This window comes from Bos javanicus, chromosome 5, assembly GCF_032452875.1.
Source record: "Bos javanicus breed banteng chromosome 5, ARS-OSU_banteng_1.0, whole genome shotgun sequence".
In the NCBI taxonomy this organism is placed as follows: domain Eukaryota; kingdom Metazoa; phylum Chordata; class Mammalia; order Artiodactyla; family Bovidae; genus Bos; species Bos javanicus.
In genome coordinates, this window is record NC_083872.1 from 97,731,245 (window position 1) to 97,852,152 (window position 120,908).

At 43.6% G+C, this 120,908-nt stretch overlaps 1 protein-coding gene across 1 annotated transcript; it reads left to right on the top strand.

Annotated features, from left to right (window-relative positions):
• The first annotated feature begins 21,698 nt into the window (after nt 1–21,698).
• Nucleotides 21,699–115,209, top strand: DUSP16 (dual specificity phosphatase 16). The gene is made up of 8 exons (XM_061417818.1): nt 21,699–21,789; nt 28,882–28,993; nt 60,646–61,236; nt 62,364–62,502; nt 82,591–82,754; nt 100,398–100,557; nt 107,685–107,808; nt 111,521–115,209. The coding sequence occupies exons 3-8, from the start codon at nt 61,009–61,011 to the stop codon at nt 112,635–112,637; spliced, it is 1,932 nt and encodes a 643-aa protein (XP_061273802.1). The 5' UTR covers nt 21,699–21,789; nt 28,882–28,993; nt 60,646–61,008; the 3' UTR covers nt 112,638–115,209.
• The last annotated feature ends 5,699 nt before the right edge of the window (nt 115,210–120,908 follow it).

Sequence of the window (120,908 nt, forward strand, 5' to 3'; positions counted from 1 at the left end):
GTGGTTGTGACACATAGGCTTAATTACCCCGAGGTATGTGGAATCTTTCCAGACCAGGGATTGAACCCTTGTCCCCTGCACTGCCAGGCAGATTCTTTACCACTGGACCACCAAGGAAGTCCCATACCTATTCTTAGATTGACAAAATGTAGTCTCCACCTTAGCTTCTTAACCTGGATTATGACATAATTGGACTTATGTTTTGGAAAGATCTTCCTGCTAGTGTTGCAAGAGATCGTTTTAGGAATGTCGAGACTGAAAGGAGAGAAATAAGTTAAAGTACTGTTGGAATTGTCTAGGTAAGCCATGTCTAGGCTTAAACTAGGGTTGTAGTTAGAGACAACTATTGACAGAATCAACAGATTTGCTGAAAAAGTTGTTATCTATAATGTGACAGGGCTTCTCTAGTGGCTCAGACAGTAAAAGCGTCTGCCTGCAATGAAAGGAGACTCGGGTTCAATCCCTGGGTCCGGAAGATCCCTGGAGAAGGGATTGGCAACCCACTCCAGTAGTCTTGCCTGGAGAATCCCATGGAAATGGAGCCTGGCGGGCCACAGTCCATGGGATTGCAAGAGTCAGACACGACTTAGCAACTAACACACATACAATGTGGCAGCAATGAAAAATGTACTTCTCATGAACAGTCACAATTGACTGATAACCTCAGCTTCTCTGCTCTGAAATCCATGTCTGCTTCTTACTGAGGTCATGCTTCTCAAAGGCTGCTTCACAACTGAATGTGGTGGGGCTGGGAGGTGGGTGCAGGGGGTGGCAATGCTGAGAAAGACCCATTCCTGGGAAATGTGGGACTTCTCTCATGGGCAGTGTCAGTTCCAGGATGTTTCATCAGCTTTGCTAGACTTTCTTAGAACTGCACTGCAGTCAAAGATTCTTCCACTCCACCAACTTTCTCCTCTCCACTCCCCTGCCTTCTCTTCTTTCCTTCCTCCCTCTGCCCCTCTCTTCTTTCCTCCTCCTTCCATGACTCATAAGGGTCAGACCTGCATCACGATCTGATGGCTCTCCCAGAGAATCTGAACTAAGTGGGGAAACTTCTGGGCTCTGGACCCACAATAACCTGGGTGTGACCCCACCATCCCTAGATACATGAGTTCAAGTGAGTAATTAATCTCTTGAAAGTGTCAGTCTTCTCATCTGTAAAATCATGATACTTATTGTAAGGATTAAATCAGTCGGGCTTATAAATTACTTACCACAGTATCTGGCACATGATAAGTACTTGGTAAATGTTAGCTATTCTTATTATTAGATATGGGGGATGAAAGAGAGAAGGAAATCAGGGGCAATTCTTAGGTTCTGTTTACAACATATACCCCAGTGGCTCAGTGGTAAAAGAATCTGCCAGCAATGCAAAAGTTGCAGAAGACCTGGGTTTGATCCCTGGGTCGGGAAGATCCCCTAGAGGAGGGCATGGCAACCCATTCCGGTATTCTTGCCTGGAGAATCCCATGGACAGAGGAGCCTGGCAGGCTACGGTCCATGGGGTCACAAAGAGTAGGACACCACTGAGCGACTAAGCATGCATGCATATCAAATGAAATGCTTTTTGTACAACAATTTAGCTGTTAAGTATGAGACAGCAAGCCCACTGCAAAATGTGACTTCACACGTGATCCTCCCCATTCCCAAACACGCTTACAGAGCTTAAGACAGAACCAAAATCCAAATCATAGACTGGAATATGGAGATAAAACTAACAAAACCAAATGGAAAGAGAACATGTAAATGCCTGAACAAGATTTTAGGAAATCTGGGCTATAAACCCGGGACAAGGAAAATTGCACTGAACAGTGGTTTATATGAAAAATACCATGGCTTTTAGGTGAACTGCCAGCTCTCTGGAGCCAACAGTGCAGTTTTTTGGCTTGTAGAGAAATGGGTGTGATCTCAGGCTGCATAGTAGAAGTACAATACCCAATAGTGGGTAACCTCAGGTTCCTCATCTGCAAATTTAGGGGCCTGGATGAGATGACTTGAGAGTCCCATACAACTCATGATTTATGAGTCTGTGACTTAATGTCCTAAACTTGAATTCCTGCATTTTTGGGAAGTGACTACAGAAAAGATATATAGGCTTGATGAAAACAAATAATTCATTTCTCTGCTTAACTCTACAGCCCCAGTGCTCTCCAGTGGGAAAAAGTCTTTTTTGCGTGCCGATGTCCCCCACAGAGCGCTCCTGAAGCACACGTGGCCGTGGAACAAAATTGCATACATCTGTTTCACACCAGGTCAAGCTTTGCACAAAACTCTTTCTCTTGAGGTGGCAGGCTTGAGCAACCAGTTTTTCCTGAAGTTTGCCTGATAAATATGCTTATGATGAGCTGGGCTGTCGTTCTTCTATCTTGCCATAGCCTTGAAGGGCCCCTCCCAAGCTGACTGGCTGCTTATTGACATGGGTAATCAGGGATTTCAGACTCAGAGATCAAGGTCAACATGAAACCATGGCAAAAAGGACTGGAGATCCCTAGGACACAGGCCCCCTTACTAGGCTCTGCTGCCTTGGGGCTGAGGGAGGGCGGGGGGCCCAGCCCCCCAACAGGACAACCAGCGAGCTTGTTCCCTCTGTCCCTTGCTGCCATTCTCTTCTGAGTCCCCTCATCTTACATTTTCCAGCATTTTAAACATCTCTGGAGACAAAGACAGCAAAAGACAGCAATCATGGGAAAAGCAAAGCTTTAATAAAAATAGAATTCCAAATATTTCAGCAGGGCTCTCTTTGTCTAACTACAAGAGATTTAGAGAGTGGATCGAACAACCTGCATCTCCTTGTTCTGCAGTTGCCCAGGTGTATGCACCCCTGGGTCCCTGTCTACTCACTTGTAAAATGAGACAGAATCCCACCTGGCTACTTTGGAGAGTGGAGGAGTCATTTTAGGCAGACCTGGTTCACAGAGGACCCCTGACTGAGGCCTAGGATATATACTGAGTGGGGAAGGAATTGTGTATAGGCTTGGGGGTGAACCTTGTGAAGCCTGTTAGAAGGACCCTAGAACTTGAGTGTTTGAAGGACAATAACCAAGAATCGAGATCCCCAGACTGCAGGGTTCCTGCATCACATAAGTCCCTCCCAGGTATGGGCTGAGTTGCTCCAAGTCTCACTTTCTTCATTCTGTCAGGAGGAAGAGGTCACTGAGAGTGGGGCTGTGGCCAGAAAGATCAAGGTTTGGAAACAGAGGTAGCAGAAAGGCCAGAAGAGGAGTAGCCCCCGAAAATAGTAACAACTGACCACCCTGTTCTCTTTCCAGATCGGAGGGGACCAAGGGGCCAGGTAGCTACAGCATCTCTGGCTGCCTGAGAACCTTCCTCCCATCAGCAGCACAGCCACCAACTTGGGCAAGGAAAGAAAACCTTGGACAAAAAGAGGTAAGTCCAGGAAATGCCAAATTAGTTGGACTTTGGCAGATCTTTGTGGGATCCTTAGACATTTATATTCTTAGGGGAGAGACCTTCCTTTTTTATTCTTGTATAATAGACAAAACCTAACACTTACCTTTGTAACCATCTTTGAATGTGTAATTCAGTGGGGAGACATATTTGATGACTTCAGTTCTATGCTGATGTACAATAGATTGTGTACTCTTTGCTGTCAAAGGTCCTTATTGGCCTGTGGAGTCAGACAGTAGGGTTCTATTGGTTAAGGTAGGTTTGTCTCCTGCAATAGGGAAACACCCTCAATATACCACATACCCAATGGAAAATTATCCAGAGGTCGTTTTTCATTGATATAGGTAAGATCTCACTTGCCGTTATGTCCCTTTAATTTGTATCTCTGTCTTGGCCCTAAGAACTTGTCCAGACCCGCAGCTTTGCTCTTGGGCCTGTTTTCTTTTCTTCTGCTACATTTTTGTTCTCAGCAGACTCCTGGCTTATTCTGACTATGAAAATCCTATTCTCCCTGGGATCTGACTTGTCTGCTCCTTCTTGGGTCCTGCATAGCTTTGGCATCAGATGCAATGCTCAGCCTCAGCTCTCTACCTGAGCTCCAATCCCACATCGCTGACTGCCTACTGGTCATTTCCTGTGGAATGTACCACTCATCATCCTGCCAAACAGATTGCGACAGATTGTCCAAAGCAGCCTTCATTTTTTGCCACAAACCAGCTGTTCCCGTAACCTCTCAGCCCTTGTCAACAATAGGCTAAGTCATTCAAGCAAGAAGCAAAGTCCTCTTTGATCTAATCTCCTTTCATTGCCCTCAGTCATTCAGTCCCCAAGAACAATCAGATATTCTTCCAAATATTGATCATCATTTCTATTCTTCTCTTCCTCCCCTGCCCCATGCCCATTTCTAGGTCATCACCACCTCTAATATCATCTACCACTCATGTCCACTCTTTCCTAATTCAATTCCCTGTGCCAGGCCAATGCCAGACCTGTATTTATTCATTAAGTCACAGCTGTTAACCTTGAAACTCTTCCCTATTCCTATGCTATAGGCTTGCCCTTATCAGGCTGTTGTGTGTGTGTGTGTGTGCGCTCAGTTGTGTCTGACTCTTTTGTGACCCTATGGCTACATTTTGTCGGAGAAGGCAATGGCACCCACTCCAGTACTCTTGCCTGGAAAATCCCATGGATGGAGGAGCCTGGAAGGCTGCAGTCTATGGGGTCGCTGAGGGTCGGACACAACTGAGCGACTTCACTTTCACTTTTCACTTTCATGCACTGGAGAAGGAAATGGCAACCCACTCCAGTATTCTTGCCTGGGGAATCCCAGGGATGGGGAGCCCGGTGGGCTGCCGTCTGTGGGGTCGCACAGAGTCGGACACGACTGAAGCGACTTAGCAGCAGCAGCAGCAGGCAACATTTTGTAGCCCGTCAGGCTCCTCTGTCCATGGAATTCTCGAGGCAAGAAGCCATTTCCTCATCCAGGGGATCTTCCCGACCCAGGTATCGAATTGGCGGGTGGATTCTTTACCACTGAGCCACCTGGGAAGCCCCTATGTGCATGCTAAATCACTTCAGTTGCATCTGACTCTTTGCAACCTTATGGACTGTAGCCCACCAGGCTCTTCCGTCCATTGATTCTCCAGGCAAGAGTACTGGCGTGGGTTGCCATGCCCTCCTCCATGGGATCTTCCCAACCTAGGGATTGAACTCACGTCTTCTGCAGCTCCTGCATTACAGACAGATTCTTTACCTCTGACTCACCAGGGAAACCCTGGGAAGCCCCTTTCAGGTTGTTAAAATTTCTTTTAATTTGACCCCATTCTAGATAATTGCTTTGCCAGGCAGTTATATATTGTAATGGAAAGTTTGATGGATTTGGGATTAGTGGATCCGCTTTCAAACCCCAGCTCTGTACTCAGCAGAACCACTTGGAGGAATTCACTAACTCCTGGAGCCTTGGGTCCCCATTTGCAGAGTGGGGATAACTGTGCCCATGCCCTACAGAATTTCACAAGGATTTAATGAGATGGTGTGTATAGAAGCAGGTTTGCATTGTGCTCAGAAACCACGTTTGAGCTGACTGCCTTGATTCAAATCCAGGCTTTATCACACAGTAACTATGTGACCTGGAGCAAGTTCCTTCACCTGTCTGCGCTTCATCTTTTTCATCTGTAAAATGAAGATACAACCAGTGCAATACTTCATAAAACTATAGTGACAATTCAGTGAGATAATGAATGTAAAGTGCTTAACATAGTGCCTGACACAACATAAGCTCTAATGGGTATAAGCTGTTATTATGTGCCAGAGACCTAGCACAGAGCTTGACACCTGATCAGCACTTAATAAACGTTTGCTAGATTTGTTGATGAATTCATCTTATGCCTGTGATCTCATTTCCTACTGATTCTTGCTATGGATGTTCTTGTGCACCTTGTCCTCCAGACAGGCTGACTACCTTGGCTTTTCATGAATATGTCTCCCACTTTTCTTGCCTTTGGTTATGGTACATCTCTTTTCTAGATTGTCATCATTTCTCTTCCCTGCCTATCCAAAGTCTTCCTATTCTCTAAAGTCCATCCTAAATCCTGCCTCCATGAAACTTGCCCTCATCGCTTCTGTACAAATTGATTTCTCACTTTTCTAAACCAGTGACCCTCAATTTAGTATCTGGTACACTTGGCCACCTCATGCGAAGAGTTGATTCATTGGAAAAGACTCTGATGCTGGGAGGGATTGGGGCAGGAGGAGAAGGGGACGAAAGAGGATGAGATGGCTGGATGGCATCACTGACTGGATGGACGTGAGTCTGAGTGAACTCCAGGAGATGGTGATGGATAGGGAGGCCTGGCATGCTGCGATTCATGGGGTCGCAAAGAGTTGGACATGACTGAGCGACTGAACTGAACTGAACTGAACTGAATACTCTTAGATGGGCTTCCAAGATGGCTTAGTGGTAAAGAACCCACCTGCCAATGCAGGAGATGTGGGTTCCATCCCTGGGTTGGGAAGGTCCCCTGGAGAAAGAAATGACAACATGCTCCCGTATTCTTGCCTGGAGAATCCATGAGTAGAGGAGCCTGGCAGTCTACAGTCCATGGGCTGGCAAAAGAGTCGGACATGCTTTAGCAACTACACAACAACAACAGTATTCTTAGGGGCTATTTTTTGTGTATTTGCTTTATGACTTCAACTAGTTTGGAAAATATTCCTCGGTCTAGCATTGTTTCAGAATACAGAGTAAGTGTAGTGAATATTTGAACTACAGGATGACCTTATCAACTCAGACTATCTCTTCAGATAATACACTTTTTCAGATTGTATTGAGGGTGGAATTTGGAGAATGGGACACATACTTAGTTGTCTGAGGGTAAGAAAGGATCTGGAATTCTGAAAAAGTTTCTCTTATCAACAGAGTGGCACATGAGGGTGGACAGATGAATGAGGGTAGAGTTAAGAGGCTCCTAGTAGATGAGATGGGCCTGTGGCCTCTGGGCCAAAGCATTGGGGAAATTCTTGAGCCCAGGTGAGGCAGACCATGGCTGACACAGACAAGAAAGTGTCCCCATTCAAATCTGGTTCTTGCTGTGACAGGTTTTGCCTTGAACCAGTTTCTCAAGCCTCTTACATCTTTGCACAACATTTGCCCTATTGAGAAACTGGTTTTGCATGAAACCTCCCATGGCTCGGAGCAAGTCTCCATGACGGTGTTTGCATACCATGGGGGTTTTACTCCTCCCCTATGTGTCAATAAGGGTGAAGCGGCCTTCAGATGACGTGATATGTAGTCCATCACCTCGTACTCCAAAACCAAGAATCTTTGAACTATGTGAAAGGTTCATACCAGGATTTCACAAGCCAGGAAAGACTAGTCTAGAAGGCAAGGTTAAGAACATTGTCTTTGCCCAAGTTCTCATGAAGCCTTCTCTGAGTACTACAGCCACATTGATCTCCCCTGTCTCCGGTTCCTGTTCTACTGGGTTGCCCAAAAAAAGTTACTACAGGTTTTTCCATATGATGGTATAGAAAAACCTGAGCGAACCTTTTGGCCAACCCAATACATATTGTCTAGACTACACAGTTCAGTCCTGGTTGTCTATTGTCTTCTAGAAATTGCTTTGTGTGTTAACAGTGAATTCCCTGAGAATACAGACTACCTCTTGTACTTTTTTGCTGGCCAGTTTTCAATACAATTTAACCCAGTATGGGCAAGAGAAGATTCTCGACAATAAGTGTTGATGAATTTGTTTTGGGAAATGCAAATTCATTATAAAAAAAAAAAAAAGTGGTTTCACCGAGGAAAATTAGAAGACCTGTTTTTTCTTCTTTTTTTTGGATGCCACGGCATGTGGAATCTTAGTTCTCCAACCAGAGATTGAACCCACATCCCCTGCATTGGAAGCATAGAGTCTTAAGCACTGGACTGCCAGGGAAGTCCTGAGCTGTTTCTTTTAATAGTGGTGGGTATTAGAGTCCTATCACTGTTAGTGCCATTGTCAGCAGCAGCCTCCTTTCACAGGTAGAGAGTCAGGATGGTACAGGCAGGACTCAAGTTTTTAGTGCTTTCCCAGTTAGGAGAGAAAGATGCTCCCCCCCACCCCTCCCCAGTGCCTGAGACCCCTTCCTGATTGCCCTTTCCCTTCCCAACCATGAAGGTCATCCAGTGAGAGAGGGGAAGGGCATCAGACACTGGGGGACTCAGATCCTTTATTTTGTAGATGAGAAAACTTGGGGCTCAGTGAAGGGCACCTAAGGGTGGTGGAGAGAGGATGTGTAAGCTTTGGAGGCAGGCAGAACTGGATTCAAATCCCAGTGCTGTGCCTCTTTAGCTGTGATTGTGAGTGTCTCCTCATATCTTAGAGACTCAATTCCTCATCTTTAAAATGGGGATAACAAGGCCTCCCTATGGTGTGAGAATTAAGTGAGATAGTGTATGTAAACATAGTGCTTGGGAATAGAGATGCTCAGGACTTGTCGGCACTCTCTTGAATGTCCTGCCCAAAGTCATCAAACAGTTCAGTGCTGGCCTCTTCTGATAGTCAAGCTTAATATCCTTTCGGTTACATACTAAGACTAGCCTCTTCCCCCCTAGAAAATTAAGATCAATTATTAAAATTTTTAAAAATTACTTTCACTGTAGATTTGGACCCATTTATTTTGAGGTCATTTATATGCCGACAATACTTTGGCCACCTTACTCATTGTAAAAGACCCTGATGCTGGGAAAAATTGAAGGCAGGAGGAGAAGGGGATGACAGAGGATGAGATGGTTGGATGGCATCACCGACTTGATGGATAAGAGTTTGAGCAAGCTCTGGGAGTTGATGATGGACAGGGAAGCCTGGCATGCTGCAGTCTACGGGGTCACAAAGAGTCGGACATAACTGATAGACTGAACTGAAATGATAAGCCCACAAAAGTCCATATAGTCAAAGCTATGGTTTTTCGAGTAGTCATGTATGGATGTGAGAGTTGGACCATAAAGAAGGATGAGCACCAAAGAATTAATACTTTTGAACTGTGATGCTGGGGAAGACTCTTCAGAGTCCCTTGGACAGTAAAAAGATCAAACCAGTCCATCCTAGAGGAAATCAGTTCTGAATATTCATTCGAAGGACTGATGCTGAAGCTCCAATACTTTGGCCACCTAACACGAAGAGCCGACTCATTGGAAAAGACCCTGATGCTGGGAAAGATTGAGGGCATAAGGAGAAGGGGCCGATAGAGGACGAGATGGTTGGGTGATATCACCGACTCAAAGGACGTAAATTTGAGCAAACTCTGGGAGATAGTGAAGGACAGGGAAGCCTGGCATGCTGCAGTCCACGGGGTCGCCAAGAGTGGGACAAGACTTAGCAAATGAACAACAACAACATATACACTAGAGATGGAAGAACTTAAAAGACAGGGGTACTCAATTTCAGAGTGAAATTCAAAGGTATTGAGGTTTTAGCCATTTCCAACTATAGTGTTTGAACTCCTGGTGCTCCTAAAATAGGACTGATGGCCTTTTACCCCTTTAAACAAAAAAATTCCAGTCTCTGATATATTTACATGCTTTGCTTTGCAACTTGATATTTTTCACCTGTCTTTCTTAAGCCATAGTCTGCTGTCCATTCATCATCAATTGGAGCTAAAGTGAAACACTTTAGCTCAACACTGCTGTTGAAGTTCTTCTAGAGAAATAAAAAATGTGTCAGAAATGAAATGGATATCACTTATGAAAATTAAAGATTGGGACTTCTCTGGTGGTCCAGTTGTTAAGACCTCACCTTCCAATGCAAGTGGTGTGGGTTTGATCCCTGGTTGGGGAGTTAAGATCCCACTTAACTCATGGCCAAAAAAACTAAGACATAAAACAGAAGCAATATTATAGCAAATTCAATAAAGACTTTAAAAAAAGGATCCACATTAAAAAAAAAAATCTCCAAAAAATAAAGGATTGAGCATAAACCTTTTTTTCCATGCTGGAGAATATTCACTGCGATCAGTATTTCTTTGAAAAATTTTAGTTAGCTACTATTTATTGTGTTTGGCTGCAAATATATCTTTCAGTATGAAGCTGAATCAGGAGTAGACCAGAAGAAAAATCTTAGTGTGGAATACCTCCTAACTGTGACTATTACAATCTCCAGTTGTGGTTGCCAGCCCATCATTTGATGAATCAATTAGGTCCTGCAAGGCAGAGGGAAAAAGCAGGGGCAAACCTCCCTGACAGAGAAGGCAATGGCACCCCACTCCAATTCTCTTGCCTGGAAAATCCCATGGATGGAGGAGCCTGGTAGGCTGTAGTCCATGGGGTCGCTAAGAGTCGGACATGACTGAGCGACTTCACTCTTACTTCTCACTCTCATGCACTGGAGAAGGAAATGGCAACCCACTCCAGTGTTCTTGCCTGGAGAATCCCAGGGACGGCAAAGCCTTGGTAGGCTGCCATCTATGGGGTCGCACAGAGTCGGACACAACTGAAGTGATTTAGCAGCAGCAAACCTCCCTGAAGTTTCCTTTCTGTAGTCAGCAGAATAATGGCCTCTCAAAGTCGTGTCCTAATGCTCAGAACCTGTGACTATGAGGCCGCATAGCAAGGGAGAATTCCAGTTGCTAATGAGCAGATTTAACAACGCAGGAGTATGCTGGGTTGTCCAGGCGAGCCCAGTGTAATCACAAGACTCCTTAGTGGGGGAAGAGCAGGAAGAGGAGAACCAGGGGAGAAGGCTGGGGATGTGAGAGGAACTCAATCTACTGCTGCTGCTTTTAAAGATGGAAGAACGGACCAGGAGCCAAGGAATGCAGGCACCTCCAGGAGCTGGAAAGGACAAGAAAATGCATTTCCCCTGGAATCTCCAGATGGGAACACAGCCCTGTCGACACCTTGACTTTGGCCTACTGACACCCACTTTAGAATTCCAGCACTATAAGATAATAAAAAGGCTTCCCTCGTAGGTCAGTTGGTAAAGAGTCTGCCTGCAATGCAGGGAGACGTGGGTTTGATCCCTGGGTGGGGAAGTCCCCTGGAGAAGGAAATGACAACCCACTCCATTTTTCTTGTCTGGAGAATCCCATGGACAGAGGAGCCCAGCAGGCTACAGTCTTATGGGGTTGCAAGTGTCGGACTTGACTGAGCGATTGAGCGAGCAAAGATATTAAATCTGTGTTGTTTTCAGACAGTTTGTGGTTTTTTGTTTACAGCAGCAATAGAAAACTAACAGTCTCTCCAAACAAAGGCCAACTGACCACCTTGCCCCAAAGATCCTGCCTTGCTGTTGTTCAGTCGCTAAGTCATGTCTGACTCTTTGTGTCCCCATGGACTGCAGCACTCCAGGCCTCCCCGTCCTCCACTATCTCCCGGAGTTTGCTCAAGTTCATGTCAGATCCTGCCCGGCATTCTGGAATTTCTCACAATCACGGGCAACAAAATTCCAAAGAGACTGAGACAGAGGGAGAGGCTGAAGACCAAGGTCAAGGGGGCGAAGGGGTCAGCAGTTGGTAGAGCATGCTTCTCATGTTTGGCATCATAAAGGAAGGAGAAGACATATAAATACAACTTATAACCTACAGGAAAGATGGGACTAAGAGCCATACTTGGTATTTATGTCACATCTTATAATGTGTAAAGAGTTTCACTTAATATTTCCATTTAATCCTCCCATCAGTTCTATGAAGTGGAAATTTTTATTTTATGTTTTGTAAACAAAGCTGAAGCTTAGGAAACTAATTTTTCTTTTTTCTTTTTTTGACCACACCACATGGCTTCTGGAATCTTAGTTCCTCAACCAGGGGTCAAACCCGGGCCCTCGCCAGTGGAAGTATGGACTCCTAGCCACTGGACTGCCAGCGAATTTCCTAGAGTTAATTTTTATAAAATCAGATAATAGTTAAGTAGAAGAGTCAAGAGTCACACAGATGTGATTCCAAAATCCAAATGTGTCACTACTTTGACATGTCTTACCTGGAGAGACATTCAACAAGGAAGTCAATTCTTACAGAGATCGCTCATTAGTCAAGGTAATTTCTCTAATAAATGGAGGCCATGGGGAGAGGGGCAGATAAAACTTTGCAGTGGGTCTCCACTCTTCATAGCTCCGCTTCTTATAAATATAATCTTCCTAGAACGTACCTGTTGTCAAAAACATCACTGGGCAGTGGTGACTACTCGCTGAATGTTTTTGCTTCACTGTCCACCATGAACCTAAATTTCACACGTCTAGACTATAGCTCAACCCCACCTCCCCCACCTCAATCCGACCTCCACCCTGACTTTCCTATTTCTTTTAAGGGTTTCATCATTAACCCAGTCATCTAGATTCAACAGCTATAAAAACAATCACAGCTAACCCTTACTGGGAATACATTCCAGTGATTGTGCTAAGCATTTAGATGTCATCCACTGAGTCCTCCCAACAATCCTATGAGGAAGGTACAATTGTTAACCCTATTTTACAGACAAGGAAATTGAAGTTTATATAAATTGCCGAAGGTGACACCTTCCCATCATCTTTAATGACTTATCTTCTTCACCGTCCAGAGCTCATGAGTCACCAAGTCCTCCTAATCCTCCCTCTGAACTATTTCTTGTATTTGTTGCTTGCTTTCCACGTCCATTGCCCCGGTACCAGCCTTGGTTCTTTTTGACTTATGTCTGACTTGTCACTATAAGCTCAATATGGTCTCTCTTGTTCTATGGTCCCTTTGCTCAGATCTTTCTAATATGCTTTGGTCAAATTAAGCCACCTAAAATCCAATTTTTATCCCACCCATTTCTCAGTTCAAACTTTTAAATTGGAGAAGATACATCCAAATGTTCCCAAAGGTTATCCTTGGACAGTGTGATGGTGACAATATTTTTTTGAAAAATTAAATAACGTCATTGTATTAAAGTTAAAAGAAAAAATGGTTAAAAACTATAGGTTGAAATCATAGGGCAAGATACATAATAAAGATAAGCAAACATTGTACCCTTTAAATGTGTAGGTCAAACTTCATTTGTTCCAGCATTGAAGAGTTCTCACTGATCATCTGACCATTCCAAATACACAATTCCATTTTTTACAGGCAAATCTTTGCATTTAAAAAAGTTACTGAAACCTACTTACTGTTTCCATAATTTATAAACTTCATTTCTACTGGCAAAACAACAAATGGATATGGTAAAAGAAAAGCTGAATCAAAATATCAACAAAGGATATAACAATAAAAAACTGTCTGAGACTAAATGACTAGAATGAGATGTTTATAGAAATTAACTAGTACAATGACTGGGCTGAGCAGGCACTCAGTAAATATTTGTTACCATTCCCTGGTAAAGGGAGCAAATGAGTACTGCTTAACTAGTAAGTTTAAGATGAGTTAACTAGTTCAATAACCAAGGAGCAGTGAAAGGCACTTCAGATTACTTATATATATTTGCAACTCATCTTCTTTATTAAGTGGCAATCTGTGTCATAACTTATAATGCCATTATAAGCTTTGAGGGAAGTTTTTTCAAGGAATCAGAGACCTTTAATGCTTTGCTTTTCAAAATAAAATTATGATATTTGTATTGTTGTTAATAATGAAAAGTGAGAAATCTAACACCTGTGTGTGCGTGCGTGCTCAGTCATGTCTGACTCTTTGTGACTCCACAGACAGTAGCCTGCCAGCCTCCTCTGTCCATGGGATTTTCCAAGCAAGAACACTGGAGTGGGTTGTCATTTCCTCCACCAGGGGATCTTCCCAACCAGGAATCGAACTTGACTCTTCTAAGTCTCCTGCACTGGCAGGCAGATTCTTCACCACTGTGCCACCTGGGAAGCCCGAAATAGTTGACCTCAGAATATTTTAGCATTCTATATAATAAAAAGAAAAAAGCTTACACAATGCTGAAATTGTATGTCAACATCTTGAGCAGTGTTTGCTCAAGTTCCATACTTGAAGTAAAATCTTAAGGATCAAACTCTCCAAATGTTAAGGCATAATGTGACCCAACCCACAGCAGTGAATATATTTTTCTATGTCAGTTAAATTGTTCTCAGTTAAATGTCAACCCCCACCCCCCCCCACCGAAAAAAAACCCAAAAAACCCAACAACAACAACTTTTGTCTCTCTCCCAAGCATAGCCATTGAATAAGGTGATTTACATTTTCTTCTTTACACTTTTCTGTAATTGACAGACTTTTAGCAATGGACATATATTGCTTTATAATAGAAAATAAGGCCAATAAATGGAGAAGGCAATGGCACCCCACTCCAGTACTCCTGCCTGGAAAATCCCATGGACGGAGGAGCCTGGTAGACTGCAGTTCATGGGGTCACTAAGAGTCAGACATGACTAAGCGACTTCACTTTCACCTTTCACTTTCATGCATTGGAGAAGGAAATGGCAACCCATTCCAGTGTTCTTGCCTGGAGAATCCCAGGGGCGGGGAAGCCTGGTGGGCTGCCGTCTATGGGGTCGCACAGAGTCGGACACGACTGAAGTGACTTAGCAGCAGCAGCAGCAAGGCCAATAAAGCATAATTTTGACTCTTGAGAGTCCCTTAAACAGCAGGGAGATAAAACAAGTTAATCTTAAAGGAAATCAACCTTGAATACTCATTGGAAGGACTGATGCTGAAGCTGAAGCTCCAATATTTTGGCCACCTGATGTGAACAACCAACTCACTGGAAAAGACCCTAATGCTGGGAAAGATTGAGGGTATGAGGAGAATGGGGCGACAGAGGATGAGATGGTTGGATGGCATCACTGACTCAATGGACATGAGCTTTGGCAATCTCCAGGAGATGGTGAGGGACAGGGAAGCCTGGTGTGCTCCAGTCCGTGGGGTTGCAAAGCGTCAGACTTGACTAGGCAACCGAACAATGACAACGAAGCATAATTTTAGAAAAGGAACCAAATTATCAATCATTCCCTGCCACTTAAAATAGAAAATCTAATTTTTTTGACCGAGGCCCTGTTGTAATCTGGCCCCCAAATGCTTTCCAGGCTTATTATTTATGTACTGTCGAATACAAATGTTCTGCTTCAGTTAAACTATTTCAAACACCTTTTCCCTGCTGTGTCTCCAACTGCATGTTTTCTCTTCCTGGAATGGGCTTCCCCTTCTCTTTTAATATCCCAGTTAACACTATTGTTCAAGATCTAAGTCTGTTCAATGTACAGCCTTTCCTAAAAAGGAAGGAGTCAGTCTGTAGTGAGTACCTGCCCTGTGGATTATGCAGTATGCTTGGTGTCTTCCTTGGTATTCATTTGAACCTCACAACAGCTCTGGAGAGTTGGTATGAATAACCGATGGTATCTGAATAAGCGATTTTTAGATGGGTTTTTCCATTTTCCAAGTAAGCGAGCGTAGGTCTCAATGTGCTCACTGGTTTTCTGGACTAAAAAATGACAATGTTCAATAATAATTCATTTTTATAAATGTAAGCAACACCTTTAGGAATAGTCTTTAGTAACTGAACCTCTTGTTCAACAGTGGTTAAATAGCAAGATAGAATATTCTGCTTGTGTTGTCATGTCCAGCTCTTTTGTGACCCCATGGACTGCAGCCCACCAGACTCCTCTATCCATGGGACTTGCCAGGCAAGAATACTGGAGTAGGTTGCCATTTCCTCCTCCAGGGGATCTTCCCCACCCAGGGGTCAAACCCATGTCTCCTGTATCTCCCGTGTTGGTAGGCAGATTCTTTATCACTGAGCCACCTGGGAAGCTCAAGGATATTCTGATTAAATAGCCAAATACCATTTTGATTAAAAAGTACTTTTTAAAATTTGTGTAAAGCCAGAGTTTAATGTATTGAAGAAAAAGGTCGAGTTCTCTTTAGATCACTGAGTTTTAGGACCATCTCAAATCATGACTATAAAGAAAGTAGAAATTAAATGGAATGTGAAAATAAACTAGTATCACCATGTTAATCCAGTATGGAAACAACCAGCTCCTTTGTACAAGGTATATACTGGGTTTTTAACCCTCATAACAACAGTGGAGGAAATTGAGGCGGTCAGTAGGATCTTTGTGGGATTAAAATGGTCTCCATCTGCCTGAAGCTGGGAAGGATGCTTTTCACTTCCTTTTAACAGTTTCTATTGCCCAAGAATGCACAGCTAGTTAGGGACAAAACTGGGATTAGAAGTTTCTGAAACGATAATTTCTATTTCACTGTTTCCACTTCCTTCCTTCCTTCTCTTTCCCTGGTGAACTCACTGCCATCTTGCCTCTGCAAGATCGTCTTTGGTGAAGCCATCCTCTTCAGAGTCACTTATTTGCTAAGTCAAAGGAAGACTTTTTTTTTTTTAACCTTATCTTTTTAAACTATTAACTCACTGGAAACACACTCTTTCCTTTCTTGAAATGCTCTCTTCTTCTTAGCTTTCTGTAACAGCCACATCCACTGCTTTTCTTTCTACTTTTCTGTGTCTCTGCAATCTTGACTCAATCCTGGGATTACTCATTTTAAAAATCCTTGCCAGATTGATAAATGAAAAATCATCCAGTTTTTGTAACTTGCTGTGTCTGTTTACATATCTGCTACACAAAGATCAGATATACACTGATAACAGTGTTGTTGCTATTTGTTGGTTAGATGTCTTAATTTGACATTGAGGTTTTTCATCTCTTTCAGAGCTGGGACTGTATGATTTTGAACTCCTTCACCTCCCTCCTTTCTTCCATTTCCTTAAGAATGAGCATGTATTGGGTTGGCCAAACAGTTCACTCAGGTTTTTCTGTAGTCTCTTGTTTAATTTATTTTTTTTTATTTTTATTTTTTTAGTTAACAGGTTTTTAATAGGCAGTGATGCAATACTTTTTTTTTAAATTTTATTTTATTTTTAAACTTTACATAATTGTATTAGTTTTGCCAAATATCAAAATGAATCCACCACAGGTATACATGTGTTCCCCATCCTGAACCCTCCTCCCTCCTCCCTCCCCATACCATCCCTCTGGGTCATCCCAGTGCACTAGCCCCAAGCATCCAGTATCGTGCATCGAACCTGGACGGGCATCTCGTTTCATACATGATATTTTACATGTTTCATTGTTTAATTTAATTGAGTGAGATTGAACACTTAATTCCCATTGGACTTTTTTAAGTACGATATGTGGTCTGGATTTTCTGATGAGGAGCACAGAGCTCTGTACTGAATGACAGTAAACCTGTTTCTAATCCCAGTTTCATCCCTAACTAGCTGTGCATTCTTGGGCATGCCACTTAACCTCTCTGGACCTTCGATTTCTTATATATAAAGGGAGTGGGATGGTATCAGGTAATGACCTAGGTATCTACTAGCTTTCACATCACATAGGTACAATTTTCTTCCCAGAACTTCCTTCAGAGGCAAACTCAGAATATTCTCTCCTAATTCTGACAGAATAGTGTCTCCTCCAACATAACATCACCTCTTTGAGGCAGAACCTGCTTCCATCCAGAACTATAATTTGTTGTGTGGGGCACCGAGCCCTAGGACAATAGCAGCAGCTACTGTCCAAGAAGACACAGCCAAGACTTAAAGGTAAAGTAGGTCTTATTTGTGTGTATACTGATAAAACACTTTGAAAATCTGTTGAAAGTTAGGGATCACAGGAAAACATACATACGCATATAGTACACAATTTTAGGGGGCTCCTAGACCTTCTGAAGTCCATCCATGTACTTCGTAAGAATCCATGAACCCTAAGCTAAGAATATTTGATCTGGGAACAGTAAAGGGATCCCTGCAGATTAAAAAAATTATAAAAAATGCTTACTTCTCATTGGAAAAGGAGCTGTAAAATGAAAAAAAATATGTACAGAATAATGCACTTTCTGTGCATTAGAAAGGCCTATGTGGTCTGGGTCCCAGTTTTGTACTTTTGAGCTCCACTGGCCTCCCTTTTGCTCTGGAAACATTACCGGCTCTCTACAAGTCACACTGTTTTTGCTGAACAGTCTCAGAGTGACCTGCTGCCTCTGCTCAGACCACAATCCCTGGTGGCTATCCTTCAGGCTTCAGTTCAAGTGTCCCCTCCTCCTAAATGCCTCTCCCAATTACCTTCAACTCCTCTTCAACATGCGCTATCACAACACCCAATTTCTCCTGTAGAACGGATCTTGTTACAGCCTTGGCTGTTTTTGTCTTCTTTTCCCATTAGAATGTTAGTTCCTTGAGAGATGGGACCTTGCCTCTCTTATTTATTCCCCGGGCCAGGGACAGATTAAAGCCCACAGGGGGTCTAAGCACTAAAGATTATGGTGCTCCTCTTCCATCTTTAATTCTAGCTAAAATATTTGGTGCACCTCCCTCATATTAAACTAACTAGAACCAATACTAAACTGTACATTTACATGTACTGCAACAAAGACAGCTTCTTCCCAAATGATCTGCTTCTAAGACCTCAGAGCCTCTGCTTTGCTGGTGTCCTAAGTACATGCGACCTTTGCCTGCCTTGGGAAATTAGCACTCACTCAACCCTTTAAACATACTGGACGAAGTTTTAGGTTAAGTTGGCTATGCCTACCAAAAAAACCTTGCTGGGATTCTGATAGAAACTGTGAAATCTATGTTAATTTTGGAAGAACTGACATATTTACTCTATTGGGTCTTCCAAGCCATGGATATAGCAAGTCACTCCAATTATTTAGGTCTTCTTTTAATGTTGTTCATCAATATTTTATAATTCTCAGCATACAGATCCTGCACATGGTTTGTTAGATTTGAACCTAAGTAGTTTACATTCTTTGGAGCAATTGCAAATGGTATTATTTAAAATATCTTTGTTCTTGGCATGCATAGAAGCTGTCTTAGTAGAACAAGAAGGCAAATACTCTTTAGTGAAGTAAACTTGTTCAGTGTTAATTGCTGGACTAGTAACAAGCTATGTATTGAACCATTCATATACCTCTTTAATGTGCTTCTACATTTCAAATTTGGCCTAATTCTTAATTGCTACACCCCAATCCCTACTCTTATTAGAGGGGTCTACTCATCCCTCACCTGAATACCCTTTATGCAATCCATCTCCTTGTCTGCCCCGCCATTTCCTATCTATAATAGTCCCTCTGCTGAACCCTCTTGCACCAAACTAAATCTTAACGATCCTTCAAGCATGAAATCAAAGAGCTTCAGAAGATGCTTTCCCTGACAACCCAGCCAACATCACTCCTTTTCTCTGCTGGACTCTACTTTTTTTTTTTAATTTAAAAAAATTTTTTATTTAATTTGAGGATAATATCTTTACAATATTGTGGTGGTTTTTTGCCATACAACGACATGAAGAGTTCACTGGACTCTTTAAACCAATATTGTATGCCACTCAATCATTAATTTGGTTTTTAATTGGTTTTAATTTGTGTTGTTTCCCTAATTAGATGATATACAGTGGGAGACTCCCATAATAGCACACACATGGAAGGTGCTCCAATTTAATTGCGTCAATGAAGAAAGAGGAGAGAGAGGTTTCAAGATGTGTCAGAATAAGGCGACTGGAGCTGCATGTAAAGAGGTCTTTCATCCAGGCAGGATCCATCTTTTCATCCAATAGATCCAGGATCTAGTCTAGGACAAGGATTCTCTCTCTTTTCCTTCCTTCTTTCGAATCTCAACTCCTCCAACCAAGCAGACTAGAGATGCAGATCCTCTCCAACTCTCTCTTGGGTAACTGTTGTGAAAACAGCAGGTCTATAGGCAGTCGAATTTTACGTTTCCTGTAAGAGCGTAGGTAGTAATAACTTTGGAGCTGCAGTAACATCCCCCGGCCACCAGAGGACAGCGTGCCGCGGAAGAGATCGTCTCGCCCCTGCAGAAGGCTTAACGAGGTCAAAGGCAGAGGCAGAAAGTCGGCTCTGCATCTATGGCCTTCAGCTTCAACTGCCTCAAGGGCTCCCTCGCGCTCCCCTCTCTAGATGGACTCCTTTTCCTCTTAAAAAAGATGGGCCGGAAGTTCCTAGAGGCTTACTCTAATACTGACCTTAAATGATTATAGAAACGAATGGGCTTTAGCTGCAGGATTTAAAGGCAAAAAAGAAGTATAGACAAAGTTCACTTTTCTAACAATCCTCACCCCCCAAACATGCTTCTCAGTTATTTTGGCAAAAAACAAACAAACAAACAACAAAAACAAAACAAAACAAAACCAACACACACACACACAGAAAACAAGACGACAAAAAGCCTCAGGCAATGTCCAAACGGACATTTCCCAACAAAGATGTCTTCGGGGAACCAACGTCCCAAATCTAGTACATTGCAAATGGAATATTTTATTCCTACACACAAATTCTGGCTCATGAAGCAGTCCACTCGGAGTGTGCTTTTCCGTCATTAATCACATCTCTGTTATGTGATATCCACGTGAGTACTTCTCAGTAGAAGCAGCTTCATGCTCAAATGCTCAAAGAACACTAGAATAAAGCTCCGATTGTCCTCCTCAGTGATTCCAAGTCCTGGTGTGTCACCAGCTCAGGTCTCTCTTTCCCAAAGTGTGTAATGCCGTTTCAAAACAAAGCTCTTTCAATCCAAAATTTAAAATGCACGAAGTGTGTAAAGTAAAATCAACTGGGGTCTTGCACCTCCCAAAAGGTGGTGAACCTCTGGTCTGACTTTCAGACGATTCTGTGCTGCCCAAGTACAGGGCACACAGTGCTTGAAAAGGACACACTTTTCAAGAGCATGTTAGGCTACTCGTGCTCGTTACATTTACAAATGTAAATAGAAATAAGTAAATAGAAGCACAGTAAAATCATAAATGTTAGGAGCATTCTGGTGGGGGCTTTCTATGACAAACGGAGAGCTGACTGCCTGACCACCTGAGCGTGATTTTTCTTAAATTACCTGTAACTTCTCTCTCCTAGAGCCCGCAGTGCCCTGCATTTTGGACTCTTCACTTTTAAAAGATTGCAATTCTCTCAAATCATTGTTTGCGTTTCTTCACCCTGGGGAGGCAGCTGGAAACAGCCCAAAGAGGAGGAAAAGGCTCTGTGCCTCGCTGGGGCAGGAACCCTGAAATACCTGTTGGGGCGCAGCCCTACGCGGCCGAGACCCGGCCCGAGGGTCGGGGATCCGGGGCCCCGGGGGCAGCCGGCGTGAGGGCGCGGAAGGAGGAGGCCGCGGGGCCGCCTCCCCCGGCCACCGGGCTCCTCCCAGCGGCGCCCGCGGAACCTGCCCCGGAGTCGCCGGGCCCCGGAACGGAACGTGACCCGACCCCTCCCCGAGCGGCCGCGACCAGGCGCCGAGCCGCGCTCCGGGTTCGGGCGGGCGCACGGCCCCGCCCGTCGCCCACCGCCCTGCCCTCGCCTGTCTCCTCCTTTCCCCGGGGCTCCGCTGAGTTCATTCACTGGGATTGGTTTCAAGTGACGCCATCTCTTTATTTTTAAACCAATGACCTCATCCGCGCTTGAAGTTTCCTGACCAGCGACTCTTTCTCTTTCCCCCCAACCCCCCACCCCACCCCACCCCACCCCCCGCCTTTCCCCCTCTTTCTGGGTATCTCTGTTTGGGGCGGGGGGGCTCTGGTCAGTTTTCCAAACGACTATCATCACCTCTCCCGACCCCCTTCGCGTCCCACCCCCCACCTCCACCTCCCCAGGTTCCTCGCCCCTTTCAACAGTGTTTTTTCAAGGCTGATCGGGGGGTTGGTGTGGGGGGTAGAGAAAGAGTGAAGAAAAGTTGCAAACGTCTCCTCGCTTCCTAAGCCTCCCGCCCCCACCCGCCCCTCCGAGCAGGAGAAGATAATATAGTGAAAAGAAGAGGAGGCGGAGGAGAGCGCGACGGGACGGACGCGGGCGGGAGCGCAGCAAGCCCTCCCGGCTCCGCCGCGGCGCCTCGCGGGTCCGGGAGGCGAGGGGGCCCCGCGGGGAGACGCCGTGACAACTTTCGTTTCCCCCCGCCCCCCCGAGGGAGCCGCGAGGTCTGCGGCCCCGAAAGTAAGTGGGCGCGCGGACGGCGGGGCGGGTGGGCGCCGGGTAGGGCTCCCGCCGCGCCGGCAGCATGGACGCCGGTCCGCGCGTCCCGCCGGCGCTGCCCTCCGGGCGTCCGGACCCGGGGTCGAGGGCGGGGTGGGGGCGATCGCGGCCCCGAGCGGCGAGCGCGTGGGAAGCGGAGGCGCGAGGGGTGTGTGGAGGAGGGGGGCCCGACCCGGCCCGGCCCGCGCGGGGTCGGGGCGGCGGCGGCTGGTTCGCGGGCTCGGGCCGAGCGGGCCGGGCGGCCGGCTGCCGCCTCCAGGAGCCGCCGCCGGACGCGGTCCCTTCGCGGGCCAAGCTGCTCACTTCCAGGCGCGACTGTTACACAACTCGCCTGCCAAGAGGGGCCCCGGCCTGACTGTCCCCATTATCCCCAGCTCGCCTTCCGTGAGAGCGTCTGGGCCACCTGAGTGGTGACCGGGCTGCGCTCTTCAACCCTCTCGCTTTTCCTCCGGGGACACCCCCCCCCCCCCCCGAGGCCGGGTGTTGGGGGGCCTGGTGCGCCAGGGACTTTTTCTTTATTTACACCAACCGTAAAACGTGAGAAAGGAAGAAGCCCCGGGAGACAAGCGAAGGTCTGTGTATATCATGTGCAGTTTCATGGAATGAAACACAGGGGAGGAAAATATTTGTGCAAAACGGAAGTTTTCAGGTGCAGCTGCGTTTATTTCCTTGAAATTACAACAGCAACTACACGGTTATTGTGTTTTCTCACTTGAGAAAACTACAAACATATTTAAATGAATGGATCCTGCAAAATCCTAAGGAAATGTATCAAACCTCAATTTCAGCCGTCCTAAATAAATCCTAGGAGTCTCAACTCGTTTGGAGAAAGCACACCTCCAATCAGACCGTGATGAATAAAGTGGAGAGAGGAAAAACCTGTTACATAATCTCATTTACCATGGGGTTGCAGTACCAGCCCCTGAAATCAAGGGGAAGTGAGTTAAGATGCAGGGTTTTTAAACCTCTCTGAAGATTTTATTTACCCACTCTCCTGGCTGCCACTTGTGCTTTAAAAGATTATAAGTAAATACTCCGCTCTTACAAGGGAACCAAACCTATCAAACCTGTTTAGAAAATGACCAGGTATGTTTCTTTCCTTTCTTTCCTGTGTGTGTGTGTGTGAAATTTACCATCCATGAAATACCTTATGACTAGTATTTGGGGAACTTAGACTGTCAGAAAATGCCTCTTTAAGCCACTCATCTTTTGAGCGCACATAGGTGACAACTGTTTTCCTCAGAGGATTTATACTATTCTGAACTCCATCAAGAAAAGAGGTTTTTGAAATTAAGGTAAATTTTTAAAAGAAGGAAAGAATTCTTACCAGTTGAATCAGTCACTTGTGAATTATTTATTTTTCCTTGAGAAATGATGTGTATGGGTGGACAAACAGCTTGGGAGGCCGTGGTTAATTGAGACTTGTGCTGCAGCCTGGAGAAGGTACATTAAAAAATTAAGAATTTGGGGCTTTGTTGGGGTATATTAGTCAAAGTGTGACTAGGCATCCTGAGTTTGTTTTTGTATTTTAAGTAAAGTTCTGGAACTTAACTGAGTTTGATGACTGTGAAATCTTGTTTAAAAAAGTTTTGGGGGGTTAACATTTAACATCCTATATAAAAACTTGGCCTAAAAGACACCAGCCCCAAAGTTGGCTTTTAGGTAAAATAATTTGTACTTCCCAAAGTTCTTTATGAGGGGGAACTGCAAAAATGAGTTTATTCTCAATTCTGCTGGTAATATGATGATTAGCATGAAAAAGAGTAGGTTCAAGCTCTATATAAATGTGCGTTTGAATGTAAAATAATTGAATACCTGTAAAGTGAAAACAGTCATGTAAAATTGAGGATTAGGGATCTCTTTGGCCAAGAGCTCAATGGCAGAAGCTGAAAAGGGGGAAAAGGAGAAGAATCTGTTAACCTACTTCTTTTCCTTTTTCTTAAACATTAGAAAATCATTTGTGGAAGTGAGGCAGCAGCAATCAAGTGTGAGATTGTGTAGAATTTAGGCTGGGGTCAGGAAAAGGGGCAAGGTTGATGTGTGAGTTTGTTTTGATGCTCTTTTCTATAAATGCCCGTATTGAGAATTTAATTTCATAGTTTTTGGCCTATGGGATTATATATTGACAAAGCTGACTTGCATAGCTGTTTAATGTTTTTCTATTTTTCAGCCAATCATAATAACCCACTAAATATAAATTTGCTAGAATTACCAGTGTAATTTATCCTAGAAACCCAACTTTTCCTGGAGTAGCTTTAAAAAAAAAAAGATTCTTCTATTCAGTGTTATTTGGACTGAAAATTTCATTAGACATTTTGTGTTATTACAATGCTTTTCATTCTTAAGCAAATGGTACTTTAAATTAAAGAAGTAAATTAATATAGGCTAAGCTGATTTGGATCAGAAGCCCAGGAACAGGGAGGAAATAAATCAGAGGAAACAGAAACCAGATTTTATGATAGTTTTCAACAGATTGAAAAAACGAGTTAAAGACTTCATAGGAAAAACCTCAGTTGATATTTGATTGGCTTTTTGAAAAAACTGCATCAGAATTTAAAATTGAGACAGATATTCCACCATTGTAAAAGAAAATGTTACTAACAGTGATGGCTTAAGCAAAAACTTTAAAAAAGTAAATCTTGCCCAAAGCCACATGGTGTATTCCAAAGCCAGATGTCAAATTTTTTTCTGATTTTCTTGTGTTGTGGATAATCTGATATTTTTGTACATTTCATTTAGCCCAGATAACCGGGGTTTGGTTGGCTTTGTGAAGGGATGACCAGATTTAAAGAAGCAGGCTCAAGCTTTAAGAAGAGGCCAGTCTCATAAACAAGCTGACTGCAAAGTTTGAAATCTGATCAAATAAGTGACTAGAGGAAACAGGAGTGGCTCAGAAAGGAGGATCTAAGGCAGATTACCAAGGACAGGTACAAAGCAATAAGAAAAGCTTGCCAGGGCTATGATCAGGAAAGAAGGAAATGGGATCCATCTTGACATGAAAGGAAAAAGGCATAAAAAGGAAAAATACCCTTCAGTACCTCAGCAACAGGAAGAAAGTAATGAAACTCGAATTTCTTGATTGGGGTTAGATACTTCATTTGAAGGTATCACCAAAAAAGTCACAAGATTTTTTTTTTTGGTAATTACATACAAAAATTAATCTTGGAGGAGGGATGGATAAAGTGAATTATGAGCAGTTATAATTACATATATGAGAATGTAAAGCTTGAAGTTGCCAAAAATAAATTTAAACTAGAGGGGATCCACTGAAATTACAGTTGAGTTATTGGAAAGGGAGGGTTAGGTTATAAAAAGGTGAAACCATTAACTCAATTGATTTCTGGATTAATTATAGGTATGAGTCAGTCAAGCAGAACATTTATTAGTGGTAGACTGTGTATAGGTCCCGAGGTGGATACCGAAACTTAAAGGCACAAGTCCATGCCCTTAATGAGGATTATGAGAATTTTAAGGGAGCTATATACATATGCAAAGATAAACAGTTATCAGACAGCAGACAAGGGTGGCATTCATGGTATGAAGGAGAAGGAGATTGGAGGAATGGGAGATCTTTTTCATAGAGGAGGTAGAATTTGACCCTGACCTCAAAGGATGGTTAACCTGTGTATGGAGTAAAGGAAGGGGAGGGGTAGGGGGTGGCCATTCAGCTATCCCTTCATTCAGCAGATCTGTTTGGAACCTCTACTGTGTGCTTGGCACTGTTCTCTGAACCCGGCAAAGAGTGGAAAGTAAGATAAGGTTTTTGCCCTTATGGAATTTACATTCTAGTGGGAGAAGGGCAATAAACAAGTAAACACTTCATGGAAAATCTGATGTCAGAGAGTGATGTCTTGTGAAAATAGGAATGATCAGAGACAAGGAAATTACAGAGTGCTAGTTACAGCCCTACTTATTCTGTGAATGACCTGTTTTGCCTGTAATATGCCTGGTGAAATGTTAATGATTTAACTTTTTAATATTTATTTGCAGCCCGAACCAATTTGAATAGACATCTACACAGTCATTGACTCCGTCTTTAACCAATTTTTAAAAAGAAACCTACTTAATATTTTGTAGATTGAAGCATGCAGGCTTTGCGTTTTCAACTCCTTGTTAACAATTTTTATGCAATTCTGCTGCTGTTGTCTGCTAAGAACCTCATGTTTTTGCAGTGAGGTTAATGTCATTCTTTCCAGTTTACTTAGAGTTGTGATGTATTGGGCTGTATACTTAGATATATTCTCCATTAGGAACAGTAATCACAACAGTGCTATAAAGGGAAGCTAAACTCCCAGGACAGTTTGTTTTGATGACACCTTGTATGAGAGCACACAAAACTGAAGGTGGACAGAAAGCATAAGTCGGCTCTCAGCGTAGTTAGCAGAAAATGAGGTCAAGGGTGACATTCCCTCCAGGTCTCGTCTGCATGGTACGTTTGGGCTGCGTTCGTTGTGCTCTGTGAACTTAATCATTCTCCTTACAGGTTGGTAGGGGCCTTAGTGGTCTCACTGGAAATATTATCTTAAACTTCTGCAGATAGTGGACCTGATACAAAAGTGTCGGTTTTGAAATGGGGAAGTCTGGACTCTGCAGTTGTCTGACTGCCAGGTTTTGTTGTTATTGACAAGATGTCCTTTATAGCATCAGCTAAAAAATTCCTTAGTGACTCTTGCATGTTTTGGAACACATTTATGAAGTACTTTTTAAGCATTCTTTAAGAAATGTGTTCTCTCCTTCTCCACTTTTTCTGTAGTTTTAAACTTCAAACAAACACAACAACAAAAAACCTTATAGGTGGAATTGAGGTAAAGGATCCCAAAAAGGGTTTATGTGCCTATGGAACCACATCTCTTAAAATTTTCTATATGCATCTGACCAGTTTTCATCTGCAATTCATTCTGACACACTTGGGATTAGCCTATGGAAAAGAAAACGATTTTCAGAGGAGGTGGGAGATTCTTTAGCCTTTCCTTGATTTCCTTCTGAATACGCCATTTATTTTTATTTTTTTTCACTTTCTCTTTTATGTTGGAGTATAGCTGACTAACAATGTTGTGGTAGTTTCAGGTGAACCCTGAAAGGACTCCGCCATACATATACATGTATCCATTCTCCCACAAACTCCCCTCCCATCCAGGCTGCCACGTAACACTGAGCAGAGTTCCCTGTGCTCTACACTAGGTCCTTGTTGATTATCCATTTAAAATATAGCAGTGTGTACATGTCGATCTTCAACTAAATACTCCATTTCGAAAAGAATTGTAGATGTAAGTGCTCTGAGTCTGTGATGTATATGATAAAAGCTAATGTGATGTGTAATCTTGAAAAGTATTTGGGAAGGACAGTAGAATTCCTATGTTTTAATGTCTGGGTGAGGAGTGGGCCAAATTGCAGGTTTTGCACTATAAATTACACTATAAATTGTCATGTATGTGGCAAGGTATTCATATTAAATTTGTCCATTCTTCCCCTTAAAATTAATGGGGAAAGTAATATGTAGAGAAGTATATGTTGCTTATTATTTCACTGAATAATTATACACAAAAATACTACAGCTCATATCCTAAGATGTGGCTAGTAGAATTGACTTTTTTGACAAATGTTTGCTGAATAAATTGAATTGTCACAGGTAGTTTATTTTGATGATATTTGCATTGTATTTCTAGCTTAGAGCACTGTGGTTTTTTTTGTTTACAATTATCTTTTTGTGTTTAATTAATTTATTTTGGATGTGCCATGTGACATGGGGGATCTTAGTTCCCTGACCATGGATCAAACCTGGGCCCCCAGTGTTGGGAGCACAGAGTATTAAAACCACTGGATCACCAGGGAAGTCCAGGAGCCCTGATTTTTGAGCTCTGAGTTGAAACCCGCAGGTGGTTGCCATTCAGCCTTTTGGTTACTGGGCCTGTTTGAGCGGTACTGTCACTCTGGAACCCAGGCCCTGACCTTAAACCTCCAGCCTGCCTGACCACGGGGCTGGCCCGACCCCACCTTTTCCGAAAGGGCAGGTGGTGGCTTCCTACAGTTCCTGCCCTTCCTGATCAGCTGAGTGTGTCCCCTTCTGGTCACTTCTCAGAGTACTGAGGTGTCCCCAGTTTGGCCTTTTTTGTGGTGGGTGTCTCTTGTCATTTTTGTCTGTTGTTTTGTTGGAGAAGAAGCACATTTCCCTGGAGAATAGTTCTTGACTTGATTTTGTAAACCGTACATGTATATGGAGCATTGTGTTATTTCTACTTCCTTCTTATCTTTAGCTGAAAATCTTGTATTACTTGTAACTGAATTGTTGAGAATATTTTGATCCTACAGAACAACTAAAAACTAATGAAGACTCTCTTTTTGGGAGACAATCGGGAAATTAGAACATGGAGTATGTTTTATGTTGAAGGGGGCATGGCAACCCTCTCCAGTATTCTTGCCTGGAGAACCCCATGGACAGAGGAGCCTGGTGAGCTACCGTCCATGGGGTCGCAAAGAGTCAGACATGACTGAAGCAATTTAGCATCGCATGTTTTAGGTGATATTTAAGAACTATAAAGTTCATTTCTATGTTAATGGTATTGGGGTTATGTTAAATTCTCATCTGTTAAAAAGATACATATGGGAGTATTTATAGACAAAATGAAATGATGCCTAATACTTGTTTTTAAAAACATCAGAATAGGCATACACACACATAGGAAATGAAATAATATTAGCAATTTTTTGGTAATTTTTAAGAGTACATGGGCGTTTGTTACAATTTTCTGTACTTCTATGTGTATTTGGAAATATCTGTAATAATTAGAATATACATATTACTGATTATAACTGTCAAATACTAAATTTAAATCAGTAAAGTTATGTGGTTAGACATTTGAGCTAATTGACTAATCAAAAAATCTCCACTTTGCATTTTCTGTGAGTTCTGCATTTAGCAAAAAAATTTAAGAATAGAGAATGTTTTTGAAATATAGTCACAAGGTTAAAACTCTTAACTTTGAGATCTTGTAACAATAACAGTATACCTGTACTGTATCAACTGTTTTGACATATTTTGTCTTTTATCTTCAGAACAAGACATGAATAACCCATTTCACAGATGAAGAAACTAAGACCTTAGATTAATTTATCCAAATCCCAAAGCGAGTGGACCTGGAGCAAAGACCTTCTGACTCATTCTCAGGTGCCTATTCTTTTATATACACACGCATATAAGCACTTTTTTTGTGGTGCTGAAAACCTAAGGTTTTCTAACATTTTGGCGTTGGGACACTTTTGCATTATTGATGCCCCAAAGATCTTTTGTTTATGTGGACTATATCAATATTTAACATATTAGAAATTAAAAGTCTGAAATGTTTTAAAATACTTTTTCACTTAAAAATGATAAACTCATGAAAGGTTAACATGAATAACATATTTTAATGAAAAAAGTATTCCAAAACAAAAATACAGTGATAAGTGTGAGATGGTTTTATGTTTTGCCACTCTCTAATGCATTGCTTAATAGAAGACCACTGGAGTTTCATAACTGCTTTTGCATTCAGCCTGTTGTGATATGTTGCTTTGTTTGAAATATATGAAGAAACCCTGTTTATTCACAGATTCATAGTAGAGAAAAGGTGGGGTATTTTAGTGTCTTTTTCATGTAATTGTGTATATTCTTTAATATTCTAAGACTCAGCAAATGGTAGATTCTTTTTTTTCTCCCTTTGCCTCTTTTTTTTTTTAGAAAGATGTTCTTAAGAGTTAGTTGTGTTGAATCTGAACATTGTCAATGAATTTTTTGTGCTACTCCGTAACAGAAAAATCTACTGGTCCATCTTGCACTTTGGACGGATCTTTGACCAGCTTGTGATTTTATAACATTGTACATTGGTCATTTAAGAAATAATCATTGAGTTCTACAGATCTTTCAAATATTGACACATTGGTTACACAATATTCATCAAATCACATTCATTAATGCAACCATTAATCTCATCCAAAAAGTCTTTAGAATTGAGGCGCAGTCAAGATTTTGGTATCCAGTTCAAGTTTTCCAAAATTCTAATTTTTTCTTGAAAACTCAAATTTTATTATCAGCAACAGGTATTGTCAGTTTTTTCCTTGAAGCCTCAGGCTCACTGTATCTACTTCAGAGAAAATGTCTGCCAAGTACCTAAGTCTGAATAACTATATATAATAATAAGTTGTCTCCCAGCCATTCTTTCAGCAGAAATGTATTCTATGGAAAAGTGTATAGTTCAGCTGACCACTCAATTGCATAAATGCTTTTTCTTAAGATGGCCATTGTATTAGGTATGTAGAAATGCTTTTTGTACATATTAGATATGATGAAATGCTCCCATTTCATCACACAGATTATTAAAAAGATCAAGTTCTCAAGAGTGAGATTTAATAATTAATAACTTTTACTATTTTATCAAGGACATTGTTAAGTGAAACTGGCTTTTTTAAAATGACTGATAGGAGAAAGAGTAACGTGGAAATGTATATTACCATTTGTAAAATGGATAGCCAATGGGAATTTGCCATATGGCTAAGAAAACACAAACAGGGGCTCTGTATCAACCTAGACGCATGGGATGGGGAAGGAGATGGGAGGGAGGTTCAAAAGGAGAGGATATATGTATACCTATGGCTGATTCATGTTGAGGTTTGACAGAAAACAACAAAATTCTGTAAAGCAATTATCCTTCAATAAAAAATAAATTATTAAAAAAAAAGATTGATAGGGACTTTGCTGGTGGTCCAGTGGCTGAGATTCTGTGCTCCCAATTCAGGGAGCCCAAGTTTGATCCCAGGTCAGAGAACTAGATTGCATATGCCGTTCCTGCATGCCGAAACTAAGACCCTGGTGCAGCCAAATAAATAATATAAAATCAGTATTTAAAAAAGTGATTGACAGACAGTGAAGAATGTAATTCCTGCTAGTACAGTTTGGATCCTTGCCGTAATTGATGCTAAAGTGCCAGCAGTTTTGCCCTTCATTGCTTTTGTGCCATCAGAGGAAATACCAGTATCGTAGTTTCAGGGTAAATCATGAGAATTTGAAATTGCTGATATAAACTGGTGCCTTGTTCTAACATATTTTTAGAGTAGTCTAACACAGACAATCTGTAGCAATAAAATAATGTTTCCATCTTAGCTGATTAACTTGTTGGGAAGAAGGAAATATGCTATTGTGTGGGATGAGCCATGTGGTCCTGAAACCACAAGGGCAGAAGATTAAGTAACCTCGGAGAGTGGTGGGTAAAGGGTAGACACAAAGGAGGAGTCGATAAAAGTGCTTTTGTGTGTGTGCTCAATTGTGTCTGACTCTTTACAGTCTTATGGACTGTAGCCTGCCGGACTCCTCTGTCCATGGGATTCTCCAGGCAAGAATACTGGAATATGTTGCCATTTTCTCCTCCAGGAATCGCCCGACCCAGGGATCGAACCAGCATCTCCCGTGTCTCCTGCACTGGCAGCAGAGTCTTTACTACCCAGCCACCTGGGGAGCCCAAAAGCGCTTTATAGCTTACCAAAAAAAAAAGAAAAAAGAGCATTGGTTCTGTTGTTTTTTTTAAGTTATGAAAGCACTGAGCCCACATGTATCATTCATATAAATCTGTATATTCATACTTATTTTTATCTGTGCTCAAACTCAAGGTACTCAGCCATTTTATTCCTTGAATGACAGTAGGGGAGAGAGGGTGGCACACTTGAGAGAAGAGATGTTTGTGGCTGTTGTCTGTTTCTTTCAACCAGGGAGGCTGTGAGTGGAGGAGATGTTAGTGATCACAGAGCTGGTATAGGCAGAACAGAACTGGCTGTGGGCAGAGTGCAGATGAGTGTTGGGAGCCAGAGGAATATTGTGGGGTGAATACGGAAAAATGGGACCTAGGAAAGTACAGAGGTGGGTGCAACTGGGGTCATGGAGGTAAACATATATTTGACAGAGTTCTATCAAAATACAGTTAAAATAACTATTGAAATAGCTGTACCGGGTAGTCTGACTTTTAATGTCTTATCAGTATTCAAAGTCTATCATTATAACCTCTAAAGAAGAAAAGAGCAATGCCATGAATTTGGTGTAGTGCTGGTAAGTCTCCAGGCTTCTGTTATAAGCATCCGAATGTGAAAATATTGACTCGGCCACTTTGGGGGCTGTAAATTCAAGAATGAAATTTTATTATTTAATCTTTTACTAACAGTTATGATTAAGGGCTTTCCTGGTGGCTCAGTGGTGGAGAAGGCAATGGCAACCCACTCCAGTACTCTTGCCTGGAAAATCCCATGGATGGAGGAGCCTGATAGGCTGCAGTCCATGGGGTCATGAGGAGTCGGACACAACTGAGTGATTTCAGTTTCACTTTTCACTTTCATGCATTGGAGAAGGAAATGGCAACCCACTCCAGTGTTCTTGCCTGGAGAATCCCAGGGACAGGGGAGCCTGGTGGGCTGCCGTCTATGGGGTCGCACAGAGTCGGACACAACTGAAGCGACTTAGCAGCAGCAGCAGCAGTGGTAAAGAATCTGCCTGTGATGCAGGAGACCTGGGTTTGATCGCTGGGTTGGGAAGATTCACTGGAGGAAGGCATGGCAACCCACACCAGTATTCGTGCCTGGAGAATCCCATGGACAGAGGAGCCTGGCAGGCTACAGTCCATAGGGTCACAAAGAGTTGGATACAACTGAAGCAACTGAAGCAGCAGTTATGATTAAAGGAGCAGAAGAGTTTAGTTCAGATAGATCTTATTCATTAGTTTGTTATTTATGTGATACTCATTTCCAAAAAGGATTTGAGATGGCACAAAGAAGGATCAAAGTCACAATCAAGAAAAAATATGATTCAAAGTCATGTTTCTTTTCCTTACATTTTGTCTACTGATGACGTTTATTTTAATAGGGTCATTGTTGAGATGTGCTGTAACTATAAAGTAATTGAACTGGTCTCTATTAATTATGTGTGGCTTCTCAGGTGGTGCTAGTGGTAAAGAACCCTTTTGCCAATGCAGGAGACAAAACGAGATGTGAGTTCGATCCCTGGGTCAGGAAGATCCCCTGGAGAGACCACTGGCAACCCACTCCAGTATTCTTGCCCGGAGAATCCCATGGACAGAAGAGCCTGGCGAGCAACTCATAGGGTCGCAAGGAGTTGGACATGTCTGAAGTGACTTAGTATGCATGCATGTTGTTAATTATGAATATAATACTGTCTTTTTTTAGGGGCATGTATATGAGCAGAATACACACTTTTAATGGGAGTGATGTGGCAGGAAAATTACAACAGGGCACAAAAGATTTTGTTTCATAATTTTTTTTTTTTTAATTTTGGCTGTGCCATGCTGCTTGTTGGATCTTTGTTGCCTGACTGGCAATCAAACCCAGGGCCCCTGGCAGTGAAAGCACTCATCCTAACCACTGGAACACCAGGGAACTACCCAGAAAAAAGTTTGTTTTTTTTTTAAAATTCAGTACTGCTTTCAGCGGTAGTTAATAGAAAGACATAGAAGAGGCTTAAACCGTAAGCCATTTATTACTGTGTGGTTCAGAAAAGTTCAGGGAATTTCAGAGGTAGGTGTTCTCAGGCAATTCAGCTGCTCCGCAGTGCCCTCGGCTAGGTGGTCAGCCATCTTTTGCGTGTTTACTTACATCACATCACAAAATGGCTGCCTCAGTTGTCGGCATCACTTGTCTTTCCGAGGTAAGAAGGAGGAAGTAGACAAGAGCCAGCAGTTCCTACTCCAGTGCTTGCCTGACGGAGAACAAAATCTTTCCCAGAAGCTTCCACTCCCTTTATCTGTGGTGTCTCGTTTGCTTGAATTGTTGTCCGTGTCTGTCCAACAGGAGTGGGTACCGGGGGTGGTGTAACGCACGTCGTGTATCGTTTCCTAGGCTTAGATACGCTGCTCGCTGTCCAGGAGGAACCGGGACTCTTAGCAAGTCTGAGGGGAGATGTCTCTTGGATGGTTGGCTGTGTGTCTGCCTCAGATAAGCAGAAAAGAAAGCACAGAGAGTAGGCAGCAGCCTGCTACAGCAACTTTCCTGGAGTCCAGAGACTGTCCTGTATGTGTTTCCTTCTTGCTCACAGATTCCCTTTTCTTTCTTATTCTAGTGGAAGGCTACACAGACTTGAATCCCAGTTCGTTGTGGAGCTAATTTAGAGATAGTTAGGTCTTAGCTTCCTGGGCTGTGAAATAATATCGTATTCGATGATCTTGGAGGTGTCTTCTGGTTCAGACATTCTTGTCTCTCCTTGTGTTCCTGTCTTTTGATCATTTCACCTTTATATCTTTTTTTTTTAAATCAAAAAAGTGGACAGGATTAGAAGATATAAAAGTGTATGATGTTTTATAGTCATCTCGATAGCTGGGCAGTGTGTCTAATAACAGTCTTGATGGAATAGAAGGTTAAAGCTAAAATTAGGTTTTGGCTTTTGGGCAGTTAAGTAATGTGATATTACTTATGCCCCAAATTTCCATCAAAGGTGGAAAACTAATTGCGTTTTTATTTTAGTAGGGGATATATCCATATAATGTACAGAATCTGTACTCAACGTAGCCCCAGTACCATGTCCTAAATTTAAGCACTAGTGGTTAAAACCTGGTAGAATACCCCCTTTTGCTTGTTGGGCATTTGTTCTTATTTGTTAATCATGTTTGCACTGCATATTTGCCTTAGATAAAATTAGAGGACAACTAAAGGAGAACGATTCCCTTCATTCATGGCAGCAACTTGACTTGAATGAGGCACAACCTTTGTCTCATCTTGAGATAGATTCTACTGTGTTTCCGAGAGAGTGACAGTCTGGCTCTTCCTGTAGAATTCCTTCAAGATTATATAAATTTGAATATACTGTGAGTTGAAAATCACATTCTCAGCTCTAGAAACTTGCAAAGCAATTAAACACTGCTTATAGAATAGGCTCTTGAAATGTTAACCTAAAAATGTATTAATCTTCTTTTTTTTTTTTTTAAATGTATTAATCTTCTGTCCAACAGAAGTCTTATAGAAGGATCACAATGTTGTTTATTGTGGTTTATCAGTATTGGGAGACCCTGAAGATAAACATTATTAACTCTGGCATTTAAAGGGGCCAGAAGTCATTTGCAGTTTGGAATGTATTTTTAAGAATAAAATGGGTGTATGCATATGTATTTAACAGCTGCTTTAAACAACTTTAGGGACAGACAGCATCTAATTTCATTACTCTAGAATATCCAAATATCAGAAACCTTTCCTTCCATTGAAACCCTTTTAACTATGTAATTAAAGCAATTGTTTTCGTTTTTCATTTTGTGGATGACTAAGAGCCTCGTTAATGTAAATATTCAGGAAGCTTGATTTTATAGCTTCTTGGCTTTATAACCAACAATAAAAATCCCGTACAGTGGAAAACCCCTTCTTCTCTTGACTGCAATCCCAACTGAAAGACAAACTCAAGCAATTTTTTCTGGCAGTGAAGTGACCTGTGTGACTGGCTCTTTAGATGTTGCCAGTGGCCATCTCATTAGAGGATGTAATTAACAGGACATTAATTTAAGGCAGTACAGTATTTGCTGGTGGGGTGGGTTTCCAGTTACCAAGTGTTAATCATTGTGGTATCCACTACCAGGAAGTAGTAGTTGTATACAAGTTCTTAGTAAAAATTATTGTGAAGTCATTGGAGGTATTTTATTATACAAATGACCTTGGTTCATGTATGGAGATGAGCGCTTTGACTTCTGAGTCCAGTAGGCTTTTTTTGGTGGACAAAAGATTCATTCTTTTAAAATGCCAGTGGTCGTTGGCATGTTTCTGTCATTGGCATGAACAAGTCTTAGTGAGCAACTTCTGAGAGTGAGGTATTAGAAGAGATGCAAAGAAATATATGTAGCCTGTGGCCTTCGTCATCAAGGAGTTTATATCAATACTTGTTGCCAGGATCTCTTGAAAAGAAAGACAGCCATTTTCTTTTTGTTGTTGTTTTCTTTTTTAAAAAATTGTAGTAAAGGCAATGTAAAATTTACCATTGTAACCATTTTCAGATGTATAGTTCAATATTGTTTTGTGTATACACACTGTGGTGAAACAGATCTTTAGAACTTCTTACATCTTTAGCATCTGAAACTCTACACAGTAGAGTATTTGAAATTTCCTTTCTCCCTCCCTCAGCCTCCGGTGAGCCCCATTCTGTGCTCTGTTTCCGTGAATTTGACTATCTTGGATAACCTCATATGAATGGAATCATCAGCGTTTAGCTTTTTATGACATATTTTGCTTAGTGTGCTGTCATCAGGGTCCATCCATGTTGTCACATGTGACAGGATCCCCTTCCTTTTTAAAGCTGAATCTTATTACCATTGTACGTGTAATCATGTTTTGTTTATTCATCTGTTGATAGACATTTGGGTTACTCTTGGCTATTGTGAATAAGTCTGCTGGGAACACGTGTGTACAAATATCTCCTGGAGACTGTCTTCAGTTCTGTTGGATAAATACCCAGAAGTGGAGTTCCTGGGTCATATGGTAGTTCTGTTTTTTAATTTTTTGAATAAGTGCCATACTGTGCTATATAGCATTTATACCATTTCATGGGCTTCCCTGGTGGCTCAGCTGGTAAAGAATCTGCCTGCAATGCGGGAGACCTGGGTTCAGTCCCTGGGTTGGGAAGATCCCCTGGAGAAGGGAAAGACTACCCACTCCAGTACTCTGGTCTGGAGAATTCCATGGACTGTATATCCATGGGGTCACAAAGAGTTGGACATGACTAAGCCGACTTTCATTATATCATTTCATAATCCTACTAACAGTACCCAAAGGTGGTACTTTCTCCACATCCTTGCCAGCACTTATTTTCTGTTTGTTTTTTTTTAAATAATGGCTTTTCTAAAGGTGTGAGGTGATAGCTCATTGTGGTTTTGTTTGCATTTCTTAGATGATTGGTAATGATGGGCATCTTTTCATCTACTTGTTGACCATTTGTGTATCATCTTTGGGGAAATGTCTCAGTCCTTTGCCCATTTTTTGGTCAGTTATTTAATTTTTTATTGTTGACTTGTAAAGTGCCATTTTCTGTTTAAAATATGAATTAGCAGAGTAGAACTGCTCATAGATCCAGGTGGTAATTAGTGCAGGGTGCAGAAATGCAGTGAGTGGAGTGGGGTCACAGCAGAGAGATTCACTTATCTCTAACCATTATTAGTGCAGTCTGTTCTTTTTTTTTAATATTCAGTTTTTTTTGGCTGTGCCAGTTATTAGTTGTGGCACATGGAACATGGCATGTGGGATCTAGTTTCCTGATTAGGGATTGAACTCCGGCTCTCTGCATTGGGAGCAAGGAGTCTTAGCTACTGAACCACCAGGGAAGTCCCAGTGCAGCTTGTTTAATTGAGAGCTTTTACTCCCAACGAGGATTTGAGGTCTCAGATTCATTCTCCTCTTCCTCTTCATCCTCCTCCTCATTACCTGTAAAACTAGGGGATGGACAAGATGATTACTGAGGTATCTTCCAGCTCTAAAATACTGAGTTTTGAGAGTACTGCCTTTTACCAACTGACCTCTAGAGAGAGATCTCCAATCTCCTTGGAACCTCATTAATGTCTGACTTCTAGACTAAGAAATCTTTGATGGCTAGTAAGCAGCTGTCCTCCAAAGGCCCATTGGATCTTGGCTAACTTTTAATCTCACTCCTTCGGGTCTTTATAGTGGTGTCACCCCCAGATTCTGAGCCTACAGGTCAGTTCATTGCCTGCTGCCGCACACGTCCTTCTGTGGGCATGCGGCAGGGTGCTCAGGCTTGGACTTTGCCCTGAGATATACAGTGTTGTTGTTTTTTAAGCCTGTTCACAGGCATGAGGAAATAGAAGCCAAAGTTCATTGGACAGTGTATTTGTTGTTGTTTTGAACACATAGAGCAGGCAGAACTAGTCCAAATCTGGTGAATTCTCATTTTGGTAAAACTAACAATATTTCTGTGTTAAGTGCTAGGTTTAAAGAAATATTACCCAACTGATATGTTTATTCTTTGTCTGTGGTTTTCACAGTGATACTTTGGTAATAGTTTAAAAAAAAAAAAAAAGGCAATGTTGATTGTGGTGGTTGATGTTGAAGATTACCATAGACTCTGCTATGACTTGCTTAGGATTACTTTTAGATTTCAAGTACTTGGTATTTTAAAAATATTCTGTATCTAATAGATACTGTCTGATAGATATCCAGTCTTCAGGGAGCTGATCTTAGTTATTAATATATGGAGTTATGTTATACACACAAGACACTGTGACTTAAAATGCTAATGGCAGCAGTAGCCTATGAGGTGATAAGGCAAACGGGCAGAGTTCGGTAAACCACACAGGAATGGGTGAGGAACAAGCGTGGTGACTCGGGAAGAGTGAGGTGCTGATAGTGCTCGTAGTAGAACCCAGGATATCTAGCCCAGCAGTGTCTTTGTCCTCGAACACCTGTGGCATCGCCTTTGCCTTCTGGCTTGTTGTCAGGTCTTGGTGGAATATTACCAGCCCCTTCTTTTGCCCAAAATACTAAATAAAGGTGTGTGAGCGGGCGAGGTAACGCAGGGACTGAGGCAGCTTCAGAGAGCTATGTTGTGAGAAGCTACAGAAATGTTCCGAGCCACCCAGTGTCCTCCTCCTTCTTCTTTTTTTTAATGTTTATTATTTATTTATTTGGCTGCATCAGGTTTTAGTTGTGGCGTGCGTGCTAAGTTGCTTCAGTTGTATCCAACTCTCCCCCCCTATGGACTGTAGCCCACCAGGCTCCTCTGTCCATGGGATTCTCCAGGCAAGAATACTGGAGTGGGTTGCCATGCCCTCCTCCAGGGGATCTTCCCGGCTCAGGGATTAAACTCATATCTTTTATGTCTGCTGCATTGGCAGGGTTCTTTAACACCAGTACCATCTGGGAAGCCCTTATTTGTGGCACGTGGCATCTTTAGTTGCCGCATTCAAGCTCTTAGTTGAGACATGTGGGATCCAGTTCCCTGAGCAGGGATCAAACCTAGACTGCACTGGGAGCACAGAGGTTAGCCACTGGACCACCAGGGAAGTATGCTGGTGTTAGTCTTAATCCCGGTTATACAGTCCGCTCAAGGGTTGAAAATGCATTTTGTAACATTATGATGATTTCATGGCAAAAGTTTATCGAGGCCCTGAGGGGCTTGTCATCACCATCCCTCTGATCATGTCATTTAATTATGAAAAAACATAACCACCAGAAAACAGGTAAAGTGAAAAGACAAAACTAACGTGGTTTTTAATTAGTAGGCCAGAATCCATTAACATATTCATTTTCAAAAGGGTGTAAGGCTTTCCCTCCACATAGTAGCATTTCATGAATTTTATAATATATAAAACTATCACATGTTTTCATTATTCATCCATTTATTTCTGTTGCATGGGACATGTAACTTATTTCTATATACTTTGATTTCTGGTTTCTTAAAGTATAAAATGTTACTACCACATCAATATCATTTATTTAAAAAAGCATTTGATGGTAAATCTGTTTTTTTTTTGTTTTTTTTTTTGAGCGTAGTTGCTTTACAGTGTTGTTAGTTTCTGCTGTGCACTGAAGTGAGTCAGCCACAGGTATACATATATCCCCTCTTTTTGGATTTCCTTCCCATATAGGTCACCACAGAGCACTGAGTTCCCTGTGCTATGCAGTCAGTTCGAATCATTATCTTTTGTAACGGAAGTTCTTTTTCCTTCTAGATGTTTCAGAATCCACATACTAAACATCAGAGTGATGCATGTGGCTCTAGGACTGATTTGGTCTCCCATTTCTCTGATCTGCTTTGTATTTGGTGGGGAAAGGCTTATTCGGAAGTGTGACTGAAGGGATCATACAGTTTTGGCTAGATGGTAGCATTTAGGCTATCATCAGACTTCATTTATCCATGTAACTTCTAATCTATTATTAGAGTAATGATTTGATCATTAAGTAAACTTTTCTAATAGGGAATATATGTATAAAAATGTTTTGATAGCTTTAAATCAGTTAATATAATTCATCTCATTAATTGTAAAAAGGTAGAAAAATCATGACTATGTTAGTCGATTCAGACAAACCATTTGTTAAAACCCATTTCATCATAAAAGAACTCTTAACAAACAAGAATAGGGACTTCCTAAACATGAGCCAAATTCTGTTGAGGATGCAGAGTGAATGGAACTTTCCTATGTTGCTGGTGGGGGTACAAAATGGTAGGCTTCTCCAGTGGCTCAGTAGGGTAAAGAATCTGCCTGAAATGTGGGAGTTCTGGGTTCAGTCCCTGGGTGGGGAAAATTGCCTGGGAGAAGGAAATAGCTACCCAAATCAGTATTTTTGCCTGGAAAATCCCATGGACAGAGGAGCCTGGTGGGCTGTGGGGTCATAAGAGTTGGACAGGACTTGGTGACTAAACCACCTCCACCACAAATGGTCCGCTATTGCAGAAAGCAGTTGAGTAGTTTCTCATAAAGATAAGCACACACTTACCATGTGACTCATCAGTCCTTCTTCTAGGTATTTACTTAAGAAAAATGAAAACTTAGGTTCACACAAAAACCTGTACACAAATGTTTATACAGCTTTAGGAATAATCACCCCAAACTAGAAAGAACCCAAATATCCTACAACTAGTGAATGAATATATACTTGGTGGTATATTCCTGCAAACAAACTGTTGATAAATGCAACAACAGGCATAAATTTTATAGGCAGCATGTTGAGTAAGAGAAGCCACCGTCAAAAGGTAATAAGCTATATGATTCAATTTAAGTCATATTCTAGGAAGGAAAGCTATAGGCATTGGAGAACAAGTCAGTTGTGGCCAGGGTTTAGGGTGGGGAGAAGGTGCTGATTACAAAGGAGTGGCATGAGGAGCTTATCTGGGCAAATGAAAGCATTGTGTCTTGGTTGTGGTGAGGGTTACATTATACAACTGGTCAAAAACTCACAGAACTATATACCAAAAAAACATGAATTTTGCTTTTTATAAATTAAAAGTAATATTTTTAAAAAAGTAAGTTTAGATACTAGGTCAATCTATGAAATCTGTATTTCTGTGTAACAGTAGTAACCAGAAAATGAAATTTTAAGAAAGATGACATGTATAGTAAGAGCAAAAAAATATCAAAACCTAGCACTAAATCTAATGAAAGATGTCTAAATCATTATATAAGCTGATTCTAAAATTTATATGGAAACACAAATGTCAGGAACAGTCAAAGTAGTAATGTTGATGATAAACAAAACTACTGAATTTATACTGTTGGATAGTGGCTCAGACGCTAAAGCGTCTGCCTACAGTGCGGGAGACCTGGGTTCGATCTCTGGGTCAGGAAGATCCTCTGGAGAAGGAAATGGCAACCCACTCCAGTACTCTTGCCTGGAAAATCCCATGGACGGAGGAGCGTGGTAGTAGCTACAGTGCATGGGGTCGCAAAGAGTCGGACACGACTGAGCGACTTCACTTCACTATGCAGTGTAGAATAAACAAATGGATCAATGGAATAGAGGAGAAACCAGAAGCAGATCCACGTGTTTTTTTTTTTTAAACACATGTATATAAAAGTATTTGTGTGCATTTGTGAAACTGAAAGTGATAGTTGCGCAACTCTTTGCAACCCAATGGACTATAGTCCACCAGGTTCCTCTATACATGGAATTCTCTAGGCAAGAATACTGGAGTGGGTTGCCTTTTCCTCCTCCAGGGGATCTTCCCAACCCAGGGATCGAACTCTGGGTCTCTTGCATTGCAGGCACATTCTTTACCGTCTGAGCCACCAGGGAAGCCCTTGTAAGTAATGTGTGTGTGTATGTGTGTATACATGTACATGCACATAGACACAATTTATGATTAAGATGACATTATACAGCATCATAAATGTATATGAGAGAAAAATCTTTTCAGTAAATGATCCTAAACTGTTTATCCATATTAAAAACAACCGATTTTAACCCCTACCTCATATCATACACACAGAAAAACTCCAACTGAATTGTAGATCTAAATACAGGAGGTCAAATAAAAAGGTTCTCAAGGTGCTCAACACGAGAGTCACCAAAGAATGCTGAATAAAAGTATAGTTACCACTACACAGTGACCAAAATAGCTAAAATTTAAAAACAAATAACCAGCACAGTATTGTAAAGCAATTATCCTTCAATTAAAAGTAAATAAAATAAAACAAACATAGCAACAAAAAGCTTGAAAATATCAAGTGTCAGCAAGGATATAGAACAAGAACTCTCAAACACTGATGGCGGGAATCATGAATTAGTACAACTGTTTTGAAAATTGGTGGTACTGTGTTACAGCTGAAACTTGCACTGTGCCTCTGACCCAACAAATCCAGTCCTAGTTGTATACCCAACAAACATGTGCTTATGTTCACCAAAAGCCATGTACAAGGATGTTCATAGCGTAATTCATAATTACTCCAAACTGGAAATGACCCAAATAGTCCATCAGTATAAGAATGGAGAAATACATTGTTGTATACTCAATGAAATAACATAAAATAGGAAAAGCTATTGCTATTGACAACACCAAGGGCTCAAATACAATGTTGAAGAAAAGAGTTCAGACACAAAAGAGTTCAAAAACGAGCAAAACTAATGTATTGATAGGGGTCAGGACAGTGGTTACCTTTAGGATGGGAGATTAGTTGATCGGATGGGATATGAGGCCAACTTCTAGAGTTTTCTACTTGATCAGGATGGTAGTTCCAAGAGTATGCTAACTTTTTAAAAGTTCTTTGTACATTCATGATTTTTATGCTTTATGAAAATATGTTATATTTGAACTTAAAAAGTTTATGAAAAGAAATATTTTGAGTTAACCGTAGGAGTGAATGGCATCCAAGATTGTATTAGATTTTTTTTGCATTGTAAAGTTCATATTATCAGTGTTGTAAGATAGAAAATTATGTGTATCTACAGATACAAATAAATAAAGAGCGCTCCATAAATAAATATAGAGAACAGGCTTAAATTCTTTCCTAACTAAATCAAGACATTCCTAGGCTTCTTGAGCTTTTTTTTTGTTGCTTTTGTTGGTAGGGATAAATCTATTCTTCCTGTATCCCTGGTTTTTTTTCTCTTCAGAAAAGAATACACTGTTGGAAACTGTTCTGTATCAGTGCCTATAGATAGACATTTTTCTTTTTTAGAGCCCTGTGAAATATAATATATTTAGCCTGTCTATCACTCATTGACATTGAGGTTGTTTCTCACTTTTTATAATCACAAACACATTTCAATGAACAATATTTCACATAAAATGTACTTGAGCAAGTATATTTATCTTGGATAATTTATTGAAAGTAGAAGTTTTGGATCTTACAGTATGTATGCGTGCATTCTCAGTTGCTTCAGTCATGTCCAACTCTTGGCAACCCTGTGGACTGCAGCCCGCCAGGCTCATCTGTCCTTGGATTCTCCAGGCAAGAATGCTGGAGTGGGCTGCCATGCCCTCCTCTGGGGGATCTTCCCAACCCAGGGATTGAACCCGAGTCTCTTGTGTCTCCTGCATTGGCAGGTGGGTTTTTCACCACTAGTGCTGCCTAAATTATTTTAAACTTTTTGTTTGGAAATAATTTTACACTTAAAAGATCATCATCTACTGGTAACAGTTTGCTCTCTCTGTTTTATCACTTGCTGTCTCTCTTTACATATATACATGATACATTTTTCCATTTGCAAACAACTTGCCCACATCTTGGCCCTCTGTCCCCAAGCACGTCCCTGGGTCTCCAAAGAACAAGGACATTCTTCTACCCCCAGTAGAGCTGTCAAGCCCAGTAAACTAGCGTGGACTTCATGCCTCTGTTCAGTCCATTTCTGTTCCCGTTGTGTCCATCAATCCAGCAAGGTTTTCATAGCACGGTCTCCCTCTAGTACAGGATGCAGTTGAGCATCAGATGCTATATTTACTTGTCACTTATCTTTTTAGTTTCCTTTTATTTGGTATAGTCCCTTGGCCTTTCTTTGTCTTTAAAAAAAAATAACTTTATTGGGATATAATTCACATGCCATAAAATTTACATTTCCAAAGAATTTGAGATAAAGCTCACAACTACAAAATTTATACTTTTCAAGTATACAAATCAGTGTTTTAGTATATTGACAGAACTGTGTGACCATCACCACTCTCTAACCCTAGAATGTTTTTATCATCCTCAAATAATCCCTTCCCATATTAGCAGTCACTCGCTATCACCCTCCTCCCTGCCTTTTGTGCCTTGCTCCCTTCTCTTAGCTTAATGTTTTGCAAGTGTATCCATGTTGCTGCTGCTGCCGCTAAATCAATTCAGCCATGTCTGACTCTGTGCGACCCCATAGATGGCAGTCCACCAGGCTCCCCCGTCCCTGGGATTCTCCAGGCAAGAACACTGGAGTGGGTTGCCATTTCCTTCTCCATGCATGAAAGTGAAAAGTGAAAGTGAAGTCGCTCAGTTGTGTCTGACTCTTTGTGACCCTATGGACTCCAGCCTTCCAGACTCCTCCATCCACGGGATTTTCCAGGCAAGAGTACTGGAGTGGGGTGCCATCACCTGCTCCGATTCATGTTGCAGTTGATATCAGATCCATTCCTTTCAATGACCGAGTCATATTCCACTGTGTGGATATAGACATATAGACTATATTTTGCATATCCATTCTAGCCCATGGGGTCACAGGGAGTTAGACATGATGGCGTGACTAAAACACATACACATTCATCAGCTGAAGCACTGTGGGGCCATTATAAATATGCTGCCATAAACATTCTTGTACAGGATTGTGCATACTCTCATATCTAAATTCTGACCTAGGCTTCATATGTCACTGTAGACTCTCTATATCTTTCTTGGCCATTGTTTTCTCTAGAGTTTAAGATGGATTACGAGTAGTTTCCACATCCAAAACCTGCCGATAAGGAGGGCTGACTGTATCTGTTTTACAGCATCATTTTGTTTAAGGGACTTGAGCATCCTAGGATTTTGGTATCCACAGGGGCTCCTGGAACCACTCCCTGTGTTTACCGAGGGATGCCTGTAGTCAGAGGAACAATTGCTAAGGGGACGTGGACTGGGCAGTTTGTTTTTTTCAAGTGTCTATAGCCTGAAAAGCCTGAGGACCGTAGGTCTAGACAGCTAACTTCTCTTGTCTGTGACTATTTAGATTGCCCAGCTCCTGAGTGCTTATGGCCTTTAGTCTACCTTACTGGACCTTCCAGTAAAATGGACTAATTTTAATAAATTCCTCTTTTTTATTCTTCCTGCTTACACTTTGCGGGTGGACAGAATGCTGCTGGACTGAAGTCAAGTCAGTGTAATCTTGTCAGATAACTGTCAGAGTTGTAAAGCGGGTACCTCCCGTTCATTCTTCTCTGTGTTTGTATTTGTGTTGGGGAAGGGGACTATTCGCACCTGGGGTCTGAAGGAAGATGAACCACCTCTTCCCTCCCCGCTTCTGTCTCTGCTAGGCCAGTACCACAGTGAGAACCAGCAGCCTGTCTGCCTCCTAAAGATGAGTTTGTTTATATTTCCGGCAGGAAGCAGCCAGTCTCAGGGACCAGCTGAAAAGAGGTTGCCTCCAGAATTCGTAGAAGGGTCTTCTCGCTAGTAACGTCCCTGCTTCCCCCATACTTCCTGGGGCCACAGGTTGTTCGTGAATACAGCTTGTGTAGCATCATCAGAACTGGGGTAGGAGAGCGTCCAGAGTAAATATGTGCTGGTGGGATCCATCGCTGCCTCCTCGCTGACCACTAGACGTCATCCATGCAAGTCCTCCCATTTCCTCCTCTTGGAGCACCCCCATCCTGCTGAGCCTGGCAGATATTAATACCCGTGTACAAATTTTCTTTCTATGGCATTGCGTTTAATTGTGTCCTCCCAAGGTACCTGAGCAAAGAGGCTCACACAGACTGGGTGTTCAAAAACGTGTTCTGTGAATGAGCCCTGGGGAGACCCGAGGTTCAAAGGAGACAGTCCGTGAGCGCTTCCTCATCTAGTTTCTTCTATTGTTTGTTAATCAGCTATATCATGAACAAAAACACTGGACTCTTGGTTGAATGCCACTTTTTTTTTTTTTTTAAAGAAACTGCTGGCAAACCTTGAGATGGGTGGGGATATCCTTTATTTAATGTAATATGGATGGTTTGGCTGGAGGCCCAATTCTTGGTGTCCATCATCAGCGTATTTAATGAAGTTTTTCAGGATTGGACTAGAGGGAGGAGTTACAGAAGACTGTCTGCGCTTGTAGTGGTGACTTGCCCTTAGTCATGGGAAATTCCTGGGCAGAGATGTTTAACCTGCGCTCACTTGTTTACAGGTGAACACTGAATTTACCTTGTCTCCTCCCAAACTTTTAAAACCTTTTTTGGATATATCTACATCTGAAAAAACGGGAAAAGATTGGAAACTGGGTTGCTTCAGCTATAAGCTGTTTGATTAAGCCACGGTGGGATTCTGTTTCTCAGCACACCCTCAGGGCCTTTTGTTGGGACTCCTAGTGACGTGTGCTCCTTTATTATTACTGGAATTCAAGACTCTGTGGCACTGACAGCTTGATCTATTACTGATAATATATCCAGAACATCATGCCTCCAGCAGATGTTATAAAACACATACCTCAGGAAATAGGTCAGACGAGTGACAGCGCTGTGTGCAGCGCCGTGTTTCTCCTTTGTTCCCTTTTAAACTCTGCCTTCCAAGTGGTCTGTCTTTTGTGACCCCTAGGAGGAGGTCAAGAATTCACCTTTAAGTGTTTGTGCAAAAAATACTGATGCCCACGTCCTTCTCCCTAGAGGTTCTGATTTATTGGTCTGAGGTACTTCGGGATAATTAAGAGTTGCCAGGTAGCTTGGAGAAGGAAGTAGCAACCCACTCCAGTATTCTTGCCTGGAGAATCCCATGGACAGAGAAGCCTGGCGGGCTGCAGTTCATGGGGTTGCAAAGAGCCGTACACGACTGAGCACGCACACACACACACAGGTGACTTCATGTGCAGCCAAGGTTCAAAATTACTGTATTAACCAAAATACTCCTCTCATTGATCCTGTTTTAAGTTACTAGCTTTTTAGTGAATGTTCCAATGTACAAATATGGTTCTTCTGCATACTGTGTTCTCACAGTGACTCCATGACGCAGACAGACTTCCGCTTCCAGGGTTCCTCTTTCTTCACTAGTGTTCTGTGAGGGCTTGTTGCCTCACTGTCTTGTTCTCCACTCTGTACATGGCTGCTTGTGTGACAGGCTGTCCCTGTGGTGAGACCACTTCTCTTCATAACCACACACGTCAAGCGTTTAAATGGGGCGTGTTGTTCTTCATCTTTTGAAATCTGTTCCCTTTCTTCTTTCTTTTGGTTGCACCATGAGGCATTCAGGATTTTAGTTCCCCTCCCAGGGATCAAACCCATGTACCCCTCCGTTGGGAGTGTGGAATCTTAACCACTGGGCCATGAGAGAAACCTCTGAAATCTGTTGCTTTCTGTGCCTAAGGAGCCCATTAAAATTTGCAAAATGTTTGGTAAGCTCTGTAGTGTTGTGGAAGGCTCTGTCATAGAAACTCAGGTTTCAGTTCTACCATTGATGAATTGTGTGACTTTGGGCAAAATACTTCTCATTTTGTAAAAGGGATATTATTAACCTAACGGAAGTCCCACGTCAGATTAAATGGAGGTCCTGCTTCACCTGTGAGAGTGGAATGGTCTGGCTGACTGCTTGTTCCTCCTTTATCAGCTGCTACTGTTGCCATTATGTACACTTTGAACACAGCTTTCACACCTTTATGCCATACAGGTGCTGCTGCTGCTGCTGCTAAGTCACTTCAGTCATGTCCGACTCTGTGCGACCTCATAGATGGCAGCCCACCAGGCTCTGCCATCCCTGGGATTCTCCAGGCAAGAACACTGGACTGGGTTGCCATTGCCCTCTCCACCATCCAAGTGAGAGAGACTGAAAATCAGTTCACTCAGTCTTGTCCAACTCTTGGTGACCCCACAGGCTGCAACATCCCAGGCTTCCCTGTCCATCACCAACTCCCAGAGCTTGTTCAAACTCATGTCCATCGAGAGTCAGTGATGCCATCTTATCCTCTGTCGTCCCCTTCTCCTCCTGCCTTCAGTCTTTTCCAGCATCAGGGTCTTTTCCAATGAGTCAGTTCTTTGCATCAGGTGGCCAAAGTATTGGAGTTCAGCTTCAGCATCGGTCCTTCCAATGAATATTCAGGACTGATTTCCTTTAGGATGGACTGGTTGGATCTCCTTGCAGTCCAAGGGACTCTAAAGAGTCTTCTCCAACACCACAGTTCAAAAGCATCAGTTTTTCGGCACTCAGTAGGGCTTGACAGCTCATTGAATGTGAACATTGAGAGACACGAATGTGTCTTGAGAACAATGTTTTTCAAACTTAATAATGTATTTTAAAACAATCCTAAGAACCTTCTGGGGCATTTGTCAAAAATGCAAATTCCCAGTTTCCATTCCAGACTCTTGAGAATCAGCTTCAGGGGTGGGGTCTGAGTGATTATTTTTATCTTTTTTTTTTTTTTTTTAAATCAAGCTCCTAAGTAATTCTTGTGATAAAACTGAGCAGTGAGCAGTTACTCTGTTAGGAAATTGAATATGGTAGGCGGTCAACAAATGAACACATCTATTCCACTAAACCATTTAATTTTTCTTCCGATAGTTTTACAGATCAGTCCTCAATCCTAGAATTTGAAACAAGCACTTTTTGCAGGAGAAAAAAATGAACATTAACTGCACTGTTCTTAGTCCTCTGTGATGCTTACAGGTGTTAATAGCAGTTGTGATAGGTTTCTCTAAACTCATTTAGGAATCTGGACAATGGGATAAAACAGTAGAGCTTTATGAACATTATCCATAGGATATATGCCATGGACTGCATTTCAGAGGAGATGATGAAATTGGATATTTTGGTTTTTAAGTCATTGAACTACTTAATAGAGAATCCTGTAGTCTGCTTTATATTAAAATCACTTGTGGCAAGTCTACTGTATTTGTAATCATTTTGCTTTTAATTTTAGTTTTGAACATGCGGTCTTTGATACTGAAGGTCATTTGGAAAAGGAGCATGGCCCTGTACTATAACATATATACTTAGGTTGCTTTGTCTGCAATACATTTGAATGCCATTTGCCTTGAAACACAGTTGTCATAGAGATAGGTAATTACATTTTGAAAATCTCTTTCATTTTTTCATACTAATAAGTTGCTGTTGGATATATCCCATGATTCTGTTAATTATTTTGGTTAATGATGCCTACAAAATAATTTTCACTTAGCTAATATAGAGAATGGCTTCCCTGGTGGCTCAGTGGTAAAGATTCAGGATCCCTAGATCAGGAAGATCCCCTGGAGAAGGAAGTGGCAACCCACGCCAGTATTCTTGCCTGGAGAATCTCATGGACAGAGAAGCCTGGTGGGCTACAGTCCATGGGGTTGCAGAGTCAGACACGACTTACTAACTGAACAGCAACAACAGTCTAAATCATAAGGGCATTTAAGGGCTAATGAAAATGTAAGATCCCAGAGTAATCATCTCTACTCAGGATGACCACGTATGAAATACCACACTGGAAATGTTTTCCCTCTCTCCTCCAAAATAAAACTGTTTTACAGTAATAAATAATCAAAAGATTTTAAAGGTTGACCAGACACCCGAGTCCACGGATGACTACCTCGAAGCAGTCTTAAGCACTTAGGTTTACTCATTATAACAGCAACACACACACGGCCTTGGCAGATCCTCCTGAAAAAAGAAAATGGATTAATGATAATGGGTAAACTTTAGAAAGGAAGAGGCTTCGTTTTAATCAGGAAGAGAGAAAGGAAGGTGACTAAGAAGAAGAGAGGGAGAGAGGGAAACGTCAAGGCTTCTGAGAACATGTAAGGGCACAGATGATGCTGTGAGGTGATGATGTAAGAGTTGAATAATAGGGAAGAGCTAGAAGGAGGAAAGGACGAAGTGGAGAAAGGAACTATGGGATGAGGATAGGCTCAGTCTGACTCCCATCTGGGGAGCATCTGGGCTGCTCTGCGGTCTCCTTCTGGGCTGTGATTCTTCAGCCCAGGTCCTGGCCCTGTCACCCTCTTTGTCCTGCAGTGCAGGAGACACGAGCTCAATCCCTGGGTCGGGAAGATCCCCTAGAGGAGGAAATGACAACCCACTCCAGTGTTCTTGCTTGGGAAATCCAATGCGCAGAGGAGTCTGGCAGGCTACAGTCCATGGGCGCAAAGAGTTGGACTTGACTGAGGAACTGAGCACAAGCAGCTTCCTAATACTGTTACTCCCCTGGCCTCAGGAGAGGAAGCAAGAAGACAGATTCAGTGACTCAGATTAGCCCAGGAGCCTGGCGGGATGCTGCTGCCCCTTCCCCAGCCTCCTTCCCTCTCATTCTTCCTTACCTGGTAGCCTAACTGCCCCAGAGGGGAATCTTGCACACTCTGGGGCTGGCAGAGGAGCGGGAGTCATTGTCTCGGAACCAACCCTGGAAATCCCCCACCACAGAGGAAATTCTCTGCTCACCATGCTGTTTGTGGAACCATTGTCCAGGGGTTCCCCATTGTAACTTCTGTGTTGTGGGATGTAAAGTAGCTCCTCAACACGACTGCTTAGGGATCACATCAACCCTTATGCTGTGTCCTTGTCAGGGCTGCTTACTTAAGGCCTGAGATGCACTGATGGTGAGCTCATCATTTTGTTGCTCAGTTGCTCTGTTGTGTCGAACTCTGCCACCCCATGGACTATATAGCCCACCAGGCTCCTCTGTCTATGGAATTTCTCAGGCAAGAATACTGGAGCAGGTTGCCATTCTCTTCTCCAGGGGATCTTCCTGACCCAGGGATTGAACCCACATCTCCTGCTTTGGCAGCAGATTCTTTATCACTGAGCCACTTGGGAATCCTCGATCTTATCATGTTCTTAGTGAAATAATCCTTCGGTGTTACATGATCACAGATGAGGAAACAATATGCTGGAGGATCTCTCTCTCTCCCTCTTTTTTTGGAGGATATATCTCTTGTTATGACATTTTTGCATCTATGTAAAGGAGCTGAAATTAGGAACAAGGTATCCTGAGTTCTGGTCCACAGGTTGGTTTGTTTGTTTGTTTGTTTTTTAATAATAATAAAAAAAAATCACTGCACCCTAAAGCCCACTTGTTTCTGAGCTCCTAGGGTTAGTTTTGGCATCCAGGGGAAAAGAGACTGAGCTGGCCTAGAATGGAGATGGTTGGCACGGAGAGACAGACAGGAGCCTGTGATGGAGGGTCTTGTGATTGTCCAGCTTTGCAGCTCCGGCTTTCACTGTCGGTGGAGCTGAGCCGGGGGCCGGCAGCTCCCCCCGGCCTGGCCAGTGTCCCGTTCTTGAGGCCCCAGGGTTATTTTTAGCTTTGGGGCCTTGGAAGCAGGTGTGGTCCAGGCTTGAAGGCCGCGTCTGGAATCTGTTCACGTCTTGTGCACGTCTGTTTTGGAGCTGAGGACAGTGGCGGGGCCGCTCAGAGACTTTGTTAGGAGAATCTGTGCTTTTCCACCGAGAGGAGTAAAAGTCACGTTGTGTTTCATTCGTGATGCTTTAAGTAGATTTGTTTTGGAAACTTTATAAATTAAAATACAGGTTAAGAGTGTTAGGGAATATATTAATTTTAAAGAGAAAGCTAGCTATGAGTCGTTTGCATACAGAAAAAACCTGTATTGAAAGAGTCATACCACAGCTGATTTTTTTTTTTTTAATATTGTTGGTCTTTTGAAAAACTCTTTGTATTGGAGTATATCTGATTATACTCCAGTAATATTTATACATTATGTTACAACAGTGTTGTGATAGTTTCGGTGGACAGCAAAGGGATCAGCCCTAGATATGTTGCTTTTGTTCTGTTGTAAAGTCATGTCTGACTCTTTGTGACCCCATGGATTGCAGCATGGCAGGCTCCTCTGTCCTTCACTGTCTCTCAGGGTTTGCTCAAATTCATGTTCATTGAATTGGTGATGCCATCCACCCATCTCATCCTCTGTTGCCCCCTTCTCCTCTTGCCCTCAGTCTTTCCCAGCATCAGGGTCTTTTCCAGTGAGTTGGCTCTTTGCATCAGGTGGCCTAAGTATTGGCGCTTTAGCATCAGTCCTTCTAATTGAATATGCAGGGTTGATTTCCTTTAGGATTGACTGGTTTGATTTCCTTGCTGTCCAGGGGACTGTCAAGAGTGTTCTCCAGCATCACAGTTCAAAAGCACAGCCGTACGTATTTGTGTATCCATTCTCCCCCAGACTTCCCTCCCATCCAGGCTGCTGCATAACGTTGAGCAGAGTTCTGTGCTCTACAGTAGGACCTTGTTGGTTATCCATTTTAAATATATCAGCTGACCTCTTTTAAAAGTCCAGTTTTATAGTCACAAGTTTGTGATTTAAAATTTAATTTTATTCACCCCCCCCAGCATTATTATTATTAAATAATCCTTTGTAAGTCCTTTTGTGAAGTAGAGATTCAGCTTTTTACCTTGAGGGTGAACCTCAGTTTTCCTGTATTGTTTATTCATCTTCTGTTTCTCCCAGGCTGCCAGTTTTCTTGACAGTGCTGTTAAGGAGGACTAGATCCACTGAGGACCCAGGTCTGCATGGATGTCATGCCTTTTTTATAATTTTTTTCATGCATTTTCCAGAAAGAAAGAATGGGAAAGAAAAGAATGTAATACATATTACATTTACTTCACCCAAGCAAAACTATTATGACGTTTTTAATATATGTTTGCGTGTTTGTATATATATGGGTGTTTGAGATTTTGCTTTATCTACTGTTCTATACTTTGATTTTACTCTCTTTACATATCACAATCTTCTCTCATTGTTGGTTGTTTACTTTGATCATAACGGTGGTAGTTTAGTCACTAAGCCGTGTCCGACTCTTGCGACGCTATGGACTGTAGCCCACTAGTCTCCTCTGTCCCTGAGATTTCCCAGGCAAGAATACTGCAGTTGCCATTTCCTTCTCCAGGGATCGTCCCAATCCAGGAATTGAACATGGGTCTCCTGTATCACAGATAGATTCTTTACCGACTGAGCTATGAGGGCTCTTTGTCAGGAAAGTATACCTTTTATGTAGTGGAATTTTGTTGTTGAGGGGAGGGTGAGCTAACTGGTGCATGAAATAAAGATGATAAGTTTGTATTAGTATCACCAACCCTCTGCCTACAGCAGTCTGGCTTACAAAGGTCTTGTGGTGTGTATTGATACACCTTCTGACAAGGAGAGCTCCTTCAAAACATTTTCCTTTATTTTAATGTGAAGCTCCTTTAAATGATTTCCTTGTTGTATAGCTGTATTCAGACATGCATCTTGTTTAACGTGTCTTGATTTTTTTTACTACATTCTGTGCTACAAAGCCAAGATTCTCTTACTAGATACTATATATTTGTGGAGCTGGAGAATTGTATTAAATTAGCATTAAGAGTCGGAGAAGGCAATGGCACCCCACTCCAGTACTCTTGCCTGGAAAATCCCATGGACAGAGGAGCCTGGTGGGCCGCAGTCTATGGGGTCGCACAGAGTCGGACACGACTGAAGCGACTTAGCAGCAGCAGCAGCATTAAGAGTAATCTTTCTTGTTTAGTCACTCAGTTGTGTCCGACTCTTTGTGACCCCATGGACTGAAGCATGCCAGGCTTCCCTGTCCATGACCAACTCCCGGAGCTTGCTCAAACTCATGTTCATAGAGCCGGTGTTGCCATCCAGCCATCTTATCTTCTGTTATCCCCTTGTCCTACTGCCTTCAATCTTTCCCAGCATCAGGGTCTTTTCCAATGAGTCATTTCTTCACATTGCTTGGCCAGAGTATTGGGGCTTCAGCTTCAGCATCAGTTCTTCCAATGAATATTCAGGACTAATTTCCTTTAGGATGGACTGGTTGGACCTCTTTGCAGTCCAAGGGACTCTCAAGAGGCTTCTCCGACACCACAGTTCAAAAGCATCAATTGTTCGGTGCTCAGCTTTCTTTATAGTCCAACTCTCACATCCATACATGACCACTGGAAAAACCACAGCCTTGACTAGATGGACCTATGGAAAGTAGTGTCTCTGCTTTTTAATATGCTGTTTGAGTTGGTCATAACTTTTCTTCCAAGGAGCAAGCATCTTTTAATTTCATGGCTGCAATCACCATCTGCAGTGATTTTGGAGCCCAAGAAAATAAAAGTCTGTCACTGTTTCCATTGTTTCCCCATCTGTTTGCCATGAAGTGATGGGACTGGATGCCATGATCTTTCTTATTACAGTGTTTCTTTTCATTTCTTTGCCAGATAATGCACTAATACAGGAACCACAGCTTCTTCCTTTGTAGTTTTAAAGAAGGAACTATACTAAACTTTTTGTATATAAACTTCATATATATATATATATATCTTAAATACATATATCTTTTAATATATGTGTCTTCTGTATCCATGTGTGTATATATATCTTCTTGTGTATATATATATATATATTTTTTTTTTTAATGCTTAAGTTAGAAGTTCAAGTGGCTAAAAATGCTTCATTTCTGAAAGATATAGTTCTGAAGAAAGACTGAACACCTGCCACATCTTTTTCTGGTGTTTAGCCCATTCAGCATTACTCTGATCAACATACATTCACTGCCCTCAAGCCCTGACATAGAGAACTAGTCTCCCAGGCATCCATGTAGCCATCACTCACTCCCTCATGGTCTTTACTCAACCATCAGAGCAAGGCCTTCTCTGACTACTCTGTTTAAACTTTAACTGCACCCCCTTCCTTCCCTACTTAATTTTTTCTCCATAGCATTGATCACCGTCTTTCATATGATGTTTTGTTGTTGTGGTTTATTATGCATTTCTCATAATTAAATTAGAAGCTCCAGGAGGATAAGAGTTTTTGCCTCATTCATTTTTGCTGCATTTCCACACCAGTGCCTGGCACCTATTCGGTGCCCAGTAACCATTTGTGAGTTGACTGAATGAGTTGCAGTAGGCCTGACAGATGCTCAAGAAAACCAGGATGTACTAATTACTCCCCATCTTATTTTCTGAGTCTCCTTTCCTGGCTGCAGCCCACCTTTATTGCAAATATCCTTCCAAAACGAGTTCTCCTTAGCTCTCAGATTAAATCAACCTCTGGAGGCTTCATTGGTGGCTCAGTGGTAAAGAATCTGCCTGCTAATGCAAGGGACATGGCTTCTATCCCTGGTCCAGGAGGATCCCACACGCCTCAGGGCAGCTAAGCCCATGTGCCACAATTATTGAGCCTGTGCTCTAGAGGCCAGGAGCTGCATCTGCTGAGTCCTGAAACTCTAGAGCTTGTGCTCTGCAAAAACAGAAGCCATCACAATGAGAGGCCAGCACACTGCAACTAGAGAGTAGCCCGAGAGCAGCAATGAAGACCCAGCACAGCCAAAAATAAACAAACAATAAAGCAGCCTCAGGCCACATTTCTCTTGCTCAGCCAGTCCATCAGGCATCCTTCATTCTCACTCCCTCAGGACCATCACTTCCAGTGGGGGACAGTCCTCGTTTTCAGGCAGGGCCCTGGAAGGAAGCATTAAATGCAGAGGGTGAATAGGGAGCCCTGTGGCAGGAGTGTGTCTGGGATGGATACCTGGTGTGGCCGCAGGAGAGAGGAGGGGAGCTCAGGTGGTCAGGGAAGGGGGAAGCTGGTAGAACAGGTGGCCGTGAACAGGAGGCTTCCATTGAGCCAGTGCCAGGAGCACAGTGGTCTTCATCAGTAGGACCTAGGTGAAGGCTTGTCACAGATCTGGACTCTGCCTGGGGGGGCCCACATCTGAAGCAGAGGCCTTGGATTTAGTCTTGGCAGGATGGCTACTCTTCCAGCCTGTATCTGTGGATCCTTGTTGTTCAGTCGCTCAGTCATGTCCAACTTTCTGCGACCTCATGGACTGCAGCCCACCAGGCCTCTCTGTCCTCCCCTGTCTCCTGGGGTTTGCTCAAACTCATGTCCATTGAGTCGGTGGTGCCTGTAAACATCCTTGAGATACGTATAGACAGCTTGAGCCTCTCCAAGCATGGGTTCTTCCTTCTGCGCCGGGAGTTGCTACAAGGTGGTTGGATTTTACAGTGCTGACAAGTGTGGTCTCCATGCCTAGTTCTGTCTAGACAGTGATTCAGGTGACCTTTAACCCATTGCAGCCACCGCTAGTCAGGTTGCCACCTCTGCTTTGGGGTAAGAAAATACGATCAAGGCAGGAATAGGTGACTGAAAGACACGTTAAGCTCATACTGCCTTCTTGGTTTTGCTGAGCACAGTTTTTTGGTTTATTTTTGTTTCTCTGTTGAATATATTTCACTAAATACTAGACCTCAGAATTTCTATCAGGGTTAACCCACAGCACATGAGGCAGAGTAGCTTTAACCAGTGTAGAACTAAGATGGCTGGAGTCCAGGATGGTCTTGCTTCCAGACATCATGGGCTGCTTTTTCCCCTTTTGAGTTTTTTCACTTTTTTTTTTTTTTTATGAGGGGTGGGATGGCATGGGAGGTGGGAAGGAGGTTTAAGAGGGATGGGACATATGTATACCTATAGCTAATTCATGTTGTTGTATGGCAGAAACCAACAATATTGTAAAGCAATTATCCTCAGATTAAAAATAAATAAATTTAAAAGAAAGGTCTATGTGAGGACTTTCCTGGTGGCTTGTTGGCTAAGACTCCAAGCTTCCAACACAGGGGGCCTGGGTTTGATCCCTGCTTAGGCAAGTAGATCCCACATCCTGCAAGAACCCACATGCCACAACGAAGACCCAGTGCAGCCAAATAAATAAATAAAAATAATTTTTTTTTTAAAAAAGAGGAAGGTGAAATTCTTTAAAAAAAAATTATATTTGTAAACCGCTGCTGAAAGCCTATTTGGTGTATCTTGTTGCCTATTTCTTTAGTTTTATTGGAGGAAAAAAAAAATTAAGACCAGTTTGTAGTTTAATAACAATAAACTTCTCACCTGATTTTATCCTTTCCATAATTTCTCTGAGAATTTGAACTTGAGCACAAGTCCACCGAGCAAGGCTCAGTCTGGGGTTTGCTGTACGCACTTGGGCTGCTTTGTTCCATCTGAAAATTTTTATTCCTGTTGACGTCTTGAAGAGATTTAGGATAAGATGAACTTTTCGGTGTTGCAACAATCAAATACTGTCTTACCATCTTTTATTTTATTCATTTTTTAAAGAGGTTTTCCTTCTTAATGATGTATTTTTCTTTTATTATTTGGCTGCATCCGCTCTTAGTTGGGCATGTGGGATCTTTGACCTTCATGTGGGATCTTTTAGCTGTGGTATGTGGGATCCAGTTCCCTGACCAGGGATCAAATGAGCCCCCTGCATTGGGGCACAGTCGTAGCCACTGGCCCACCAGTGAAGTCCCGTGTGTTATCTTTTAAATCCTCAGTCGCTTGGTGCTCAGTTGCTCAGTTGTGGCCAACTCTTTGCGTCCCTTTGGACTATAGCCCGCCAGGCTCCTCTGTCCATGCAGTTTCCCAGGCAAGAACACTGGAGTGGGTGGCCATTTCCTTCTTCAGGGGATCTTCCCGACCCAGGGATCAAACTAGTGTCTCCAGTGTCTCCTTCATTGCAGGCAGATTCTTTACCTGCTGAGCCATCAGGGAAGCCCTTTTAAATCCTAATTGACACCAAAGATTTTGAGAGCAAACCTGTCACAGATGTGTTCCTGATCTCAGAGTGTTGACATTCTTCAGAAAGAGCAGCAAATGCAATATTGTTGGTTTCTGCCATATCAACGTGAATTAGCCATAGGCATACATATGTCCCCTCCCTCCTGAATGTCCCTTTCATCTCCCACTCCATCCCACCCCTCATAAAAATTTTGAACTTAGAGTTGTAGCACAGGGTAAAGACTTCCCCAGAATCCTCTAGCTGCCAGTAAACGAGGTTGACGGCTATTGTTACCCCTCCCTCCACACCCCCTTGGCAGCCTCAGCCACTCCTTAGTCACCTGGGATCACAGAAAATCAGACGTGCCCGTAAAGGTGCCGTCAGAGAGCTCCAACTGGCTGCGGTACAACATGAAAGGTGTGACTTATCCTCAATTCACCTTCATTCTTTGTTTCTTTGTTTCTCATGTCAGGGCTACTTTGACTAGACCTCTTCCTGGTAAGGAAAAGGGTCTTTTTCTGTCTGGGACTATAGACTGTGGTCATTGTGTCTGGAGTGACTGTTTTCTTCCTGGTGGACCGGTTGGCCACAAGCTGCCTTCAGCTTCAGTGATTTGGGCTTTTGGCTGAAGGGGAACAAAGACAAGAGCTTTCTAACTCCGTTTTCACATTTTTGCCATCTTCTCTCTCCTTCGTGCCTGGATCTGCTAACCCAGATACTGCTCTGTCCCAAGTGTTGCACCATTGAGAGGAGCCAGCCCGGCTCCAAGGCTCAGACCATTGTCGGTGTCCGTTTGCTCCCTTTCTCGGGTTTCCACCTCCTGTGCTGCCTGGGCTACCACGTGGACCAGACGCATCACTGTCTCTGTGCAGTTTCGTTGCGGGAACGGATTCTTAGGAAAATGGGGTAACCCAGGAGTAGGAGCCCTGGGGAGGGCAGGAGTCAGGCCGTCTGAGCAGAGAACCTGCCATGGCTGTGAACTGTGTCCCCAGCCAGGCAGGACGCTATTCAGAAACTCCCTGGGTAGGTGCTTTGCAAACAGACGTTAGTTGGTCGACAAGGACAAATGCTCTGCTCTGATGTCTTTGCTTGTAGTAGACATGACTTTTGTGCTTGACTGCCATTTAGGCTGTACTAAAAGCAACGCATTCCTGTAATGAAGATGAGAAACGGAGAAACCGTGTGTTACATGAAGCTGATTTGTAAGATGTGAGGGTGGACGAGGTGGTTCCTCAGGTGCCTTCTGACTCCGTGTGTGTCTGGCTCTTGTGAGAAGGGGCACAGCCTGGCTGAAGCTGGACGAGAGGAGGATGGAGTTTCTCTGTCTTTATCTGCTGAGGGATGTCTTTCAGATTCCAGCTCCAAGGCAGCTGTGTTCACCGTTGGCATCTTTGTAGCATTCTCCCTCCTTCCTCTATGTGATGATGGGTTGCTTTCTGACTTAATCACTTGGGATTACTGAGATAATTTCATCCTCAAAGCAAACTCTGTGGGGTGACAGAGCCAATGTTATATATCTGTATTTTGTATATGAGGAGAATGTGGTTGAGAGGTTAATATGATTTGTCTGAAGTTAAGGGCAAGACCACTCCTCTCTCCATCCCACCTCTTCCTGCTTCTCCAGGCTTCAGTTCCTATTGGGTTGGCTAAAAAGTTTGTCGATCTTTTTAAGATCTTATGGAAAAACCCGAACGATCCTTCTGGCCAACCCAATAATTTGTAAGTCTGAGATTGGGGAACAGGACTCAGTGATGATTGAGAGGTTCTCAGTGCTCTCAGGACCCTTCGTCGTGTCGTCCTCTTTGCAACCGCATGGACTGTAGCCTGCTAGGCTCCTCGTCCATGGAATTCTCCAGGCAAGAACACTGGAGTGGGTTACCATTTCTTCTTCCAGGGGATCTTTGCAACACAGGGATTGAATCCATGTCTGTTAAGTCTCCGGCATTGGCAGGTGGATTCTTTACCACAAGCCCCACCTGGGAAGCCCTGAGGGGTTCTACTATCAGTTAATCAAATATGAATTATTCAGTATCTTAAGTCATTTTTGGAACAGAATTTTACTTACTTGTAACAGTGTTAATTGAATATCTTATGTGCACAGCACTGTGGAGGTGAGAAATATAATACAAAACATCTGCTGTCAGATAGTTTATCCTCTAGAAGTTGAATGCCAACAGTGGATATCTCGTTTAACGTAGCAGAGCATTTCCTATAAGCAGAGATGCACTGGGGAGATAGGAACAGGAGAATAGTGACGGTCAGGGTGAGGTCTAAGCGGTGGGCACAAAACTCCAATTAGTGTTAATAGGAAAAGGTCCGTCTTAGGAATTTAGGAAGAGTAGGCAGACAGTCAAGGACAGGGAAACCGTGGGTTCACAGAGTTGGACACGACTGAGTGACTGAATGCCAAAAGGATAGGAGGTATCAGGGCCACTGTTTAGAACTCTGTCTGCTGGGTTGTTAGGTTCAGAGTCCACAGCGAAGGTGTGAAGTTTCCTGAGGCTGGGAGTCCATGAGACTCTTAAAAACAAGGGACAAGAAAAGGAGAACTGCGAGGTGCTGGGAGGGCACCAGGCCAGGGTCTTAGCTGTGGGTCTGCCGGGAGAGGAGCGAGAACATCACAGACCCCCGGCAACAAGTTCAACACTTGGTGTGACAAGCATATCGGTCATTCTGTCCCTCGTGTTCCTTAAAAGGTGGCCAAAATCTACAGAACCTCCTGTGTTTCTGCCTTTTCTCCCAGAGGGCAGTTTAAAGGAATCTTCACAGCACACACACGCCCATTATCAGAAAAGACTTTTTGTCCTGATAACACGGGATTGCTAACCTGATCCCTGGCTGCTCTTCTTTGTGCTCTTTTCAAGAAATAAGCAAATAAAATGAAGGAAACCCATCTGGAATAAAGATACCCGAAGTGGCTTTTTATAGCTCTTTTTAATTTCGTAGCATAAGTCCATGAGTTCTGGGCCCCCAGGTGGTTATAATTCATGACTATGTCTTCTTTTGTCATCTCTGAGTTTTTATATTTTGAGGTGAAAGTGAGTTATCGTTAGTGTGTTTTCTGGAGCCATACCTGCTTGTCCTTTGTTTGTTTGTTCACATGAAACAGTGCGTCAAGTATGGAATTAGATTAATGGAGTAAATATTATGAATCATACAGTCCCTCTAATCCGCTGCTCTTTCTCTCCCTGACCCCCGTGTTTTGTTTTCCGTCTGTCATTCTCTCTCGGTGTAGGCTTTTCAGCCCCGTGGCAAGCTGTTGGAGCGAGGGAACAGAGGTAAAGAATGATGTAATGCACTGGCCGCCCCAAAGCATCTTTTGTTGGAATGGTTATTCCAGTCATCTCTTTATGAATCAAATGTGAGGGGCTGCTTTGTGGACGGAGGCCTTTGCGAGAACACATCAACGGGAAAGAGAAAGAGACATTCACTTGGAGGGCTCTCGCCGAAAATGGGTTTAACTCTGCTCTCGCCAGTCACCACCAGCCTGACCTCATACACTTCAGTACAATGGAGTGGCTGAGCCTTTGAGCACACCACCATTACATCATCGTGGCAAATTAAAGGAAGAGGTGGGAAAAGAGGACTTATTGTTGTCATGGCCCATGAGATGATTGGAACTCAAATTGTTACTGAGAGGCTGGTGGCTCTGCTGGAAAGTGGAACGGAAAAAGTGCTGCTAATTGATAGCCGGCCATTCGTGGAATACAATACGTCCCACATTTTGGAAGCCATTAATATCAACTGCTCCAAGCTTATGAAGCGAAGGTTGCAACAGGACAAAGTGTTAATTACGGAGCTCATCCAGCACTCAGCCAAACATAAGGTACATACTTGCTTTTTTTTTTTTTCCCTTTTGAAAATAAATGGACATATTGAATGGGGATCTATTTTAAATGAAGCCCCCTTTTTAAGGGGAGAACGTAATTTGGGGAAGTTTTGGTTGCTTTTTTTAAACTTTGGTACTTTATGATATCTCGAAATAATTCACTAATTCTAAATAGTGTCCCTGCTCAGAATTTTTCTGAACTGTACAGAAAGGTGTAACCTGTTTTAATTTGATCACGTGCTGTGTTTTCCTGTTAATGCTAAAAAATTGTTTTATTAATTCAGTCACAAGTTATTTTTAATACATTTTATTAATACTCAATTAGTAATTATGTATAAATATAATATTACATATGTGTTATTAATAATTAATACCTGAGCAATTGAGCATGCATAGCGCATTGTTTTTTGTTGTTTACAAACATAATGAAAGGGGGTCATTGTTTTCAAGTGCCCTGGGAAAAGAAGTAGAAACTAATTATTTTAGAAGTACTTTTCATTTGTGGGAAGGTAATGATCAGAAGTTAAGGCTCTTCAAGGCAAGTTTTTCTTAGGATACCAGAATTTCACATTGTGATAGGTAAGGCAGTTTCTTTTGTTCAGGAATAAAAATGAGTTCATGCTTTAGTTTTACTAAACAACTGGTATGTAACTATGTAGAAATCACTTTGAGGTGTTTCTTCCGCTCAAGAACCATTATGTTGCATACTGTTGTGTTGTACATGCTTTTCATTCCCTTTTTATAGTGTTATGGATTTAAAACTGAGGAGTTGTGAGCACAGTTACACAGAAACAACATCAAGTTTGCCTTATAAAAGTTGATTTTCACAAGCATTTAAACCATTTGTATGCCTGGTTTATCCAGTACATTGACCAGGTCTCATTTTTATTCAAATATTTTTTAATATATTTAAAAAGCTTTTTTTATTTGGAGGATAATTGCTTTACAATGTTGTGTTTCTGCTGAACACACCAACATGAATCAGCTATAAATATACCTATATCCCCTCCCTCTGATATTCAGTTATGAATGAAAACAGGAGGCAGTTCACTTGCCCCAGTGGCAGCGGTTTGGAGACTATGTTCCTGGCCTTCCTTCCTCACAGCCTCACGTTTACGTTGTAGGTCGACCTTGACTGCAGTCAGAAGGTTGTCGTGTATGATCAGAGCTCCCAGGATGTGGCCTCTCTGGCTTCAGACTGTTTTCTCACTGTCCTCCTGGGTAAACTGGAGAAGAGCTTCAGCTCTGTGCACCTGCTCGCAGGTAAGGCTTGGGGTAGGAGTGAGAAGACTCAGGATCTCATAAATCCTGTAAGCGGGCAGGATTCCACAGTGAGCTCAAAGCTCTGCCCTTGATGGATGAAACTTTGAGGTCATCATATTGAATGATTTATTTGTAGCTTTTGACTGATGAGACTGTTCTGCCTAACAGGAATATGGCCAGTGTATTTTTGATTTTGCTCAAATGCCTCTTCATTTGGTATTTATTAGCCAGAAAGCCACGTAGATCTGTGTGCCCGTACAGATGGCTCAAAGCCAGCTGCTTCTATCTGGGACTTTTCCTTTCACCTGCAATCTGTGAACACAGCGTAATCTGCAACTCAGCTCCCACCCCAAGGCAAGAACCCGACCAGTGCTCAATGTGAACCTTGGTTAAACTGGACTCTTGGCAATAAGATCGCCTGTCCTGGACATTTTGTACAACAAGATAGGAAGAAAATGTGCGTAGAATATTTCTTCTAATAATTAGGGGGAATATTTTCAAACTAACTTACATATTTTTGTGTGGTTTGTTTTCACAACTAAGTCTCAACTTGCAAATGCTAAGCAACCAGATGACTTTATAATGTACATGGTAAAGGCTGTTTTATATCTGCCCTCAAGGAGGGTGGTGTGGGAGTTCTGTCTCATTGAATTCCAAAGCCGACTGTTCATCCTTGGCTTCCCCTGTTTGGCAGATGGTCCTAAAGCCCTTCCACTCGCATGGTCTCCCAGAGCGGGGAATACAGTTTGACAGTGCGTGGTAACCTCTGCCACAAAGCTGCTGTGTGTACAGTGGGTTCTACCACGGTGATCAGCAAGCGTACCTTCAAAAATCTGACCCAAGGAAAACGAAATATTGACAGAAACGATCACTTTCACACCTTTTGTCTTTTGTTGGAAGGAGGTTCCGTTGACCTTGATCATGTTGGCAATTATGTGTTAGACATACAGGTATTTCAGTTGTCAGAGGAATCATCAGTTACGGGTGTGTTATCACTTTTAAACTCTCTGAAGGCTTAAATAAGATTTCTGTGTCTCCAGTTCCCTCTCACCAGCTTTTGCTGCTGTTCTTAAGAACAAGCGTAGTTTACCTGTCACTTTCAGGTCATCTGTTGCCATGTGTTTCTTCTGTGCTGTGGTTCTTTCCTTAAGTGAAGCCAGCGTGTCTCAGAATGTAGCTCTCAGAACTCTGTAGTGGAGAATTCATAGCACTATGAATGGTAGGTGCGCTCTTTTACTGGGAGTGTAATTGTGTTAAATCTGACAACTGTTACTTGTTGTTCAGTCACTAAGTCATGTCTGACTCTGTAGCCCCCATGAACTGCAGCACACCAGGCTTCTGTGTCCTTCACTATCTCCCACAGTTTGCACAAACTCATGTCCATTGAGTCAGTGATGCCATCCAACCATCTCATTCTCTGTTGCCCCTTCTCCTCCTGCCTTCAGTCTTTCCCAGCATCAGGGTTTTTCCAGTGAGTCGGCTCTTCACATCAAGTGGCCAAATTATTGGAGCTTCAGTACTCTTGCTTGGAAAATCCCATGGACAGAGGAGCTGTTAGGCTGCAGTCCATGGGGTCGCTAAGAGTCGGACACGACTGAGGGACTTCACTTTCACTTTTCATCTTCATGCATTGGAGAAGGAAATGGCAACCCACTCCAGTGTTCTTGCCTGGAGAATCCCAGGGATGGGGGAGCCTAGTGGGCTGCCGTCTATGGGGTCGCACAGAGTCGGACACAGCTGAAGCGACTTAGCAGCAGCAGCAGCAACTTAAGCATCAGTGCTTCCAGTGACTATTCAGGGTTGATTTCCTTTAGGATTGACTGGTTTGATCTCCTTGCTGTCCAAGGGACTCTCAAGAGTCTTCTCTAGCACCACAGTTGGAAAGCATCAGTTCTTCAGCGCTCAGCCTTCTTACTGTTATAGAGTTCCACTGACCTCAGTTGCTGAGTTTAGGACTGCAGTTCATGCTTCCTGGGGCCACTATGTGGGACTTTACCTCGGAATCATATCGTCAGTACCAAGGTTTTTCTTAACCAGGGCACACCTGAAAAGTGATTATCCCACCTGGCTCTTGTTTCAGATGTTTTTCCCTGCGGGCCTCTGACCTGAAAACTTGGCTGGGCAGATGCTCCTGGAGGAATGAGCTCATGTCAAGTTTTAGTTACTCCAGTAACTTCCTCCCCTTTCTCCAGGAATATGCCCTTGTTACCTGGAAGGTTCTTATGAGCCACGTTCTTACCAGCTTTGGGAGGGGCATTTGTTGGAAAGCAGGAAGTGAAAGGACTCATTCTGATCATCTAGATCAGCCCTAGGGACCTGTGGGCCTGTGCTGGGTCAGAACCCTCAGCATCTCCCCTTTGCACAGGAGATGTGTCCTGGGCCTAAACGGAGGCTCACTGAGGCAGCTTCAGGAACCACGCATGTGTATCTCCATGTCACCATCCACACCCCAGAATCCGGTATTTATCCTAGCTTCAAAGGTGGCTTCAAGGACTGAATGGCCTTGTCTGGGAGTTTCTGAGCAGCCAGATTTCTTAGGACACCTCAGAGAGGGTTCTGGATGATTAAAGGCCTCCCCAGCCATCCAAAAGCCTGGACATTCTCTTGGTTAGTGCATCTGTTCCTCAGAGTAGACAGAAGAATGTAGTTAGTGGAAGAGTGGTGGGGAAGGCAGGGCTGTCAGTTCTTGGCTCATTTTTTTTTTTTTTTTTGCCAAGGTCCAGATGGTCAGAGGACATCCCAGGGGTATGGGGTAGAAGGACACATCGACACGTGTTTCTTAAATAATTTTGTTTGGAAGGGAAATAACTGACAAGCACACTAGTGCCCCACAGGTGCTGTGGGAAATGACAGGGTCGCTGGAGACAGCTCTCACTACAGACTGCCCCGTGGTGCTTTCAGCAGTTAGATACGCTCGTTGACTCCATGGCGATTTGATAATGGAAAGACAAAGTGGCTTCTTGTAGTAATCTCTCCATCACGTTAGAGCTTTTAGCTATTCTGAGATTGTTCAGAAAGAAAGTATCAGACCGTGAGATGGCTTTTTATAGTCATTATATGTGAAGGGAGGAATTGTGGCCATTCACAATTGCTCCATTCTCCTTTTTGGGGCCACCTTACCCAGAGAGTCATGACTCTGGAGAAAGGGAACAAGAGGACCGCCCCAAGGAGCTGGTAGAAGTATCTTAACAAGCTCTTTCCCTCAAGCAAGAGACCCAGACTTACCTATGGGACCTAGTTACATGGACATTAACAGTGAGGGCTTCCTGATGGTGGAAGCTGTACTGGAGCTCTGGGCTTAATTTTTCCGGATGGAACAGCAGGTCTGGCCCTGGGATGGGCTAGCTTGGTAAACTTTAGCTTCTCTGCCAGGGAAAGGGGTTCTGTTAAGCCACTTTGACAGCTGATTATCAGTAAGACTTTCCAATCCTGAAACTTTGACCTGATTCTGCAATGAACTCAGCCTGTATTGACTACATCTGTGGGCCTGATTGGCCAGGGACCTTGACCCTGGCCTGATCAACTTTCCCTCTTTTTAAGCCCAGCCAGTATTCTAAACCAAGTGATTAATATTTGATAGACATCCGCCATATGCACATCTTTGATTATTATCTTAAAATCTCATTTAAACCTGTGTTGTCTTTTTCATTTGTTAGCCTAACTCCCCTACCGGATTCTCTTTTTCAAGCTAAGGACCTTTCCTTGTTCATCTTGTGTTCCCCACAAGGCTAAGCACTTTTTCAGTTTTCAGTAAATATCTGATATATAAATTAGCTCACAGCTCACAGGTAGGTTTAGACTGTTTGTATTCCATACGACTTATTTTTTTAGTTTAGAATAAGTGATTATGTTAAACAATGATGAAACTAATCAGAAAGGGTAGCAAGAACTTGAAGTATTTTTAAATAAATGATAGGCAAGTTACCTTCGTTCAGGTAAAGCAAAAATATAGCTTCCCTGGTGGTCCAGTAGTTAAGAGTCCGCCTGCCAACACAGGAGACACAGGTTTGATCCCTTACCCGAGAAGATCCCATTTGCCACAGGGAAGCTAAACCCACATGCCACAACTATTGAGCCTGTGCTCTAGAGTCCACGTGCTTCAGCTACCGAAGTCTGTGCACCCTGGAGCCCATGCTTCACAACAAAAGAAGCCACAGCAATGAGAAGCCCGCACGCCGCAACTGTCTGCAATTAGAGAAAGCCCTTGTGCAGTAACAGAGACTCAGTGTAGCCAAGTAATAATTAATAAATAAGTCTTTTAAGAAATACACAGCTGTTATGGGAAAGGTATCTAATACAAAAATGTTTCCATCGTTTAAGTAGATTTCAGCATGGCTTTAAGTTCTAATGAAAACCCTGGTACAATTAAGCAGTGCTTAAATACTGAACTGTGGCAAGGAACTGACAGCTCTAGAAGACCTAACGCCACTCACAGGAAGAGACACGGCCTCGGATCCACATGAATGGAGGCCGGTTGAAGCAAATGTTTATATTAAGTCAGTTCATTATTTAGCCACTAGTAAGTTTGCCAGTGGGCTTCCCTGGTGGCTCGGTGGTAAAGAATCCACCTGCCAATGCAGGAGACATGGGTTCAATCCCTGGGTTGGGAGGATCCCTTGGAGAAGGAATAGCAGCCCACTCCAGTACTCTTGACTGGGAAATCCATGGACAGAGGAGCCTGGCTGGCTACAGCCCATGAGGTTGCAAAAGAGTCGGACACAACTTGGTGACTAAACAACAACAAAGTCTTCCAGTAACCAAGCCAGCTTAAACCATAGCATTGTTTCACCTCTCAGAGGGTTAAAGCATTTTACTGTGAGTTGTAGCCTCATCTTAGCCAAAAAGAATGAACTTGGATCCCTTTGGAAAGTTCTCCCTCATCATTGATGGGTATAAACAGTTGCCAATATTGACTTATTGATCAACTTTTTTGGTCTTGTTAACTTCCAGGAAACTCTCTAAAAGCTAATCTTGTTTCTTGGCCTTTAATTATTCATCATATTACTTAATTCTACTTACCTTTGTCTATTATATTTCTAAGGGTGGCAGATTGAAAATAAATATATTAGGGAAAAAAAGAAAAGCCTCTGAATTTGGACATTTTTGTGTGTGCTAACATAATGGAGAATAAATGGGTTAATTTACTAGAAATAAAGATCAACCTATAGATAAAAATGCTCTTCTATTATTTCCTTCTCTTTCTTTGTTGTTGTAACTCTGGGTAAAAGCAAAAGGGACCCACGGCAGTTGGCTAATTCTCCAGCACTCATTTCTTCCCCTCCTCCCCCCAAACTTTAAACTTTGAATTTTTGTATTAGGGTATAACTGATTACAATGTTGTGGTAGTTTCAGGTGAACAGTGAAGGGACTCAGCCATACATATACATGTATCCATTCTCCCCCAATGGAGAAGGGAATGGCAACCCACTCCAGTACTCTTGCCTGGAGAATTCCATGGACAGAGGAGCCTGTACAGTCCATGGGGTCGCAAAGAGTCAGACACGACTGAGCGACACACACACACTCTCCCCTAAACCCCCTCCCATCTATGCTGCCCCATAACGTTGAGCAGAGGTCCATGCAGCCCTCATTTCTGTTCTGTGATGAGGCACAGCATAGTCTTGAAGCAAAAAACCCTGAAGTTGAATCACAGATCTCAGCCCTTTCATTTATAAATGAGGAGTGACTCTCCCTGAGCTTCTCAGGTGGTGCTAGAAGTAAAGAATCTGCCTGCCAATGCAGGAGATTCGAGTTCGATCCCTAAGTCAGGAAGACCCCCTGGAGAAGGGAACGGCAACCCACTCCAGTATTCTTGCCTGGAGACTTCCATGGACAGAGGAGCCTGGTGGGCTACAGTCCCTTGGTTTGCAAAAGAGTCAGACACAATGGAGCAACTAACACTACTAATGACTCTCTCCAGCTCTCCCCAAGCTCAGTGTGCCCAGTCTTCTGGAATTCCTTGAGGAGGTTGGACTGAGAATCAGGGGTGCCCACTTCAGGTCAAGTCTGTGCTTTCTTTTCGTGGTAGCCCTCTCTCAGCCTCTTTGTGGACTTCAGAGTCATATTCAGAAGCAACATATAAAAATATACTGTATATAACATTTTTAAGCATTACTTTTTTTCAGTCAGGGGGAATCATCAAATAAAAGTCTATTCTGTTCTGAGCTGAATTATAACTCTGGGTAACGATAGAAGATACTCACCATGGAGGTCAGTGTCAGGTGCGGTGCTAAGGGTTCTTGGAGACATTTCGTCTCTGAACACAGTTAAGGTCTTCGATGAATGTCTGCTAAAGGCTAAGTATGTATTTCTTTGGTCCGATTCAGAGTTGCTAGTGTGGTTGGAGAAGGCAATAGCAACCCACTCCAGTACTCTTGCCTAGAAAATCCCATGGGCTGAGGGGCCTGGTAGGCTGCAGTCCATGGGGTCGCTAGGAGTCAGACGAAACTGAGCGACTTCACTTTCACTTTTCACTTTCCTGCATTGGAGAAGGAAATGGCAACCCACTCCAGTGTTCTTGCCTGGAGAATCCCAGGGACAGGGGAGCCTGGTGGGCTGCCGTCTATGGGGTCGCACAGAGTTGGACACGACTGAAGCGACTTAGCAGCAGTAGCAGCAACAGTGTGGTTAGAGCTGGGAGCGAATAAAAATGTGCTTGACTCTTCATTCACTTCCAGTTTAACAGGAATCTAGACTCAGTCAGCAGTTCTGTGTGCAAAATGTGCAGCTTTCTACGGCCATACCACTCTGAACATGTCCGATCTCGTCTGATTTGGGAAGCCAAGCAGGGTTGGGTTGATGGGAGAAATGTGCCGCTTTGGTTCCGTGGCACCGGTTGCCATCCTTCCACGTGGAAGCAGGGCAGGGACTGAGCCTCCCACTCACACATTTGCTGCGTGTGCTGTTGCCACCATCTGTTGTCACATCCCACGTGGCGTTTCTTCTGTCCCCGTGTCTAGGGAGGGGAAGTCTTCAATCATTGCATTTTAGATCCTGCAGTAGCTGGTGAAACAGATTGGTGTTAATGGGTTCAAGTCAAAGTACCGCAGTTAGTCAGGAATTGGCTCTTCTCACGTTTAAAAAGCCGCGGTGACCAAGAGCCACTGAAAACAGACTAAAACTCGGTGCCGTTTCGCCCTGGTTGCCATGTATTTGCTGGCTCCGCTTCTCAGTTTGCATGCGATTATCCAGACTGGATCCCCTTTTCTCCGGTTGCTACCTGCCGCTATGGTAACAAGACAGCTGTGTCACTCACTAAGTGACCCGGACCTCAGACGTCTTGCCCGAGACTGCTTCTGTTCAACAGCTGGACTGCAGACCATGCTAGAGATGGTTCTTCACCGTGACACCATGCACAAGCCACCCAGAGGCCCCGTGGTGACATCAGTCTTCCTCTGACCCGATCATGTCATTTATGTCCTATCCATTCAGCCGGCCTCTGAGTGTCCGAGGGCTTCCGCCCGGGGGACAGGGTACTGGGAAAGCACCCGGCTCACCCCTGCACCTAAGAACACAGAGTTAATTTGGAGTCCCACATTTGAAGTGGATGAAACAGAGGTACAGTTGACAGCGCGCCAGGTGGTGAAGGACGTGACTGGGTGTTGTCTGCCAGGCTTGAGGAAGAGTTGGTGACAGTGGTGGAATTTTGATCAGACCTTGAAAGATGAGTAAGATTTGGGGGTGGGGGGACGGTCCTCGGTGGACTAACTGAAAGGAAGGGAAACGTGATTACAGATATTATGAGTGAACATTGGTTTTAGGAGTAGTGAGGAGACAGAATAGACTTTTTGTGACAGGGAGGAAGGGGAATTGAGTGGAAATACAGTCAGGCTGGGGTGGCCTGGGATGCCTTGGAGACTCGGTGACACCTGTTACCTCTCGGCCACCAGAGCTTTCTTCTGGCCTCTTTGCTCTGTGCTTCTGCTACCAACTCCAGCCAACACCAGCCCTCCAGACCTGCCCAGGGACCTCCTCACTGCTCACACACCCTGTCCACACTCTTCCCACCCCATTACTCACGTCTCTCTTTTATATTTTTAATGTACCCTGGTTTTATCACCCCCTGCTTTAATACGCATCAGCACTTTGGGGGTAAATTCCATAATCTTTCCCTGACTCCGAGGCCTTGCTGTGGCAGCTTCTGCCCGCCTTCACACCTTCGTCGCAGGCCCTTGTCCGTCCTCAGGTTGCTCTGTGTGTGTATTGTAGCTCTTTGGTCTCAGGTGCCCTAGCCCTGCAGCCCTGAGGCGCCCTCCTCTGCCCTCACGTGTCCCCCTCTCCCCCACATCTGGGTCAATCTCGCACTTGACTCACGGCAGCCCTCCAACCTCCCCTGGTCCCCAGATAGAGGTGCGTGTCCTCCGTCACACACACTCCTCTGGCCACACACCGTAGTCAGCTAATTGTTCATCTAATTGTTTGGCTGAAGTTTGTCCCGCTAAAGTGTCCATTCCAGAGATGGCCCCTGTCATGGTCACCAGGGTCCCGTCAACCCAGTCCCGAGTCTAGCTCCTGGCAGGCGTTCAGGGCACGTCTCTCAACCACGTGCAGATGCCACCAGATGCCTCTGGTGTTGTCTGGTGACAGTCGGGGCCCCCTTCCTTCCCCGATGCTCCACCACGTCCTTGGGGAGGCGGCACACTTAGCCCTAGAGGAGGCCAGCTGCTAGGGTGGACATAGCAAAGCGGGCGCACGGGAGGGCTGTTCAGGGTAGGTGTGGGTTAGAAGCCTGAGCTTCACGGGGGAAAGGCCATCTGGGCTCCGAGGAGCCCTTCTCTGGAGACCAGACTCCTTTTCCCTTTTCCCGTTGACTCAGAGCGTTGTCTCCTAATGGGGGTGAGGGGTCTCAGGAGGCCCTGCCTGCTGGTGGTCACCCTGGGCACAGACAGCAGCCACTTCGTCTTCAGCCGGGTCAGTCTGTTGTTGGTCCAGCTCATCTCCTGAGGGCTGTAGCCCCTGGTCCCCTGATCCTGGAGGTCAGCCCGGGGTCTGGAGGCCTGAGCCTGTCTCTTGGGGGAAGTTCCCTAGACACGACAGAAGCACCTGAGGACTCACCAGGGATTCTGGATGAGGCAGGCAGCATTTACCAGGTCGCCCTTCTGTTTTTTTTTTAACATCAGAGAAATGTTCTGCTTGTTCTCAGCTGCCTCACTCACCCTGAGGGTCCTCTGGGGCCTCGGAGGAGAAGTAGGAAGAGGTTCTGGCTCCCACCCAGGCCCACAGAGCTCTCAGCACTGAGTGGAATCAGGAAATCTTTTGAACACCAAGCATACACAAGATTTATGTCCATCAACAGCTATTCATTGTAACAAGAAAGGATTCAGTAAACATTTAGTTACATGCTAAGCACTATGCTAAATGCAGAGATGATTGCAAACAAGCGTGAGACACAGTTCTTACACACAGTTCACAGCATGTTATAGCTGGAGAGATAGGTCACCACAAACACGGAATGAGAATTCACAGTGACCAGGTCAGTGGAAAATACTGCCATGTGATGGCTGTATATACATTCATATATATATGTATGTATGTGCTTCCCAGTGGTAACAAATCTGCCTGCCAAGCAGAAGAGCAAGTTTAATCCTTAGGTCAGGAATTCCCTGGAGGAAGGCATGGCCACCCACTCCAATATTTTTGCCTGGAGAATCCCATGGATAGAGGAGCCTGGTGGGCTACAGTCCATGGGATCTCGAAGGAGTCGGATATGACTGAGCGACTAAACAACAACAAACAATGTGTATGTGTATTTTTGGTCACACTGCACGGCTTGTGGGGTCTTAGATCCCTGATCAGGGATGGAACCTGTGCTCCCTGAGGTGGAAGCATGGGGCTGTAACCCCCGGTTTGTCAGGGTAGTACTGTGGCTGTGTATTTTATAGAAGTTCTAAGTTGGCCAGACCATATTTAGATACACTGGTCAGGGAAGATTGTTTGTTTGTTTTTTAATACAGCAGAATTTTAAGAACGCAATAGAGTACTAGAATTGAAACTAGAGAGCAGCTCCATGGTAAGAGAGGATTGTATCATGAAACTTGTTTTGGTGGTGAGTGAATGTGGGTGATGAGAAGGTAAAATGTATATTCTATTGGTCACGGTAAGAAAACCATGACATATGCAGCTGGAGAAAAGCTGTGATCCATGCTTGCCTCTGGTTCATAAGGACTGAATAGCCAGAGGCTGGTGATGAGACCACACAGGTGTGTTGCGAAAACAGGAGAAAGACGAGTGGACCTGTGATGTGGTGGGCGGAGTAGGGACAGTGAAGGTGGACAGTAGAGTGGGGTCAGAGGATGAAGGAGCTTGAGTGGCTAACCAGGAATTTTGGGTTGTATTCTATGGGCATTTGGGAGCACAGGTTACATCAAAACTGTCTTAGGAGCTTAATCGGGCGACAGAGTGGAAGCCAGTTGGGGAAAGGACAGGCGGATCAAAGAGAAGTGTTCCTGAGTTTATCCAGTGATGCAGCTCAGAGCTCACGGACAGGGGTGTGGTGGGGGAGAAGGGGAGGCAGGGACAGACAGACAGACGTCGCAAAGGCAAATTCGAGTGTTGCCATGCCAGGAGGATGCTGCTAAGGCGACTGGAAGAACGGGGCCGACGGGTACAGGGATAGGGAGTGAAAGAGAACGAGATATTGGCTTGGAATTTATTTTTTAAATGTCAATAAGTCTTTCAAGTGCAAATGCCCAAAAGAGGGTTGAAAATGTTAGATTGGAATTTGGGCCCTCAAGTTCCCAAATGCAACCTTGGAAGTCTTGACTTCAGGTGAACTAGAGCATGGCCCATTCGGTAAGGAATCCGTCTGCAATGCAGGAGACCCAGATTCAATCCCTGGGCCGAGAAAATCCCCTGGAGAAGGAAATAGCAACCCACTCCAGTATTCTGGCCCGGAGAATCCCAGGGACAGGAACCTGGCAGGCTACAGTCCATGGGTTCGCAGAGAGTCAGACACAGCTGAGTGACTAAACCACCACCACCACCAGAGCAAAGGTGGTCTCCTGAACCACCTCAGAGGCCTACATCCTGCCTCCTCAGGAAGCCCCCGGCTGCTGTTCGCTCAGCTGTGTCCTCAAGTCACCGGAGGACCCAGCGGGTGGCCTCTTTGACCCTCTCTCCTGCTTACAGTGCTCACTGCCTTCACTCAGCCAAGGGTGAGTTCTGGCTATAGTTCCTTTTGATTGGTTGTTCTCACCATACTCTTCAGAACAACCTTTGTGTGAAGGGATTTATTAAGAGCCTGTCTAGCTCTGTGTGTGTGTGTTTTAAGAGAAAGAGTCTCTGGGCATCGCTGCTGCTGCTGCTAAGTCACTTCAGTCGTGTCCGACTCTGTGTGACCCCATAGACGGCAGCCCACCAGGATCCCCCGTCCCTGGGATTCTCCAGGCAAGAACACTGGAGTGGGTTGCCATTTCCTTCTCCAATGCATGAAAGTGAAAAGTGAAAGTGAAGTCGCTCAGTCATGTCCGACCCTCAGTGACCCCATGGACTGCAGCCTACCAGGCTCCTCTGTCCATGGGATTTTCCAGGCAGGAGTACTGGAGTGGGGTGCCATTGCCTTCTCTGCTGGGCATCATTACGTATTACCAATTTGAAAGCCCAGGGACTTCCCTGGTGGTCCAGTGATTAAGATTCTGCGCATCCAATACAGAGGGTGCAGGTTCAAGCCCTGGTCTGGGAACTAAGATACCACATGCTGCTCTGCATGGCCAAAAAATAAATAATAACTTTAAAAACATCAGTAAAAGAGTTAAAAAAAAATGTCAGTCAACATCTTCTGAGAACTCTTTTACTAAACAACACTTCAGGATTTTGCCAGTTGAATCGATCTAGATAACACTATCTTGAGGAATGTAAAATTTAGAAATTATGAGTCAAAGAACTCTGATAAGTTACATTCTTTTAGTATTTAGTGATTTTTTTTATGCTAGTATTTTGAAAAACTTTAATTCGTTTATTGTGTTGGGTAACGATGTTAATCCAAAACTTCGCTGGAATGTCCCATCCCTGCCGTGCCAGGTGATTGGTGGCTTTGTACAGAGGGAGCTTGTTGGAAGTGTCATTTATGGGGCAGGTTTCATGAGGTAGGAGGCTTCTTCTCAGGCTTCCTGGAGGGAGGGTCTTCACAGAAATGCATGTCTGCCCCTTCCTCTCGAGGGAGTGGAGGGGTGGAATAAGAGTTTAAATGAATCCCAAATGCTCCACGTCATTTGGGATTTTTTTTTCTCTTCTGTGCTGCTCAGCAGACAGTTAACTAGGTAGGACATAGTTGCTGCTGATGCTGCTAAGAAAAGTGTGCTGGGCTCTCTGCCCTCCTGTGTGGCTGGGCTTCCCTACACCAACCTTTGTACACTGGAAAACACTGGAAAAGTACAGTTACTTTTGTTTTTTTTCGCTCACGCAGCTTAGTTCCCTAACCAGGGATCAAACCCATGCCCTCTCCAGTGGAAGCCCAGAGTCCTAACTACTGGACCACCAGGGTATTCCCACAGTTACATATTTTTGCTTGCTTTCTTTGCAGGTGTATAATTACATTGCGTTTCTTCTTTTTCAGAGAAGGCAGTGGCACCCCACTCCAGTACTCTTGCCTGGAAAATCCCATGGACGGAGGAGCCTGGTAGGCTGCAGTCCATGGGGTCGCTAGGAGTCAGATGTGACTGAGCGACTTAACTTTCACTTTTCACTTTCATGCATTGGAGAAGGAAATGGCAACCCACTCCAGTGTTCTTGCCTGGAGAATCCCAGGGACAGGGGAGCCTGGTGGGCTGCCATCTCTGGGGTCGCAGAGTCGGACACGACTGAAGCGACTTAGCAGCAGCAGCAGTTTCAACTCTCCATATATACTGTCTGCAGACCCCAGAAGAATTGTGACCATGCTTGAATATTTTTAAATGGTTAGAGAATAAAGTTGGCTGAATCAGACACTTCAGACTAAAAGTGCAAAGTAATTATTCTTAAGAGCAGTTAACATGCTGGGTCGGCCAAAAACGTCATTTGGGTTTTTCCATGACAGTGTACAGAAAAGCCTGAACAAACGTTTTGGCCAACCCAGTACTTCCAAGATACATATCTCAGCGTTTCAGTGTTTGATATTAGGGTTGTCTCCTTTGTGCAGTAGCAAAGCCCAGATTTTACTTTCAGTATGGAAAGAGCTGTTCTATACAGACACAGGAATGCTCCATTTCAGTCCTTCACATACATTCTAGAATAAGTAGATGAATGGGTCATATTTATGTCACAGAAAAGGGGACTTTGTTTTACAGAAGGATTGAACTACATGAAAACTATATTGAAAAACTATGAGACTATGTAAACTGTGAAAATGATTTAATGAGTGGAAGTTAAATTTGCATGTGAATTTTTAGAAGAATGTGTTTCATGACGTGGAGTTTTGTGTAAACAGATTTCTGTACATAGCCATGGACTCTATCCCCAGTGTGGGAAGGGGTTGCCTTGAATCCCGCTTCACAGTTGGGCAGCTGTCAGAAGGTTAAGAATCTGCCTGCAGTGCAGGAGCTGCAGGAGATACAGGTTCGATCCCTGGGTCAGGAAGATCCCTTGTAGGAGGGCATGGCAACCCACTCCAGTATTCTTGCCTGGAGAAGCCCACGGACAGAGGAGCCTGGTGGGCAATAGTCCACGGGGTCTCAAGGAGTCAGACACAACTGGAGTGACTTAGTGCATACACAGCTGATAAAGCTCTTAGACCTGCTGCCTGTTTGAACTGAAGCATAAGTGAGCAGCCTTCTATTTCTTCCTGCAATGAAATGTCTTCAGAATCATGGAGTTGATGTTTATCTCTGGTTTGACTTCCAGGATAGGGATACATTTTTAGAACTTGAATCTGAAAATTAACATCACTCATCTGTAGTACAGTGCTACTTTTGTTGATTATGGAAATATACTTTTAAGAAACACCGCTGTGGTTTATAACTGCCAGGGTCAGAAGGAAGAGAAAGATGACCAGTTAGAATTGTTTAGTGGTGTTTCTTTATGTATATTTTCTTTTACTTGGCAGTTTTTCTCCCTATGAAAATGGGATGGTAGTTAACATTGGCTCTTACAGAAGATTATATTTATGGTTGGAATTATGAAGGAGGTGTTTTTAAGAAGCGTTTTCTTGGCTGAGCGAGAAGAAAGCAACATACAAATCATGAATGCCTTTAAGCTGTACCAAATGTTTTCTCTTTCCAAAGTGATATGTATGTTTTTATTTATAAACATGCATTCTCTGGTGAATCAGTGGACATCAGACAGAATATGGATTTTTAACATTGCAGTCTCTTTGGCTGTCTATCCAGAGCTGTAGAGGCCAGTGATGTCTGTATGTCTGTCTGCTGGTCTCCCTATCGCCATTACAGGCCAGGGTGTCTGCATATGTGTCTTCCTTCCTCTTAAAAACAAGCATTCCTAGCACAAGAGGCCCTAGTGGGTGCAATGTTTCGAGATTCAGGTCTGTCTTAGGGAAGAACATATGGGTTGTCTGACTCTGTTTTCTCCATTCCTAGACGATAAGCAGCATAAAATCCAAAGATGGGAGAAATTTGGCCAGATTGGACGGTTGACTCAAATCTTTGACAACTTTAAAAATTATTCTAAAACTGTTTTCAAGAGCGTGACAGCTTTCCAGTGCTGCTCTTACAGTAAACAAAGGGATCCTGAGCCAACACCGTGCCTTCTTGTCGTAATAGACTCTAACTTGGGATCCGGGGACCACAGAGCCAGGAGCGAGGGCCGGGACGTCTCTCTATTCTGTGTCTGTCATCCCCTTGTCACAGAAGGTTCACGTAGATGAATTGTACTGTTCTCCTTGTGTGGATCTAGTTAATAGAGGAAGAGGGACATTTTAGACATATTTCAAAACTGAGTTGCTGATGAAGCCACAGATAGTTTCTCGAGGGTTTGGGTAGATCAGGAGGTGTCTCATCTGTGATTAATTAATGAAATGAAGCCAGGGTCACTGGAGTCCAGCGATGAATGAAAGGTCAGCGAATGGAAAAAACTGTCAATAAAGGTGGATGTCAGCAGAGTGGAACATTGTCAGAGATAAAGATCAGGGGAAATGCACTCTTTGCCAAGGTAGATTCCTGTGGAAGTGACCAGGAGTCCTGGTTTGGGACATTTCAAGCCAGACTGAGCACTGATTTCAATGAAATTTGTTAAGTATTTTAAGGCTGTTTGGGTTTGTGCTGCTAGAGATTAGTTGTAAACATTTGTTTAAAAAAGGGGGGGGGGTTCTGTTTGCCTTATGATGTGTTTTACCACGTGTTATTGCTGTTTTGTTTGGCTCTGGGGGGTTGTTTTGATGCTAAATAGTGGTTTGTTTTCTTTCTATTTTCTGTATTAGAGTTTTCTAGCGCCATACTCACATTTTACTTTTTTAGACCCACTGAAGTTAGAAGTGATTTAGGATAGCGTGAATGATAGAGCTGGACTTGGAACAGCCCAGGCTGGCCAGCTCTCACTTTACGATTGTTGGCGACTCTGTCCCCTCTGAACACAGTTTGATGGAGGGAATGGGCTGAAAGTCACCAAGACGCAGCCACAACCTCACCACCAGTTCACAGACTGCGATCGTGAGCCAGCCGTGAGCCCCTAGTCCATCCTGTTTTGTTACTGGACGCATGTGACTCTAGCTTACAGAGTTCTTGTGTCTCTGGTCAGGTCTCCTTCTCTTTTCTCTGCCTCATCAACGCTTCTGAACCATGTGGCTTAGGGGGAAGCAAGGCTCTTCTGTCTGTTGGGGAGAGGCCATGGCCATTTCCAGCCTAGTGGAATAAGGCTAAAATGAGGGCAGGACCCCAGAGATGTCAGCAGACACGTTGCCCGCATTCTAGGCAACATGGCACGTAATTCCGTGGCATTTTAGAAATGTGGTCTAATGTACCCATTGAGAGTACAGTCTGAAGCTGGGCTGCCAGGGCTCACATCCCAGCCCTGTTGGTTATCAGTCTGTGCCTTTCTGAACCTCAGTTTCCTTATCTCTGAAATGGGAACAACCCAGGCACCTCCTTCAAGGTGTTGTAACGATCAAACAAAACTTGTAAAGTGCTTAGAGCAATGCTTGTCACATAGTACATGTTCAGTAACTGTAGGATGACTTGACTTATTTGTAAATATGATGACTTATAAGTTTAAAATGGAATTCCTTGGATGGTCCAGTTTCTCTGTTTTCTGAGAACATTTCCTAGACTCCCGTTTTGTTGGATTTAAATGAGAGAGACCAACCCCTGAACTGTTTTGAAGCCAGAATAGGAAAAAAAAATATGACAGCAGTTTCTTAGAGAAACACCGGAACCACAAAAGTTACTGGAAGTTAAAATTTAAACCCATTCAATTAAATTGTAATCAGAATTGCGGCTGTCAGTTGCTGTGTTGGGTAAGCAAGCGTAAGATAGGCCAAGAATGTTCAGATTCTTTAATGTTTGTTTTTATAAGAATTACTTGAGGGGAAAAAAACTCACCTTAAATGATTGTATTATGCCATTAAGAGACTGAAAAGGACAAAACATTAATAGAAGCAAAATTATAAATTCTGAATCATGACAGGCATATACATATGCTTGTATTAAAGGGAAAAAAGTGGACATGTTAGTTGCTCAAGTCATGTCCAACTCTTTGTGACCCTATGGACTGTAGCCCACCAGGCTCCCCTGTCCATGAGATTCTCCAGGCAGGAATACTGGAATGGGTAGTCATTCTCTCCTCCAAGGGATCTTCCGGACCTGGAGGTGGAACCTGGGTCTCCAGCATTGCAAGCAGATTCTTTGCCACCTTAGCCACCAGGAAATGCCTGTATTAACTGATCCCTTTTTGAGATAGCTGGTGGGTTATACTTTAAGCGTGGAAATTCCGACAATTTACTCTATTTCAGTGGTTGCAACGGCCTTATCTTGATGTTTCCTTAAGTGTGAGTTCCACCAGCTATTAAAAGGTATTAGGGGGAAAATGGGAGGGGAAATTCCATGGTCAAATAAGCTTGGGACCCTTGAATTAAATGAAAGTAAACCAGTTTCCTTAGAGGTTTTCAGGCTCCTCAGAGAGCTTTTAGTATGTGAGCTGTGAGTCTCCCAGGGAGAAACGACGTGTAGCGTTTCATGTCCCAGTGTCCCGTCTGCCAGCTTCCTGTAGGAGGTCATTGCTCCAGAGCCCACTCTGGGAGATGCAGCCCTCGAGGCGCTGCTGCTTCCGTTCTGTTTCAGGTGAATCCTGCTGGGGTATAGCTGCAGACTAGCGATAGGGGAAGGCCACGGACGGGGCTGGGAACTGGATGTCTGATGCCTGTGCCCTGCGGGGCTTCCTCTGCAGGCACAAGCTCTCAGGCATCCCGACTGGCCCCATCCTCTCCGTCCTCTGACAGCTCTGTGAGGGGGTCTGATCACTGCTCCCAGTTTAGGAACAGGAAAACTAACAGCCAGAGGGCGTCATTCACTTGTGCAAACCTGACAACTAGGACGTGGTGAAGCCAGGATGTGAACTCAGTACAGGGGCCTGTGTTCTTCCCTCTGATGTTCAGTCATGTGTGTGTGTGGTTTGTATGCCCTATGTGTATATATGTGTGGTTTATATGCCCTGTGTGTGTGTGTGTGTGTGTGGTTTGAATGCCCTGTGTGTGTGTGTGGTTTGTACACTGTGTGTGTGTGTGTGTGTGTGTGTGTGTGTGTGTGTGTGGTTTGTATGCCCTGTGTGTGTGTGTGTGTGTGGTTTGTATGCCCTGTGTGTGTGTGTGTGGTTTGTATGCCCTGTGTGTGTGTGTGGTTTGTATGCCCTGTGTGTGTGTGTGGTTTGTACACTGTGTGTGTGTGTGTGTGTGGTTTGTATGCCTTGTATGTTTGTGGTTTGTATGCTCTTGTGTGTATGTGTAGTTTGTATGGCCTGTGTGTGTGGTTTGTATGCCCTGTATGTGGTTTGTATGCTCTTGTGTGTATGTGGGGTTTGTATTCTGTTTGTGTGTGTGTGTGTGTGTGGTTTGTATGTCCTGTGTGTGGTTTGTATGCTCTTATGTGTATGTGTAGTTCGTATGCCCTGTGTGTGTGGTTTGTATGCCCTGTGTGTATGTGTGGTTTGTATGCTGTTTGTGTGTGTGTGTGTGTGGTTTGTATGCCCTGTGTGTGTGGTTTGTATGCCCTGTGTGTGTATGTGTCTGGTTTGTATGCCCTGTGTGTGTATGTGTCTGGTTTGTATGCCCTGTGTATGTGTCTGGTTTGTATGCCCTGTGTGTGTGTGTGTGTGTGTGGTTTGTATGCCCTGTGTGTGTGGTCTGTATGCCCTGTGCGTGTATGTGTCTGGTTTGTATGCCCTGTGTGTGTACATGCCCGGGATAGGCTGGTGGTGGTGAGAGAACAGCATGTACAGTTGACAGTGAGTTTTGTGTGGCTGGAAAATATTTGGAAAGGGCAAGACATGAAATCCTCACTCTGAGCAGGTGCAGACGCTGAGGACCCCGTTGGTTCCACAAAGGAAGTGGGGTTTCTGTAATGGAACCTCCTACTCTGTCTCCCATGTTCCCATAAGAACTTTACAAGCAAACTGCTTATGAGTAAAAACAGTCCAGACCCCTGGGTTGGAGGCTCGGGATGGACACTTACATTTTGCAAGTGGACTGGTTATTGTCACTAACTTGCTGCCATCCAGCTGGCTGCACTGTGCATGCCACGCTAAGCACAGATGATGCACACGGGTGTCCAGAGGGTCCTGCTGACACTGCCCTGAACAACACAGGGGATAAAAAAGGTGATACTCTCCTTCTGCAGGTGCGGGTGTCAGCTCCCTGCACTGGTGCAGCGGATGAGGGTGTGTTTCATATGTATCCAGAAGTGGGGGAAAGGTGTGTATAGAATGTAGCTCAAGGAGATGGAGGTAAATATTTAATGAGATTTTCAGGTCCCTTTTAAGGCTTGATTAAAGAGGTAAGAGTGGGACTGCTCTATCTTCTCAACAAGTGAATTGTTTTTTAATTTAATAGTATTAAAAATGGACACACTGCTGTATTTAAAATGCATCACCAACAAGGACCTACTGTATAGTGCAGGGAACACTGCTCAATGTCATGCGGCAGCCTGGATGGGAGGCGAGTCTGGGGGAGAGCATATACGTGTGTACATATGGCTGAGTGCCTTTGCTGGCTACCTGAAATGATCACAGCGTTGTTAATCTGCGATACTCCTGTACAAAATAAAAAATTTAAATATACACACACAGACATTCACATATTCTGAGTCTCTTTGGTTCCTGAGTTTGTACATAGTGAGGGCTGGATAGGGAGGGATTCATCTGAAAATGTATCAAAATGTATTCAGTTCCTGGGTTCGGATTTGCATCACAAGGAATGTTTAGATTGGAAAAACCAGTGAAGACCTTATTCATCTTTTCTCTTCCCAGAGAAGGTGAGCGTCTTCTTAGCCAGTGGGTTTCTCGTCATTAACAGTAGCAAGATTGTGAGCTAATAAAGGTCATGGAGTGGGTCATTATAAGGACAGGACTAGAAAAAACTGAATTCTTCGGAGTCCAGGAATCTTGCCCCAGGGCCTCTGTTTGTACCCTGAGCAGTTAGGGTCTGTCGGCCCTTGTTTATAATGAGTGCCCAGCAAAGGTACAGGAGACCCTGGAATCAACGAGTAATTATGAAACCCTCGATATAGAGAATATTTATAAGAGTAAAGGGTGTATGTGGTATATTTGAAATTAAAAATTTATATAGTAGGAAGATTTTAAACAGTTCATTCTGAAAGAAACTTAAGTTGATCCACTGTGTTTTGAAGAAATAACACCTGGTCTCCATTGAGGATTTGTTATAGCCCCATTTTACTTCTGTTTGGTTATGTGCTGCTTACTTTCCATCCTCTTTAAGTTACACAGAAAAGGACGGGGGACTTTCAGGGCCTGGGCGCCTTTCGAGGCCCTGCAAGCCAGGGCTGTTGCAGGCCTGTACCCCAGAGCAAGCAGCTGTAGCCAGGGATCCGTGTACGGCAGGATCCACTTGCATTTGTGGGATTTGCTTTTTCTTTTCAGACAGCTTTATTTGACTGGTTACCAGAAGGCTGATTTTCATCTCTGTGCCCAGCGTAACTTTACCATGTCTATCCTTAGGTGGGTTTGCCGAGTTCTCCCGCTGTTTCCCTGGCCTCTGTGAAGGAAAGTCCACCCTAGTCCCCACCTGCATCTCTCAGCCTTGCTTACCTGTTGCCAACATCGGGCCAACCCGAATTCTGCCCAATCTCTATCTTGGCTGCCAGCGAGATGTCCTCAACAAGGTGGGTGCTTTGAAAATATCCTTCATTGCAGGATTTCTTGACAGTAGCCGGAGAGGCACCGGTGGGCCATCCTTTCAGACACAAATGTTCTCAAAGCAACTCCCCAGCCAGCAGCCCAGCAGCCTTACCTCTTCCCCGGTGCTGTCGGCTGTGATGTTCTGTTTGCCGTCGGAGACCTAAGCCATTGTCAGATGTGCTGTTCTTACAGGTCCAAGAGAGCTGTGACAAGACAGGATTTTCAGAAGTTTCGCCCCATTTTCTTAGATGTTCTGTTACAGTAACTGGCACACACAGGAAGGCTAATACCATCTAGATTATTTCACTCTTAGAAATGTGTGCATTTGCTGCATCAACTAGAACTCAGAGTGGCTTGGATTGAGGAAGAGTTCATGATGACTTTCCCCTTCCAGAGGGGCAGGGGAGGGGGTCAAAAGATGGTGAGGATCAGCGCTAAGAGGATGCAGTGCAGACGCCCTGCCTCAGGTTCCTTGAAGCAGTTTGGTGGAGACAGAAGAGGGAAGAACGTGAATCCTGGATGTAAAGGATGTGGGCCGTCCTGAGCCAGGTGTGCCCAACAGAGGAGCCTTGTTGATTGGCGGAGGCTGTTGTATTTAATGGCACACACATAACGGCAGTAGAACTAAGGTCTGTCTGTCTCACAGTTTATATGCTCTTAACCAGTGTTGCTAGAACACAGGCCCCTAATTGCCTGGAAACTGATCTGTCTCTAAACCTCTTATTTGGTGGTGGTTTAGTCGCTAAGTCCTGTCCAACTCTTGTGATCCTATGGACTGTAGCCCGCCAGGCTCCTCTGTCCATGGAATTTTTCCAGGCAAGAATGCTGGAATGGGTTGCCATTTTGTTCTCCAGGGGAATCTTCCCAACCCAGGGATTGAACCTCTGTCTCCTACATTGCAAGCAGATTCTTTACCGACTGAGCTACCAGGGAGGCCCTAAATGTCTTATTTATACCACCTCTAATTGAAAAAGCAGTCAGAGATCTTAATTCAGCTGCTGCTGATTTACAAGTGCAGCTTTCTTATGTGAAAAGAAATTTCTCCTTGAGTAGCTGAAAGAATTGGACTGGCTATAAAAATAAACTTCCAGGTGGGCTTGCTTTAGCACGTGGAAAGCAAAAACATCCTATCATTGGGCAGGAAGGAGGCATTCTTTTCACTACTTTTTTTTTTTTTTGCTCTTAAAACCCCTACATCTTCAAAATTTTGCCTGGATATCGTTGTTAATACGTCTGCTCTTACTATGAGGCATTTGAAATTTGATAGTGCATAGCTGCACTGAGCCTTTCTGGTGGGGTCATGATGTCTTTGAGCATGTGATTCTTATTAGTCCTCTTTGAGAAATAAGCAAACTATGGCACAGCGTGCATGCTAAGTCACTTCAGTTGTGTCCTACTCTTTGCGGCCCCATGGTCTGTAGCCAACCAGGCTTCTCTGTCCATGGGATTCTCCCGGCAAGAATACTGGAGTGGGTTGCCATTTCCTACTCCAGGGGATCTTCCCAACCCTGCATCTCTTATGTCCAATACATTGGCAGGTTCTTTACCACTAGTGCCCCCTGGGAAGCCCTTTGTCACAGCAAGCAAAATTAATTTCCTACAGTCAGACACATCCCTAGGGCAAAGCTGGAGATGCTTTATGTAATCCTCAGATCAGAAAATAAAATAAAATGAAGTAAAATTCCTAGTTATGGATCCTGTCCAGAATTGCCCTCTGTAAAACTTCACCAGTCAGCTGGCAGGCAGGTGATTTTACAAATAATTGCATTACGGGTCATTTTTGTTACTTTCAATATTCAATGAAATGGTACCTTGATTATGCTGCGTACCTTCTCCAGGTTTAACAGATGCATCAGTTAATGGCTGAGTGAGCACCCGCAGGGTGAGAGGAGTGAAACTGGAACCTGAAGTTGAGGTGGTGGGAGGGGGAGATAGTTTTCTATTTTTAATTGGCTTCTAAATGTCTGTATGGGAAACAGGATCCACCCATTGATGCCTTGAGAGGAAATGAAGACTGGGCTTATGGAAGCTGTGGTAAACAGCTTGAACAAGGTCGTTCTGCAAGACCCTGAGAAAGTGGCCTTAGAACCTACCTACATGCAGATGTGTGAGACATAAGGGTGTTCTCTAAATGGTGAATGGAAATGCCTATGTACGTAACCTCTGGATTCATAGTTGAGAAAACTCTTGGTGCTGGAGGCGATCTTACAGACCACTTAGCCTCCTTCATTCAGTAATGAGGAAACCGCTATTCCAGAAATGTTGCACGAATTCCACACCATCACCCTGTCAATGAGTTTTAGAACCAGACTTGCCTCTCTTTCTCAGGCAGCATAAACTCACCTTCCTGCTCCACTCTCTGGTTTAAACTTTCCAGGAGAAATAGTGGCTAATTTCCAGAGCTCTCCAAAGATGGAGATTTTATCATCTTCTCTAATAGTGTATTCCTTTTTGGTCAAATTTAGAAGATGAAGTCTTTGAGAACAAACACCACAGAATCACTAATTTTATTAGTCTTCTTATTTATTTTTAACAGATTGCCACCAAAGTATCTTAAAAGCATGTCAGAAATTTTCTTAGGAGGATAATAGTGTTTAACATTTAAAATGCTAGGCTCAAAAAAAGAAAATAAAGTGCTATACTCTTTATGTTACTGCATTTAACCCTCATAATAGGATTTAGAGGCAGGTTGGCCCTGAGTTGTATGACTTGCTTACCCACAATTCTGTGACTAGAACGTCATTGACTTCAGAGTTAGTCAGTGGCAGAGATCATTCTCAAACCTAATCTACTGTGGCTCTGAGTCCTGTGTTTATAGAACACCAGAAATCCTCATCTCCTGCAAAATGGAAATCTCCATAGCAGGCTGTTAACAAAGGACTGAGATTCTAATGGTCTATTGAATCTAATTGAAATTTGTTTCCCCTGCTTTTTCTACAGCATTGTCTATACCAGAACCATCCCACAGAAGTAGAATGCAAGCCACACATATAATCCAAAGTGTTGCAATAGCCTTTTTTTTTAAGAAGTTAAAAAAAAAAAAAGGTGAAACTAATTTTTTAAATATATTTATCTATTTTTTATTTTATGACCGCACCACTTGACATGCAGGATCTCAGTTCCCCCGACCAGGGGTTGAACCCATGCCCCCTGCATTGGAAGCGCAGAGTCTTAACCACGCGACCACCAGGGAAGTCCCGTGAAATCAATTTTAATAACATTTATCACCCTATATCAAGAGTATTATTTTAACCTGCAATCAATATAAAACTTACTGGCACTTTACATATTTCGTTACTAGGTCTTGGAAGCCGCGTGTGTGTGCTGTGGTCACTGCTCCTCTTGCTGTGGATGAGCCACACGTGCCAGCTTCCCCCTCAGACCGCAGGGCCATACTGTCAGCCTGTGACCGTGTTCACTTCTGTCTCAGACGTGGCTCTTCTGTAGGAGGCTGTAGGCAGGCATCGGTAGTGAAAAGAGCACCCTTCCCCTCACACGTGTGCTTTGTTCCGACACTCTCCCCTCCTCTCTGGTCTTTGTACTGGAGTTCTAACAGGAATAGCAGTTGTACTAAAGCAGTTTGCAGGTGCCCAGTTCTTATCTGACTGACTGCGCTTGGAATCAGAGTCCTGTAGTTAAAATGTTCAAGACAAAAGTTCTTGATGTTTTCTCCTCCCTTATCAGTTAAAATTCCAGGTGGACTTCTGTTTCACCCTTACACACGGGGTGTGTGGTGGAGTTACCTACTGCACATTGTTCTTGAGCCTGAACCTGTTCAGCTTCTTCACCCGACTCAACTCTACCCTTCTTTCCCATTTTAAACAGGCTGCTGTCAGCCTTCTTTGGGCAGCCTCTTTTTTGTTAATATTTATTTGTTTATTTGGCTGCACCAGGCATTAGTCACAGCATGCGGGATCTAGTTCCCTGACGAGGGATTGAACCCAGGGCCCCTCACTTGGAGTCTTAGCCACCGGCCCACCAGGGAAGTCCCTGGGTAGCTTTTGTTTCAGCCTCCGACGTGCAGAGCTGGCTTCCTGTGCTGCCCTGCTGTTCTGCCATCACCGGGACTGCTGCCGCTTTCCCTGGTATTTCCACCTGAGAGTTAGGCAGGGGCCTGGATACCGTGTAGCCAAATACTGCTTTCCGGTTTCTCTGTGATCTAGGAAGACAAAGGGCCATGTCATCAAGGCAGTCAGTAAAAATGTTTATTCAGTGTCCAGTGTGTGTAAAACACCATATAGAGTGCGGGTTGGTTAGACAAGACTTGTTCATGAGTCAGTGATTCATGAGTCAGGTGACTTAGGGCTTGAGTGAGGGCTGGCTTTGCACAGGGTGGATTTGCGTCCCAGCTGGTTGGCCTCACCAGGCAGAGCACCTGAGCCAGGTGACGGAATCCACTTCTGCACCAGCAAACTGAAATGCCTCCTGCCTCCTAATGTTCACGTGAGGCTCCAGTGACAAGGCATTATGCCAGGCTCTGATCACAGTTCCTGGTTTATAGGGGACTCTGTTATCGTCACCAGTGGGTGGAGTATACTAAGGTCTAGGGTGAGTGGTAGATACAGTGCGTATGGCTGGTTGAGGAGGGCTCGCTGGAGGAAGTAGGCCAATTCTGAAGGCAAAAGGAGTGGCGAATACAAACTTATTAAATTGACTTCAGAAAGAAAGATTACAGTCCCTTTAGGGTTGCAGTGCCTGCATGATTTAATGAGACCTCCGTCCTCAGCCTAAGTGAACATGGCAAACTTGACCAAATAGAGCAGTTTAATTAAGCTATATATTAAATCTATAGTCCATGTATTACTCCACAGTCTATGTCACAAGAGCACGGAGCCCAAGTTTAGAAATTAGTCTAACTATTGGGGAAAGTTTATTTCACGGTTTAAGAGAAAGAAACTTAAACAGGAAAAAAGTAGTAACTGCAAACCATAGTAGTAAAATGAAGATTTATTTTTTGACTCACAAAAAATTATTTTTGAACATTTTCTTAATTGTGTTTTGAAACTAGAATCTTTAAAAAAAAATTATTAGGGGGTCATCTTTTCTGCTTTACAGCTGAACCCTTTTTTTATACCCAACCTGCTACATTCAATGTAATTTCCCTTTGTTGTTGTTCAGTCACTAAGTCATGTCCAGCTGTTTTGTGACCTATGCATTGTAGCCTGCCAGGCCTCTTTGTCCTTGGGACTTCCCAGGCAAGAATACTGGAGTGGGTTGCTATTTCCTTCTTCAGGGGATCTCCCCCACCCAGGGGTCGAACCCACATCTCCTACATTGGCAGGCAGGTTCTTGACTACTGAGAAAACAGGGAAGCCTATAATTTCCCTACTGAAGGCCAATTAGGAGGAGGGACAGTTTGAATTAGTGAAAAATATACATTACAAGCTTTGGGGGTTGAGGTGTGGGCAACAACTTTATTGAGATATAATTCATACACTATATGATTCACAGGCTATTTTTTATTGAGATATAACTGACGTATAACATTATATTAGTTTCAACTATACAACATAATGATTAAATATTTGTATATACTGCTAAATGATCATAATAAATCTAGCTAACATACACCGCCATACATTGTTACACATTTCTTCACTCTCTTAACCACTTTCAAATATATAATACAGCATTATTATCTATATCTGTATGCTGTACAGTACTTCTCCATGACTTATTTATAACTGGAAGTTTGTACCTTTTGACCACCTTTCACCCTCCCCTCCACCATCTCTGGTGGCCACCAGTCTCTTGTCTGTATCTGTGAATTCGATATTTGTTTGTTTTTTAGATTCTGCATGTAATGGAAACATATGGTGTATTTGTGTTTCTCTGTCTGATCTACTTCACTTAGCATAAAGCCCTCAAGGTTCATCTGGGCTGCCCAAATAGCAAGATTTCCTTCTGTTTTAAGGCTGAATAATATTCCATTGTATAATAATACCATGTCTTCTTTATCCCTTCATCTGTCAGTGGCCACTTGGGTTGTTTCCATGTCTTGACTTTTGTGAATTGTGCTGCAGTGAACACAGGGTTGCATATGTCTTTTGGAGTTAGTATTTTTGTTTCCTTCGGGTAAAGACTGAGAAGTGGAATTGTTGGATCATATGGTAGTTCTAGACGTCCCTGGTGGCTCAGATTGTAAGACAACCACCTGCAATGCAGGAGACCCAGATTTGATCTCTGTGTCAGGAAAATCCCCTGAAGAAGGGAGGAATATCTCCCCACTCCAGTATTCTTGTCTGGAGAATCCCACGGACAGAGGAGCCTGGTGGGCTACAGTCCATAGGGTTGAAAGAATCAGACATGACTGGGCGACTAAGCGCGTGGTAGTTCTATTTTTAATTTTTTAAGGAACCTCCATACCGTTTTCCATAGTAGCTACACCAGTTTATATTCCCACTAACTTTTAAAAGTAAGATTAGGTGGGACTTCCTTCCTAGTGGTCCAGTGGTTAAGACTGCGTACTTCCACTGCAAGGGGCCCAGGTTTGATCCCTGGTTGGGGAACCAAGATCCGGCATGTTGTGTGGTACAGCCAAAAAAAATTTTTTTTTTTAATTAAAAAAATAAGAGAAAGTAAGGGAACTAACATTTAATGAGACTGTGTATTGTGCATAAGTCACTTCATCCTCATAATAGCTTTACAGAATAGTTGTCATCAGCTCTATTTTTCAGGTAAGGAAACTAAAGCTGAGGGAGGTCAGTGAGATCATTCGGATAATGAACAGTCCCGCGCTGAGCTGTGCTCTCAGTTTCCTGGGACTGTACCTGTGTGCTGGCAGAAGGGATGGTGGTAGAGGAAGTTTATTAAAGTTTGCTTCTAGTGGTTTCTATCTTCTCAGAGCAGTAGGAACCAAGATCATCCACGAGCAGAGAGAGAGGGCGAGGGAGGGCGTGTGGAGGGTGGAAGAGAAAGGGCAAGGGGTGGAACAGCGTCCAGAGAGGAGGCCAGGAGACTGAGGGAATACGGTGTCTGCCGATGCGTGGGACCCAAGGGGCCCCCTTGGCAGTGTGGCTGAGTGTTTCTCTCAGGCCCGTCCAGCTGCCCAGTGCAGATGCAGGCTCGGGGGTGAGACAGATTTATCCAGACTTATTGTGATCTTGCCGAGTGAGTGCAAAGAAGTGACAGAGGGACACCAGAATCGAGGGTGAGGGACTTCCCTGACAGCCCAGCAGTTAGGACTCTGTGCTTCCACTGCACGGGGCACCGGCGCCATCCCTGATCAGAGAACTTAAGATCCTGCACTTGGTGTGGCTAAAAAAAATATTAAAAAGTTGAGGTTGAAAGTGAGGGAGGGATTCTAACTGTCTCTTGAGCAGTGCAGGGGTTAATCCTCTTATTGTTTATGGCCAGCCCTCCCCATCTGCAAGGTCTCTGCGTCCTCCAGTTCAGCACTGGCGGATTCTCCAATACGGCAGTGCCTGCATGCAAGCTAAGTCACTTCAGTCATGTCTGACTCTTTGCACCCCCATGGACTGTAGCCTGCCAGGCTTCTCTGTCCATGGGATTCTCCAGGCAAGAATACTGGAGTGGAGATGCCCTCCTCCAGGGGATCTTCCCCACCCAGGATCGAACCCATGTCTCTTAGGTCTCCTGCATTGGCAGATGGGTTCTTTACCACTGAGCCACCTAGGGAGCCCAATACTGTAGTACTTACTGTTGAAAAATATCCATGCATAAATGGACCTGCGCAGTTCAAACCTGAGTTGCTCAAGGGTCACCTGTGTCATGACTGACCACAGAATTTAAGTTGGGCCCAGAAGGAAAGATAGACGTTGTAAGGTGGAAGGACAGAGGAGAGATGGTAGGAGCAACAGATTGTAGGTCCTGAGGGGACTGAGGGACTCCAGCCATGGTGGTGGAGGAGAGTAAGCTGGAGGGAAGGAGGTGCAGTCCTGCAGTGGTGGGTTGTATGTGGTTGTGGTTACTGGTAACAGCAGAGACCAGACCAGGCCCCGGGGAGGGAGTGGTCAAGGTGAGGTGCTCAGAGAACTCAGAGGCCAGGGTGTCCGAAGGGTATCTGAAAGGCCAAGAAGACAGATTACGTTATCCGTAGGAAACATGTATTAGCTAACTGAGCACAAAGTTGAGCTAAATATTAAACAGAGTAAGATGACTGCTCTCTGGAAGCCTCTGTTTAACTAGGGGACAAAGGACTGTTGAGTTGTGTATGCTTTCCACAACACATGGAAACAAAACTGAGTGAATGACATAAATTCCTCATCAGTTCAGTTGCATTTAGTCACTCAGTTGTGTCCGATTCTTTACGACTCATGGACTGCAGCACGCCAGGCTTCCCTGTCCATCACCAACTCCTGGAGCTTGCTCAAACTTATGTGCATAGAGTTGATGATGCCATCCAACCATCTCATCCTCTATTGTCCCCTTAGGAAGTCACATTCACCTGTGAGTAAAAATAATCATTAGTTTGTAATACGTACACACTCTTCACACTTGTGGTTCCATCCCAGTTCTGCTCTCAGGAACTGCGACATAAGACACACTCTTGGGCACTTACATGCCCGGCCATAAGTACAATCAGGAGAGAAGGGAACAGAACAGTCATGTGACTCCTCAGCTAACAGCAGCTGCTGACCCTCTGCTTGGCCGCCCAGGTGGAAACAGGTGGAAGCCCCCCTCCTGGCCACCGTGGGCCCTGGGCTGCAGTGAGCCCTGGGCAGCAATGGGCCCTGGGCTGCAGTGGGCCCTGGGCAGCAGTGGGCCCTGGGCAGCAATGGGCCCTGGGCTGCAGTGAGCCCTGGGCTGCAGTGGGCCCTGGGCAGCAGTGGGCCCTGGGCAGCAATGGGCCCTGGGCTGCAGTGAGCCCTGGGCTGCAGTGGGCCCTGGGCAGCAGTGGGCCCTGAGCTGCAGCAGGCCCTGGGCTGTTGCAGGGCTACTTGCCCCATTTGAATAGTCTGCTCAGCAGGAGGCAATTGTGTTTGTTCTCAGACTGTTGTACAGAGGCCAATGTACTTCTTATTATAATGATGTATATTCATGAAAGTATCACATACATGAATGAAATATGAATGGGGGAAAAGAGTTGTTTGTCTATGCTCTGAGCTAAATGTTTTCAAAAGATTCAGGAAAAACAAATTGCTCTACGTATTTTTTCTGTCTTAAGAGATGGGGAAAGGCAGCTGTAAATCTAGAACATTCTGTCCTGATTTATTAGTTTACTAGTTCTTGCTCTTTAAAGAATGGAAACTATAAGTGGTAGATGCGTTTGGTTGTAATTTTCTAAAGAACTCCAGTCAGCTAAGCTATTGAAAAAACAAAAACAAACCCAAAACACCAAGGTCCTGCATCAGAAGTTAGTGAATTAGTGTACATTTATTTGCATTAAAATGTTTTACGTATGTGTGTAACATCTTTAGTGATTTCCTCCTTTAACTCAGTTTTACTGACGTAGTAACTGCCACTTTTTTTTTCTCATTTTATTTTGCATTTAAGTTGTTATCACTTCATTTCAATACAGTAATGTCCCCTTCTCCCTTAGAAAGTGTTAGTCACTCAGTTGTGTCTGACTGTTTGTGACCCCATGGACTTTAGTCCACCAGGCTCCTCTATCCATGGAATTCTCCAAGCAGGAATACTGGAGTGGGTAGCCTATCCCTTCTCCAGGGGATCTTCCTGACCCAGGAATTGGACCTGGGTCTCCTGCATTGCAGGTGGATTCTTTACTGTCTGAGCCACCAGGGAAGTGTGTCTCCCTTATGTCAGTTATAAATAAAGCTACTACTTACATGCATCTTTTATGGCATACTGTCTTATACATGGAGAATATTGGTGAGATATAAACTATTGTGGGCTTGGATGACTGTTTCTTCCATGAGGTCAGAACTGCCCCCTTTTCATGTTTCAGCCATGCCCATTGGGCGCCCAGCAGCCTGCCTGAGGCCAGGAGATGTGCATGCCGGCAGCAGGGCCACGCTGTGATGCCCGTGGCTGCAACTGAGGCAACAGTTGGGAAAAAAGAGGCAAAGTGCAACTGATGAGTCTCCTTCGATAGCTTTCTAGTGTCCTGAGTTACTCCAAGAGTCTGTTCAGAAAGAACCATGCCCAGAGGGGTGTTCCTTTACTTTCTCACTGGTTACAGTTTAAAAGGGTAAAAAAGGATGAAACTATATTACTTCACTTGGTTAAACAATAAAAATATGTGTGTAGGCTAGTTACTTCACTTCATTGCTCCATCTTTGTTGTTTAGACGCTCAGTTGTGTCTGACTCTTTGTGAGCCCATGGACTGCAGCACGCCGGGCTTTCCTGTCCTTCACCATCTCCTGGAGCTTGCTCAAACTCCCGTCCATTGAATCGGTGACGCAATCCAACTATCTCATTCTCTATCGTCCCTTCTCCTCCTGCCTTCAATCTTTCCCAGCATTCGGGTCTTTTCTAATGAGTCAGCTCTTCATATCAGCTGGCCAAAGTATTGAAGCTTTAGCGTCAGCATTAGTCCATCTAATTTGCTTTAAAAAAAAACTTCAGTGGACTGCAGCAATAAAGAAGACATATTCTAAAGATGAATATATTTGGATTTGACTTTTGACACTGGACCACTTGGTAGCTGTGTAACTTTGGAAACATGTAAACTTGCTAAGTCTTGGTGTCTTCATTTTTAAAATGAGGATAATGATAGTACCCATGTCAAAGGGTGGTTGTGAGGATTCAGTGAGACAGTCCATTTGAAAGTTTAGTATCGGGGCTTCCCTGGTAGTCTAATGGTTAGGAATCTGCCTGCCAATGCTGGGAACCCAGATTCGATCCCCGGTACAGGAGTATCCCACATGCCGAGGAGCAGCTGAGCCTGTGCTCCACAACTACTGAGCCAGTGCTCTAGAGCCCGCAAGCCGCAACTGCTGAAGCCCATGTGCCTAGAACCTGTGCTTTGCAACAAGAGAAGCCACCACAGTGAGAAGCCCGCACACTGCAAGGAGGAGTAGCTCCTGCTCACCACATCTGGAGAAAGCCTGTGCAGCAACAAAGACCCAGGGCAGCTGAAAATAAATAAATCAAAAAACTAAAAAAGTTTAGCACAGTACCAGGTACATAGTAGGCATTCAACATGTTGGATGTTGTTATATATCTACCATGCGCCATAATAGTATATTATTAATAGGCCTATAACAAAGGTGCCCTACAGATTTTTTTTTTTTTTTTAATTTAGGTTAAGTGGTCATTTCTGTAGAGTGTGAAAGTTGCTCAGTCATGTCTGACTCGTGACCCCATGGACTATACAGTCCGTGGAATTCTCCAGGCCAGAATACTGGAGTAGGTAGCCTTTCCCTTCTCCAGGAGATCTTCCCAACCCAGGGCTTGCACCTGCATTGCAGGTGGATTCTTTACCAGCTGAACCACAAGGGAAGTCCTGTGGGTGCTTGTCAGAAGTGCACGTGGTTCCCATCTTTCTGTGGGGAAATCGTACGTGATGCTCGCTACGACTCGGTACACCTCAGAGTTGTCCTCGGTGAGCTCTGCCTGTGGTCTTGTGGTTGTATAGAGTGGGTGACATTGCCTACGTCAGCCTCTCTCCTCAGAAATGCCTGTGTCTTTACTGTTGGACTACTTTTCATTTAATAAAGCTTTGTAGTGCTGTTGACAGAAAGGAGAAGGATATGTAAAAAGGTTCCTTTCTTTAAGGAGCATTGTTGAGAAAGGCCCAAAAGGCTTTTATCTCCAGCCCCTTGGTCGGGAACACTGGAGATCAGATGGTGGCAGAAAACCTTCAGTCATGTGCAGATGTCGCCATAGTAAACACTGAGATCGTCACAGCCCGACTGTTAGCCCCGCGGCAGCCCCTGAGACCTTCTGAACGTGAGGGTCAATCACTTTGAGCTCGCTTAGCTCCAAAAACTACTTCTTGACATTGTTATCTCACAGTTGAGAGGGCTTCATACCTGATCTGGATTTGCTCAGTCTACCTTTTATGTAAAACAGAATATATTCATTGTGCCAAATGTGGTAAATGAAGGGATTAGGGAGTTAGCAGGAGGCTAAAAAAGGAAGAAAATGACCAAACAAAAAGATTTGTAGAGGAGGTAGCGTTCCTAGAAAAGAAGTGACCATGGTTGCTGAGAAGAGAATGATTTCAGGCTGAAAACATTTCCTGAGAGGCAGCAGCAGATGACTAAATGAAGTGTGTCATAGGCTTGACTGGAAAATGGCAGACAGGGATGATAGTTGAACAAACACATACCGACCACAACTACGTACCTGGTGCTAAAGGTAGAAAAACAAGCAAGGTTTAGTCCAAGATCTCAGTGCTTAATAGGATATACAAGAATTATCTGCTAGTGATAACACAGTATGCTCTGTATTTTACTAATAGCATGTCCAAAGTCCTTTGGACAAGCAGAGAACGGAATGGTTAATTATGCACCAATAGAAGGGTTCATAGGAAGGTTAAAGCAGAAAAGTGGTAGAGTCATCAGGAAGAATAGGGCCTTCTTGGAACTGGTGTGAACAACATTGAGGAAGGCTGGTGCACATGGTATGCTGGGTATTTGAAGGTTGTATGGGACAGGAGCGGGCAGTGAGACATGGTGAAAATAAGTGTGCATAAAACACACAGCCCCTGTTTAATGACAAGAAAGGATACTGTAGTTGTTGTTCAGTTCAGGTTTGGAGAGGAGAACACTGCAAATTTAAGAGATCTGTGGCAGCTTTTCTGCTCTCATGGTGTAGGCTGCTGGCTGAGCAGTGCCTGAGAATAGAGAGAAGGGGTGATGGGAGGCGTTGATGCTGCAAAGGTTTGACCACGTTTGGAGGGGAGGGTGAGGAAGAGAAACGGGATGAAAGGATCCCATTTTTTAGCTCAAGTGTCTGGGTGGATATTATTACCAAACCCAGTTTTGGATTACAGAGAGGAAAGAAGAATTTGAAGCAGAGAAGGGAGAAAGAGAATGTGCTGTTTCTGAGTTTGAAAGTTTTGAGGGACATCTGAATAAAGATATCTAGGAAGCAGCTGGAAATACGGATTAAAAATTGAAGTGTGTGTATGTGTGTGTGTGTTTATTTAAGAGTCATCAGCATGTAGAGACATGGAAATAGTCAGCCTTCAGAGAGAGTATTTAGAGCCAGGAGATGGCCCAGGACTGTATCTTAGAGAACAGTTGGGAAGGACTGTATCTTCCCAACATGTTCAGTGTGGGAAGAAAATGTTCATGTTGTGTGTGCATATGTTCTGAAGTCACGGTACAAAACAAACAAAAGTATTCTAGCATACTCCCAAATCTTGTAAATCAGTGCACTTATTCATGCATTTTGGGGATTACATCTAACATGGTCAAAATAAATTTACATAGTTGCCAAGGAGGGGGAAGTCATAGTAGACTGTCATGGTTTAATTTTGTATTCTTTGTTCCACTTCTCTAGTAACGAAGATAATAGAAAGTTGACCGTATTAGTGATGTGTGATTTTTTAAACAGTCTTTTTGCCCTTAAAAAGTTCTGCTTTAAAGCCTCGATTTTAAAAAAAAGTCTTGATAAATGTAAAGAAACTTAAATCATATCAAGCATCTTTTCCAGCCACAATGCTATAATATTAGAGATCAACTACAAGAAAAAGCTACAAAAAAACAAACATGTGGAGGCTAAACAGTATGCTACTAAACAACCAATGGATCATTGAAAAAGTCAGAGAAAAGTAAAAAGAACCCAGAGAGAAGTGAAAATGAAAACAGCGATCCAAAACCTATGGAATACAACAAAAGCAGCTTTGAGAGAGAAATGTATAGTGACGCAAGGTACCTCAGGAAACAGAAAGTCTCAGATAGCGACCTCATGCCTAGAGAAAGTAGAACAAACAAAACCCAAAGTTAGTAGAAGGAAATAAAGCATAAGGATCAGAGAGGAAATAAATGAAAGTGAAAGTCGATCAGTCGTGTCTGACTCTTTGTGACCTTATGGGCTATACAGTCCATGGAATTTTCTAGGCCAGAATACTGGAGTGGGTAGCCTTTCCCTTCTCCAGGGGTTCTTCCTAACCCAGGGATTGAACCCAGGTCTCCCTCATTGCAGGCGGATTCTTTACTGGCTGAGCCACACAGGAAGCCCAATAAATGAAATAGAGGCTAAAAAAACAATAGAAAAGATGAATAAAAGCTGGTTCTTTGAAAAGATAAACAAAATTGATAAACCTTTAGCTAGACTCAATAAGAAAAAAAGGAAGCGAGTTCAAACCAATAAAATCAGAGGTGACAAAGGAGAAGTTACAACTGATGCCACAGAAATAAGAAGATCCTAAGAGACTAGTGTGAGCAACTATATGCCAGCGAAGTGGGCAACCTGAAAGAAATGGACCGATTCTTAGAAAGGTACAATCTCCCAAGACTGAACCAGAAAGAAATAGAAAATATAAACAAATCAACTACCAGTACTAAAAATTGAATCAGTAAAAACTCCCAACAAACAAAAGTGTAGGACCGGGTAACTTTATAGGTGAATTCTAACAAACATTTAGAGAAGAGTTAACACCTATCCTGAAACTATTTCAGAAACTACAGAGGAAGGAACGCTTCTGAACTCATTCTCTGTGTCCACCACCATCACCCTGATACCGAAACCAGACAAAGATATCACACACAAAAACTTATCACTGATGAACATGGATGCAAAAATCCTCAACAAAATACTAGCAAACCGACTCCAGCCATATATTAAAAGGTTCAGACAACATGATCAAGTGGGATTTATCCCAAGGATGCGAAGATTTTTCAGTGTCTGCAGATACCATATCTACCACATTCACCAACTGAAGAATAAAAATCACATGAGTATCTCATATACAGAAAAAGCTTTTGATAAAATTCAGCATCCGTTTATGGGTAAAAAAAAAAACTCTTCGGAAAGTAGGCATACAAAAACGTTGAAAAATGAAGTGAATTCCCTAGCAGTCTAGTGGTTGCTGCTGCTGCTAAGTCACATCAGTCGTGTCCAACTCTGTGCGACCCCATAGACGGCTGCCCACCAGGCTCCCCCGTCCCTGGGATCCTCCAGGCAAGAACACTGGAGTGGGTTGCCATTTCCTTCTCCGATGCATGAAAGTGAAAAGTGAAAGTGAAGTTGTTCAGTCGTGTCCGACTCTAGCAACCCCATGGACTACAGCCTACCAGGCTCCTCCGTCCATGGGATTTTCCAGGCAAAAGTACTGGAGTGGGGCAATTCCATTTCAGGGGGCACAGGTTTGATCCCTAGTCAAGAAATGTGGGATCCACCCCCCACATGCCACAGCACAACCAAAAAAGGAGGGGGTGTTGAAAGTGGGCATAGAGGGACCATACCTCAACATAATAAAGGCCATATATGACCCCTGACATTATAGTCAACAGTGAAAGGCTGAAAGCATGTCCTCTAAGATCGGGAATAACACAAGAATGCCCAGTCTTGCCATTTTTATTCAACATTGTTTTGGAAGTCCTAGCCACAGAAATCAAAGAAGGCAAAAGGAATTCAAATAGGAAAATAAGTAAAACTGTCATTGTTTGCAGATGACATGATGCTATAGATAGAAAATCCTCAAGATGTTACTAGAAAACTACTAGAGCTCATCAATGAATTCAGTAAAGTTGCTGGATACAAAGTTACTATACAAACATAGGTTGCATTTCTATACTCTAACAACAGAGTATCAGAAAGAGAAATTAAGGAAATAGTACCGCTAACCATTGCATTAAAAAGAATAAAAGACCCAGGAATAACCTACCTAAGCAGGGAAAAGACCTGTGTTCTGAAAACTGTAAGATCCTGATGAAAGAAATCACACAGCAAAAATGGAAAGATATACCATGTCTTTGGATTGGAAGAATCAGTATCGTTAAAATGAGCATACTACCCAAGGCAATCTATAGATGCAGTGCAATTCCTGTCAAATTACCAATGGCATTTTTCACAGAACTCGGACAAAAAAAAATTAAATTTGTATAGAGACACAGAAGACCCAGGAGAACCAAGACAATATTGTGAAAGAAGAATGAAGCTGGAGGACTCGTACACCCTTACTTCAGACTATACTACAAATTTACAGTAATCAAAATGGTAGGGCACAAAAACAGATATGTACATCAGTGGAATGGGGTAGAAAGCCCAGAAGTAAACCCACACACTTATGGTCAATTAATCTGTGACCAAGGAGGCAAGAATATACAATGGAGAAAAGACAGTCTCTTCAATAAATGGTGCTGGGAAAACTAGACAGCTTCATGTAAAAGAATGAAATCAGAATGTTTTCTAACACCATAAACAAAAATAACTCAAAATGGGTTAAAGAATTAAATTTAAGACTGAAAACCATAAAACTCCTAGAGGAAAACATAGGCAGAACAGACTTAGACATAAATTGTAGCAATACTTTTTTGGAACCATCTTCTAGAGTAATGGAAAATAAAAACAAACAAATGGGACCTAATTAAACTTTTAAAAGCTTCTGCACAGCAAAGGAAACCATAAACAAAATGAAAAGACAACCTACAGACTGGAGAAAATATTTGCAAATGATGCCACAGACGGGATTAATTTCTAAAATATACAAACAGCTCATATAGCTTAATATCAAAAAAGCAGCCCAATTAAAAAATGGGTATAAGACCTAAATAGACATTTCTCTAAAGAAGACGTGCAGATGGCCAGGAGGTATATGGAAAGATGTTCATATTGCTAATCATTAGAGAAACGCAAATCCAAACAACGAGGTATCACCTCACACCAGTCAGGATGGACAGCATTAAAGAGTCTACAAATAATACCTGCACTGTTGCTGAGAAGGTAAATTGTTATAGCCAGTATGGAGAACGGTATTGCAGTTCCTTAAAAAAACTAACCATATGATCCTGCAGCCCCACTCCCGGCATATATCTGGAGAAAAGTATAAATAGAAAAGATACATTCACCCTAATATTCACTGTAGCATTATTGACAATAGCCAAAACATGGAAGCAACCCAAGTGCCCTTCAACAAATGAGTGGATGAAGAAGATGTGATGTATATGTATAATGCTTGTGTATATATATACATGTACATACACACAATGGAATACTACTCAACCATTAAAAAGAATGAAATAATGCTATTTTCAGCGATAGGGATGGACCTAGGCATTATCATACTAAATGAAGTCAGAGAAAGACATATCATCTGATATCACTTATATGTAGAATCGAAGAAAAATGATACAGATGAACCTATATGCAAAACAGAAACAGACTCACAGATGAAGAAAACAACTTTTGGTTACCAGAAGCGAAAGCTGGGAGGGAGCAGATAGATGAGGAATTTGGGTTTAACATGTAAATATGTAAAATAGATAAACAACAAGGACCTGCTGTATAGCACAGGGAACTAAATTCAGTATTCTGTAATAAACTATAAAAAAAGAATATGTAATATGTATAACTGAATCCCTTTGCTGTACACTTGAAACTAACACAACGTTATAAATTATACTTCAGTTTTTAAAAATTCTGCTTTAAACTTGTCTTCATGTGTCATTGTGCTAGGTTTTTGGATTTTACCAACTGAATGAAATCTGATCGCTTCAAGGAAACTAGTCATTTTAATCCTAATGTTAAGTTTTTCTCTTTAAAAGTGATCATACTATTACATCACTTTAATTGTTCTTTCCTTCCCTAGGAGCTGATGCAACAGAATGGGATTGGTTATGTTTTAAATGCCAGCAATACCTGCCCCAAGCCTGACTTTATCCCCGAATCTCATTTCCTGAGAGTGCCTGTGAATGATAGCTTTTGTGAGAAAATTTTGCCGTGGTTGGACAAATCAGTGGATTTTATTGGTAAGTAGCTCAAGTGATATTACAAATCCTTTGGGTTATAGTCTCGTGTATGAGTATACCCTTTCTTCCCCTTTTTTCTCATTAGAGAAAAGGAACCTACTTCACAGATTTTTCAAAAGTCTGAAAACAGACATGATGCTGCTTGTCTCATTCAGTGGCCAGGTGACGTGTGTATGCTGTGCTGTCCCTAAGGGACTGCCTTGTGACATCTTAGCTAACTCGAACATTCCCAGGGTTAAGCCTGGTGGGATCTTTGATTACAGATTTGCGAGTGTTTGAAAATGGGTTAAACTTTCTGGGATTAAACTTGCCACCCACTTCATCAGATCCTATAAAAGACTTTTGGAAACTCTGGTGGCATTCCTTAACCTGTTTCTGCCTTGCTGCTGTGCTTTCCCCAGAGAACAGCCCAGTCCTGTGGAAACTAATCCCATTACATTTAAAGTTTTTATGTCACAAGATCCCTAAGCCTCCGTCTTGTGTGCCAGCAATTTCAAGTATTAATAGTATTGGGTCTAATGAAATTCCAACACACACACTCAGATTCGTGTTATCGGTCCTTGGCGATGACTGTGACAGGGTCTGGTCTGGATGGTACTTTGTTCTGCTCACTGGGCCCGTCAGCCCTGGAGCCTCCCAATTCCCAGCTTCTGGCATTGCTATGACATTTTTGGTGCCTTGAAATCAGGTCTGCTGGTAGGAAATCAGTGACGTTTACTTGAAATGTGGTTTTGATGGAAAATGGCTAAACCAACGAGATGGGTTCGTAGCTCCTGGGCAGCATGACTAGGTGTGACTCTTGATGTCCATGTGAGGAGTTTTCGTTGGTTTTCCCCCTAGTCATGAGCTGGAGCACCCTCATCCATAATTAAATACTCTTGAATTGGTTACCGAAAGGTTTTTTTTAAAAAAAGAACTGATTCCTTTTAAACAATGTAACTATGTAAATTAAGCCCCTCACTCTATCCTTTCATATGTGAGAGGAATTTTCTAGACAGCGCTTTTGGAACTTAGGGTAATTCTGAAACAGATCCCCCTTTTCTCAAGAGTTCAGATGGCCAAGACTTCTCCTCTTCCATAGGCATGCATCCTGTGAAACACCAGACGGTAAATGGCTTAGATAATTTGCATGAAAATCATAACAAACAAAACTCCTGTAATTAATTTTTCCCGCCATTCTACTTATAGGAAGTATTCAGCATATCATTCAGTGTTTGCCTCTTTGAAAGACAACAGTTATAGTTAATGTTCCCATTAAATGTCACATTGATCCGGAGATAATTGGCTCTGGTTTCAGCTAAAAGTACGGTTTCAGAGTCTAAATTCAGAAGAAACCTGATTCTGTTAAGTCATGACAGTGTCTAAGCTTTAGGAGGGTTGGTAGGAAAGAGAGAACTTTGCCTCCAGCTTACTTTTCTTCGACTTCATGGGAGCTATTGGCCGCTTTTAATTCATACAAAAGGAACTTTACTATGTTCCAAGTTGGTGAGATCCATACCCAAATATATATTGTAATTGTATATCTGAAGATATTTTTACTCACCAGTAGTTCACTTGCTTGGCCCTATTTACTGTTAGGGTCACCACCCTTTTCCCACCCAGATCATCCAGTGCAATACCTCCAGCCCACTGTGGAATTCAGCCTGTGTTCACTGGAGGTGCTAGTCTTCTCCAGGCCATTTAAAGCCTTGGTTAGTCATGGCAGAGAATATAAAGATGTACCCTCATACCAGGACTTAGTAACTTACAGGCTCATACTTTTTATTATTCAGATTAAATTTCAGTAAGTTCCTGGGTTTGTTCGAAAGGCTCAGGTTTGAGTGTTGCCTTTGCTTTTAGGAGAGGGAGGCAGAGGTGAGCGCAGTTGCCTGTCTGTGCCTGGGACCCTGACCAGGCCCCCAGGCCAGCCGGCTGTTGGTACAACTCCTGCCCCATTTCACCCACAGCAAACTCAGGGCTTTTGTAGGCAATACAGGGAGGTAATTAAGAGGATATACTTTGGAGCCAAACTGTATTTGAGTCCTGCCTCCCTTGGTTATAGTTAAGTGATTCTGGGTGAGTTACTAAAAATTCTCTGTTCCTTAGTCTACTGATCTGATGACTGAAGACAATGTATTTATCTTATAAGGTATATTGTATACCTGTATATACCTTATAAAGATATTGTATAGATTAAAATAGATAATACATATAAACACTTTGCACAGTGTCCGACTTGTAACTGGCTCTTAAATAGTTCAGTTCGGTTCAGTTCAGTTGCTCAGTCGTGTCCGACTCTTTGTGACTCCATGAATCGCAACACGCCAGCCCTCCCTATCCATCACCAACTCCCGGAGTTCACTCAAACTCACATCCATTAAGTTGGTGATGCCATCCAGCCATCTCATCCTCTGTCGTCCCCTTTTCCTCCTGCCCCCAATCCCTCCCAGCATCAGAGTCTTTTCCAGTGAGTCAACTCTTCGCATGAGGTGGCCAAAGTACTGGAGTTTCAGCTTTAGCATCATTCCTTCCAAAGAACACCCAGGGCTGACCTCCTCTAGAATGGACTGGTTGGATCTCCTTGCAGTCCAAGGGACTCTCAAGAGTCTTCTCCAATACCACAGTTCAAAAGCATCAATTCTTTGGTGCTCAGCTTTCTTCACAGTCCAACTCTCACATCCATACATGACCACTGGAAAAACCATAGCCTTGACTAGACAGACCTTTTTGGCAAAGTAATGTCTCTGCTTTTGAATATGCTATCTAGGTTGTTCATAACTTTCCTTCCAAGGAGTAAGTGTCTTTTAATTTCATGGCTGCAGTCACCACCTGCAGTGATTTTGGAGCCCAAAAAAAGTAAAGTCTGACACTGTTTCCACTGTTTACCCATCTATTTCCCATGAAGTGATGGGATCAGATGCCGTGATCTTCGTTTTCTGAATGTTGAGCTTTCAGACAACTTTTTCACTCTCCTCTTTCACTTTCATCAAGAAGCTTTTTAGTTCCTCTTCACTTTCTACCATAGGGTGGTGTCATCTGCATATCTAAGGTTATTGATATTTCTCTTGGCAGTCTTGATTCCAGCTTTTGCTTCTTCCAGTCCGACATTTCACATGATATACTCTGCATATAAGTTAAATAAGCAGGGTGACAATATACAGCCTTGACGTACTCCTTTTCCTATTTGGAATCAGTGTGTTGTTCCATGTCCAGTTCTAACTGTTGCTTCCTGACCTGCATATAGGTTTCTCAAGAGGCAGGTCAGGTGGTCTGGTATTCCCATCTCTTGAAGAGTTTTCCACAGTTTATTGTGATCCACACAGTCAAAGGCTTTGGCATAGTCAATAAAGCAGAAATAGATGTTCTTTTGGAACTCTCTTGCTTTTTCGATGATCCAGCGTATGTTGGCAATTTGATCTCTGGTTCCTCTGCCTTTTCTAAAACCAGCTTGAACAACTGGAATTTCACGGTTCACATAGTGCTGAAGCCTGGCTTGGAGAATTTTGAGCTTTACTTTACTAGCATGTGAGATGAGTGCAATTGTGCAGTAGTTTGAGCATTCTTTGGCATTGCCTTTCTTTGGGATTGGAATGAAAACGGACCTTTTCCAGTCCTGTGGCCACTGCTGAGTTTTCCAAATTTGCTGGCATATTGAGTGCAGCACTTTCACAGCATCATCTTTCAGGATTTGGAATAGCTCAACTGGAATTCCATCACCTCCACTAGCTTTGTTCGTAGTGATGCTTTCCAAGGCCCACTTGACTTCACATTCCAGAATGTCTGGCTCTAGGTGAGTGATCATACCATCATAATTATCTTGGTCATGAAGATCTTTTTTGTATAATTCTCCTGTGTATTCTTGCTACCTCTTCTTAATATCTTCTGCTTCTGTTAGGTCCATACCATTTCTGTCCTTTATCGAGCTCGTCTTTGCATGAAATGTTCCCTTGGTATCTCTAATTTTCTTGAAGAGATCTCTAGTCTTCCCCATTCTGTTGTTTTCCTCTGTTTCTTTGCATTGATCACTGAGGAAGGCTTTGTTATCTCTTCTTGCTATTCTTTGGAACTCTGCATTCAGATGCTTACATCTTTCCTTTTCTCCTTTGCTTTTCACTTCTCTTCTTTTCACAGCTATGTGTAAGGCCTCCCCAGACAGCCATTTTGCTTTTTTGCATTTCTTTTCCCTGGGCATGGTCTTGATCCCTGTCTCCTGTACAGTGTCACGAACCTCAGTCCGTAGTTCATCAGGCACTCTATCAGATCTTAAATAGTAGCTGAATTAAAAAATTATATGAGAAGCCTTTTTTTTTTCTTAGAGGTGTACTCTGTCTCCTCAGTTATTCCTCCATTTTCACCTTTGTAACTTCTCCCCTTCATCCATTTCATTTGCTATCTTTTTTTTAATTAATTAGTTTTTCAATTGAAGGATAATTCTTTTACAGAATTGTGTAGGTTTCTGTAAGATATCAACATGAATCAGCCATAGGTATATACATATGTCCCCTCCCTCTTGAACTGCCCCCCACATCCTTTTTTTTAACCTAGAATTGATAAAAGAAAAAAATAGGCAAAATTGAAAAATATATATATCTTTTTCTTATCCTTGGATTGTTGTAGTGGCAACCTGCTTTTGTTTTAATTTCCAGTTTTCCCCATCCATGCCTTCTTATTGCCCCTATTCAGCACCTGCAGAGGCTATTTAAGTGTCTCGGGTCCTTCGCCCGAGTTTCCCAGACTCTCCAGTGGCTGCTCCCCATCTCTGAACCTCCTGTTCAGTCCCTTCCCATCCAGCATGCACCAGGCAAGACTCTCTTCTGAGCAGTGGTCCAGCCCCACTGTGGGTCTTTGTTGAATGTTTGGCTTCTCTCCTCCAGGCCTATGGGCATTCCTTCCTTTGCCTTAAGAGACTCAGCTTAGCACACAGTTCTGATAAGAAATGTATTCTAATGAGCTCCACTTCATATAATCACTTTTTAATTAGATTTTTAAAATGCACCATCCAAACAGTTGTAATTGTAAAAGCAGTGTAAGTACCACACGGAAAATTTGAAAAACAGAGAAGAGGAAACCTATACCCTCAACATCCTAACGCATCTGTTATCATCATCACTTTATTTCCTCCTTGCATTTTTCAATTTTTTTATGAAGATTACCTTTTAAAATATGTATCGGCCAGCCAGCCTGTGTATACAGGGTTTATACTGTGTGCTCAGTGTTCAGTACTTTGGGAGAGTGTTAGAAGCAAAACCCTTCTCAGCCCTTCGAGTCTAGTTCTGAGATAATTATTAAAAATGAGAGAATACTGTCAACATTAAAAAAATATTAAAAATATTTCAAGCCAGCCTATTTCCAGTAAGAATTTGAAGCAGCTTACAGGAAGAGGTTGGGACCAGAAGGTAACACACATTCACCCATATCACCATTAAAATGAGATGGAAGATCAAGAACCAAGTAATACGTGGCTAGCAAAAGTACAGTAAAATCCGAATCACAGTTCCTTATTGACATTGAGTGAAAACCTTGGCTTTGAGCTTCTCAGTAGCCAAGGTTAAAAAGGAGGTACTAAGAGCAGTCTAGGCTAAATACTGCCTAGTAAAGAGGAGGAAGAGAGCTGTGGAGGCCCAGGGAGCCGTGGACTTTGTGGACATGCGTTTCCGTGGACTTTGTGGACATGCGTTTATGTACCGTTATGTTGTACAGTGTGTCCTTCTTTCTTTGTTTCAATGCTGTCTTGTATCCCTTTGTTATTGTTTTATTGTGTTTGATTTCTCTATTTAAAGGGAGGCTGCTTGATTGTTCATGTTCTACCTCAAAGCCCTTCAGTGTCCTGTACATAACAAATAATACATCATGTAGGTTAGATGTTTGTAATATGTATAACAGAGGTGGTGAGGCTGGAGTAGCCTTGTATTATTCAACTGCCAGAGCAGAGTCCCTGGGATACCTTTTAATTACAAGAATATTAACATAAGGCTTGGTAAACTTTTGGTAGTTAATCAGTGAAAACAGGAATGAAAAGGGAAGTTGATGGCAGCAGGTAAGCACACAGGAAAACTGTTCAGAACTGAGGCAGGCATAGTACCGACTGAAATGGTGGTGGCTTCCAGGCTCTGGGGTAACTTCATCCTTACCCACGAGAAAGCTTTTAAAGCTCATCTACAGTGAGAGGTGGCAGGACTGTGAGATTGAATTTACTTGGTTCTTGGTTCTAACAGAGTCCTACCATGTTACGGGCAATTAGCATGACGCAGTGTGACAGTATGACCTCAGAGGTCAAAGTTCCCTTGGTCCTCATTAAAGTGACTTATGAAACCTGATTCACGGTGCACACATGGTTTCTCCATGAGTTCAGCAAATAAAGTTCAGTGAGCCACTTTATGTCGTAGCAAAAAGTCTCCTGGAGAAAAATGGGGAAACTCTTTTCTATGAGGAAGATGGGTTCTGAGTTGGCATTTAAAGTTCTTGACGTGGCATCTTTTATATTTGATGTCGTGTTACTGTGACTAGGTCTCTCCCCTCCCCAGCGCCCTGCTTTTTACACAGTAATGTGTATTACATATGTTTAAAATGAAAAAGTGCTTTTAAAATTTAATCTCATATGTTTAAATCATTATTAGGTCATACACCTAAAATACAACATTATATGTCAGTTGATTCCTCAAAACTTGAAAAAGGTCTCTTACGTAATTAGCAAAAAGCTGAAGTGTCAGACAACATGGGTAAACAGAATATTAGGTAAAATCATAGGATTTTGGATGTTATTTTCTTTTATACTATTCTGTATTTCTGAAGTTTTCTATGCCAGGCAAGTAGAATCATGTGATCACAATATGATTTATACTCAGGGAGAGTAATTAAAATAATACATAATATAAAAAATGCAGTGAAATGTATTGAATGAGAGGTAACCTGGATTAGGGACAACTTGCTTATTAACACATGTGGGGACCTTCTCTGTTCTCTGTGAAAATGGGGAAATCATGTTCCCCTACCTCCTTAAAAGAGTATTGAAAGGAAAAATAGCTAAGTATCAAGAGAGGGGCTTTACTTTGCATTGGCAGGTGAAGGACATTGTGTGAGTAAATGGAAACACCGTTTCACTGCTGAACAAAGTTGTTAGTGATCTTTTCTGAATTTGACTCCTACAGAGAAAGCAAAAGCCTCCAATGGATGTGTCCTCGTGCACTGCTTGGCGGGGATCTCCCGCTCCGCCACCATCGCCATCGCCTACATCATGAAGAGGATGGATATGTCCTTGGATGAAGCTTACAGGTGAGGGCAGGAACATGCCCTATGTGAGTGGCTTCTCCTTTGACCTGAATCCTCAGGAGATATGAGTGGGTGACCACGATTATTTTAGTTAACACTGTACAGGTGACTTGATTTTTAAATGTTTAAAGATTGGAGAAAAATGTATTTTTATAATTTAGCACTAATTCTACCCTCCCATGTATGAAGTTCATCCTCAGCTGCTTTATTGAGTTTGAAAAAAGTGAAGTGTGTTAGACGCTCAGTCAAGTCCAACTCTTTTGAGACCCCATGGACTGTGGGCCGCCAGGGTCCTCTGCCCATGGGGTTCTCCAGGCAAGAATACTGGAGTGGGTTGCCATTCCCTTCTCCAGAGGATCTTCATGACCCAGGGTTTGAACCTGGGTCTCCTGCACTGCAGGCGGATTCTTTACCATCTGAGCCACCTGGGAAGCCCTGAGTTTTTTTTTAAGTTTAAGAAACAGCAAATCTAGAGATCTTTCCCTAGTTGGAGAAATATCATTTGTTCTAATTTACACATGAGAAAAAATGCTCCAGGAGAATACTCATTATAGAATTCCTACTGTGCTTCAGACTCTCTCTCGCTATCACTGAGGATAAAGTCCAGTATATGTAAGTATAAAACCAAATAATTGTCAAACTCCATTCACAGTCTAGACTAGTCCAGTTTTTTTTTTTTTTAATATTTATTGAAGTATAATTGATTTACAGTGTTGGTAATTTCTGCTATGTGGCAAAGTGATTGAGCTATGCAGGCACATATTCTTTTTTATGTTCTCTTCCATTATGGTTTATCACAGGATATTGAATATAGAAGGACCTTGTTGTTCATCCAGCCTATATATAATAGTTGGCACCAGCTAACCCCAAGCTCCCAGTCTTTCCCTCCCCCACTTTCCTCCCCCTTGGCAATCACAGGTTTGTGCTTATGTCTGTTGCTGTTTCGTAGATATGTTCATTTGTGTTTTCGATCCCACATAGAAGTGACAGCATATGGTATTTCTCTTTCTGACTGCACTTAGTATGATAATCTCTAGGACCACCCATGTTGCTGCTGCTGGCATTATTTCATTCTTTTTCATGGCTGAGTAATATTCGTGTGTGTGTGTGTGTGTGCGCGCGCACATCTTCTTTATCCATTCATCTGTTGGTGGACATTTAGGTTGTTTCCGTGTCTTGGCTATTGTGAGTAGTGCTGCTGTGAACACTGGTGTGAATGTACTTTTTGAAATTATACTTTTGTTGGAGTATATGCCCAAGAGTGGGATTGCTGGATCATATGGCAACTCTATTTTTAGTTTTTTGAGGAACTTCTGTACTGTTTTCCATAGTGGCTGCACCAGTTTACCTTCCCATCAACAGTGTAAGAAGGTTCCCTTTTCTCCATAACCTCTCCAGCATGTATTATTTGTAGACTTTTCAGTGATGGCCATTTTGACTTGTGGGAGGTGATATCTCACTGTAGTTTTGATTTGCGTGTCTAACTAGCGATGGCAGACATCTTTTTCATGTCCCCATTGGCCATCTGTATGTCTTCTTTGGTGAAATATTTAGGTCTTCTGCCCATTTTTTGATTGGGTTGTTTGTATAGTTTAGAAATTAAGCCCTTGTCAGTCACATCATTTGCAAATATTTTCGCTCATTCCTTGGTTGTCTTTTTGTTTTATGGTTTCCTTTGCTGTGCAAAAGCTCCTAAGATTGATTGGTCCCATTTGTTTATTTTGGTTTTTATTTCTATCACCTTGGGAGACAGTCTTAAGAAAACATGGGTACAGTTTATGTCAGAGAATGTTTTGCCTGTGTTTTCTTTTAGTTTTATGGTGTCATGTCTTATATTTAAGTCTTTAAGCCATTTTATTTTTTATGTATGATGTGAGGGTGTGTTCTAACCCCTTGATTTGCATGTGGCCGTCCATAGACTTGCCCAGATTTTGCAGTGTATCGTTTTGACTGGGTTGCCCCCAGTCTCATTCTCCAGACAGAAGGCAGCCAATGCCAGCAGCACCAAGGACTGTGGTTGTGTTGAGGGGCGTATGAAGCAGAGCCCTCTGTGCATCTTGTTGGATAGAGGTGGATAGTCTCCATGTGATAACAGATCAATAAATATATGCACACAGAACCAGGCCTGTTGTAACAATAGGATTTTTTTTCTCAAATTGGAATATTTGGAACAAAGAAATGAGCTACTCGAACAGCTTCTCACTGGCGGAAGGAAGTGGGGAGGCAGGAAGTAGGGAGGCAGGTCCTCCCCTGTGGCTTAGCCCCCCAAGGTCCTCCTGAATGCCACACAAACCAGCAGGAAAGGCACCCTCATATCCTCATGGGGGTCTTAGCATGAAGACTCTGTATTTACACTTGTCACAGTTGAGCCAGTTATTTCTGGCTTTGTTAATTTGCTTTAGGTTACATATTTCTAAGGAGTTTATTTTTGAGTTTTATCTTTCCTTCCTTATTTAAATTCTTAGGGTAGTTTCACTCCTTCATCTTCTGAGGCATGTCCGTGAGAGTCAGGGGCCACAGTCAGGGGCCACTAAAGAATGTATCTACTATTTCTGAGTCTTTGTTTCTGCAATGAAATGGAAAAGCTGTTTACTACTAGTTTTGATCCCTTGGTGACTCTTCTAACAAGGTGGCTACAGGAATGAATCCAGATGTTAGACCTGGTTTTGAATCCCAGCCCCATACTTTAATAACTGTGTGACTGGGGCAATTCACATAAGGACTGTATGTACCTCTGTGATGGAGGGTAGTTTTGAGGGCTGATTGAGCTAATACTCTTATTAGAGTGCATTAACATGCTGAGCAGACAGAGTCCACTGTGTGACTGGTTATTCTGTCCCATTAAATACAAAGAGCAGGGAACTGGGAAGTGTGTGCTTTGATGCTCTGGCCATCTGATACCCTCTCTCTTTTGGTCATTAATTAAAAATGTGAAATGTCTCGAAGTCACTGTGGGGACTCTGACATTGGTAAGTTGAAGGTGGCATGGCTGTTAAGCTATACTTCTGATGGGAACACCAGTGCTGGGGCAGGGTAGGGGTGAGGGTGTCCTAGGTGGTAAGGAAAGAATCATCTCTTACCAGCTGCACTGGCAACACTGCGCATGCTGAAGTCGCTCAGTCGTGTGCGACTCTTTATGGCCCCATGGACTATAGCCCACCAGGCTCCTCCTTCCACGGGGATTCTCCAGGCAAGAGTACTAGAGTGGGTTGCCAGACCTCCTCCAGGGGATTGTCCCAAACCAGGGGTCGAACCCAGGTCTCCTGCATTGCAGGCGGATTCTTTACCATCTAAGCCACTAGGAAAGCCCGAGAAAACTGGAGTGGTTAGCCTATCCCTTCTCCAAGGAGACTTGCCAGCCCAGGAATCGAACCAGGGTCTCCTGTGTTGCAGGTGGATTCTTTACCAGCGGAACTAACCAGTGAAGCCCCACTGGAGCCCTTAAGTCCTTGAAAACAGGGAGGACGAACCTAGAACTTTTGGGGCTGGGCTCCCTGCTTTCTAACATCCTCAGGGTCGTCCTGCAAAGCTCCCCAAGGCAGAGGCCCTCACCTCCCCCTCCACCCGCTCCCTGAACTTTTAAACCAGCCATCTTCCGAAGGTCTTGGGAGGACCTCTGATAATTATGTCTCACCTCTTCACTTACTGTAGCTTAATCACTTTAACAGGTCAGCTGTCAGATTCAAGCCTTTTTGGTTTTTCCCTCTCCTCACAGATTTGTGAAAGAAAAAAGACCTACTATATCTCCCAACTTCAATTTCCTGGGCCAGCTCCTAGACTACGAGAAGAGGATTAAGAGCCAGACTGGGGCCGCTGGGCCCAAGAGCAAACTGAAGCTGCTGCCCCTGGAGAAGCCAAGCGAGTCAGTCGCCGGGCCCGGCCCCGTGGAGGGCGCACAGGGGAGCCAGCTGCCCCCGGGGCCGCCCCACGGCCGCCCGGCTCCCGCTCTCTCCGAGGGGGCGGGGCCCCGGCCTGCGCCCCCCAGCACGGCCCCCGACGACGGCCCCCTGGTCCAGGCACTCAACGGGCTCCACCTGCCCCCAGACAGGCTGGAGGACAGCGGCCGCCTCAAGCGCTCCTTCTCGCTGGACATCAAGTCGGTGTCCCCGACGCCCGGCGGTCTCTCATCCCCCGAGGCTGCCCTGGAGCTCTACAAGCCCGCCGCCTCCAGCCTGGAAGGCGCGGGCAAGCCCTGCCAGTTCTCTCCGGTGCAGGAGGTGTCGGAGCAGACGCCGGAGGCCAGCCCGGACAGCGAGGAGGCCCCGCCGCCCCGGCCCTCTGACGGCAGCGGCCAGGGTGCGCGGCCCCGGCCGGGGAGGCCCCTGTGGTCGCCCCTGCACCGCAGCGGGAGCGTGGAGGACCGCGGGCAGCCCCGCTTCCTCTTCGGCCTCTCGGCCAGCCAACAGCACCTGGCCACTTCGGCCACGGGGCTGGGCCTGGAGGGCTGGCACTCGGATCTCCTGGCCCCCCAGACCTCCGCCCCGGCCCTGACCAAGAGCTGGTATTTTGCGCCAGAGCCCCCGCACTTCTACTCGGCCTCGGCCATCTACGGGGGCCGCACGGGCCACCCTGCCTTCAGCTGCAGTCAGCTGCCCACGTGCAGCGGGGACCCCGGGCATTCGGTGCGCCGGCGCCACAAGCCCGGCGACAGGGCCGACTCCCGGCGCAGCTGGCACGAGGAGAGCCCCTTCGAGAAGCAATTCAAGCGTCGAAGCTGCCAGATGGAGTTCGGTGAGAGCATCAGGTCCGAGAACCGGTCGCGGGAGGAACTGGGCAAGGTGGGCAGCCAGTCAAGCTTTTCAGGCAGCATGGAAATCATCGAGGTCTCCTGAGCAGGAGGACACTTGTGACTCCCGTGGACAGGGCTTGTCTTGTTCACGAAAACTAATTCCCTGTAAATCTGAAATATATATATGTACATATATATTTTTGGAAAATGGAGCTATGGTGTAAAAACAACACATGGATCCACACCATTCTTTTGTAACATCTGCAGTTGAGAGAGCAGCTAATACTTCTCTCAATACAAATGGAAGGGCCCAGGCCAGCTTTCCCCCAGACACGTGACACAGTTCTATGCAATGGATTGCACATCCTCCCGTTCGTACTAGATTGAGTTCTACTTGGAGTTGGAGGACGGAAGCCCCCACCGTTCTCTTGTGCTACAAAGAGATCTCAGATCCTAGTCCTGTCTGGTCCCTTCCGTAGTGCACCTTAGCGCTGAGACTGAGCCAGCCTGTGGGTCGGGCGGGGAGACCCCGTTAGGAACAAAACCTAATGGTAAATCCACAAGGAACCATCATGTCCAAAGCTGATGCACAGATCGAAGCGCACCCGCCAGCCGCTGAGCTGGCCAGCGTCATTCTGCTGACCGACCATTAGGGGGCCTTGCCAAGACCTACTTTAGAGCAACCCCAGTACCTCAGACAAAGTCGGGGCTTTCACCACTACCAGGTCTGGTGGCCCGGTTTCTAGGCATTGTGAACAGGTAGGTAGCTAGTCACACTTTTTGACCAATTCAGACGGCCTCTGCAGGCATTTCCAGTTAGGCCTGGATGGAAGTGGTCCGGCTCCTCTTCTCGGCTTTGTGAAGAAGGAAGGTGAAGCTATCTGAGATCAACTGAACAGCCAGGAATCTGGCAGCATCATGATTTAAGCTAATGTTGGGAGGCTAAATGAGTCTACCTCCCTCTTTCTAAATCAAAAGAACTGTTCAAGATGGGCTTGTTAATCCTGGGAACTAACCTGGTTTCAAGCCAGATGTGAATTTATTTGGTAGCAGAGCAGCACCCCCTTCAAGGTCTCAGCCATGCTAGGTATTTTCTATTTTGGTTTCACTGCACAGAGGTATTTTGTGAAAATGGAACAATAAAGTGGAATTTTATTGCAAACCACCAAGAGGCAGAAAACTGGAAGGATAAGAAGATCAAACTACTGAGGAGCAGCAGGCAGCTGTTATTTTCTCAGTGGGTTTTTTTTCCCCCTTAGCTTGTGATGAAGGTGGTATTTTCTACGATTTCCTTAGGCTTTCATACTGCTAGGGCTGAGAGGCTTTCGTAAGCCAGGAATGCTCAGAACTAAACAGTATAGAAAGGTGAGGAGGAGGCGGACAAATTTTGTTTCATTGCAAACAGAATGGAAAGACACACCCACACTATTCTCAAACTACCCCCGGCATTTTTTAGTAGAAGGGACACCAAAATGGAGCGGGACCAAGTGGTCTCAGTCCGTACCTACAATCACTGTATGGAATCAACCCTGGCAGCTGAAACTAGGTGATTAGAACAAGTAAACAGTGATAGTACTTACCTGCTTTTAAATTTCCTGGCTTGAGTTTTGTCAGCTACAGTCTGGTCCTGTTTTGAAGCCTTAATTCACGTCAGCAGCTTTTTTTTTTTTTCCAAGGGTGGTGGGTGGGTGTTCGTGTTGTTCTTTACTGTAAGTGTAGCTAGTTGCTGACTCATATCTCAGGTTTTTCTACGTGTGAGAAATGGACAGTCCTTTGAGTCGGATGTGACTTCATGTTTCTTACGGTGACTGCTAAAACCAGCATAGAATGACATGATTCAAAACTGACTTGATCGTGACAATTCTGAGCTTCATAGAACATAACTGGTTATGCACAAATAGTGGGCTGTGATCTGGGTGTAAAATGGAGTGAGTAAACTGTAGGGAGTGCATTGTTACCATACTGGAAAGGTTCTGCTAAGTTTAGCTTTTCTCTGTACATGCAAATTCTGGGTGTAATCAGACCCAATTATCAAGGTTTCACACATTGATTTTTGATGTGTTATGTACACACACACCAACCATGTAACAGCTCCCAGCTTCCAGAGTCTGGTCACAACTGTGGAACATTTTTGAGACATGAAAGCAATGGCTCCAATGCTGTATGTTTCAGGAAGGTTGTGGGATTTGGTTTTAATGAGATCTTTGGGCTGAACTGGCCTTCCAACCTTCAGGATTTCTCTTGGCCATGGTCCCCTTCCTTCCTGTGACCAGTGTGGTCCTGTGCTACAGCTTTTAGTTCTTGGTCACTAATGTCAAATAATCTGGAGACTTCCCAGCTGAGGAGCCAGCCCTGGAGCCACATGGGTGTCCATGGCCCCGGGTGGCTGGTTCTCTGCACCGTGAATCGGAGGGGGAGCGCTGGAGCCTACCAGATGATACAGAATGGTGATATTAAACAGCAGAACTAGACTTCGATGTGAGAAATGCTGGAAAATGGTTTAGGACATTTGTAAAGTTGGGTGGGAAGATGTATAAATGTTTAATATGAATATAGTGTTCTTTTGGAGTAAGGCAAGCTGTTGAATGGTTGCAGTTGTGCATTTCTCATTCTGATGTGTCATGAATGTTAATATGATGAAATAAAATCAAAACTGGTACCTGTTTATACATAAACATGAGAAGGGACTTCTCTCTGTAGCACGTCCAAGGGGTTAGGGAGGCCATAGTGGAGCCTGGCCTGCTGGCCTCCCATCAGAGGGTTCAGCTCAAGATGAAATGCTGAGTCTTCAGCCTGTGTCACAGGCTCCACCTTGGACAGGGAACGAGTGTCAGAGCTAACAGTCTACTGCCGTCATCTTCATCCTTTCATGGGTACATCAGATGCACACTATGGCATAGAAACCTCAAAGGTAAACATTTGCTGACTGGCTGAATCCAGAATGGTGCAGGGTAGGAAGAAAAAAGACAAACATTCATGGTGCATTTTTTACACTTTTAGAATTCTTGTAGGAAAAACCAAGGGAAAGTAGTTATTTCAAGATCTGTTCTCCATCCTTGTCATGCACGTCCTAATAACCTGCTTCTATGTGATGACACCAGGCACGACGACTCATGAGACAAGAAGCTCAACCTCATAAGGTTGTTAGGCACAAAAAAAAAAAAAAAAAAATGATGCATTAAACGAATAAAGCATTTACCTTCAGTGCAAGCAGACAGGATACTGATGACACTGATAATCACAGGTGACATTTCAGTTGGTTGTGAAAGGCTTCTGAGTTAGATTTAAGGAAATTTAAAAGTAAGCAGGACTGGATGGAGTGAGTGAAGACCAGAAAGAGATGTCTTGGCTAGGACCTTGCCAAAAAGTGGAGGTGGGCGTGGGACAGAGGAACAGAAAGACAAAGTGTTAGTCACTCAGTTGTGTGTGACTCTTTGTGATCCCATGGACTGTAGCCCGCCAGGCTCCTCTGTCCATGGGAGTCTCGAGGCAAAAATACCGGAGTGGTTGCCATGCCTTCCCTACCCAAGGATCAAACCCAGGTCTCCTGCATTGCAGGCAGATTCTTTACTGTCTGAGCTACCAGGGAAGGCATAGGAATAAATCTGCCTTAAGATGTAAGGTGGCAGGAGGGAGCACGTCCCTCGGTGAAAGGCTTTGGATGGGAACTTACAGGTGTTGGAAGGCCCGAAGGTCAAGCCAGTTATGACTTAGACTTGAGGGCCTCTTGGGGACCACCAGCCGTAGCTGTAGCAGGCTGGCATTGAAAGGCTAGTTGGGTGTGACATGACCAAACCAGGGCTCAGGCTAAGGGGAAGCAGGGTAGGTGCAGATGTGAAGGGTCAGGCGTACACAATGGGACAAGCGAACAAGAACTTCATCATCAGGACCCTCACTGTCATTTTATCTTAGATGTTCCCGTCTGGTGGTTTACCTTTTCTGACACTAAGCAGAAATGTTTTCGGTCTAGTCAACAAAATTTAGGTCTAGGGGCTTTTTCTCTATAAATATTACTCTTCTGCTTCTCTCAATCAAAGAGGAAAGTGAGTTGTTTCTTGCATTGTGTGTGGCTCATTCATCCTTGTACAGCAAAATTATACTTGGTTATTATCTTTGAAATGTTGCAAAAATCAACCATGAGAATCACCATAGCACCAACTTGGAAGAAGTTTGCAAGTCAATCATATTGTTGCAGTTTACATACACAGATGCCAAGCTGGTTATCTATATCAAAGGAATAAAAACAAGTTTCATTCCTTTGGTTCTGGCTAACACACTGGAGTCGGTTCAAAATGCTTTCTTGTAGGACATGCAGAATATGACTTTGGAGGAGGGTGTCACAAGCAAACAGGATAACTGGGAGAGGGTTATTAGCTCAGTGGTGGCCTAGCTTCTCTGGTCAGGGGAAGTATGACAGTTTCAAAGACTGTATTAAAAGCTTTTAGCATAAATCTTGCTTCACTATTTAATAAAAGCAACAGGAATTTGCCTTGATTGGTGAAGAAAATTGAATCATCAATAAGTTCCATCCTGTCTTATGTTGACACTGATGACCCTGAACAAACTCCTTAAAGGACACACACACACACACACACACACACACACAGCCAGCCCACCACATAAGTACTGCTTATACTAATAAGCAACTAGATTTAGTTGCCCAAAAGGTTTTAACATTATGGTTTGAAGCATGGGAATAATTAAGTTTTCTGGTTACCCTTTCCTTCTGTAGTCCCAACATCTGCATGGGAGGTACATGCCTCGTGTGTGTGCAAGAAATTCAGTGTTACCGACCACAAACCAGAAAATAACAATGACATCTCTTAGGCACTGTGTAGCTCTTAACAAAAGAATGAAAGTCAGAGTGAGGGGAAAGCAAAATTACTTCTCTCACAATTAAGAAAAAACCTACACCTAAAAATTCCACAAGAAAACATTTCCCTTCTCTCTACTCTGCCCTTCAGTTTTTAGCATCAACATTTCAAGTAATTTCTGACTGAGTACTACGTATCTGGGTTTAGCTGAGGGGTAAACAAAATAGGAAGATAAAATTTTCAATTACTCTAGGAAACAGCAAACCCATTACATTCCCAAAATCTGTTCAAGAAAGTAAAGCATTGAGGAGGAAAAAGTAAAATGTTACCAGTCAGGGTTCAATCCATAAAGAATCGTTAGGAATGATATAGAATAAGGAGGTTGTTCAAGAGACTTACCTTAAGCAATTAATTACAGGAGCTGGTCAGAGTCCTGGTTCAGCTGTGCTGGATGGGCGGTGGGGGATGGATGGGGTGGTGGGGATGGATGGATGGATGGGGTGATGGGGATGGATGGGCAATGGGGATGGGTGGTGGAGGATGGAGGGATGGGCAGTGGGGGAGGGATGGGTGGGTGGTGGGGATGGAGGGATGGGTGGGTGGTGGGGATGAAGGGATGGGTGGGTGGTGGGGATGGAGGGATGGGTGGGTGGTGGGGATGGAGGGATGGGCAGTGGAGGATGGAGGGATGGGCGGTAGGGATGGAGGGATGGGCGGCAGGGATGGATGGATGGGTGGTAGGGATGGATGGATGGGTGGTGGAGGATGGAGGGATGGCCAGTGCAGGATAAAGGGATGGGCAGTGGGGGATGGAGGGATGGATGGGCAGTGGGGGATGGAGGGATGGATGGGCAGTGGGGCGCGGAGGGATGGGTGATAGGGATGGAGGGATGGGCGGTGCAGGATGGAGGAATGGGTGGATGGGCGGTAGAGGATGGAGGGATGGGCATCGGGGGATGGAGGGATGGATGGGCAGTGGGGGGCGGAGGGATGGGTGATAGGGATGGAGGGATGGGTGGTGGAGGATGGAGGAATGGGTGGTGGGGGAGAGCCAGGACACCTGAAGCCTGCAACAAGCTAGAACCAGCATGTCTCCACCAGAACCCACGCTGGCCTCATCCCTTCTCTAAGCCCTCATCCTCTGTGCTGCAGAAGACCTAAGGAGACGCTGGTGCTCATACCTGACCCAAGATGCTGAAAAGCTGAAGGCAGAGTTCTGGGGAGCTGGCCTGGCTGCTCCCCACACCATAGGTGCAACAGATCCCTGAAAATGTGCACGAGATGCAACAGGGCCTGACCGACAGTGACTTTCATCACGCACACATGTATGTTGCTTTACTGCCACTAACAAATCTCATGCAAATTTCTCTTGTGGCCAACCCTAATCGAAAAGGGACAGGGAAAGGAATTCCAGGAAACGTAGTCCAATTTGGCCAAAGTTGCCAAAACCATCTGCAAAACCACACTGCAAAACCACCACATACCATAAATATTAAATTAACTAGAATTATTTCAAAACACATCAGATCTGCCTATTGTTCTTACTGCCTCTTCCCAGTAATGAGTAGCCTGTGGACCCAAATCTAAGTTAATACCATGTTTTGTCTAACATCTTTATAAGAAGGAAAAGAACTGGATGGAGAGCTGGCTGGCAGAGAAGTTTTGCACGCGGTGTGAGGTTGCCTTTTTGCCCCCTACAAACGATCTCAGCTGCGACGGAACAGTGAGAAAGCACTGTCCTCACAGGCTGTCCTCATAGGCCTAGTGACATGGTTTGTCACTGTGTTATATGCTTTTTACTTATAAATTGTATTAAGTGCAGTGAGGATAATGGGACCTGATGCCTGAGCTGTTCTTACAGCTCTGTAGACAACCAGCCCTTCCTTCTTTGAAGGCTACAAGCTACTTGGTGTTCAGAACCAGGTTCTGATATCACAGGAACTCAAAAGACAATGACGGTGAGGGCTGAAAAATGCCACGTTTTGTCAGTCTAGTGGAAGGGAAGATGAGAATGCCTCGTATTATTTTTTTCAGCTTTTCTGCCAGTTTGAAGTTAAAAAAAAAACGTGAAGTTAGGAAAAAGGGAGTGTTTATGTAGCCACATCAGATACTAAAATGTATTATGAAATTTTAATATTAAAAGTGTGAAAAAAAATGCATGAAACAGTATGAAGACAAAGATCAATGGATTCAAATAAAGTCCAATGCCAGATTCTCAATCACATGAAAACTTAATACACGAGAGGAACACTGCCACGTGGCGGTGGGGGGCATTAGTTAACAAACACTGTGGCCTCCCCATCTGTGATGTTTCCTAGAATAACCTTAGCTACTCAACAGGCTTCTAAAATTACAGAACATCTTTCCTGATGTGAACTCTGATGAATTGCTCTAGAAATGGTTTAAAGCCCCACTAAAATCCCGACCATCAAAGGCATTTATAAAGACAAGCTTCTCAGGTCCCCCAGAGTTGGTGCTCTGGGACAACCTAGACGGACAGGGTGAGGAGGGAGGTGAGAAGGGGCTTCGGGAGGCGGGGGGACCACAGGTATACTTGTGGCTGATTCACGTTGATGTATGGCAAAACCCCCACAATATTGTGAAGTAATTACCCTCCAATTAAAATAAATAATTAAAAAAAAAAAACAGGAGGGAATAAAACTTGGGGAAAAAAAAGAAAAAGAGCTTCCTTCACGAGAATGGCCCCCAAACCTCTGACCTCTGCAAGTCTAGCTCCCCACTCCCAGCGCAGGACCTCCAACCCCTCCATGGCTCCCTCAGGCCACTTCACCTTCCTGGGCTGGGTGTCTACCCACTTTCCTCATGGTGCAAAGAAATGGTTCCCAGGAGGGTGCCCTCCGAGGAAAGCAGACACCCTCTTGGCCTCTTCATTTGGCTCTGGGTTCCAACCTGTCTTTCTGGCTCCGAGAGAGTGAACCATCTTCATATGTTTTGGGCCTTAGAAAATTCTAGAAGCTGTTGATTTTTACACCATGTTTAAAATTTTAGAAAATTGTATTTTCCATTGAGCTTGGGATGTTTATACTTAAGCCATCATGCAGCTGTTTTATGCTCTACATTTTACTCGGGGTTCTAAGAACCTTACAGGATAGTGTTTGATCAAATTTGATCAAAATCTGATTAGAAGAATCAGATGACGTTTACCTGAGAGATGCTAAATTAAGTGGGATCAATTTTAACCTTATAAATATACTAAAGGCTGTTTGGACATATAAAAAGTCACGCTCTGCGGTTTGAAGAAACCTCGGGAGCCCCGTGGGCCCCAGTGACCCCCCTCTATCCCCAGCTCCTGGTCTCCGTCTGCCGGCCTGGGTCGGTCCTACACTCCATTTCTCAGCTTCTGCATCTTCTCTTCCACTAGAACCTTTATAACATGCAAAGGACTGTGCTAAGAACTTCTGTGGCTCCTCAAATTGCTTCATTTCCTAAACCCCCAGAGAAATTCAGCAGCGCTTGAGTTGTTTTTTCTCTTCAGGAAAGAAGGGCAGGCACTACACAGCCCTTTCTGTATGCAGACACAGTGTCTGGCCCGGGCAGTG

Coding starts and splice junctions, on each gene's coding strand:
- DUSP16 (XM_061417818.1), top strand. CDS start 61,009: ATGGCCCATGAGATGATTGGAACTCAAATTGTTACTGAGAGGCTGGTG. Junction 62,503..82,590: donor CTCTGTGCACCTGCTCGCAG/GTAAGGCTTGGG, acceptor GTCTATCCTTAG/GTGGGTTTGCCGAGTTCTCC. Junction 107,809..111,520: donor TCCTTGGATGAAGCTTACAG/GTGAGGGCAGGA, acceptor CTCTCCTCACAG/ATTTGTGAAAGAAAAAAGAC.